The following is a 143,810-nucleotide window of genomic DNA, read 5'->3' as shown; positions in this document are numbered from 1 at the left end:
GCTTGGATTGCCGCCGTAAACTACACTCAAATGACGCCGGTTTTTCCTATATTTATCTCGTTTTGCAAAAACATAAAAATAGACATTTTTCTAGCGTTGTAACTTTGCCACGATTTCCAACTTGCAAGTTACAGGCACCCTGTTACTCCTGCTCAAAACTCAGCCAATCACTGCTCCGAAGGACAGGATACGGAGCTAAGAAATGTATTCTGCTGGATTGGACATCAGATAGCAATAGCTTTCATTATGAGATCCAACTTGGAAGGTCGAGAGGCGCTAAAGGTCTTTCCTTTTACAGGATGAATAGACCCATAATAGGAGAAAAAGAAAAAAAAGAACAGAAGAAAAATTATAAAACAAAAAAAAAAAAGATATGAATCGCAAACAATCACAAGAAAATACCTGGAATTCCCACTGCTCGCACATAGACAAAAACAACATCCCTCTTTCCTTTCAGGTCGTCTTCGATGTTCTGAAGCTCCAGCACGGACGTTACATATTTCACTTCATTATAAAGTAGAACACTGAAAGAAATAGGAATATTTTGCTTCAAAAGGTGTGTTTTAAAAAAAAACATGAAAAAAAAAAAATCAGTACTGCTCTTCCCCGCCCATATTTTGTTATTAGTACTGTTAAATATTATTTCAACCGTTAGTATTATTATTTATGTACTGTATTGTTGATGTAATTATGTTGGTTTTGTTGTCCCCCCCCCCCCCCCCTCTTCCACCGTATCCCTTTTTTTTGTTCTGTATCCAATAGAACTGAAAAACAAATCAAAATTGTTTGGGGGAAACAAAACAAAAAATAGCACTGCTCTTATCACCTTTATTTAATGTAACCAGGGAGTCAGCCGGAGCCAGTTGCACCCTAACCTGCAAGGCCGTTGCTAGAAGCCAGTGAACAATAACCGTAGCTCTACAGTATGTGGCACAATGCTCTTGGTACTGCTTGGCTGTGGCGTGGGTCGCACTAGGAACTGAGGAAGGTCGCCACAGAACAGACCACGTCCCTGAAGTCCGTTCCAGGGCTCATGCTCCAGAATAGGGCAAGGTGAAAATATATAGTCCTGTCTGTGCAAATTATCATCATGAAACACTATTTACGTTCAAAACTCCAGCCAGTAGTAAAAAAGTAGCAATTGCCTTGATGCGATTGTACGTTTTTATAGTAATTAAATATACTTGTCAGCTTTCAACATAATCAGTGTAAAACCAATGATCTGTGCATCATGTTTCAGCCCAGGCCAGTCCAGCAGTAAAAGCACGCGGCTCCGAATTTGTGTAAGAAATGGGTACGTTTATAAATCAAAAGCCCAGTGCAGTTGACCCTCTGGAAGAGGACGTTGAAAGAGCAAAGTTGTTGCTCCGTGGCCCAGGTTCAGCTCAAGGTTGCCGTTGCTGAAGCAGAACAGGAGGGACCTGCTAAGACGGTTTATTTGTTACTTGCGAGGTACCATTGCATCAGATAGAAGTAATCCTTTCAAAAGCCCTTTAAGTGTACAAACGCATCGGCATGGCCGTGACCCAGCAAATTTACACTGCCGACAGGTAGGATAGCAGAAATAACAAAAGCATGATAGAAATATGATATTTTGGGGGGCATGTGGCACCTGGCAGTATGGTTTGAGTTGCTGTTGTGTATTCCCTAAATGTAGTAATACACAATGGCAAACTCTCCTATTATTATTAATCAAGTAAAGGTGTTGTTTTATCTTTAACTAAGCAGCTGTAGTAGTCTACAGATAAATCTGCTTCTTGTTACAATAGTTAGCAGTCATAACTACTAATAACTAGAACATTAAGCAAGAACGATGGTACTACTGTTGTATTATTTCATTGAGTAACAGTAGTGAAAGTTCTGTTATGACAGGTATATTATTCCATTTCATTGCTTTAATCAGGAAATTAGATCACAATATGTGGTCAACTGGAAGATTTGATATACTTACAACAAAACATTTGCGACAATGGCATTTACATCAAACAGCGCATCTGTCGGGAACTCCCTTAATAATGTAATGCCCCTAGAGGAAAAGAAACGTCAAATAAACAATAACGTTATTTCATATAATAATAGCATGTTCTTGTATAGCGCTGCTAGTTTTACGTAGCGCTTTACAGAGACATTTTGCAAGCACATGTCCCTGCCCCGTGGAGCTTACAATCTATGTTTTGGTGCCTCAGGCACAGGGAGATAAAGTGACTTGCCCAAGGTCACAAGGAGCCAACACCGGGAATTGAACCAGGTTCCCCTGCTTCAAACAAAGTGCCAGAGTCAGTGTCTTTACTCACTGAGCCACTCCTTCGCTCATACTGTATAGCGCTTTTCTACCAATGGGAGACTCAAAGCACTTCCCAATTACAGAATAGTGCATTGTAAATTAGAATATTTACACATAGTCCCTGCCCAGATGAGCTTACAATCTGTGTTTGGTGGCTGAGGCACAGGGAGATAAAGTGACTTGCCCAAGGTCACAAGGAGCAGACACTGGGAATTGAACCAGGAATATCTATTTCTGCCCCCTCTGTTTACAACCCCCCCCCCCCCTTACTAGCTTATACAGCTATGCCTACTAGCTGTATTTGGATGTCCACTTTCCTTGCAGTTTCACTCCTAGTGCAGATGGAATGGATACATTATGTTACCTTTCTCCCTCCAGTCTGTCACACCCCTGGTTGCCCTGGCAACATCTTGAGTCCTCCTAGTTAATGGGCTTTACCATTCCCACCCTGTCCCTGCTGACAGTTAGTTTAGCCTGACCCTATTCCTGTGCTGCAAGCAGTACCCACTTCCTTTTACTTCCTGACTCTGGCTGAGTGAGTACTCCTGTTACCCCTCTTGGCAAGGCCATTTCCTTTTCACCTGCCCCTAATTATAAAGCTACACAACATACCATCAACAAGTGCCTGTATATGAATCATCCTTTTCCAATAAAGTGAAGAAAATATAGCAGGACTTTGTGTGCTTTGGAAAGGGGGCTGAGTTAAATCTATCTGGGTCTATTCATACCCTATACATGACCCTGGGTCCAGAATAACCAGGTTCCCCTGATTCAAACTCAGCATCATTGTTATTAGTCACTGAGCTGCTCCTTCAGCCCAGTCATTCAATACGGATTTGCTTTTAGAACCTTAATAAAAAAGGTAAATTATAGTTCAATTAAATCAAAAGCAACAAATATGTAATCATGAATTATAAATCAGAAGTGTTATAGTCACTCAATGCTATAACTCAAATTCCAAGGAAGTGCATAGTTTTTTCCTGCTCTAAAAATAATTGGCAGCAGCAAGATGCATCCACAGAACAAATACGTATGTATTTTTTTTCCCAGCATCTTTGACATAGAGTAATAATGATTTGTTATTTATTTATAAAATATGTTACCAGGAAGTAATACATTGAGAGTTACCTCTCGTTTTCAAGTATGTCCTGGGCATAGTTAATATGACAAATAATACATGGTTACAAATACATCGTTACATAAATGAACAGGGTATATATTATATACAAGACATTTCAGATTTGTACCTGAACAAGTATGCGTTTTCCTCTGCACAGTACTTTGGTACATCTTCTTTGATACAATTAACCTAACAAATGAAAGCAAAAACAGTTAATGGACTTCAATATTACTCAAAGCAGTAATACAGGTTTCTTTTGTTTTATTTTTTTACAGGATGGAAGCAGGGGGTCTCCGGAGCTGAACCCCATTCATTTCAACTCCAGTTACCCCCTGCTTTAAAGATACATTCAGGTAAAATGGTTATACAGCAGAGTAGGAGCGTGCTATTAATACAATATTAATTACCAACTGCCAAATAATATTTTGTACAGGGCTAAAGAAAAGTAAATACTGTATATGTATTTTATGCTGAATTTATGCAACAAATAAGACTTGCATGTGTTAATGGGAAAAAATGACATTACTGCCCCACACCTCTGGAATGCCCTTCCCCTCAATACCTGACTAGCACCCTCTCTATCCACCTTTAAGACCCACCTTACAACACACTTGCTTAAAGAAGCATATATGAGTAGCACTGTGGCTAATACTATACACGATACATAAACCTTGCCCCCTTGCACACGCACTTACCTGAATGCCCTCCTACTGTCTCTGTACGTTCTTCCTACTTACCAATTAAATTGTAAGCTCTTCAGAGCAGGGACTCCTCTTCCTAAAAGTTACTTTTATGACTGAAGCACTTATTCCCATGATCTGTTATTTGTATTATTTGTTATTTATATGATTGTCACGTGTATTACTACTGTGACGCGCTATGTACATTAATGTCACTATACTGTATAAATAAAGACATACATACATACTTTGGCCACACAAACGCCATAGTCCTGCAGAGGCTCAACAGACTTTTGAAGTTCCTCCAGAAAGGGGATAGAACTGAGAGAATCTGAAATTCAAGGTCATGAGTTCTATGTATTAAGGTTTCTATCAATAAAAAAAGGCTACAAGAAAATGAAATTAAAATTAGAATTCAAGACAGTTATGTGTAATTGTGTATAATTCAGTAGTCATGTATTCATCCTTTTAATTCCACAGAGTTCAGTAACACATTGCAGAACAATGCAAATCTAGTAGCAAAAAGGTTTAGATTTTTGTTCAGTGTAAAAAATTATTTCTGTCTTATACAAACACTTATTTAAAATAGGATTTTTCTGGAGACCTTGTTGCTTTGGGGCACAACTGGAAAAAATTCACAAATTATTTTTATGTGTTAAATATGCACTTGATGATTGAAATAGTCCTAAAGTTCATAAAACTCCCAGTAGAATCTAAATGATATTGTTTTGTTTCAGTTGTTCAGAAAAAGCTATTATTTACCTTCAATAGAGGCCCAGATTCAATAAAAGGTGCCATGATTTAGCATGCAAAAAATCCCGTTCATTTTAATGGGAGTTAAGGCATACTAAAGCTCAGAACCCTTTACTTGAATCTGGGCCAAAGTGCAATACGGAAATGATTTCAAGGTCACGTCTACACCGGTCAAGAACATTTGGTGCCAAATGACAACCAGCTTTTAGTCACCACTTCGCCGCCAAAGTCCCGAACCTTACCCCTTATCCTAAAACCTCCTAATCTTAACCCGCAATACGAACACTACCCGCTACCCTAAAGACCTTAACCCCCTACCCCAAAATATCCCCACCCTAACCGCTAAAACACAATCAATTAACTTACCTGACGCCAAAGCGGCCGGCGGCTGAGTGCGCAGCTTTGGAGCAGCAAAGGGTCCCTAGGCGGTCAAAAGCCAGAGATTTGGTGGCGGCGAGAAGGCCGTGACCACATTTTTGCTTCTACACAGGGTATTTTGCTTAATGACCGGTCCGAGATCACTTGTAGCATATGGACTGTTCCTATTCTTATGGACCATTCTGAGAAGAGGTCAGTTCTTTTCGGTTGTTTTGACACTACATAGACAAATGAAAGTTGCTCTTACCATCTTTACTGAAATAAAGTAATGACGTTTTCCCGGGCAGGAGCGTGCTGAAGTAGGTATCCGGGCTGAGTTCCTGTAGGGCATTCTGGGGTTTTGTCATGCAAATGCTAATCAAACCAACAAGTAAAGTGACTAAATCAATCATTCCATTCATCTTTGCTTTGAAGAATATAGTCGCAGTTACAGGATCTTCATCTGGAAATAAAAGAACCAAAACAGAAAAATAAAACTGCGTTGTTGACCCATGAATGATTTCTAAGTGAGGGGGGGCTTAATTATACACATTTCTCTGGCACAAATATTTAACCTTTTTGTTCCCGTCACTGAGGCATTGCTGGTCTAAAGAGGTTCCCATGCATACAACAAATGTAGAAAAGTAAACGCTTTTTGTTTTACAAAACTTTAATGCATTCACTGACTGGCCAGAACTTTCTTGCACTACAAAGTCACAGGAATTGGTTCTAAGAACTAAAAAGGGGTAATTGCTCCCTCATCACCATAGGAATGGACTTTTTTTTCCCCAGCTATACTTTCTTGCTTCCCATAATCTCTAAATCATGACTGCCCATTTATATGCTGCATGCTTTTTGTACAATACAAAAACGAGCTACTATGCCAAGTTACATTGGTACCAATTCCTACTGAAAAAAAGAATAAGCAGGGGCTCAATACAAAGACATGTACTGTATGTTCATCAAGGAGTTTCCTCATTACAATAGCTTACAATACCCGGAGGACATTTATAAACATTCGAAAGCAGGAGTGGGCAACTCCAGTCCACAAACAGGTCTTCAGGATATCCCTGCTTCAGCACAGGTGGCTCAGTCGAAGACTGAAGCCACTGTGATGAAGCACAGACATCCTAAACACCTGACCTGTTGGTGGCCCTGAGAACTGGAGTTGCCCGCCTATGTTCTAAAGAATGGCACCTATAAAGCTCTTCCTTCCTCTACCCGTAGCAGCCGGTGGGGTTTAAATTTGCCCCTACCAGCTGCATTGGCTCATCAGGACTCCCAGGGAATCCTTAGCAGCAATAATAATGGTGAGCACTAAAGGTGATAAGTAATAACAACAAAAACATCAGGATGCAATACCCCGAGATGGTGCTCTCAAATGAAGTAACTGTTACATCTCCTATTGCCTGCACATTTTCTCGTCAAACTAAGACCATTTCTGAATCCCCTGAAGTAGAATTGGTGGGAATGGAAGAACGTTTCCTGTGAGAAAGCCTTCTACCCTTCCCTGAGGGAAGGACAATATCTTCTTCTGCAGAGGAGGGGACGTCACAGAGAACAAACCTCCTCTTACTGGCCCTATGTATAGAGGGCTTTATTTGTGTGTATGAAGGAGGTGGGCATAGAGGAGCCCCGGGTAAGAACTCAAGGGAGTTTGTCACAGTGACAAAGTGCGGCCTTCATGTCACACGGCTAAAATAAAATCTCACCCTTATCGGGAGTGCGCGCCCGTCAATCACGCGTGCCTATAGCTATGCTACAGTGTGTGAATTTCAGAGCAGCAGCTCTCCAGGTCGTCTGCCTAGAGAACCAGTGACATGTCATTCCCCAGATTAAGTTGCTTTACTGTGGCACATTTTGCCTATTGCAAAATACATTAAGGCCCCGCTTCTCGGCGATCCGCGAATATGGCGGTACCGAAAAGGGAGCCGCCGTGCCTGCTCAGAACGGGACGGCCGAGGTCGCGCATGCGTGGAATGGGAGAGTGGCCAAGTGCACGCAGAAGGGGAGAGACTGCAAGTCTGCGCATATGCAGAAGGGGGGACTGCAAGTCTGCGCATGCGCAGAAGGGGGGACTGCAAGTCTGTGCTGCACAGATGGATGGAGACTGCAAGTCTGCGCATGCGCAGAAGCCGAAAATTGACGTTCCGCTTTTCGGAAGACGCTGTACGAGCAGAGCCCGTCTGTACTTTCTTTCCTATGTAGCACCAGCATCGGGAACAACCCAAACTGCTCCTGCTTGCGTCTATCTGCAGTTTGCCAACCCCCAGCTGCTGCCTCTCTCCTTCTCTATCCTGCCTGCAAACCTAAGGCTGTGGTCCCAGTCACTGCCACAGCGCACACCGTGCGTGTAAGCACCGCCCCTCAATGAGGCTGGGCCCAGTGGTCACCTTCATGCTGAAGGTGCAGCCGCGCCGTACTGCAAGGTTTATTACAACTCAATGAAATTGAGTTTAGACCTTGCGACGGAGGCGTGGCCACACCCCCACTGGCGGTTCACCCAATGAGAGCGAACCAGCCGTGTGACGTGATGGCCACACCCCTGCAAATCCCCGACCACGCCCCCTCCGGTCGCAAGCTCCCTCTCTCCTGGAGACCGCAGATCGCGGTTAGCGCAGTGCACCCCCCCCCCTCCCGCCACGCGTGTCAGAGTCATGACTGGGACCGCAGCCTAATGTGGCCTGATCCGCAGAGGGGGCCTGCTGGAAGTTGTCCGTGGAGGTGCCTGTCCAGGCAGCTTGCTGTAGACTGGTAGAAGGGAGGCTCCCCTGACAGGCACCTCCATGGCCACGTTTCAGCAGGCAGCTAGGCAGGCCCCCTCCCTAGGACTCTAACAGGACCCCCTCAATCCTCCAGAGCAGCCGGCACACTCAGATCCTCTCCTCCAATATCTCTGTCCTCTCTCACTCTGTACACACACACACACACACACACACTTTGTATTTTATTCTTGTGAGATGCATGTTATTCCCCCACATCTTTTGTCCTATGTTAATGCAGTATATACCTATTAGTGTGTGTACAGTATATGTGTGTCTGTGGGGGTGTAATATTCACGAATGTGTTGCGGCTCTCGGAATATTTTGGAGAATTTTTTTTTATAAAATGGCTCTATTTCCTTGAGAGGTTGCAGACCCCTGCACAAGACTGTAACCTTTCAGGACAGCGGCCCTTCTTTCCCCATTTAATCGCATGTCTGCTACTCAGTGTTGTACATGTAGATTTCAGTTTTAACCCTTTACAACCAGACGGGCCAGTAATGCTTTGCAATCTGTTACAAGCCCACCTACCAACAGATAGGGTTAACCCAGGGATTGACAACTCCAGTCCTCAAGAGCCACCAACAGATTGAGCCAACTGTGCTGAAGCAGGGATGTCCTTAAAACCTGATGGTTTCCCTAGAGAACTGCAGTTGGCCACCCCTGGGTTAACCTGTATGCATGATCCTACAGTAAAGCACTGGGACCACGCTGGCACAACGATATCAACTTAATGTCAAAATGAGCCCCAACAATAGCAGTATCTGTTGTATAGTTTATTACAGTTGCTGGTATGCTTGTGAGGCTAAGTGGGACTATTGTACAGTATAAACATTTAGACATTAACAGTCTATTTACCCGACAGACAGCTTATAACCTCCATCTCCCTTATTTAGCCAGCAATGATTTTCCAACAGATTATTAGGCATAAACTGTTTCGGGTTAGGGTTAGGCTGGCATATTAGGGCAAGGCAGGCATATTGGGGTCAGAGTTAAAATGGCATATATGGGTAAGGCGAACATATTAGGGTTACTTAAAATAACTTACTAGGGTAAGGCTGCCGTATTAGCGTAAAGTTTAATTAAGATGGCATATTTGGGTTAGGATGTCATTCACGATAGGGTAAGGGTTAGGCTGGCATATTAGGATTAAAATGACATATTAGGGTAAAGTTTAATTAAGGTGGCATATTAGGGTTAGGCTGGCATATTCAGGATAGGGTAAGGGTTAGGCTGGCATATTTAGAATAGGTTAAGGGTTAAGATGGCATATTAGGGTTAGGCTGGCATATTTAGAATAGGTTAAGGGTTAAGATGGCATATTAGGGATAGGGTAATGGTTAAGATGAGTGAAACAAAGATAAAGCACAACAAATATAGCGATAAAGGCAAGCTGCTGTCTGAACACCAGTGGTTTCCCCGAACCGCAACTATAACAGAACTCAACCAAAAAGTGCTCGTGGTGCAAAGTGACCGTAAATAAACAATAACATGTGCAAATAAACCCAGTGATTAATAAACACTGAAAACACATATACTGTTCTCCATATATAGATCCTCTGGTTCATAGGCGCCTTGATGACCTCATATGTAGAAAGAGACACAAATGCAGAGGGTATAGTGCATTAACTTTTACTGAAGGTGACAAACACAGAGGGGAAAGGAATAAATCTCACACTCTCCCCGCTGGTATAAATCGCAAGAAGTGACTTTGGGCGCACTTCAACCCTCCTCCCGAACTCGCTGCTCGGCGTGCACAAAACCACATGTGCCGGTCTCCTCCGTCAGCGTCTCTCACCCGCGACTGGTGCCTCCCGTCTGTTAGAAGCGCAACAGCCGCCTCAGCAATCTCAGCCAATCAGGATCTCACCGGGACTGATACAGGGTTGGTACGGTGGCCTCAAACAGTCACATAGGCCCAACGCATTTCATCATGTGACTTCGTCTGGGGTCTTGCATATTGCTCTCAATGGTACACCTTCAGGCTGTTCTATAGAGTGTGCGGCCGTGCGTGCACGTGCCGCACGCTTTTTGTGTGTATGCTGAGCTGTGAGAAGGTACTGTGTGTGTATGTATGTGTAATTTATTATTATTAAAAAACAAAAAACACTTTGGTAAAAATAAAATCTTTATTAACATTGTGCAGACACGTGCAGACACACATTTCAGCGCCAGTAGCGGCGCAAAACGATTTTCCCCGCTGTCGGCCGGATGCACGCTCACAGCCAATTTTAAGTGCCGCGCGGGCACGACGTAGCGCACGCGGCCACTATATAACAGCCCTTATATACTGAGCTGGCTATCATAAAAAAACAATTTGATTATTGGCAGTAGCATTGTGATTGGATTAGGTTGAATTGAATCAGCTATGTTGGTTTTTTATGATAGCCAGCTCAGTATATTAGGTGTACCATTGAGATCAATATGTATGACCCCAGACGAAGTCACATGACGAAACGCGTTGGGCCTTTGTGACTGTTTGAGGCCACCATACCAACCCTGTATCACTCCCGGTGAGACCCCGATTGGCTGAGACTGCTGAGGCGGTTGTTGCGCGTCTAACAGGAGGCTCCAGTCGCGGGTGAGAGACGCTGACGGAGGAGACCGGCACATGTGGTTTTGGGCACGCCGAGCAGCGAGTTCGGGAGGAGGGTTGAAGTGCGCCCAAAGTCACTTCTTGCAATTATACCAGCGGGGAGAGTGTGAGATTTATTCCTTTCCCCTCTGTGTTTGTCACCTTCAGTAAATGTTAATGCACTATACCCTCTGCATTTGTGTCTTTTTCTGCATATGAGATCACCAAGGAGCCTATGAACCAGAGGATCTACATATGGAGTAACAGTATACAGGCATACCCCGCATTAACATACGCAATGGGACCGGAGCATGTATGTAAAGCGAAAATGTACTTAAAGTGAAGCACTACCCTTTTTCCCACTTATCGATGCATGTAGTGTACTGCAATCTTCATATACGTGCAGAACTGATGTAAATAACGCATTTGTAACAGGCTCTATAGTCTCCCCGCTTGCGCACAGCTACGGTACAGGTAGGGAGCCGGTATTGCTGTTCAGGACGTGCTGACCGGCGCATGCGTGAGCTGCCGTTTGCCTATTGGGCGATATGTACTTACTCGTGAGTGTACTTAAAGTGAGTGTGTCCTTAAACCGGGGTATGCCTGTATGTGTTTTCAGTGTTTATTAATCACTGGGTTTATTTGCACATGTTATTGTTTATTTATGGTCACTTTGCACCACAAGCACTTTTTGGTTGAGAAAGGGTTAAGATGGCATATTAGGGATAGGGTTAAAATGGTATATTAGGGTTAGGCTAAACAAATCCCTTATTTATCCAGCTGTCGGCTAAATTAAAGTTGAACATTGGGCTCCTATACCTGGCTCGCCGGATACATCGCGTCTGTGTATATGAGATTATGTATACAACAAAAATGGCACAGATAAATTCGGCAATAATTAACCATTTCGCTGCCAGGGGAGAGGTTGGCAGGGGAGGGGGAGGTATGTGTGATGGTTACCACGTCACTGCCAGGGGATGGGGGGGGGGGGGGGGTATGTGTGCCGGTTACCATGTCTCTGACAGTGGAGGGGGGAGGGATGTGTGCCGGTTACCATGTCCCTGCCAGGGGAGGGGGGAGGGATGTGTGCCGGTTACCATGTCTCTGCCAGGGGAGGGATGTGTGCAGGTTACCATGTCCCTGCCAGGGGAGGGATGAGGTATGTGTGCCGGTTACCATGTCTCTGCCAGGGGAGGAGGGAGGGGTGTGTGCCGGTTACCATGTCCCTGCCAGGGGAGGGGGGAGGTATGTGTGCCGGTTACCATGTCTCTGCCAGGGGAGGGATGTGTGCCGGTTACCATGTCTCTGCCAGGGGAGGGATGTGTACTGGTTACCATGTCCCTGCCAGGGGAGGGGGGAGGGATGTGTGCCGGTTACCATGTCCCTGCCAGGGGAGGGGGGAGGGATGTGTGCCGGTTACCATGTCTCTGCCAGGGGAGGGGGGAGGGATGTGTGCCGGTTACCATGTCCCTGCCAGGGGAGGGGGGAGGGATGTGTGCCGGTTACCATGTCCCTGCCAGGGGAGGGGGGAGGGATGTGTGCCGGTTACCATGTCTCTGCCAGGGGAGGGGGGAGGGATGTGTGCCGGTTACCATGTCTCTGCCAGGGGAGGGGGGAGGGATGTGTGCCGGTTACCATGTCTCTGCCAGGGGAGGGGGGAGGGATGTGTGCCGGTTACCATGTCCCTGCCAGGGGAGGGGCGAGGGATGTGTGCCGGTTACCATGTCCCTGCCAGGGAAGGTGGGAGGGATGTGTGCCGGTTACCATGTCTCTGCCAGGGGAGGTGGGAGGGATGTGTGCCGGTTACCATGTCTCTGCCAGGGGAGGGGGGAGGGATGTGTGCCGGTTACCATGTCTCTGCCAGGGGAGGGGGGAGGGATGTGTGCCGGTTACCATGTCCCTGCCAGTGGAGGCTGGAGGGATGTGTGCCGGTTACCATGTCTCTGCCAGGGGAGGGGGGAGGGATGTGTGCCGGTTACCATGTCTCTGCCAGGGGAGGGGGGAGGGATGTGTGCCGGTTACCATGTCCCTGCCAGGGAAGGTGGGAGGGATGTGTGCCGGTTACCATGTCTCTGCCAGGGGAGGGGGGAGGGATGTGTGCCGGTTACCATGTCTCTGCCAGGGGAGGGGGGAGGGATGTGTGCCGGTTACCATGTCTCTGCCAGGGGAGGGGGGAGGGATGTGTGCCGGTTACCATGTCCCTGCCAGGGAAGGTGGGAGGGATGTGTGCCGGTTACCATGTCTCTGCCAGGGGAGGAGGGAGGGATGTGTGCCGGTTACCATGTCTCTGCCAGGGGAGGGGGAGGGATGTGTGCCTGTTACCATGTCTCTGCCAGGGGAGGGGGGAGGGATGTGTGCCGGTTACCATGTCCCTGCCAGGGGAGGGGGGAGGGATGTGTGCCGGTTACCATGTCTCTGCCAGGGGAGGGGGGAGGGATGTGTGCCGGTTACCATGTCTCTGCCAGGGAAGGTGGGAGGGATGTGTGCCGGTTACCATGTCTCTGCCAGGGGAGGGGGGAGGGATGTGTGCCGGTTACCATGTCTCTGCCAGGGGAGGGGGGAGGGATGTGTGCCGGTTACCATGTCCATGCCAGGGAGGGGGGAGGGATGTGTGCCGGTTACCATGTCTCTGCCAGGGAAGGTGGGAGGGATGCGTGCCGGTTACCATGTCTCTGCCAGGGGAGGGGGGAGGGATGTGTGCCGGTTACCATGTCTCTGCCAGGGGAGGGGGGAGGGATGTGTGCCGGTTACCATGTCCATGCCAGGGAGGGTGGGAGGGATGTGTGCCGGTTACCATGTCTCTGCCAGGGAAGGGATGTGTGCCGGTTACCATGTCTCTGCTATGGGAGGGGGGAGGTATGTGTGCCGGTCACTCACTGTGCCATCTTCCTTTGTATAGGCGGCATGTCTCCTGCATGCAGCCGGCACTGCTTGCAATACCCCCTTTCCTCCGACTACAATGCCGTGTCCCGTCTCGCCGCGGCCACAACGCCGCAAGTGGCGTGACAGCCGCACGCGCGCAGGCGGGGGGGTAACCCCCGCCCCCTTTCCTCGCTCATCTCCAACCTCGGTCCGCGTGCTCAACCGCAGCCAATCAGAGCACAGGGATGGACAGCAGGAGGCGGTCTCTTAGCCGAGACAAAGAAGTGACAGGCATCTGATCTCTCCAATGGGATCAACCCGTTGGCTGCCGGGGGGTTGAGCGTCCCTCTAAGCCAATCAATGGGCGGGAGGATCACGGATGTGAGGGACGGGAGGAGGGGGGAGGGGCGGTCTCTACAATTGACAGTAGCTGCGGCCTACGGGAGGGCGGGAACGCAGAGGGGGCGGGCTAAGCCGGGCCAATCAGCGGGCTCGGCGAGGAGTGGCGAGCGCCTCAAATGGTTTGGCTCAGCTGATCCCTCTTCCAGCGGAGTTGTTTTGAACAGATAGAACTGCAGGAGGAGAGAGGGAGAGGAGGGAGAGAGTGTGAGCAGGAGGAGAGAGGGAGAGGAGGGACAGAGTGTGAGCAGGAGGAGAGAGGGAGAGAGTGTGAGCAGGAGGCGAGAGGTAGAGAAGGGACAGAGCAGGAGAGAGTGTGAGAGGAGAAGGGACAGAGTGTGAGGGGGAGGAGAGGCGAGCTCCCCTTTGTTACTATCTGATGAGCAGCCGCCTCCGCAGCTTTTAAAGTGTCTTTTTCTTTCTTTGTAATTGCCCCAGGGGCAGGCCGCTCAGCATCACCCCCCCCCCCCCCCTTTCCAATGCTAATACCCATGCTGTTATTTACCTGAGGCATTTCCCCCCCCCCCCCCTATTTCTCTGCTCCCCCCCACATCTTATACCCCCAGTCCAGGGCAGATAATGCCACCTTGGTCAGTGGGGCTGGGACTCACGGTGGTGTACACGGTGCTGTACTCTTCCCTCTTCTTCCTCATCTACCTGCAGCTCTGGCTGCTTTTACATTACAAGCAGAAGCGGCTCAGCTACCAGAGTGTGTCCCTGTTTGCCTGCCTCCTCTGGGCCGGGCTCAGGACCGTCCTCTTCTCCTTCTATCTCACACACTGTGCCCAGGCCAGTGACCTCCTGCCCTTCCCCCACTGGGCCCTCTATTCCTCCCCCGTGTGTGTGCAGTTCTGCACTCTGTCTGTGCTTAACCTTTATTTTTCACAGGTAAGTTGTGGGGGGCGGGGTTCTCCTTTTTTCCTCCTTTTTGCAGCATGCAGCTCAGTGACATCAGTTTTAACCACTTGGGGTACCTACAATTTTCTCTTGCCTCAGCGTGAGGAGGCTTATTACTCATTATTACCCACAAACCTGGCTCAGAGGGTGATGTGTAACCACAATGCAGGGGGGCTCAACTCCAGTCCTCAAGAACCCCCACCCCCAGCAGGTCAGGTTTTGCGGCTATCCCAGCTGAAGACTGAGCCACCTGTGCTGAAGCTGGGATATCCTGAAAGCCTGCCCTGTTGGGGGGGGGGGGGGGGTTGTTTAGGACTGGGTTTGATCACCCCTGCTCTATAGCTGTTTGGGGCATCTCCATTGCCTAAGCGTGCCATGGGTATCCCAGATTGTCTTCATTATCTTATCATATGAGATTAGGGGATACAGGTTTGAGCATTTCATAGTTGGGGACAGGTTGGCGTGTTATTTTGTGTTGGGTTTGGGGACTCTGAAGGGGACAGAAGTAACGGAGCCAGTGTTGGCGCAGCTGGACGCGTGCCAGCCATGACATCACCAGCTGGCTCTGTTCTGTGGCTGCGTTTCAGCTCCAGTCTGCTTCCTCTTATTGTATCAGCCACCGCTCTGCAAGCTGCCCGGGTGCAGATCTGTCCAGGGATCATCCCCAAAATTATTATTCATTGAATACAGAGGCCACACGTCACTTCTTGTCCCTCTCAGCAGAAGCCTTTGACAAAGCCTTTATTTGCTGTTGAAAATGGGCCATTTCACAATTTAGGACCATGGTGTATAATTGAATAATTTATTTTGTTAATATGAGAGCCAAACATTGTAACATTCTTGGGGGTGCTAATGCATGACAAGTACCAAATCTAAATAGTGATCCATCTGCACCTTGTAGGGATAAGTCTATACCAGGGGTGGCCAACTCCAGTCCTCGATGGCCACCAACAGGTCAGGTGTTCAGGATATCCCTGCTTCAGCACAGGTGGCTCAAGGGCCCCCATCAGATCAGGTTATAAAGATATCACTGCTTCAGCACAGGGGGCTCAGTCTTTGAAAACTGCCTGAGCCATTGAGTGAGCCACCTGTGCTTAAGCAGGGATATCCTTAACCTGACCTGTTGGTGGCCCTTGAGGACTGGAGTTTGCCGCCCTTGGGCAACAGTCTGCACCCATACTTCTAAATCATTCCCCAATGTTGGGCACATTTTGCTAAATCTGTGTAAAAAATGACACCATACACTTGTATGAGGCTTTTGCCACCTTCATGTATATTTTTTATGGTTATAGTGGTAGCCATCCTGGTTATCTTTGCTTGCCTACAAATGGTTGCAGTGAACATTTAAATTAAAGGAGTATTGCATTAATTACCTGAACAAAATGGGGATGACCTGTTATGACACTCATGAGGTCTCCTGGGTTTTGTCTTGTCATTAAATTGTAGGAACACTCAAAGGTCCTTTTACATGATGGGACCAAAGTGTACTAATTGCAATAGCATGTCGAGCAGGCCAGTGGGGCCTGTAACACACGTCCTGTTCTCCAGAAATACCTAAACACATCTCTATTAGAAATCTACATGCATTGAGGGGTGGGGGGAAAAAATCCTCCTTTTTGGGTTAAGTAAGCACATTGCTTAAGCTACAGGCCAGTGTCTACAGCAAGCACGCACAACTCCATTCCTCGAGGGCTGCAAACAGGCCAGGTTTTCAGGATATCCCTACTTCAGCACAGGTGGCTCAGTCATTCTGAGCCACTAATTGAGCCAGCTGTGCTGAAGTAGAGATCCTGAAAACCTGGCTTGTTTGCGGCCCTCGAGGACTGGAGAAGTGCAGGCCTGGTCTACAGCAATAAGTATAAAGAAATGCTTTACAGCAACATGAGGCATATAGCCACCGGCTGTAAAAATAAATTTGTGTATTGAATGAAGGATGATGAGTAATATTAGAGATATAGATATCTATCTATCAATGACTGTAAAAAAAAAAAAAAAAGGTTTGCACTAAAGTAGTTTAATAAATGTAATAGGAAGTTTGCTTGGTATATATGAGCCAAGTTAAATAATTGACTGCACTTATTTATTTTTCCCTCAGGTTATTTTTAAAGCCAAGTGTTCCCCTGAATTCAACAAATACAAGTAAGTTCTTGAATACACCATCGGGTTAAGCAGGGTGCTGACTTTCTGCAGAACAGTTGAAGCTTGATGTGCAGTGCTGTGCAACCCTCGGGCCCACACCTGCAGAAGGGTGCTAAGCTTGGGAGTGAGGGTGTGCTGAAACTTTGCTCCCTTTTGTGTGTGTGTGTGTGTGTGTGGGTCTGCCTGTGCAAGGAGGGTTGGAATTGGTAAAAGTTGTTGACCTAGCATGATCGCTACACTTTCAAATCAGATATGTTTTGGTGTATTCAATTAAAATGTTAAAATGCAGGGGGTGACAATGGGGTCTGCAGCTCCTACTTTTGGTGGTGTTGTGCTTCTAGGAATGTGTGTTTTATATCGTCCTTCTAGAGGCAAGCTATTAACCACTTTGAGTACTGGGGAAAAGGCGATTTTAAATGCGCTCTTTTGACATTTCAAAATCTTACTTAATGAGTTTTATGTTTTCTTAACTCGGAACTATGATTAAATAGGTACTTAATGAGTTTTTCAATAGCGAGATCATATTCCAAGCCAGGAAGAGCATTGTGAGTTTTTGCCAAAAATGCATTTAATGAGTTTTGACTAACGATGATACTTCCTATAATTTATAGGTGCAATGCCACATAGTCAGGCAGTTGAATTTCTGAGGGGCTTCTGAATGTTTGTCAATTAAGTGGTTTCTTTCCCCTTATCCCACCCGGTCTGTATCAAGAGCCAATAAAGATAAGGCGAGGGGAAGCATGTCTGCATGAGCACTTGCTGAGCACAAGGGGACATCGCACCAAAATTAGCAGCTGCAGGATATCAAACCCCTCCCAAGATTAACTTTAAAAATAACAAAAATTAATGAATTAAAAATACTTATAGGATTTATTTCTGTTCATACAGAAATTGACTAATAAAGATCCATGGACTTTGTTACTGGGTATGCCTCCCTCAAGTTGAAATCCATATAAATCTGAAATATATATTGATTTAATGTCTTCACTGCTTCCCAGATGTAATGGCGAGATCAGTGCTTTTTCAACCAGGGTTCTTAGAAGCCCTTGTGTTCCCCCCACCCCCCCCCCCCCAGTCATCCTTAAAGGGTTCCCCACAATCTGAAAATTGTACCAAATACAGAAGAATTTACAATGCATCTGATCTCAGACGCGCTATTAGAGAGGCTTGGGGTTCCTTGCAATGCATCTGATCTCAGGCGCGCTATTAGAGAGGGTTGGGGTTCCTTACAATGCAACTGATCTCAGACGCGTTATTAGAGAGGGTTGGGGTTCCTTACAATGCATCTGATCTCAGACGCGTTATTAGAGAGGGTTGTGGTTCTGCAGAATGTCATAGTTTCTTAACCAAAAATAGTTGGATACCACTGAGCTAGTCATCTCTCCATTTAAAACGAAATCACCTTGTACCAGGAGGGAAGATGAGTCAGCGGGCACTACGGTGCAGGAATTACTCCAAGAGGCTGGACTGTACTGTCAAAAAATCCTTTATTCAAACATGGTTAAAAATTGAGAGGAGGGAAGAAGAGCCCCTGCACCTCTAACGCGTTTCACTCGTACTCGAGCTTTCTCAAAGAGAAAGCTCGAGTACGAGTGAAACGCGTTAGAGGTGCAGGGGCTTTTCTTCCCTCCTCTCAATTTTTAACCATGTTTGAATAAAGGATTTTTTGACAGTACAGTCCAGCCTCTTGGAGTAATTCCTGCACCGTAGTGCCCGCTGACTCATCTTCCCTCCTGGTACAAGGTGATTTCGTTCTACATATACCCAGCTGGAGCACACTTACCCGGTCACAAACAAAGACATACGTGAGTACAAAATGCTTTAAAGTGAGCTGCCCCAATACCATTGGTACATAGTGTTTTGGGTGCATCTTAGAGGTTTAGGAAGGGTCCAAGGACATCTCCCTAACAACTCTTTTTGCCCCTGCCAAACCATGGTTCACCTAGGGGTTAACGCCTAAGCTCCAAGCATGTACAATGGACATTATGTGTTCCGGTTTCAAGCAGTGAACTCAATAATATATTTCTTTTGAATTCAAAGGTATATGCTCTGTAGCACTGGTTACTCTTTGGGGTTCACCCCAATATTTTATCTCTCCATTTAAAGTGGTTTGAAGTCAAACTTCCTTTATGCAAATGGTAAAAATTAACAGGTTTCATGAACGACACATTGGTAGCTTCTTGGAACCTTTTTTATTGAAGCTTATAAAAAAAAATTTTTATTATTTTATTTTTTTTAATTATTATTATTAAACATCAAATGGCCATTTCTTATAATACGATGAATACAAAAGTTAATGTACAAACCTTCTCCTATATACTATAAAATGCAAAAACAAGCCCAAAGTAATCACAAAGGTGGATATAATATATGTGACAAGTGCTAATAATACCCAGTGTACATGGTATATTAAAACAAGTGATTATTGGCTGAAATAAAGTGGAAGGGGGGGGGGGGGGTGAGATACCACTTGGTATACAAACCACCTTGGAGAAGATGCAGCTTTTTCAAAGGACATTTCCCAACATTCACAATACAGAGCAGCAAAAATCCAAAGCGCATACCTGACTCCAGCCAGGAACATGTAAAAATAGACAATAGTACAGCACGGCTAAATCAAGATGTGAAATGATCCAACACAATATTTATTCCCCACTCACGTGATGAGAGAAATTGTGTCTTTCCCACAATTGTGAACTCCACAAGTTTGTGTTGTGCTCTCTGATAAATTGTGGGCTCAAGTAGTAGTATATAGATATACTGTATGGTGTGACGACCAGTCCTATAGTCCACCCCCTGCTTCCTCCCACTCTTCCCCTTGATGTTTTTAATTTATTTGTGTGTTCTGTATCTCTCCCTGATACTTATCCCATTTATTCCTGTTACCTTTTTGTTATTATGCTATAAGGAAAAATGGTAATTTTAAGAGTATACATAAATTGCTTTTTAGATTTGGGTAAACTGGGTATGAATTAAACCAGATGAGTCCCCTTAAAGCAGCAGAACGTGGGGAGGTTTGTTAGTTGGGAAGCAGGAGTCTCCGGGGTTGAACCCCATTAATTTCAGTTCTGGGGACCCTTTGCTCCGAGAGACCTCTGTAGCATCTCCGTAGGTTTAAAGCTCCCAGTCACACAGGTCAATAGGAAGATGCAAGGGATGACATCATGGCTTCTTAATGGCCTGCGTGACACAGGAGCTTTAAATCCGCCATTTCCATAACCCCGCCCAGCCAGAGCTGCTACCGGCACGCCCTATGGAGACAAGTATCTCAGGAAGCGGGGCTTCTCGGAGCTGAAATTAACGCAGTTCAGCTCTGGAGACCCCTTCAAACCTATAATGCTAAAAGCATGGGTGCTGCTTTAAACATGTTACTGATGTAATACAGAGGTGTCATTTGTCCATTTGCAACAACCCTAGACCACCAATAGCATTTTGTGGTTTTCTAATGTAACTTGACAGCAGCTGTTAATCCCTGGGAATGTGCATGTATTATATGGACAGTTTCTGCTACTTCCAGAAAAACTTATGCTCTTATTCCGTCTGGTCACAAGCTGTTGCTGTATGGATAACAATATCTTGTATTCATTTAAAAGATGTCTCAAACCATGCGTTGATGGCTTCTTCTTATATTGGGGGGGAGGGGAGCGGGGAATAGTTGCTGGTGTGTTCGAGCTAATATTGAGGCAAACATCTGTAATTATAGCAAATGCAAAATCTCTAGATGGTAAAAGAATTGGATCCTGCATATTAACATTTTATACATTGTGTTCTCTTGTATAGTGGCATATAATTTATAGAGCCGTCCTAATTATGAAACACTGTTTTAAATAAGTACAAGGTATATTATTGCTTGCCATTGTTACCAGGGGTACATACGCTACTTATCACTGCATATTTGTTTCCACCTAGGACTCCTTTGCACCTGGGATTCTTACTGGCGAGCCTTCTTTTTCTAGCAGTGAACTTGTCCTGTGTGGTGGTTGCTCATGGCGACGTGCCCGAAGATCATCTCCGATGGATCACAATGGCTAGAGTGCTGGTTAATGATGGCCTTTTTGTAGCTTGTTCCTTTTCACTGGCTGCTAGCATCTTCAAAATTGCAAAAATGTCCTCTGCGAATGTCTACCTAGAATCTAAGGTAAATGATATTCCCGTGGTGGTGCTCCGTACGTAGACGAGCTCATTACAGGTTAGGGTTTAGTTGAACTTCTTTTTGCCCTCAATAGAGTTTTCTACCATTTCTACCTTGACTGTTTCTCTAGGTCAGGGGGAGGCCAACTCCTGCCCTCAAAGGCCACCAACAGGTCAGGTTAAGGAAATCCCTGCTTCAGCACAGGTGGCACACATGCGTGAGCCACCTGTGCTTAATCGAGGCTTTCCCCAATACCTAGCCTGTTGGTGGCCCTTGAGGACTGGAGTTGGCCGCCCCTGCTCTGGGTTATATACCAAACCAGTTATTCTTTACCCAATAAACTAACTACCTTTTTGGTCTCACTATATGTTGGACCATACTGTAATCTGGACGTGTGACAAATGCTTCTGGTTTGAAATGTACTGCCCTGCAGTTATGGTCAACTTGGTTCGTCTAATATGGTAGCCAAGGTGACAATTTTAACACCATAGCTCCCTAAAGTTGTATATTTAGGGGGGGCAGGGGTTTAAGTGTTGGCATGTTGTATACATTGTGCTCAAGTGTGTTTGTTTTGGTTTAGGGCACATCTGGGCGCCAGGCAGTTGCAATTGGTTCAATAATCATCTTACTCTATACTTCGAGGGCTTGCTATGACCTGGTGTTAGTTGCTATATCACCAGAAAACAACCCAAGTCCATTTAACTATGGCTGGCATGATGTGCCTGACCGTGTAAGTACTAAAACGGTTGGTAAACTTGCCTCTGTATTTTACTGTAAGACTTTTGTATTGCCACTTTAAAGGTTTCTTCTCTTTCATAAGCCTATGCTAAAATAAGTGTCTTAATTCCTATCTTTCTAGTACAGTATGTGACTGTAGTATGGTCCATTCACTAGTCTAGATGTCTATATAATAACGTACAAACTCCCCTCATGCATTGTGCACATGAATAAATAATTCATGTGTTTATGATGTACTGACCATATAAAGTCAAACCCATTTTGAATGGGTTTAGTAGGTTGTGTGGGGTTTCTTCCCCCCCGCCCCACTTACAATGCATTTCTTGAGCCAAAATGTTTAGGTATCTGGGATATAGGTTATCGATCTGAAGGAGCAGCTCTGTGAGTAAAGGCTCAGTCTAAAAACATTGTAAATTGTGCCTTGGGCAAGTTACTTTGTCTCCCAGTGCCTCAGGCACCAACATCATACACTCTAAGTTTGACGGGGCAGAGACCTGTGCCTGCAAAAATGATGTGCTGTGTACATTGTCGGTGCTGTACAAGAGAGAAACCTATTATCTAGGTTGCTCCAAGCAAAGGGCATCGTTTAAACTCCTCACTAAGGTATGCCAGGTGCTCCATGACACGACCCCTTTACTTTGAAAGAAAATGTAAGTTCCACAGACCCACCTCAAATCTACAATCCCAAAACCTTCAACTTCTTAAAGAACCCCAGATTCAAATGCACTAGTCGAGCTGGTCATGCATAGGGACCCAGGGAATGGGATGCCCTCCCCATATCCATCAGAAACAGACAACCCCACTTTCCGGTAACTGCTCTAGACTTGGCTCTTGGAAATCGTCTTTCCGAACCCAGATTTGATTCTTTGCTCCACCTTTTTTGGTGTTTTTTTTAAAAGGCGCATAGTAGCAGGGTTTGCTCTGTCTACGCTATACAAGACACTGGGATTGTGGGAAGTGCAGACTGCATAAGCCTTTCCTCCTCTCAAACTGATAAGGGGAGACTCTCTCACAGCACTGTACTGTCCCAAAAGCATTGTAATAAGCAGCTCGTGGCTGGAAAAGACTAGAAGGAAGTGGTGGCATATGAGGGCACCTTTTTATTATTTACTGTATTTATAAACCAATTGCAGGTCTGGTACCTCATTTTATCATCACTAGAATTACTGCCATCACAAATTACGTATGTAACGTGCTTATTTACACTTGTATCTTCAGGATGTTATGAAGGAAATTAACAGTCAAGAGTACCTGCTGTTTGGAATTGTTCTACTATTCTGGGAGCTTTTGCCAACGTGCTTGGTAGTATTTTTTTTTCGTGCACAGAGGTTTAATCAGAATCTGGTGAGTTTGATTATTTTGTCATCTTTCATGGTTTTTGAAAGCTGTTGTGCTTCTTCTTTTTTTCCCTCTTGGAACCTTGACGCATATCCATGTGACTGGTTGTATACATTAGCTTTTACTGTGTATATATAGTAACTTTTTTTTTTTTCCTAATTTTGCTATAGGCTGCAGCTGGTATGGTTAACAGTCAAAGCTTTGGGTCAAGAGCATTCTTTTTTGACAATCCTAGAAGATATGACAGTGATGACGACTTAACAAGACTTGCTGGGCCAAGAGCAGAAGGAGGGAGGTAAGTCTTAGAAGGCCCTGCTATTTCTACCTATCAAGTGAATGCAAAATAGGAATCTTTAGCTATTAGAGCAGGGATGGCCAACTCCAGTCCTCAAGGGCCACCAACAGGTCAGATTTTAAGGATATCCCTACTTCCGCACAGGTGTCGTGGGCTTCAACTGAGCCACTAATTGAGCCACCAGTGCTGAAGCAGGGATATCCTGAAACTGACCTTTGCGGGGGAGTGAGTCTTAAGAACTAGAGTATAGTATCGCTCTCAGCGGTTGATAGTGGAAAAGTATAGTATGAAGGGGACTTATTAACTCCTAGCAAGAATCGCAACTTCTCAATTTTATTTAATGATTAAAACCAATCACATTACCGTAAGTTGCAATAACATTCATAGCTGATGTAAAATATTGCATCAACCTACTATACTTTTTTATTTATTTTTCCCCCATGTTGATGTTTTGTGTCTTTTTACAAAGGCTTGTGGGCTTATTGTATAATTAACAAGATATTCTACTTCACATAGAGTACGATGTGTAAAGGCTGCCTTTTTCTGTTTTCAAGTCTGTCATCCACCCCACAAGCCTCCGGATGGTATGGATCCCTTTGTCCGAGTAGCAGCCGCGCTATTTCCCCACCTCCACAGAATGCGCGTCCAACAGGCACCCCGCTACTCTTCACGTGTGGAAATCTGGGCGCACAAACATTGGCATGATTGTCGCAACTCGCAGGACGAAGGAACTCCCATCTTTTGCAGCTGTCCGTGTGAGACAGTGAGCAGTGTGCGTCAATTTGTTTTTTGTTTAAGTTCAAGCGATGCTGCATTTGCATATACATTCCATGTTTAAGGCAATTAAAATATAACCATGGATCCTGGCAACATCTATAAGATTTTACTAGGGTACGATTTAACTGGGTTTGTCTTAAGTCTAAAGGCAGGTGTTCACTCCTGGACTTCTTCTAAATGGAAGTAGCCCTGCATTTGTGTACCTCTAATGTACTCCGATTGAGAGACTTATGTCAAAAAACATTGGCAAGGACAAATACACGATAGTCACTTGGGCAGTGCAAGAACCTCAACTTCACTGTCTCTATCCCTAATTTGATTCTTAATTTGGGATCCTATTAAAGATCTAATCTTACAAGTGTTGACTGTTTCACGCAGTGAACCAAAACTTCAGTATTACAAAATGTGGCAGGACTAATAAATAAGCTCATGGAGCTGGGTTAGTAAAGCATATGGGTGGGGAAATGTATCTACTTCTGAGGATGGACATTTTGTTTCAATGATAACGGATCTTGTTTAGTCTGAGTCGAGGCGGGCTACAACCGATACAAAAAAATAATCATTAATACATTGATTTAAAAAAAAATAATAGTTTTGAGCAGTAGCAGCTACCTAACTGTTTCCTAAATACTAGTTTACAAGATGCATAAAACGTGTAATTGAGTTAAGGGGTGTTTTTTTTTTTTTTTTTTTTTTTAATGTCTCCGTACAAGCAAGAAAAATACACCACCTTGTAACTTCTGCTTGTTATCTGAAGTTGGTAATGCTCTTATGTATTGCTTCTCCTACTATTGCAATAACATGGATGTCCTTTCCGTGTCCTTTTTATCCCATCTCCCCCCCACCCCACTATATCATCATGTGAATGACACTGGAAACGAACATGTTAACTTTTCAGAAGTTGGAGAGTAAATTGCATAGAGAATTTGCCAGGTTAAATTGAACACAATCTGACAAGTGGTGGATATTTGAAAACAAATTAAAGTAGTTGGTAAATAAGGGTTTTTATTGTTAATACTGCGGCTTTTAAATAGAACAATAAAATTTACTATGAGCTAGCCTGAGTTTAACTTGCGTAAGGGTAATTATTGGGCACAACTGAAGTTATAAGACTAAGCAAACCCCTACAATTAAACATTTAGTTAGACTGTACTAAACAGACTGATCAAGCTTTATATTAACTGTTTACCGAAGGAATTGTACCTGTAAAAACATGTGAAGAGGGTGTGTGAGTGGGCAATGCATTGCAAAGCTAGCCTCTCCAGCATTAAATGTGTATGAGCCCTAAAACATGGCACAGAACAGCTGTTTCACACTTACAATGCAACACTAGGTGTGCATACACAGTAAGAGGGGTTATAGAAAACATGCAGATAGTACTATATTGTCCTTACTGAGTGCCAGGGCTAATGTTTTTGCTAACGACATTGTTTACAATATTTTATAACATTGCACTGAGTCTGTATCTAATGTTATTGGGTGTAGGTTGGGGGGGGGTTTGTATGGTTTTTATCACTCCCATCAAAAAGACCTTAGTCAATAACCGCCATTTGTATTCATTCCCTGTCATGCATTCATATTTAAATGTCATTTTGGCAAATGTAGAGTAACAATAGCTGAACAGAATAGAAATAATGTCCCTTAGATCTCATGCTACAGACTTTGAAAAGCACAATGTAGTTTATGATGCAAAAAAATACATATTCAGGGACAGAAAAAATAGAAACTAGTGCCAACAGTGTTCTTCAAATTGTATTTGGTTTTTGGTTAATGTTTGCACATTTGTGAAAATGGAAACTGTTTTACTTGGTGTTTCTAGTCATTTGTGTATATTGTAGAAAGAATGTGCTGCTTTTGGCTCTTGCCAATATTGCAATTACAATGTTAAGCAGTGAGTGGAGAAATGGAAAATGTGGGATTTGGTGCAAAGCTTAACTCTGTAAATAGTTCCTTAAGAACTACAGCTCACGATGGTGCGAGAGAACACACATGCTTGTCTGGTCGTTGAAGAATGTTTGTTTGAGGCATTAGATCCCCTTTGGGGGAACACCTGATACATTTCAAGATATCATTGCGGCATCTCTGCCTTCAGCAGGAAACACAGTATCATTTCTCATCTTGTTATAAGGTGTAGTCAGACTTTACTAGTAGTTATAAGGATGAATTACAAAGAGCAGGCTGAAATGGTAAACAATTGGAAGGCCTTGCTCAAACTAGAATTGCATGTTGAGCTTTGCCCCCCCCCCCCCCCCCCCCCCATTGTGTAACATGATCTAAAGTAGTTTGAGATGCATTTGTAAGTAGCAAATGAGTTATCATTGCACAACAATTCAATGATAAAGAGCTCTGTTGCAGCAAGAGCTTAAATAAAATGGATCCAGTGATATGTAATACGGTCTCTGTTGAATTGCAGCAGGACTGGTTTTCATCAAGGAGACCTATTTACAATTTCTACTATAAGCACATTATTTAACTGGAACAGGTGTGCACTTTTACACTGCTGCATTTTACCAACAATTTGTTCGTGTTACTCCAACCGCCTAAATGAAAACCTTTGTACAACTACAATTTAAACACGGCATAAGCTTGCACTAGAAAGACCTAGCAAATATGGTCCCAATGTTGCTGTATTGGTGACTTCTTGTTTGATCGTTCCTCTGTTTAGGGCTAGGTTTAGATGAGGGGTGCTCCACTTATTGAAGGGAGCACCGCTGGTTTAGACCATGCCTTAGATTGTTACACCAAGGTCTAGCAAATCTCCCTTCACCAAAGAGTAAAATATTGTAAGTGGTCAATTTTTACTTGTTTTGAAGCACTTTAAAGGTGTACAGAGGATGGGGGAGTTAATACTAAAAAAAAAAATAAGCTATGAGCTAATTTCCCTCTTGCACTGGAGCACTTAATTTCATAGTTCTTCCTTCATACAATTACTAGACTAAGGCAGCGAGTTGTTAATTGATGTATACTGCCAAGGCTAGGATGTACTTTTTTTTAATACCAATGTGGTAGGGAATTTGTTTTAACTGAAAGATAAGCCTAAGGAATAGATTTGTATTGCTGTCAATGTAACAGGTACTTAATGTGTAGAATTGCCTTTCATACTTTGTTTGCATAGTTTAACCAGTGTTTCCTGAGCTACTGTGTAACCAGCTATTCACTGGGTTGAAAATTGTAAAGTGGCAAATGAATGTACCAATATTGTTCACTAAACTGTAAGCACTACCATGTTGAAATAAAGTTATCTGCACTTAAGTGACGTCTGTTCTAATTTCAGCATACACCCAGGGGTTTCTGGACTGAAAGCTTAAGCTTTCTTATTTTCAAATATAAAACAGTGCAAAATCTGATCAACATTCTGGTTATTGATTGGATGGTGTAAGGCAGACAGGCAGAGATATACAAAGAAGAATACATATTAAAACAAACAGCTGTTCCAGTAGGGGTGACTGATTTAGCATAAAAAGAAAACCAATCCTTCCCTGGTCATTTTAAGTGTGATCCAGGATACTAAACAGAACAATTGCATGTTAAGTGTGCTAGTTGTGAATCCATGTTTGTTAATGGGGTTGGCTAATAAAAGAATCCTGAGAGGTCTTACAAGTAATGGATAGATATCAGTAAACAGACTTCTGGTTGATTTTTATTTGGGCAACTTATCCAAGTAACCAAAGCTTAAGCTGGACTGCAGTGTTAGCCGTACTTGTTCAACATGCATTTTGTAATGATGGGTGTTTTGTTACAGAACAAATCAATTAGTGTTGGGTGATGGTTCTTCTATAAACTGCAACTGCACCATTGCATAAATATCACTATTGACATCAATAGGGGTTTCCATAGGATTGCATCGTATGAAGGCCAAAGTATAAGGTTGTCTAAGTTGCCTTTTGGCCAAATCATGAGTCTATTGCTATAGACCAGGGGAGCTCAACTCCCTCCACACCCCTCTCCCCAAAAAATAGGTTTTCCCAGCTTCAGCACAGGTGGCTGTTTGAAGGCTGTGATTCATTTTGAAATCTCTTTACACATGTACAGGTTACCTATTCTAAAGCAAAATCAGTGAGTTTTAAATTGATGCAAAAGTTTTGTGCAACATTAGAATGTTTTTTTATTATACAATATACACAGCAGGTTTGTTAAAGAACGTGGCACATTCACAAGTTTGTTTAAACAAATGATAGGTCCATTTCACAAAATCAATGTGCAAAGTCTCAGTACCGCAAATTAACATTCCACACAGGGCAGAGTGATATTTTGTCAATGTAAGGTCGTGATAAACCTTCAAACATCCTTTAGTAGCTTCCTGAAGTTCTCCAATTCTTTAACACTTGTTGAAATCCTGCGAACAGAGTAGATCAAAAAATGGTTTAAGCACAGAACTAGGTTGGTTTATAGGTTTCTTCAAAAAAAAAACATGGAAGGAAATGAGCCCATATGATTGCATAGAATGTTTAAATACAAGGTGAACTTACAGATCCCAGGATAAAAGCAGGGCATCTCTGGAGCTGAACCCCATTTACCGCTGTTGGGGGGGCCCCCCTGCTTCCAGAGATTCCCCAGTTGGGGGTGCTAGTAGCCACTCCAGCTGATCTTTAAAGTGCCAACATCACATGGGCCAATAGGAAGTGGAACCTAATGACGTCACAGCTTCCGATTGGCCCGCAGGGCACAGGAGCTTTGAAAAAAAAAAAATGGCCATGTGATCCCTGCTAGCCAAGCGGAGCAGCCACCGGCACCCAGTTTAGCAGTATCTGCAGAAGCAGGGGGTCCCCGGAGCTGAAATGAATGTGGAAGTTTGTATTGTTTGCATCGGAGCAAGCATTTCTGCCATTGTGTCAGCATTTTAGGACTGATTTTTTTTTTTTTTAAGGGTGTACAGGAAACTGCAGCTTTTCAAGAGCGGCACAATCGTCAGTGCAAGAAAAAGTTTCAGGTAGGCAACTCTAGCCCAGGGGTCTCGAAACCTGTCAAGAGCCGCACACAGGCCAGCTTTTATGGATATCCCTGTTTCAGCACAGCTGGCTCAATCAGGGGCCCAGTTGAGCACTGAGGCACTGATTGAGCCACCTGTGCTGAAACGGGGATATCCATAAAACCTGGCCTGTGTGCGGCTTTTGAGGACAGGTTTCGAGACCCCTGCTCTAGCCCAACCAGCGGAATACCCTAAGCCAGGGGTGTTCAACACCAATCCTCAAGCCTCCCCACCTCCAACAGGTCAGGTTCTCAGGATATCCCTGCTTCAGAACAGGTGGCTCAGAGGCTCAGTATTGGACTGAGCCGCCTGTGCTGAAGCAATATCCTGAAAACGACCTGTTGGGGGACACTGGAGCCGAGCCCCCCCCTGGGTTATGCATATGGAACAGAAATGGGATAGCTGAAGAATAGAGGAGCTTTGTTCTAAGAATATTGAGAAACTAAGGCCATAGAGAGGGATGGGAAAAGGGCTATAAAAATAGTGTGGACTGCCATATTTGAGCTACAAAATACATTTTGGCATGCCATTCTCTCCATAAAAGTTGTATAAGTTATAACCCTACAAAATAACCATTTGTATAAAATACTTTCACCCAAAAACATGTAGTGTTTTTTGGAATTACTAAAAAAAACAAAAAGGGTTAGAACTTCACAAATGTAATTAGTTAGATTCATAAACCCAGAGGGACTTGCAATACATCGCAATGGTGTTAAAGTTGTGCTTCAGTGAGTACTGGAGTATTAGGTGATATCTATTGTTAGCCCAAATTAAAAAAAAAAGGTATAAGAGAAGCTTTCGAGAGTTCTCCTCTCTTGCTCAGGGCATTGATACCGAGTCACAATCTTGCCATGAGCTGAACACAGCAAAGATCTGGAATGGAATTAATTTTAACCGTCTGATGAACACCAACCATCCAAAAGCGTTCAACAAAGCCACAATTTCTTGCCGCGTAAGCTGGAATCCGTAGGGCAGGCCGCGTTCTGGGAGGTTCGCAATTTGTGTCTCAGAGAATAGGATTTTTAGAGCTGTGCCGAGGCCTTGAGTCTGTAACATTAAAAAGGAACGTCAATTTCCAAAACTAAAAATAAAATATGGTTCATCTGCCAAATGGAAAAAAAAATGCTGGGTTTCCTAAACTACTCCTGCCCTAATTTCCAAAAGATCTGGCAGCCATGGATCCTACACAAGTATCCCCGGTCTGCAATCCCACTGTATTATGCTTTAAATGCCCCATGTGAGACCTCCTAAGGCCAAGGGGATGAGGCGTCTTCCCCCTCAGCCAGGGAACCACTATGTAACAAAAAAGAAACTTGGGTTGTAGAGGTTCTGTTTAATATTGTCATGCACTCCACGATTTCTGTATAAATGTACAACTCTTTCAATTTATTGACTGATGGTTTGTATGTATGTCTTTATTTATACAGCACCATCAATACATAGCGTTTCACAGCAGCAATACACGTGACAATCATATAAATTACAAATAACATCATGAGAATAAGTGCTTCAGACATAAAAGTAACATTTAGGAAAAGGAGTCCCTGCTCCGAAGAACTTACAATTTAATTGGTTGGAGGAACAGATACAGTAGGAGTGGGTTCTGGTACGTGTGTCTGCAGGGGGCAGAGCTTTATGTATCAGGTGTATAATGTTAGCCACGGAGCTACTCATATGCTTCGTTAAGCAGGTGTGTTTTAAAGGTGGGTCTTAAAGGTGGATAGAGAGGGTGCTAGTCGGATATTGAGGGGAAGGGCATTCCAGAGGTGTGGGGCATTGAGTGAGAAAGGTTTAAGGCGGGAGAGAGCTTTAGATACAAAGGGGGTAGAGAGAAGACATCCTTGAGCAGAACGCAAGAGTGAGGATGGTGCATAACGAGAAATTAGGGCTGAGATGTAAGGAGGGGCAGAAGAGTGTAAAGCTTTAAAAGTGAGGAGGAGAATTGAGTGTGAGATGCAGGATTTGACAGGAAGCCAGGAGAGGGATTTCAGCAGGGGAGATACTGAGACAGATTTAGGAAAGAGTAGAGTGATTCTGGCAGCAGCGTTTAGGATAGATTGTAGGGGAGACAGGTGAGAGGCAGGAAGGCCGGACAGCAGGAGGTTACAGTAATCAAGGCGGGAGAGAATGAGGGACTGTGACAGTTTTAGCAGTCGAGCAACAGAGGAACGGGTGTATCTTTGTTATATTGCGGAGGAAAAAGCAACAGGTTTTAGATATGTTTTGAATGTGAGAGGAATCGAGTGTGACCCCTAGGCAGCGTGCTTGGACTACTGGGTGAATGATCGTAGTTCCAACAGTAATGTGGAAGGAGGTAGTAGGGCCAGGTTTGGGAGGAAGTGTAAGGAGCTCTGTTTTTGCCATGTTAAATTTAAGTCGGCAGAGGGCCATCCAGGATGATATCGCAGAGAGACATTCAGAAACATTGGTCCGCACAGCAGGTGTAAGGTCGAGTGTTGAAAAGCAAATTTGTGTCATCAGCATTGTATCTCCCGGACTGCATCCCTACCCCCTCCTAAATTTCTTAATTGTACCTTCCCCAACCGCTTATTTTCCCCCTATGGAAAATTTCAATAAAGGTTGTTAAAAAAAAAAACAAATGTAAAAAAGGAATTACAAACATGTATTTGTGATATCGAGCAGCCCACAAGCCTACGTCAGATTAACTCACCTGAAGCTTTCCCCACAAGCCTACGTCAGATTAACTCACCTGAAGCTTTCCCCACAAGCCTACGTCAGATTAACTCACCTGAAGCTTTCCCCACAAGCCTACGTCAGATTAACTCACCTGAAGCTTTCCCCACAAGCCTACATCAGATTAACTCACCTGAAGCTTTCCCCACAAGCCTACGTCAGATTAACTCACCTGAAGCTTTCCCCACAAGCCTACGTCAGATTAACTCACCTGAAGCTTTCCCCACAAGCCTACGTCAGATTAACTCACCTGAAGCTTTCCCCACAAGCCTACGTCAGATTAACTCACCTGAAGCTTTCCCCACAAGCCTACGTCAGATTAACTCACCTGAAGCTTTCCCCACAAGCGGCATTTAAAGCATCCAACGCATTCCATTATTCTTGAAATGTTTCTAAAACGTTGTCTAAAATCCTCCTTGGGAATAGAAAAAAAAGCTGTGTGTGCTGTGCACGCGCATAGTAAGTGAAACTTCTTTGACTTTTGTCACAGAAATTGTGTTTGTAAGATGTTTTAATTAAAAATCAAAATACAATTTCATTGACAAAATGCAAATACATTTTGACTTTGAAGGTGCATGCTCGGCACACATCCCCTGTATTAGCTATTTGCACTAGGTGTGAATTCCTCGTGCGTGTGACTGTGTGCGTGTGACTGTGTGTGTGTGTGACTGTGTGTGCGTGTGACTGTGTGTGTGTGCGTGTGACTCTGTGTGTGTGCATGTGTGACTCTGTGTGTGTGCATGTGTGACTCTGTGTGTGTGCATGTGTGACTCTGTGTGCGTGCATGTGTGATGTATGCGCACCTCACGTCACCCCCCTGCACCTCAGGTCACCCCCTGCACCTCAGGTCACCCCCCTGCACCTCAGGTCACCCCCCTGCACCTCAGGTCACCCCCTGCACCTCAGGTCACCCCCCTGCACCTCACGTCACCCCCCTGCACCTCAGGTCACCCCCCTGCACCTCAGGTCACCCCCCTGCACCTCACGTCACCCCCCTGCAGCTCACATCACCCACCCCCCTGCACCTCACATCACCCCCCGGCACCTCACATTAACCCCCTACACCTCCTCACCTCACATCACCCCCCGGCACCTCACATCACCCCCCTTCACCCCCTCACCTTCTCACCTCCCCTCACCCCCTACAACTCCCCTCACCCCCTGCACCTCCGATCACCCCCCTTCACATCACCCCCCTTCACCCCCTCACATCACCCCCCTTCACCCCCTCACATCACCCCCCTTCACCCCCTCACATCACCCCCCCACATCACCCCCCCCATCACCCCCCCCATCACCCCCCCCATCACCCCCCCACATCACCCCCCCACATCACCCCCCCACATCACCCCCCCACATCACCCCCCCACATCACCCCCCCACATCACCCCCCCCTTACCTCCCCCTCACCCGTAGCTGTTTTTCCAAACTTTAAAGGGGCATTCCAAGCAATATTAGAGCAATAATAGTATTAGAGAATCCTTTATTTTTTTATTTTAAATTCCACTTGTAATGCCATTTTTGCAACACTTTCCTGTTTCTGATCATTTGTTGCCAATGTTCCCAGCAGTCTGAGCTGCAAGCTGTAACAATAGATAATGTTACCTTAGGCTGAGGTCCCGTTGCACGCGTCCGCACGGCTGGCTTGCTTGCCGGCGGCGCGTGCAACTCGCTGTACCGCGATCTGCGGTCTACAGGCTGCTTTTCTTGGAGCGGGGGGGGGCGTGGCCAAACGGGTCGGGGGGGGCGCGGCCATGACGGGAGGGGGCGCGGCCATGACGGAGGGGGGCGGGGTCCAAAACAAAGCAGGGCTCACAGCACTGCAGCAGCTCCACACACTAGCTGGCTTGCCATTCGTTGAAGGGAGCCAGTCTATGATTGGCCCCTTCGCGTACCATGTGACGCGTTGCAGCAAGAGAACACCATTCTCTCGTGTCTCCTGCTGGCTACCGCGTCACAGCATGTAGCAAGTTAGAAGTGAGGAGGGACTGGGACCCGATCGTGAGTTCAAACAGGAATGGTAAGTTGAGCTCACGTCGCCGCCCGCGCACACGGGCGCAGCGGGTCCCAGCCCTTAGTAATATCAGGATACATTGTAGCTGCTGAGTTACACCGACTGAAGGATTGATTGAAACTGAAAGGCGGCCATTTAGTGAACTCTAGGAAGCAGGATCTTTGCTGATCAATCACGGGAGAATTAAAATCAATCGGCAGCTTAGGTAATACAGTTTCAATAAAAGGCTGCAATTATTAAATTAAAATATTTAAGTGCTGCTTGGATTGCCTCTTTAAAAAGGAATGCACACGCCTCCCCCACAAAAAGTATTTTTTTTAATACATGGTTAAAACATGCACCACTTTTTTTGCAAAAAAAATTAGTTGGAAAATACAAAAAAAAAAAGTTAGTTTTTAATATTTTATAAAAATCCAAAACAAACACCGAGTTTTGGCAAAACAAACATTTCAGTAGAAAAATACACCAGCGGAAAAAGCCCACAATTACTACAGAATGGAACGAGACCACCCAAATATTAACATTTTTTCAGGTGAGGGCAATTGAAGGTGACCCGGTTTAGCAAAACATGTGAGAATGTCTTTAGTGTGGGAAAAAAACATAAACCCCTCAAAAAACACACCCCCAGATTTAAAATCTTGTTCACGTGCTGCACATGTGTAGTACCCGTTCCGACCTGGTATTACTATATGCACTTAAACAATATTTTGAACTAAAATAACATTACTTGGCATCACGCTGGAGCTCTAGGAGGCGCGCGTTTGTTTCCCTGTCTTTGGTGTTGTTTCCTGTATACAGCAGGAAACCCGGACAGTCGCACAATGGCAGAACTTTGGAAAGGGCCCGCAGTTCTATCAGATAAATAAAATACAGGTTCTGCAGCCTCCTCGGGCCTTCGTTCTGTGTAAGGGCCGCATCAAACCGCTTCTGAAACTCGGTCACGTTGGGGCCCCAGGTCTTCTCAAGCCAAGTGTCTAAAATAAAATTGCGAAAATAAAGAAATTAGAATGAACTAGACTAGTAACAAAGGGCTGAAGGATTGGCTCAGCGAACCTGGTTCAGTTCCCGCTGTCAGCTCCTCGTGACCTTGGGCAAGTCGCTACCTCCCTCAGGCAGCGCAAACAGATTGTAAGCTCACCTGGGCAGGGACTGTAACATTCCTATGTGCTGCTCACATTCGCATTGGGTGAAAAGCTCTATATGAAATAAAGTTATTATTAACAGAAAGCCCCGCTGATCCTGCAACTGTGAATGGATGTAACCCTTGGCTACAAAGTCATCAAATGCAAAGCCAATCAATCACGTTTCTTCAGCAATCCCACATAGGTGTATATAACCAGTCTGACCAGAATACAAGTTTATGGAATGGCTGCCGAGCATTGTTGCTTTGTTGCCCAAATACATGACAGCAAATTCTGTGATTATTTGGCATAATAGCCACGTAGATATTCTATGCTGCATACGGGGTTTATTACATTGACATTACATGTCATTTTCTGAACACATTAGGGAATTTACATTATCATTGCATTTATTTTTCTATAGTAATCCTTGAAACAATTCTGCTAATAATTGTGCTTACCCTGCAACAAATATTGTGCACTCAGATGAATATTAATGCTTGCGTGTAATCCAGAAATAAGTCTGTAGAAGGCTCTTTTATCTACACAAAGTCCTAAAAGAAAAGAATAAATAGTGATTGAAATACCTAAAGTGTAACGAGCCTTATTTTTTAAAAAGGCAATCCAAGCGGCACTTAAAACATATATACATACAGCCTTTGATTACCTTTATTGAAAACTAATTACCTAAAATGCCGATCTATTAGTTCTCCCGTGATCGATGGGTGCACTAAATTGCTGCCTTTCAGTTTCTATCAATCCTTCGGTCAGTAACTCAGCAGCTACAATGTATCCTGATATTACTAAGGTAAAGTTATCTATTGTTACAGTTGCAGCTCAAACTGCTGGGAATATTGGCAACAAATTATCACAAAAACTGAAAAGTGTTGCAAAGATCTTTCACTTCGGAGGAAGTTTGATAAAAAACCTGCTATAAAAATCAAAGGATGCTCATTATATCCAAACTCATGAATAATGGCATTAAGAGTTGAATAAAAATAAATAAAAAATAAATGTATTAAGTATTAGCCAATACTATAGAACCAATTTATAAAAAAAAAAAAAATATTTATTTTTTCAAAACACACAACATGTAGGATATTGCATGGACTGCTCCTTTAATATCAAGCCTATAAACAATGCAATATTTGAGTGATTTAATAACCTTCAGCAGCAAAAAGTCATTTAAGATACATACCAAACTTCCTCTATTTCAATATTTTGAAGGAAAACATCAATACATTTCATGCAATTTCCTACATTTTAAAGTGGCAGTGAGCATAAGACTAATTACCTCTAGCACAGGAGGGGGAGGGGACCTAAACTCCAGTCCTCAAGCCCCCCCAACAGGTCAGGTTTTCAGGATATCCCAGCTGCAGCACAGGTGGATCAATCAGAGGCTAAGTCAAAGATTGAGCCACCTGTGCTGAGGCAGGGATATCCTGAAAACCTGTCCTGTTTGGGGGGGGGGTCATTGAGGACTGGAGTTGTACACCCGTGCGCTAGACTGTAAGCTCCCCCAAGCAGGGACCCTCATTACCTCTCTGTATCCGTGTGTGCGTGTTTGTCCGCGCCTGTATGTAACGGTTTATGTTTTGGTAATATGCATAACGCTGCACCCATTGTACCACGCCGCGGGATATGAATATGTATAATTATACTAATGGCAACCAATACCTCGCCTGAAAAACCAAAAAGAAATCATTTGATTACTGCCGTGTATCCGACAGTGATGCTTACCTTCAAGCCAGCTAAAAAACATCTTTCCTGCAGATAGAGTAAAAATGTGTGAGTTATGTTCTGTACAACATGGAAACATTTAAATAGAGATTTTTTTTATTTATTTTTTTAAGGTGTAATTAAGTGGTTTTAGCATTTAAAACCATGTTTGTGTATTTTTGTATGTCTTATTATTCAAGTATATTAGTGTTATGCTAATATGATTTTCCCCTGTCACTCTTTTTTCTGTAACCCAAATTTCAAAAGTTCAATTAAAAAAATTGGAAATAAAAGCATGTTCTGTTTGCCGGCCGCATACACAGGGAATGCATCGGATGTGCTGGATTTCCAACCCTTATTGCATGGTCAGATTAGTGTTAAAACTGAACAAAAAGCTGGTTTGAAGGTGTAAAGCCCCCTCCCAAAACCACAGCAACAACTGACGTCTTGCATGTGATCTTATTTTTACAATCATTCTGTAAATATAACCGATATCACAGATTCCACAAGTTCAGGACATTATAAATAAAGTTCCTTGTTAAAATGATACTTTACAGCTCCTAACGTTTTATGTCCGAAGCGCTTATTCAGTGTGCTCTAATATTGTCACGTGTATTGCAACATGCCATATATCTGGATAGCGCCATACAGTATAAAGATATACACCCCAATATTTTTTTTAAACAGCTTAAAATACGTATTTCTTCGTATATACTCACCTGTTCAATATAAAAACAATTGTACAGTGAAACAGTCATACAGAAAGAATATGGTGGTAACAATAATTTGTGTTGCATTGCAGCGGTGCTTAGCACCAGTCCTCAAGCCCCCTGCACCCCCGCCAAAAAAAGGCCAGGTTTTCAGGATATCACAGCTTCAGCACAGGTGGCTCAATCAGACCCTGCTTCAGCACGGGTGGCTCAGTCTTCAACTGAGCCACCTGTGCTGAAGCAGGGATATCCTGAAAACCTGACCTGTTGGGGGGCTTGAGGACTGACGTTGAGAAACACTGTTCTAGTATTGTCACCATGACTGCCAACACCGTGAGGGTCATTTAATAAGCCCACCCAACTGAACTGTGGCCTACCCAGAGAGACCACCAGATTTAGCAGAGGAAGTCGTTGCTTTCAATGGGACTCCTTTACTGTGATAAACATGGGGCTGATATTTGAGCAGATTCTCCCGGCTGTAAAAACGGAACCCTCTGCCAAAACAGATAGGGGACGCCAGCGGTGAATAGGCGGAGAAATTGCCTGTCATAGATCCATTTCCCTTACATACCTTCACTTTCCCCTAAAAAAAATCAAAAATGAAAAATAAAGTATGAGAATACACGAGTGACAGATTTAATTATCTGCAATAAAAGCCGTTCTCTTGTAATTCTGGATTTAGGTGGATTAGGCAAAACGAGAGGTTGAGCCTCTTTAAGAAGTGAAGTGGATAATTAATAACTGATCTAGAGCAGGGGGGCTCAACTCCAGTCCTCAAGACCCCCCCAACAAGTCAGATTTTCAGGATATCCCAGCTTCAGCACAGGTGGCTCAATCCGTCTCTGCTTCAGCACAGGTGGCTCAGTCTAAGACTGAGCCACCTGTGCTAAAGCAGGGACGGAGTGAGACACCTGTGCTAAAGCTGGAATATCATTAAAACCGGACCTGTTGGGGGGTTTCAGATATACTCTGAAATGTGCAAGCAGCAAGTTAATATGTGCATTAATACAAATACATAATGTATACTAGTACAAAATGATGTTCCATCTGCATATGCAACAATAATCAAGTAACAATAGAATGCTTTTAAAGCAACAGTGCTTATTTGTGATCCGATGTAGAGAGCCTGATGTCAGAAAGCCAGATAAAGTATGATTAAACTTTTGCAACAGTCTTTAAACAGGATCTCTGTAGAGAACAGGGACCCAATATTTACTTCCGGCTGTTCCTAAACACCTTGAATGCCGGACCCTCAGATCAAACCCCTATAGGTCTTTACCTGCTTTGTGCTGCGAGGGAGGGGGAAGCAGAGGCAGACAACATACAGTACCAATTATCAGACTAAATTTAACATGTCTTCAACCTCGCCTACTAGGTAAGAAATTCAACATTGTGGGCAAATGCCTTGTAGGGTTTGGGCTACCTTAATGCCTCAGGTGTCTGAAACCAATTGGAGGCTACGAGTGTGTAGAGATGCTTTGAATCATACAAGGGTATTCACTTTCTTTTATCTTTTTGCGTAAGACTATTTACCTCGACCAGACGCCAGTGGATTTAAAGGCTTTTTAATTGCTCGTGGCCTACAAGAAATGAAGATAAAAGCTCAGTGAATAATCAGCACAACACTATAAATTACAGTGTGGGATTCATCACCCACCGAGACTGTGATGGCAGATACAATAGATAGTTGGACATCTTTTTAGATACATGGGAAGGATGTAGATCCAGGGAGTAATGTGATTGCCGTTATTTGGAGTTAGGAAGGAGTTTATTTTTCCCCTTATGGAGATATCATTGGATAATGTGTCACTGGGGTTTGTGTTTGCCTTCCTCTGGATCAGTAAATACAAATATAGGATAAAGTATCTGTCGTCTACATTTAGCATGGGTTAAACTTGATGGACGTACGTCTTTTAACAACCTCATCTACTATGTAACTATGTAACTATGTAACTATGTAACACATAACAGTGTTTGCGCTTTCAGACGGTTTCCCCAGAAGACACAGACACGTTGCAGATCAACACTAACACAGTAATGGGGGGAGGAACATGTTGTATAATGATTTTATATCTGCTATTATGAAATTAACTTCATTTTTTAAATTGGAGTACTAATTACTCAGGTCAGTGTGGTCAGTATGGTACAAAGTATGCCTATTTTTTTAGTGCATTGAAACACGCCCTCTTACTGACGTACTTGAAACAGTTTTCCTCATATATGCTATTCCAGACCTTCCAGGCACCAGATCCTTTGTAACCCGTGTACCGTTCGGGATTAAGCAGCAAGTCGACGTATTCTGCGTCGGGGGACTCTTCATCTGTGAAGATAGAAATATATGCAGCCATAAGCAGCTTCAGTTACACGGGGAATACTTCTGATACTCCTACAAGAGAATGTGTCATTTTAAGTGTTATAGTACTTTATCTATATATAGTCGTTACTCAATAGCAGGCAATTAGTGAGCATCAATTGGAGCCGTGTTTCTCAACCAGGGTGCTAAGTAACCCAGGGGTGCCTCAGACTAGCCCTAAGGGTGCTCGGCAGAAAGGAAGTGCTTTTACAGCATGAACCCAAATGCTGTCATCGTTTATGAATGTATTACATTTAAAATAAACTGAATTTTAGAATTATATTTGCAGTCAATGATGAAACACGAATTGGAAGTGTAAACTTAGGTTGTAATCAGATACTTTTGTTTTTAGTTTCTATCCAGTATACAGTAATTGGAGCTGGAAAATGAGAGCATTGGTCAATGATGGGGTGACCCCAGCAACTAGTGCATCTCAATAGTGGTGCCATGTGGGGGGGGGGGTACAAAACACCAAATTAAGCAAAGAAAACGAAAGAATCCAATTGATGGATATGGAGCCGATTAGTACCACTTTGGTCTGTTTGGCAGCTGAGATTGAGAAATAATCCCCCATTGTGTCAATCTGATACAGATCACAGGATGGTTGTTGAATCTAAGATATCTATGGTTCCAAGTCTCTCCCAGAGGCAAAACACACACACACACACACACACACACACCATATTCTATGGGGTCCCTGAAGGCCAAAAACACTGCCCAAGATGGATCAAAGAAAACAACCCTATGGATGTCAACTGAACCTTTTATTTGATGCATACGGTGCAGTTCTTTCCCCCAGAATGGCTCCACTTTGGCCTTGATACATATGCCCAGGACTCGACAAATGCACTTGCTCACAGCGAGGGCATTTTTCCCGCTGTCAAGTGTCACCTGTGGCGTCTCCCGCCATTCTCCTGCTACTTGCGATTGTCTCCCCTGCAGCTCCTGTGAAAATGGCTGCGAGGCGTCAAATGATGCTGCGCTGCCATGACAACGGGATGCTACGTGACGTTGCCATGACAACTTCCCACCACGTGACGTCTTAACGTCGCGTAGCGTCCCATTGTCATGGCAAGTCCCATTGTCATGGCAACGCAGCATCTTTTGACGCCACGCAGCCATTTTCACAGGAGCTGCAGGGGAGAATTGCAAGTTGCAGGGGAGAAGCATGAAAATGGTGGGAGATGCCGCATCCCACCGCAGGTAAGATTCATGAGGCGGGTGAGGTTTTTGGGGGGGTTGACTGTTTTGGGCGAGTGCTTTTTGGTTTTAGAATTTGTCGTGCCCTGTATATGCCCCTATAGTTTCAGAGCTTTACAATATGGATCTAAAGCAGAGAAACAGAAATACCATCAGCTTCACAAAAGTTGGTTGAAGAATCGTCATGTTTGGCCCACTGCATTACAGCTTCCTGCGCTTCTTCACTAGGAGCGGGAACAAATTACACACGTCAGCTACTGCTTCAAAAAGTGCCGCCATGGTTAGCAAGAACAAACCAAAGGCGGCAGCGGCAGCGGCAGCGGCAGCGGCAGCGGCAGCGGCAGCGGCAGCGGCAGCAGCACACAGCTAGGAAGTGTACAGCTTACTCTGTAACTGTTGTAGCATCACAGCAGGTACATCCAGGTAACATTTCAGAGCACTATGCTCTTCAGATCTATGTACAGAAGGGCTCGGTACCCCGAAATGCCTGGATGCTACAATAGATACACAGCAAGTGGTTGTACTGCACTTGCTGCCTCCTTTGGTTTCTTCGTACATAGACAGGATTTCGCTTTGGGATGCCAGGATCCATGAGGATGGAGCAACAGGACGGCTTAGGCCCGGGCCATGGTGCCGTCGCCCGTGCGGAGGCTGTCCATGGTGGACGGGCCGTGGGGGGCGTTCATAGGGGCGTCGGCGAACTGCTCACATGACCTGCGTGTCGCTCCAAGAAATCAGTTTCAACTGACTTCTTGCTCAACGCGAGCCCCCTTCTGCCTCCACGTTCTATGGGCGCGATCGATGCCTTAAGGCAGCGGTGTGCAAACTGGGGGGCGCGGGGTTTTACAGAGGCCCCGCGCGCTTCCCGAAGGCACTTAAATTAAGTGCCGGGGGGAGCTGCAGGGCCTCTGTAACCCTTTACTTACCTAGGCTCCGGCGGCTTCCTTCCTGCGTCGCCATGGCAATGCGGCATCAAAATAACGCCGCGAGGTCATGTGACGTCACGTTGCTATGGCGTCATGACGCCAGAGCGCAGGTAAGTGGGGCTTAGGGGGGGGCGCGGGAGTGAGGGGACCGCCGGCAGGGGGGCGCAGGGAAAAAAGTTTGCGCCCCCCTGCCTTAAGGCAATCTGATTGCGCCCGTGCGGACGCCTCCGCGCGGTCTCCCACCCCACGGACTCAGCCCTACCCTTCAGTGGACCAGTGATTACTGGAGCACCACGTGTAGGATTTACAAGTGAGACGTCATATAGAAACAAACCTCAGTGATGCATCGACGGCTCCAAGTCGCTTTGCCTTTTCACATTCATCGTCTGCGCCACTCCCATGACTTGCCTTTTCGGTGCACTGACGTAGAGATAAAGGCTTTAAATCAACGCCCGTAACCAAACTTTAAGAGATCCTACTGGCAGCAGCACACTTCTCTTCCCCATCGCATGCAGGGACAACAAGATGACTACACATTGCATAGCGCAGGGGCGGCCAACTCCAGTCCTCGAGGGTCACCAACAGGCTAGGGTTTATGGATATCCCTGCTTCAGCACAGGTGGCTCAATGAGTGGCTCAGTCAACGGCATACATTTTCATGGTATGTATGTGTTTATTTACATAGCGCCATCCATGTACATGGCACTTCACAACAGTTATACGCGCAACATAACGTAACAATGGAAACACGCGCTTTAGACATAAGAGTAACAATAGGAAAAGTTGGTCCTGTCCCGGAGAGCTTACAATCTAAGTGCACCCTTTCCTTGCATGTGGGAAGAACCTTCTCTATACTGTCTGCAATGAACTGTTCCACGAGTTACTTACAAATAAGGATAGTTAGGAATTTCGATTGTAACCAATATTATACAAATTGTGCAATGAGCTGGAGTTTCAGAGCTCTGTCCTCCATAATTCAGTCCGTTTAACACTATATATTAACCCTTACACTGAAATAAAGTGAGAGAAGAGCGAGATTCCTTATTGATCCATAAGAAGGCTTCTGGATAAGTGCTGTGTACAGTAGGAGTGAGAAGCTTGCTCAGGCAATTGGGTAACTGGTGCAGAAAGTATTAGAACTGATGGGTATTGAAGTTACATGAGACAAAGCTGCATATTGAGTTGCACAGAATAAGGTTTGCAGAGATTTTAATCATTCTTATAGTACCCTCACCTTATAGACTGAAGACACAAGGCCAAAGGGAACTTCATTCTTAAAAACAAATTAAAAGCACCTTCATTTACAATTTATTAAATACAACCACAGCCGTTACTCTGAAATCAGGGGGGGGGGCAACAGGTCAGGTTTTCAGGATATCCCTGTTTCAGCACAGGTAGCTTAGTCGATGGAGCCACCTGTGCTGAAGCAGGGATATCCTTAACATCCACTCCTGCACTAAAATGAACAATTCCAAAACACTGGTGAGCTCCTGCCCCTGGAAACGTTCTGCCCCTGGAATAATGCAGACATCAATATCCGTACTTGGCAGCTCGTGACGTTGGATGTATTCTTTTAATGTTTGCATAATAGAAATTAAAATTACAGCTGATACAGAACCCAATCTATACTGTACGATAATACACGCAGGGTGATGGCGGTCTTCAGTGGGCATGGAGAACCACATTTATACAATCAAGGTATACACGTGTTATCGAGAGTTCAAACACTGCGGTCTCCCTGCGCTAGTTCTTGGGAATACAGAGGTTCCTGCTGCTCATTTAGGAAAAGCCCGATGGCCGCTGTGAAAGACTCCGATTTACTAATAAGAATAAACTTATTCAAACAGTTCCATAGAGTTAGATGAAAATCCTTTGGGGATAATGTATTTTTTGCAGGTAGTGACCGGCGTTAGAACACAAGATGTACACATGAATGTTCGGTCCTGTAAGTATATGTACATCCATACTTTTCTTGTTTAAAGATTACAATGTCGTTTTCGTCTATATTGTAATATATTTTATACTGTGCTTATTTCACAAAGTTTGTTCCTTATACTAAAGCCGGGGGGAGGGGGTGTAGGGCGGGGGGAGAGGAATAAAGTGTTGTTCTTACGGCTGGACACGGTCTCACGGCACAGTCACTTATTCCACAGTGGCTATTTTCAGTCCAAAATGGGCAAGGTTTCTGCAAGTTTACCTATAAAAATATAGAATCATGTCAGAGACGTCGAGATGTTTAGAACTCGGCCTGCACCATAAAGAGCAATAACCGCCGGCACACAAAGCCACGTGCTAGATCACCAAGACATTCACAGACAGCACCAAGAGAACAAAGTACAATGTAAACCTAAAAAACGGATTTCCTGACTGTGTACAATTGGATTTTTTTTTGGTAACAACTGCAGAATTGCTCCATACAACCCAAAAGCATCTCAAGGGTTAATTTAACCGTCAGGGTCCGCTCAGAAAGCACATAGCTCTGCAGTGTATTGCAGGCCTTCCCGTGCTGAAGGGGTTAACTTCAGGTACGCCTATAGAGCAGGAGTGGTCAACTGCAGTCCTCAGGGGCCACCAACAGGTCAGGTTTTAAGGATATCCCTGCTTCAGCACAGGTGGTTCATAACCTGACCTGTTGGTGGCCCTTGAGGACATGAGGTGGCCAGCCCTGCTGTAGAAGGTGCAGAACTCCCATGTTTGGCATTTTTAGGCTAATCTACCTGTAGGAAAGGAAAATATATGCCCCAAATTGAATTATGTCTGGGATATCATCCAGTGGTTTAAAACAAAGACTTCCCAGCACCCAAGATGTTTATATTAGGTGATAGAGGCGGATGGGATTAGCACAGTTTTACGGCCTATTACTATACCCAAATCTATACCCAAATCCTTCATTGTACTGGAAAGCCAATTTAAATAGAACTCAGAGAAAATAAATGTGCTATAAATCACTTTACATGTTTTAAAGTTCTCATTTCCCGAGGGAACCCAAGTTTATTAAGAAGTCTAACTAGCGAGATTGGGGTGTTCCCAATACACTGTTACATTTATTGATTACCTTGTAGTAGCGAAAGTAGTCACTTCTCAGCAGTTTTTGTAATTTAGGGAACAGGTTGTAATTGCTAAAATGGTCAATAGTTCCCACATCACAGGTGCAATCATCGATGTAACCAGTGACCTGCAGGACCAGAATAAAAATACTTTAAAAGCAGCAATAATTATTGGTCACCATTTGGTTGCACTGCGTTATAATGTCATGGGCTCATGACATTACTGTATGTATACCTGTATGTGAACTTTACCAATAAAAAGATTGATACACAAAAAAAAAAGCAGCAATAATTAACATTATCCAAGCAAGATAAATATAAACAGATCATCGGCATGCAGGAAAATACAGAATGTGGACCTCAATTACAAGAACACTCATATAATAAACAGCATATTCCAGAGTAACAATCTGGAGTATCATTTTACCTTCAGTACTGGATGTGTAACCATACAAGGAGGTACAGAGTAGCTGTACTTTAATACTTTTTTTGTTACCCACAACTTTAATCCTGCACTAAAATAAATCGGAGTTAAAATTTAAATTCTGTATTTATAGCACAAAAAAAAGTAACCCTTTAAAACCAGAAATGAATGGTTTGAAATGGTTACTTTTATTTTGGTGTGATGCTGTGGCGGTGCAGGTTCATTCTCTTGTTTAGCCCCTGCACTGCCACAGCATCACACGCGGAACAAGAGACAGTCCTCTTGGCGAACATTTCTCTGACTCTGGCCATAAGATGAACGATTTGAGGGTTGCCATACTCAAAGGTAATCTTAAAACACCGAAAGAGAGACGGTTGCATGAATACAAATTTATGCAACTGTTCGGGACACTTAGCAGTGGCCTAAACAGAGATCGAAATTTTATGAGTCATTACTGACACAAGTGAACTCTCTTCCCATGAGCGCTATAGGCCATGTCTGTACATACTGTGCTATATGTATGCACACACAGCTGTCTCTCACACATACTTATACTCCTTGTTTTTCCATCCCTATACACCAATAGGGACCACATAGTATCCACACACACTTTTAGTTATGCTACTAACTCTCACATTTCCACACCCACCCACACCATTTATATCCGCTCCCACTCTACACACACCTTTTGTAAAGCACTGTATATACTGTGGGCTCTCCATTCATGTTAATTCACACTGATACACATACACACTCTTTCATCACTTGCTTTCAGGAACCTTTTGACACCTCCAGCCATAAAACACATCCACACCGGGGGAAGGACCAGCACAGATAACATTCCAATAGACACTGTTTATAGTATAGCTTTTGCTTGCTTCATTCATTGTAACATCGCCGGAAGAAGAGATCAGTGTATCTCGAAAGCTCGCACAAATAAAAGCATTTCGTTAGCCACAGAACGGTATCATCTATTTATTTTTTGATTATTGAAGCTCGGCTAACACGGTACTGATACCTCTACATATATATATATACATATATACACCTTTTAAGTTATGGTGGGTGAAAAAGGCAACAAAAAACTCCACCGTTAGCATATAGCCAATAAAGAATATCACTTGTGAGCACATTCAAGTGAATGTGCTCACAAGTGATATTCTTTATTGGCTATATGCTAACGGTGGATGTTTTTTGTTGCCTTTTTCACCCACCATAACTTAAAAAGTATATGGTAAACCTACTCAGCCTAGAAATATTGCAAAGCAAGTATAAACCAACCTCACACTGATGATACCCATCAAGGTTGAAACATGTCTGTGAGTGGTTTGACTTGCTTTGCACCTAATCCCATGCTGTGCTTAAAAGCTGTGTGAACAGCATTGCATTAGCTTGTATGTGTTCCATGTGAATGGATATTCCAGGCAAAAGGTGACACATTGTGTGCTCATTTGCATGTCATTTCCCAGAATCCCTTGCTGCAGTGGAAGCACTGTATGCCGGGTGATAATGGTGAAAGGCAGGGTTGCAGGTGTGTGTGTGTGTGCGTGCGTGTGCGCGCGCGCGTGCGTGTGTGCGTGTGTGTGTGTCTGATGTGTAAAGATTACATGCCCACTTTAACTATTGACAATCTTGGGACTCCTTTTTCTATTTCAATTTATAGTGCTTATACTATTTCTCTCCAGCCTGCACTATTTTGTGCTGGTACACTGCTAGTATTACTGTATTTAGCATTATATGGACATTACATGTTCTCCTTGCCTTTGGGATTTGGATCCCCTACAGTGGATCATTGACCCTCTAAGTGTACTAATTAGTTCACTATTGACAATTCTGAGACCTTTCTTGTATCCAGCCTGCACTATTGTGCTGATACCCTGCTATTATTATCTAGCACTACATAGACTTTATATGCTCTCTCTATTTCTGGGACTTGGATTCCTTACAGTGGACATTTGACCTTCTGAGTGTACTAAAGCCTGGTCTCTTTCCCATACAGTTTAGCTTAGTTCTGTTCCATCTAGTATATCACTTTCTCCAGCTGCATATGTGTGTTTTGTGGCTGGTCATTACTCTGTGGGAACTGCTGAGAGCCCACTATCTGTATAGGGAATATCCCTCTCTTTTGCTGTTGTTATGATATTAGCACTTTATTAGAATTTGTTTTTTGTTCCTTGTGTCTTTTTATTTTAGTGTCAGTGGGCTTTTTGTTGTTACTTTGCTATGCTTTCTGTAGGTCCCTGCTTGGTCTTAATCTGTTTTTTTTATTAATTTCTCTGTTTAATTGGTTCAATACATTTTTGTACTTTCTTGATTTATCAGCGTGCTTGATGTGGGTTTTCTTTCTTCCTGTGTTCTTATATATTTTCCCCATAACACCGCCACTTGCACTCTACTTTGTGATAATTTTTTATTTTTTTCTCTCTCTCGCTCTGAGAGAGTTATGCCAGCAGTTATGCCAGCTCTCCAGCGGACACGGAACCCCTGATCGCGGCGGCTATTTATTTTATTTTTTTCGCGATCCCCGTTATAACGCGTTTGCATTATGTGGACCCAAAGCACCGCGTTAGAACGGGGTTCAGTTGTATATATATAATAGTGAATAAGACTTGGAAAAGTGCCAAGTATATACAGTGAAAAAGATAGTAAGTGACTGAATGGTGTTTAAAGTGTAAGGATAATAACAAATATTGTATTGCTGATAGATGGGGATACTTGTATACCAATAGGTAAGAAGCACAAGGTCCCGGCAGCTCTCAAATTGGACAACCAATCCAGAAAGGGACATACACATAGGGAAAAAGAGAGTGCACACTAAAGCAAGGGACAGGTAAACAACTTAATACTGTACAGTGAATATATCTGGACTTTTTATCCCTCTGCTATCCCTTGTCCCCTCCCCCTTCCCCTATATGTATTTTAATATTTGAGTGTTTTGCTAGCTTATAATAGTGTGATTACATTGTTTATTTGTCCTTTGCGTTAGTGTGTTCTCTCTCTCTCTCTCTCTCTTTATATATATATACATATATATATATATATAATTGTTTTTTTTTTACAAATATATGTATGTATTTATTATTATTTTTTTATTTTTAGATATCACAGCGGCTGATCCGCCGTGGCGAGTTATCCTAGACCGCTATGTCAAGCTCCGTGTGCGCTGCGGATTTCTCCTGCTGCGTATATAAAAAATAGTAATACGGCAAATCACACAAAGCACTAGAACCAATTTTAAAAATGATGAAGAAACAGCGCCTCCAGCTGGGCGGTGGAGGATCCGTCATGTGACTTCCGGAACGCCAGCTCCTGTTCTCAGAGGTGAGGGTATAAATTGGGAATAAGTGATTACCTGCTTGTGCCGGGATGAAAGTCCACGCGGGGCCGAAACGGTAGTATTTTTTATATATAACTTCATATTTTTTATATTTGTATCCATGGGCCCACCTGCCACCAATTATAAACCCCCCCCCACCCCCCCTTTTTTTTTTAATGATGCCTTTATCAGGTAAGCATCACATTTAGTGGTGTCGGGTTCAAGCATTAGGAGGTGGGTCTGTTTCAAATGATCCTAATTAGTTTGCCCCAAAATCTGCCCCTCTCCCACATCGATGTATTGTGTCCTTCCATAAGCAGAACCCCCGGCCATAATGCGTGTCGTTCTGCCTCAGGAACAGGAGGGGGGGCCCCCAGAGAGGGCCGCAGTTCAGATTAGCGTGACCCACTTGTTCAAGCAGCATTAAAAAATCCCCCCCATCACAGTACCTGCCCACTGCGCTCTAGGGCGTTTGGCCGAAGCCATTTGCCTGCGACCAACTCGCCACTGGCGCTACGCCACCTTCCGCCATCTTTAAATGTCCTGTGATCTCCCCGGCCACAGGCCATCTCGCGTGGCCGCTACACCGACTGCATTTGTGTGTGCGACACCAGGACACTTTTTTCTATGTGTATATATACATATTTTCCGAGGGCTCCAGCGTCCCGGTCAGACGTGCTCACAAATGCAGAGGCGGTGGCCGCGAGTGGTGCCCTGCGGCTGGGGAGATCCGAGGACATTTAAAGATGGCAGAAGGTGGCGAGGTGACCCGTGGCGGGTAGTGGAGCGCTGGTGGCGATTTTGGTTTACGGCAAAAAATCCCATTCCGTGCCCTCTTACCCAGTTTGATAGCATATGTTGCTTTTATAGGAGATGTTCCTTTACAATCTAATGAGCAGACTCCAGGCCTGAACTGACCCACCGGGTATTAGGATGAATCACCGATTGCTCTTGCATCAAATGGGCCTTTAGGGCGTAGAAAGGTCAGGGTTCCCGGAATGACCTCCGTGATACTTGGTAGAGTCAGTTTGCTCTGTGTGTATCTGTGTCTGTGCATTTGAATCAGTTTGCTAAGCGTTTCTCCCTATATGTATGCATAGGAGCATGCCTCTCTGAATGTTTATATCTGGGAGTGTGGAGACGTAGGGGGGTTACCCTTTAAACTGCAATAGTACCGGATCAGGGCACTGCCGCACAGAAACTCCCATTGAAGTCAATGCCAGTTTCTGTGCAATAGGACACAACTGGCACTATCGCAGTTTAATAAATAATCTGCATATGATGCCTTAGTAAAAAAAAATTAAAAAAAATTGTGATGTGCTATATAACCACGGATCGTGGCGCTATATAACCACGGATTGTGGCTTTTTATAAGTGTAGGCTCCAAGCCAGAAAGGTCTTGCACCGATTTAAAATGCAGTTGCTCACACCAGCATGAACCAAACAATACGGAGCATCTGCATCTCTCAGCAGTTCCCTGTATACAGTGCAGAACTCAGAAAGCTGCAGTCCTCTGACATCATTAGTGTTTCCTGTATACTAGACAGGGGAGATCATCTATCCCATGGGTGGCCAACTCCCGTCCTCAAGGGCCACCAACAGGTCATTGATGATTGACCCATCTGTGCTGAAGCAGGGAGATGCTTAAAAACTCACCTGTTGGTGGCCCTTGAGGACTGCAGGTTGCCACCCCTGTTCTACCCTAAAAGGGGCATATTCACTGAAGAGCGATCAGCCATTATCCCCCATTCTAGTGAATTCCCGATAACGAGCTGTGATGATCCTCACTTTAATGAAGATACCCTTTAACTCATTAAACACTGCCATTAACTTGTGGCAACGCAGTATTTCAGACACAGGGAACACTTCCCACCCCATAAATGTTCTTATAAAGCTGCCGTCCACGCTGTTCTCCATTTACTTATTGATATTTAATTGGGATATCTTTTCTAGTCCTTTCCGACACGGACTTTTTTTATTTTTTTAAATCTGATGTCAAATTCAGGCGATATCAAGCGTTTGGAATTTTACGTTAAAACGGCGCTCTCCCACCAACTCAGCGAAAAGGTTACCATGGTTACCACAGAAGCTAGACGAAGAAAATCATTCTTTTTTTAAAACACAACAATAACGTTAAAAACATCAAATAAAAAAAAACGAACCTGCTCAGGGGGCAAGATAAAAACATTCCCGCCTTTATACTCTGACAGGCTTCTGAGGGGGCTCCTTTTTTTTAAACACTGCTGTCTTTATAGGAGATGAGCTGCTTATTCTGAAGGGGATCAGCGGAACTTCATTTTTCATGTTCACTTCGATCAGGGGTCTCCAAACTACGGCCCGGGGGCCACATCAGGCCCCCCACAAGATTTTATCCGACCCGCAGTAACTTTGAAATATATATATTTTTGCTCATTATATATAATTTCCCAGTGTACGCACGGCATCCTTTCTTTGTAATGGTCACATTTCTCTCTTGTTCTGAATCATATCATGCAGATAACCCCAAAAAGATCCAAATAAAACTTATTAATTCATTTATAACATATATAAAAAATGCTAAAAAGATTTTTCTTTGGGCTGCGAAAATGTGTAGCATATACGATGTGTCCCCCGTACTGAGAAGTTTGGAGACGACTAACTTAGATTGTAAGCTCACCGGGGCAGAGTTTCTTTTGTATGTTGTATTTATTCCCAGTGTTTGTAATGTATTGACCTTCTATTGTAATGTACAGTGCTGCGTATATTTCGGCGCTATATAATTATACATACATGTTGATATCAACAAAATCAGTGCACATTGCGTTTACATTATTAAAACACGCCACCGCCACGGGTCTTTTCAATGTCCTTGTTTAATGGATAACTACAAAACGGATTACAGAAAATAAAACCCATGCATAATACACATTAGTTTTTTTTTTTTTTTAAAGAATGCCTTTAAGGTTATACAAAAAGATAAAAATCACTCATTTCTCAAAAATATATATGTCTGAAATTCATCGGTTTCCACCATTTAAATAATGACTACTTCTACTGAAACACAGCAATAATCAGGTCTTTCGTTTAAATAAAAGTTCTTTAGCACGTGAATACGAATTATTTGTATAATCTATGAACTAAAAGTCGGAATCGCTGCGGGCGAGTTAAAACACTTTGGCGGACGAGTAGAACCAAATGGGACCATTGTACTAAAAGGGCACACGGTCCTTAAATAATATCTAAAGGGGCTGCCCCACGGAGCAATGTAGATAGGGGCTGTGATAAAAAGCACTCAACCAAGAAACCGCTTCTTTACCCATTTAATGGTTATTATTATCTGAAAAGCCCAATTGCAAAAAGTACTCTGATAAATATCATGGGACATACACAGAGATGGAGGACGGACACTTGGAGAGGCTAATAGACTCATTGGGAAAATGTATCATTGTATCACACCATCCTGCCCCTCAAGTCTTCTTGTCATTGCTTGTGACTTGGGTCCGTACGCAGTATGCCGTGACGCCATCTTCCAGGTGCTGGAGGTTTCCGTCCCATTGATCTAAGTGGAGCTAAACTCTTCTCCTGCAATGGGAAGCGGCTTCACGGCACATTAACTAGGAGCCTTAGAGAGAGCAGCAGTTCGTTCTGGAGGAGTTATAGGATATACACAGAATAATGGGATGTATCAACACGCTCCGTTGAGTCTCCTCCAAGTCTAAGGCCGCGATTACAGTGCCCGAGTGTGGGAGGTGACAGGGAGGCGTGGCCACCACGTGGCAAAGTTTGTCTGGCCGAGAGAATCGTGCGCTCTATGGCGTGCCTCAGACGTACGGACTTTTGTTGACGCACGTGCAATGTCGCACGGGCACTATAATCGCGGCCTACAGTTGCATGAAGAGCTCTTAAACCAGGGGTGGCCAACTCTAGTCCTCAAGGGCCACCAACAGGTCAGGTTTTCAGGATATCGCTGCTTCAGCACCGGTGGCTCAATCAGTGGCTCAGTCTTTGTCTGAGCCACTGATTGAGCCACCTGTGCTGAAGCAGGGATATCCTGAAAACCTGACCTGTTGGTAGCCCCTGGACTGAAGTTGGCAACCCCTGTCTTAAACAGATCTACACAGAACAGGAGACCTGATGAACAAGTTTCCCACATCCGACAGCCGAAAGGACCGGACAAAAAACACGTTGCTGGCCTACCGAAGGTGCACTTTGCAGGCGTTGGATATCCACCGCCAGAGCCAACATGTACTGATGGCAGTGGTGTGCTTAATAGGTTAAATATGGGCGATTACCACAACGTCTAAAGAAACCAGAAAAGCACAAATAGTATTAAATATATATATATTATTATTTTATAACATGAGGTCTCAACTGTAACCAATGCTTTGTTTTTTTACAAGTTTGACGAGATCTCTTGCGAGAGGGCGGCTTGCAAACTCCTGGATATGCAGGGAAATTGGTGTTGTAATCTTTCTTTGCTTTTGCCGTTGTGTTAAAAATACTGCTGCTATCACAAGCCAAATATATAAAGGGGAGGCACATCGTTGCCAAAGAAGATTAGCATTACGGATGACCCAAATGGAAATGGAAACAAGCTCTTATACACAGAAAGCAAATAAGTAATCATTTTAAGAGCCATTTTTTTTTCTCCAAAGGAAAGAAATGTTTTTTTAAATACATGCCGATATGGAAAGGCCTCATCAATCTTCTTAGCGCCAACCTTTTAATCACCTTTCTTTTTAATGCTAGGAATAGAACAAGATCAAGTTCTTTGGACGTCTCCAAAGAAGGGGGAACCACGAGGGAACCCACACTACCATCAATGCTCCCTAAAAATGTTCAGAGGTGGCACACAACAAGCTCTTGTTAATCTTGTAGGATAGAGATCCGAGGACCTGAAAAGTCCGCATTGCAATATCCAAAATATATGTGATCTACTCTACTTCCGGGATTCGCTAATACACCCCAATCCGGCGTGAACTGCTACTGAGCCTTATCCTATAAAGTGCAATAGTGCCGATCTGGCAGTACCGCACAGAAAACCCTACTGCTCTAAAACTATTTGGGAACGCTTCTATTTAGAAGCAAATGGTTAATTCTCACAATCTAATCTGTTTAGATTTTCCTTTACATAGTAGATGACAAAAGACAGAATACATTTGGCCGCGCTCAGTAGCACTACTTTTGACACACACACACACACACACACACACACACACACACACACACACACACACACACACACACACACACACACACACACACATATATGTATGTATGAAGTGGGGGGGTTTGTGGTTAGAGCTTGTTGGGGTTGTGCTTTTGTTAATTACATAGTAGAGGAAGTTGAAAAAATTAAATAAAAAACACGGCCCCCGAGTTGAACCTGTGTTAAGGTTAGACAACAGATACTTTATCCTAGATTCGTATTTACAGTATATTGATCTAGTTCTAGAGGAAGGGAAACTAAAAACCCCAGTGACCAGTGTCAGATTTCCCAGTAGTGCCTAGGGGCGGCGGATTTAGAACTCTGACGCTGCCAGTGACACATTGTCCAATGATGTCTGAAAGGGAAAAAATTAATTCCCTCCTGACTCTAGTAACGGCAATCAGATTACTCCCCGGATCAACATCCTTCCCATGGTTACTTATTTCATATATCCCTGTAAACCTTTCTTTTCCAAAAAAGACGTCCAATTTCTTTTTAAGCTATCTATTGTATCTGCCATCACAGTCTCCACGGGTAATGAATCTCACATTGTAACTGCCCTTACTGTAAAGAACCCTTTCCTTTGTTGCTGGTGAAATCTCCTTTCCTCCAACCTTAAGGGATGACACAGAGTCCTTTGTACTGCCCTTGGGATGAATAGTTCTTTTGAAAGCGCCCTGTATTGACCTTTAACTGATGTCAGGCCACTATTAGCCAAGCACATTTAGAGACACTCCTGCACTTTATATAATGGACTTCAGCGGCAGTAAACACTTGATCGGGGTGCGATACCTTGCATGGACACTTATTAAATCTTCCCTTAGTGAAAGAATCTTTAGCTCAGCAGGACAACTGCAGAGACGTGCAAAACATGTATTACTTTAACTCCTGTAGAACAGCATGGCATTCGGTATAAATGTACCAGTGTATAACTGAGCCCTGGGCATTTAAATGATACACTGAATGTACAGTGAATAAATATACCCCATGTGATGCATGTGCATGTCTCGGACAGGTCTGCAACCCTGCCTTTCCCCATTATCTCGTAGAATATAAAGCTTCCACTGCAGCCAGGGATTCTGGGTAATGACATGCAAATGAGCACAGTGTCACCTTTTGCTTCTAATCCATTTTAACATGGAGCCCTATAAGCTTCTGCCTGCTGCAGTACATAGCTGTCCAGCCTGGGTTAAAGAAGTGCAAAGCCAGTAACCTACTCACAAAGTCTTTGGATAATTAATTCTTCTTTCGATTTAAAAACATTTTTTCTCTATAAAAACCACGAGCATTTCCCGGTATTCACTGACATACATGGATCATTTTATAGTCGGTTTATTGTTTAATTATATTGGACTAGTTTGTTTCACATCATTGAGAACACAAATGCATAGCACACCTCAAAAAAAGGTCACACACATCTAGTGAAGCCTCACACTCGCCAGTGATGGGGACAAGCGGATCCTTTTATTTCTAGCAGGTTATTATCCGTAGACAGGCACATCCACGTCCCAGCGTCTCTTGATTAAACAAAGAGGGTCTGAAAAGGGGGGGAAAAAAAGGGAGTGCGTCACAAACGGAGAAATGCACAACGTATTTTCCAGCCAAATGGATTAAGTAACTGATGGTGGAAACCCCTGGCAGGTCCTGTCCCTCCCTCCCTCCCTCGTTCTCCGGCTAGCCGGCCCCCCAGAGGACTTGGTTTTGGGATTTATTGTGGGATCAACGTTTTGGTTTGGACCGGTGTCAAGACAAAGGTCTAAACGGGCGACTGAAACGTTGATCCGGCAATAAATCGCTTACGTTTATACCAAGTCCTCTGGAGGGCCAGAAGGTACCTTTTTTTCCCCGCTATTTGTGGCGGTCTGAGCACCTGTGGCAGTTTAGAACTGGATTCACGCGAGTTCTCCTTTGAATTCACCGTCACCCTACCCTTGTTCTCGTCATTAATAAAATGGGTTTAAAAAAAAAAAAACAGTGTGAACAATGTTTATGCTAAAAATGTCACAGAGGCTGCAACAATATCTCAGGACAAACTGATTTTTCAGATCATCAAAGCCATATTTTCAACTCAACACTAACGTGAAAATGTAAAGCCCGATTTCCAGATTAGAACCTGAAAGTAATACTGCAATAAGGCCCGGCTGGTATCACTTAACAGTGGGAAGATTCCAAGCCACAAATATCTCCCAGAATCCCTTGCTGCAGTGGAAGCACACTATGCTGAGATAATGGTGAAAAGCAGCGTTGCAGACCTATCTGAGACGTGTGAATGTGCTCACAAAGTGATCATTTCATTTGCAATCCACAAATAAAAACAAAAATAAAATAAATAAATAAACACAGGGAAATCGGTGTTTGCGACCCTAATCCTTGCGCCCTTGTTCTACAGAACTTCCAAACGCCAATAGAGAAACCCTTAAACAAGATGGACTCTTGCTGGTCAATTACTGTTGGTTAAAAGGATGGAAAGGGGAAATGAATGAGATTTGCCTGCAGACAGTGCTGCGGTTACTCATATATTTAAAAATAAATGTAAGTGAAAATGGCAAAATCAGGCAAGTATTTTTAAATAATTTTTTTTAAACGTTAAAGATTCCCAGGGGAACCAAAAGCTTGTGAGGGTTGGTACAATTTTCCCCTAATCCGTTTGGGATAAACCGATTTGTGAAGATTTGTACCTAGAAGGAAATTAGTAAAATCGACACCATCTACTCGTGTAGATTTTCTTTCCAAGTCAGAGGGGCTACTCCAGTCCTCAAGGGCCACCAACATGTTTTCAGGATATCCCTGCTTCAGCACAGGTGGCTCAATCAGTCCCTGCTTCAGCACAGGTGGCTCAGAGGCTCAGAGTCAAAGACTGAGCCTCTCTGATTGAGCCACCTGTGCTGAAGCAGAGACTGATTGAGCCACCTGTGCAGAAGCAGGGATATCCTGAAAACCTGACCTGTTGAGGGGGCTTGAGGACTGGTGTTAAGCAATGTAAAATGTGATCAGACTTCGTAACTTCCATTACCACTCCAAACATATAATGCAGAAGGCTTTTTCCATGAGATACGAAGCTGTACAAAGCATCAGCATGTGTCAATATTGTAAGATTTTTGTATCGTCATCTTGGGCTGTGTTTACAGTACTGGCGACTGCGACGTTGCGCAGCCCTGTAGCAAGTTCATGCAGTCCGTCGCGGGTGCCCATAGTGGGGGCGACGGCTGACGTCATGCGGTCGCTGGAAGTCAAAGGATTTTGACACCTTCAGCGATCGGAGTGTGACGTCACCGGTTCTGCCAATGAGGGCGAACAGCACACGGCCACGCTTCCGCCACGCCCCATGTCCAGAGCCCTGCACTATAATCAGGCATCGCTATTACAACGGCGACGGATGACATCACACGGCCGTAACTATAAACGCAGCCTTACCCACTGCACTATATTGTTATATCTCAGCAATAAATGTTAACTATTCATATCGCCAAATACATTTACATAGTACACTTACCATTTCAAGCTTTTCCATCTAGGTTTATCCAAAATGGAGATTGGCGGCTTGTAGACCCAAAAAATGTGTGGCTATGGTATTTAGAGGTTTTGTTCTCTCGGCAAACAGAGGATTATAGGAGAAGATTGCACTGGGGTGTGTCTGTAATTCAACGATGGAGCTAAAAATTTAAAATAAAACAAAATCTGTGAACTACATATAACACTGGATATGCCGTGCAAGCAACTTTCTTTGGCATGTAGTTGTGTTACTAGGATTTGTAGGATGCTAGGAGAACAGAAATTACCCATGGACAATGTTAGGCAGCTGTGCGGTGCGAGACAAAGCTGAGGAAGTAGTGAGTACCGTCACTTTGTCGTGTCCTTTCTCAACATTGTGTAATGTAAACATAAAAACAAAAACGACCGATTGCTCAGGAAACAAGTTGTACTCACTGGACAGCGTCCTGGCACGGGTCATCCAACGGAAGGCATGGGACATGGACGGCTTCAGGGATACGATCTTGGACTTGGGTATGATCCTGGGGCTCCTGAAAATGGTACAGATGGGGCAGGTCCCCAGGCGCCTGGGGGCACAGCTCCCCATAGCCCTGCTGGTGCACCGCCGGGTGCTTGGGGAGGGTGCGAGTATGGCCCTGTGGCTGGATATGGCAAGTTTGGAGGTGAGGGGTACTGCCCACCCTGGGATTCCCATGATCCAGACCCCCAAGGCGCCATTGGTGAGGGAGCTGCAGGTCCTGATTGACCATACGGTGCTGAAGGTGATGGATAGGGCCCACTGGGCATAGGGTAAGGCCCACCAGGGGAAGGAGCTGGCCCAGAAGGATTTGGATAAGATGGGCCAGAAGGACCAGTGGGGTTAGGATATGGTGCTGGCATTCCACCGGGCCCTGAATTATAGGGTGCTGAAGGATACTGCCCAGAGGGGGCTGATGGATATGGCCCAGTTGGACCTGCTGGATATGGCCCAGTAGGTGCTCCTGGGTGCTGCCCAGCAGGCGCTGCTGGATAGGGCCCGGTTGGTCCCGAAGGATATGGGGCATTTGGTGCTGCTGGATGGGGCCCGGTGGGTCCTGCAGAATATGGGGCATTTGGTGCTGCTGGATAGGGCCCGGTGGGTCCTGAAGGATATGGGGCATTGGGTGCTGCTGGATGGGGCCCAGTGGGTACTGAAGGATATGGCTGGTTTGGGCCAGTTGGATTTGGGCCAGTTGGCGCTGAAGGATATGGCTGGTTTGGGCCAGTTGGAGCTGAAGGAAATGGCTGGGTTGGGCCAGTTGGATTTGGGCCTGATGGTGCTGAAGGAAATGGCTGGTTTGGGCCAGTTGGATTTGGCCCAGCTGGTGCTGAAGGAAATGGCTGAGTTGGATGTGGTCCAGCTGGTAATCCTGGATACAGTCCTGCTGGACCTGGTCCATAAGGTGCATTGGAAGCTGCTGCGCCTGGGGCAGCTGGTGCTGGTCCAGTAGGAGCGCTTGGGTTGGCGTTCCAAGGGTTAGACCCTGGCCAACCTCCTTGTTGCGGTTGATCTGGTCTTGGGTTGTTTATTTTCTGTGTCCTAGCCGGTGTCGAGTCTGGTAAAGCATCTGCCAGCTTAAAAAGCAAACGCAACACGTTAACAAGTTTGCATATTTTGTTAACGGTACCTTCCCCCCCCCCCAGTGACAGAGGGGGGTGCAGTGCGTTGCATCTCACCCACCACAGTGTACATCTGCGTTGCCCCAAAGGCGCACAGCCTTTGGGGCAGCCAAAGGGTGTGAGCCGTTTGTTGATGTTAAAGTGATGTTAAAGCTGCTCTATTTCTATCTGAAACTAACAAGCCCTTTATCTCCTGAACCCAATTTTACAGCTCTATCTGTCCATGAAATGTCTGCGAATGACTGTATAACCTCTGTTCTTTTAATGTAACCATGTATTGTTTTATAACTCTGTGCCCAGGACATACTTGAAAACGAGAGGTAACTCTCAATGTATTACTTCCTGGTAACACACTTTTTATAAATAAAAAGAAATAAATTGCAGGCATGAGGTGGACATTTTAGAGCGATTCTGGATTGGAACCCCTAATGGTAAATCTAGATTCATTCCAAAGACATGTACCCAATAAATATTACTGTCCCAAATATTATTTAACTCAAAAAGAAAAAAAAAGTGTAGCCCTGAAGATTGTTTTCAAACATTTCTCTCACTTTTACCAAAATATTCTGTTTTCTAAATCCTGCCGATTACTTAGAGATTTCAAATGAATCGCAAATAGTTTATGTCTTGCTTATTAAAAGTAGTGCAGTACTAAGACTGGGGGTTCTTTATCGTTTGAAGGCAAAAAAGAAGAAAGAAAAAACACAATACAGAGTTCTGTTTATCCCAGGGGTGAGCAACTCCAGTCTGCAAGAGTTACCAACAGGTCAGGTTTTCAGAATATCCATGCTTCAGCACTGATTGAGCCACCTGTGCTGAAGCAGGGATATCCTGAAAATCTGGACTCTGCCTGTAATGCGTTGCACAGGAGAAAGGCGCAGTAGATACACTGCAGATTATTAGTTTGACTTTTACCATTCAAACATTTTTTTTCTGGAAAAAAACTCTTCCACGTGAGTCAAGTGACCTAATCACGACATTTGACATTGTATCCTATTGCCCCAACATTATTGCAGCATTGGTGAGGTACATCTGTCCAACTAAAAAAGATTTCTTGGTGGAACTTACCGAGAATTCATCTGCGCCAGACATTGTGCTGAAAGTCAAGAAGAAAAAAGAAGTTTAACTCACAATAAAAAAAAAAAAAACATCTTTCGAATTAGGCAACATAGTCATGGTATTGTAGCGCTTATTACAAGTTGCAACCTTAGTTAAGGCCCACCAGCAATGAAGACCTTAAATCCTCGCTGACTTTCATGGCATATGTGTTGTTGACTGTGCTGAAACAGGGGTATTCTTAAAACCTTGGATGTTGGTGGCCCTTGAGGCGTGTAGTTGGCCACTCCTGGTTTAAAGTCTCATTTTCTCTTTACATGACATTTTTCTGTCTCCCTATCGCTTGGCAATCTTAGTAATAACTTTAATCCCTGGTGTAGCATGTTTGGTAACTTACTATACACAGAGGACAGTGAGGATTCCAGTGAAATGTGAAACATGCAACTTGTGTAACACTCGCTTATTGAGTTTGTTTGACTATCTGTAATACGCAAGTCACGCATTGTTGACATATTTGCGGTTATCTGGTTGGTATGGAAGGGGAGAGCCCTTGATACTCATGTCAGAGTTATGTCACGATCAATGGACAGAAGCAGAAAATGCATTGAGAAATCCACCAACAATCCCCCTCCCCCTTGTCACATAAAAATGGATCTTAACCAACACCTCCCATATCTTTTGCCTTTTATCTCACCCAATTATTTTAGCTATTGTTGCACAACGTCGACATTTGTGATGTCTTCAAAGCAGTGTCACATTTGAATGTAGTCTGCAACGGTTACATACGCCTATAACATTTTATCTTTAACTGTTCATGCAATGAATATATATATATATATATATAAATATGAGAGAGAGACAGAGACATATAACAATGTTCACTTATTGTGACAATGTATTTGCAACAATGTATTATTTGTCATCATAACTCTGTGCCCAGGACATACCTGAAAACGAGAGGTAACTCTCAATGTATTACTTCCTGGTAACACATTTTATAAATAAATAAATGTTTGATCAGTAAATGTATTCTTCCAAATAGGTCAAACAAAAAATTCCAATTGATAAGTCTACAGAAATAACTACCAGACCCCCCTCTGGGTCCAAAGCCAGACCAAGTTTTTTAAGCAACCGTATATTTGACACGTGTGCCTTTTAGGTTATTGGCCTATGTTTGCTAATTCCTAAAACATGCGAGAGCCACAGGTCCTGGCGACTAGATACAGGGAAGACATTTGGAGATGTCATTTTTAATGCACCCACACAGTAGAAATAGGTTTGACTTTTGAGAGCTGCTGACCTGTAAGGGCTGTTGTATAGAGGGCGCGTGCGGCAGTTTTAGTTGGCTGAGGTTAGTCAGCCTTGCTATAATGGTGCCGCGCGCGCACGGCAGGGAGCGTGGAACCGGCCGACCGGGGGAAGATGAGGAAAAGAAAAATTTTGCACTGCTACCGCCGCTGAAATGTATGTATGTGTATATATATGTATGTATGTATGTGTGTGTGTGTGTGTATATGTATGTATGTGTGTGTCTGTGTGTGTGCGCACAATGTTAATAAATATTTTATTCTTACCAACATGTCTTTTTTAAATCATAATAAATAATAAATTATACATACACACACACACACACACTCCTGGCAGCACAGACCACCATACACACAAAAAGTGTGCGTCACGTGCATGCGTGTTCACACAGGCGCGCGCACGGCTGCACACGGTATATTACGGGCCTTCCAGCAATGACTACATTAGACATGAGACAAGTTTTCCCCAGTATTCATGTACTAGGATTTGCAGTTCATATCAGATGATATCTTGTATTGGCACCTATGTAGGGGGGTGGACTTTTACAAATTACACCTGTAATTAGCAATTAAAAAGTGATCATTTCCTAACTTTATCCCTCTCAGGATGGAACAGTACATAATTGTTATACAACAACTCAGAAATACCCTTATACACACCCTATTATAATATATGTAAATGTATGTAATAGGAGTAGTGTTGAAATACATTTGGTGTGTATACTTGTACTTTATAAATGACTCATTTTCTATTTATGTTTAACGTTACACAGTGGTCAAAGAATCATGTAGGACTTGGGTGGCCAACTCCAGTCCCCTAGGGCCACCAACAGGTCAGGTTTTCAGGATATCCATGTGGCTGAATCACCTGTGCTGAAGCAGGGATATCCTGAAAACCTGACCTGTTGGTAGCCCTGGAGGACTGGATTTGGCCACCCCTGCAGCAGGAAAAAAACACTACTTATATGTACTTATAGTATTTTAAGATTAAACTACATTTTTTATTTATATATATATATATATATATATATATATAGGATTTTAAAAGCATTTCCCCTGTAATACATAAGAATATCGCCCACATGTTTCTCAAATATACAGGTCAAAGATATTCGCCCCAATGTAATGTAGAACTTAATTAAGGCACTTGGGCCTCTGTTACTGTATGCATATAGCGCAGACAGTATGCATACAGCGCAGACAGTATGCATACAGCGCAGACAGTATGCAGGCCATGACTCATAACATACATGACCTTTACAGGACTTGCTACACTTTAAAAAAAATAAGTTATTCCAAGTCTGTCCATCAACATGGAACTATTTAAACTGGGGTGGTAAAGATAATATACTGTAGTTGGCTTCCAAGACCGGAGGGAAACTGGATAGTAATGAAGTTCTGATAACGCTCTCCCTTCTCTCCCTAACCGGGAATGGCACCCGGGACCAGGGGCTGCGCCAGGAAGGGCTGCTACAATGTATCCCCAGCTCCCGCTAGCAGCGGAGGGGCCGCGCAGAGGGGGGTTACCTTGTGCCTCCGGAGAGGGAAGCCTGTCTCCTGGGGCTCGGGACGCAGCGGGAAAGCAGCAACGACAGACGTGAGAGAGCAGCTGGAAGGAACAGGAAGCACGCACGCCCTGGCAGGGTGCAAAGCCTGATCCTTCCCGGGCAGACACCCCCCTGCTGGATCTCTATGTGCTTAGCATGTCATGCACTTCTCATTAGCCCACAGGGTTACAGTGTCAGTGAGTGTTACAGTATCAGTGCAATGTTACAGTGTCAGTGAGTGTGACAGTGTCAGTGCAATGTTACAGTGTCAGTGAGTGTGACAGTGTCAGTGCAATGTTACAGTGTCAGTGAGGGTTACAGTATCAGTGAGGGTTACAGTATCAGTGAGGGTTACAGTATCAGTGAGGGTTACAGTATCAGTGAGGGTTACAGTATCAGTGAGGGTTACAGTATCAGTGAGTGTGACAGTGTCAGTGAGGGTTACAGTATCAGTGAGGGTTGCAGTGTCAGTGAGGGTTACAGTGTCAGTGAGTGTGACAGTGTCAGTGAGGGTTACAGTATCAGTGAGGGTTACAGTGTCAGTGAGTGTTACAGTGTCAGTGAGTGTGACAGTGTCAGTGAGGGTTACAGCATTAGTGAGTGTTACAGCATCAGTGAGTGTGACAGTATCAGTGCAATGTTACAGTGTCAGTGAGTGTGACAGTATCAGTGAGTGTGACAGTATCAGTGCAATGTTACAGTGTCAGTAAGTGTGACAGTGTCAGTGAGTGTGACAGTATCAGTGAGTGTGACAGTATCAGTGCAATGTTACAGTGTCAGTGAGTGTGACAGTGTCAGTAAGTGTGACAGTGTCAGTAAGTGTGACAGTATCAGTGAGTGTTACAGTATCAGTGAGTGTTACAGTATCAGTGAGTGTGACAGTATCAGTGCAATGTTACAGTGTCAGTAAGTGTGACAGTTATCAGTGCAGGGCTGATGGACTGGGCCCCTTTAGCAATACATGGCTATCTGGCACATACAGATGGATACATTTTATTTGCTGTGGCAATATGATAGTGGAGCTTGCAGGCAATTTACTATATACAATCTTATTAATAAAGTGTCTGTATTTCTGCATCTACTTGTATATACACATGCAATAGAATAGTTATTACATATCCCCCCACCCCCTAATCAGCTGATCACTGGCAGATCAGTCTCCTTTAATTAGCTGAAGGTTCCGAGCTTCAACCACTGGTAGAAATAAATGCATTGGGTAAAGGCTGACAGCAGCAATACTGCACCCCCCTCTTTTCTTCTTAATGTTATATGTAAAGCATGTGACTGTGTAATTCTACACTCTTACCTAAGCTGCAATCGTTTGGTGCGCCTGCTCCAAATCTGTTAAAATCCTGATTGTGTGCCTAATGAAATGGCTGCCTTGTAACTTTGTGCTGCTGTCTGTGAAATGCTGCAGCTGATATCTAACATTATATTAAGTGTAACCTATTATTGTTACAGCTTTCAGCGTAATAGACAGACTGCTGTTTGGAACGCAGCACCAGATCTGTTTGTGATACTTTGTTGCCAAAGGACAGAGCTCAACAAGGGGTTTGTGAGAACCTGTTTCAAAAGATTAAGTGGATATAACTTTCTAAATGGTTTTCTGTAATGTGATGTAATGATCAGTACGTTAAAAATGGCATTAGGAATTTAAAAAAAATGCAGACTGATCTAATACTACAGAACTGATTTATTTAAAAAAAAATATATAGGATTTTTCACGTTTTGATGCATGAATTGAATAGTTACAGGACAGGGAAAAAAACGGTGCAGTACCTGCTAAGTAGGTACAGCTGGTCTCATTTGGAGGGTTATGCATCAAAGATTCCTGGCTGCAAAACTGGAGCAAATCATTCCTGCTGCATCTTATGGGAATGTTTATTTGGTAAATCTTGGTCAGTAAGCCTGTTACAGGTTTTTCCCAAGCTATGCGTGGGAGGGGGAGGGGGAGGGGGACTTTCATACCTACTGTAGCCCTCTTTGGGGCTACCCTGAATGGAAGAGGTACCCTCCTGCCCCCAATCAGTGCTTCTCAATATAGGGGGGATCGGAGTCAGTAGCAGTACAGGTGACACCAGGGCGAGTTTTGGATTGGCAGAAGGGTAACCTTCAGATCCTTTGCATATATAGCCTCTTTACGCTCAGCTTTTGCCTCCCTGGCCCCCTTTGCTGCTAGAGAGGTAACAAGAAAAACTCTTTTTGTTGGTGCTTTTAACAATCAGTTTATGCTGTGTATTATCCCTGGCCTTTTTGTACTTTTCTATGGTACAAACCACGACTGCCCCAGTTATCTATGTAAAAGCAGTCACATAATAATGCTAAACTGAACCAATGTGTCATTTGGCATGTATTTATAGGGCTTCTTCACAGAGCCACGGCACCTGTATCCCATAAGTAAGCCCATTGAAGTGAAATGGCTTATCCCAGGGGTGCACAACTACTCATGCCTCCCCAAACAGGACAGGTTTTTAGGACAGCCAAGTTACAGCACAGGTCGCTCAGTCGAAGACTGAGCCTCTGATTGAGCCACCTGTGCTGACTCGGGGTCTGATTGAGCCGTCTGTGCTGACGCTGGGATATCCTGAAAACCTGACCTGTTAGAAGGGGGACTGGAGTTCAGCAGCCCTGGCTTATTCTGTAAAACTGGCAGTTTAAAAAAAAAAAAAAAGGCCTCAACGTGTCAAACACATTTCACATTACAGTCACAGTAGCCGTCTTCCCCCCTCTCCCAAACACCTATTTATTTCGGCTTAACTGAGCCGGATTCTGCCGGGATTCTACTAGATGTCGATCTGCAGGACAAGCTTATCCCGTATTACTTGTTTTAGTGCATTTTTTTTTTCAAATCGTTAAAAAATAAATAAAGAATCCATAATGTATGTTGGCAAATAAGGGATACAGGTCTGGATCATTATGCAATGTGTTGTTTGATACAAATTATCTATATAAGGCCGGGGTGGCCAACTCCCTGCCCGCAAGGGCCTCCAACAGGTCAGGTTTTCAGGATATCATTGCTTCTGCACAGGTGGCTCAATCTGTCTGACTGAGCCACCTGTGCTGAAGCAGTGCTATCCCTGACCTGTTGGTGGCCCTTGAGGACTGCAGTTGGTCACCCCTGATATAAGGCCTTTCATTTCTCCCACAAGCAGTATATGAGAGTGGGATATAACAGCACGTTGGTGGGGGTGTTATTTATATGCAGGCTGACTAGCTGAATCGGACCCTGGTAACTGCAATGCTGGCCCTCTCTTTCCAGCACTGTCATGGTTCATTGCCAGGGACAGGTTTAACTAGACCTATATTTAAATTGTACTTTCCTAAGGAACTCATTAAACGCTCACAAAAGTGAAGCAATTTTTGCCTGGAAGATGTGAAAGCAGAACTGGCTGTGCCTGTTAGAACCAGACATAGGGTTGTGGGATTCTTGTCACAACAATGTGTGTTATTTATAGACATTCTGGATGTGAGGACACTGTGTCCCTCCCCTAACACTGCATTGGTACTCAGATACGTGGAATGTATTATGTCAGGGGTTCTCAACTCCAGCCCTCAGGATCTCCCAACAGGTCAGGTTTTCAGGCTATCTCTGCTTCAGCATGGGTGGTTCAGTCTTCGACTGAGCCACTGATTGAGCCACCTGTGCTGAAGCAGGCTCTTCGACTCAGCCACTGATTGAGTCACCTGTGCTGAAGCTGCGCTATCCTCAAAACCTGACCTGTTGGGGGCGTGGCCAGGACTCTAAGCTGCTTTAGATTTTGTTTCTTTAGAAACCTGGGCTGGACAGAACCGCAACAGGGGGAGTTGGAAGCGGCCCCCTCTGTGAACCCCCAGACCCTGGAGCCATCTTGGTCCACGATTCCTGCGAGAAGATCCCCTCACCCGAGCTCTCCGACGAAACAGCTACCCGAAGCTGGGTCCAAACCCTAAACTGAGCTGCAAGATCCCGCTCCAGAACGGAGTAAATATTGTTTAATGTTTTCAGGTTCAAATTACCATCAGATTACTACGGTCCACTGGTGTGGTCTGTGTTCTTGGTTGGAGTTTTGGTTAGGCTTATCTATGCAATAGGCCCAAAGCCTGGAGAAGCTCCGAGGAGGGAGCTAGGACAGTTGGACTGTCTGAGTCCGGGCCACTACCCCCAAAATTTTCTGTGTCAAAGTAGACACAGTTGCCCTTATTTTTCTCTGTTTCTCCACTACCCCAGATTTTATTCCCAAGGGCAGGTGAGCGTTAGGACGGTCGCACAAGAGACGCGTCCATGCGCACTTTTTTTCCTCTCGATTTCTTCTCTAAAATGGTTTAGTTCTGTATATCTCTCTGCAAGAATTGTTGAATTATTATTGTGCTGCTCCCCTCCCCCTTTTTTTTCTTTTTTTTTTGTACCCCTCCCCTGCCCCCAACACCCCTCTCTGATGTTTTATTTCTGTATATCTCTGCTTGAAAAAATAATAAAAATTTTAAGTATAAAACCCCCCCCCAAAAAAAACCTGGCCTGTTGGAGGGTTCTTCAGAACCCTTGTATTATGAGCAGTCTGATTCCTTCTGTCTTTCTGCTCCTTTTTTGTGCAGCAGGGGGGTTGCATGTTTAGGGCACTGGAACATTTAAAAAAAAATTAAATAAAGTTGGTGTTTACAGAAGCCTGGGAGTGAAAATACACTGCAGTTTATACAACTGGGAGGGGTGGTGCCCGTCCAGGCACATAAACCCCATCCTGTTCCTTTTCCTGCAGTCTCCAGCCTTTGTATAATAGGGTTGTTTCATCCTATTACATGAAGCACATTACAAAGGCGCCCTGCTCTATAAGCCTGCCCTGACGTGCCGTACGGCTTCAGGTGTCCATTCTGTGACATACCAAAGGGTTAACCCCGTTCCATCCTGAAGTGGACTACATCAAATTGCAAAGCACTGCAAATAAAAATACAACCTGTGCGCACATTCAAGCAGCCAAACGTGAAACATCCTATATGGTATTCTTTTAAATAAATCAGTTTAAATGTAGTATTAGATAACTGTCTGCATTTTTTTTTTAATTAACTACTAAAGACATTTTTAATTATTTTTGTTAATGTACTGATCGTCCTTTGGCTGATACACCAACCATTTAGAAAATCGTATCCACTTCCTCTTTGGAACAGACTCTGACACGCCCCTTGTTGAGCTCTGCCCTTTGGCAGCAAAGTATCACAAACTGTTGCTGTGCGCCAAACAACAGACTGTCTATTACTCTGAAAGCTGTAACAATAATGTGTTACACTTAGTAATGTAATGTTACATATCAGCTGCAGCATTTCACAGACTGCAGCACAAAGTCAGCCATTATGTTAGGCACACAATTGGGATTTTGACAAGATTTATAACAGGAGCACCAAATGATTGCCAGTTTAGGTAAGAATGTAGAATTATACGTTGTCACGCGCTTTACATATTAAAATAAGAAAAGGGGAGAAAAAGTGGGAGGGGGTGTAGTATTGCTGCTTTCACATGTCTCAGACAGGTCTGCAGCCAGGGATTCTGGGTAATGACATGCAAATGAGCACACAGTGTCACCGTTTGCATCTAATCCATTTTAACATGATCCCCTATACACTTATGTAAAGCACTGCAGATCCCTTCAGAGATGAAGTAGATAATGGGGTAGTTCTCCCGAAACATTATCACTGCTTCAGCACAGGTGGCTCAATCAGTGGGTCAGCCATTCTGACTGAGCCACCTGTGCTGAAGCAGTGATATCCTTAATACCTGGCCTGTTGGTGGCCCTTGGGGACTGGAGTTGGCTGCCCCTGATGTAGAGACACTATGTCACGTGGTCTGGCACTTCAGGGGGCTGACATCTTGAACTTTTTATGAGCTTGTTTTCTAGGGGGAGATAAGAGCAGAACACCATGTGGCTCGCAGCGAAATGGAAGAGGACTTCGCTCTTTCCGTGAAGGCTCTGGGGGTTAAAGCAGCAGTCCCCGCTGATCACCATTTTATTTTTAACTTACGCTCTTCATGCCCTTTCCAACGCCGTTTTAATTTTTTTTATCTGATGCTTTGTTCAGCAGATGTAATTGTTCGGGAGGTTAAAATGGAGCTCTCTCCCAGAGCCCAGTGCAGTCTAACGATTACCTTGGTAACTTCAGATTCAGAAAATTCTTATTTTTAAAAATAATTCAAGAGCAGGACATTCACAGGGGGAAATATACAATTTAACTACAGTATATGATTTGTCAGTTTGGGGTTCTCTGACTTTTAGAAATATAGAAACATAATGTGAGTTAAACTCATAGAGGCTTCTGGGGGGATTTCTTCTTTAAAGTGTCTATTGGTCCATTCAGTTAATTGCGTCACAAGGCTTAACACTTCTTCGTAAACCTGCCACTAATTAAACACTTTCATAAGAGTGAATAGTAGCCGTTAATTAAGCAATCAAGTTTACAAATGACGCGTTGGTATCTGCAGAGATTGATTGCTCAACAATGACAAAATAATAGTTACTGTTGAAACCATGGAAATTTTGCTGAAGCAGCAAAACATGTAGCACTGCGCAATTTTTTTTCCATTTTTTTTTTTTTAAATCACAGGATTGAACCCCGTTAATTTCAGCTCTGGGCACCCACTGCCTCCAGAGACACCCCCGTAGCGAGCGCCGGTATCTATGCGGAGTTTAAATGTCCAGGTCACGTGGGCCAATAGCAAGCCGCAAGGGATGATCTCACAGCTTCCTATTGGCCCACTGGACACGAGACATTTAAGCCGCCATTTCCTTAGGCACACAAGTTCCCTCCCTTCAGAGATACCGGCGCCCCCTATGGAGGTAAGTAGCTCAGGAAGCAGGGGGTCCCCGGAACTGATATTAAGGGGGTACAGCTCCGGGGACCCCCTGCTTCAATCCCCTAATTAAACAAAATGTAAATAAAATTGTGCAGTGCTACAAATTCTGCTTTTTAAACTGCTACTTTATTTAGGAGCATCGCTATATAAATACAATGGTTTCCACCAGCAGCACAATTCCTTTTTATAAAAGTAACTACGAAAACAAATGTAAAATGACTTAATTCCCTTACAATTAATGAATAGTATATCTTCCTTTACATCATCATATTAGATGTTTTTCCGGGTCTGATGCTAAATTGAAGCATGTTCTAGTTTTTTTGTTTTTTTGTTTATTTCAGCTAAAATTGACAGAAATATCAATCCCCGGTACTTAGGGGAAAGGAAATATTGTTACATTTACAATAAATAAGTCTCTAAAGGTCGCAGCTTTGCAGGAAGGGAGTTGTCATTGCATTACCTGATCCATACAAATGGCTGGAACTCTAGCAAAGCAGGAAGCAGATAAATCATATTATCATCTTAATGGCAGTGATTCATGAATAAATAATATCAGAGGTTATTTATCTTTCCTGTAAAACAATTGAATGAGAGAGGGGGGAAAAAAAATCCATAAGTGTCTACACCAGGAGTAGCCAACTCCAGTCCTCGAGAGCTACCAACAGGTCAGGTTTTCAGGATATCCCTGCTTCAGCACAGGTGGCTCAATCAGTGGCTGTCATTGAATTTGTGGAATGGGCAACTCCAGCCCTCAGAGGTCACCAACAGGTCAGGTTTTAAGGATATCCTTGCTGCAGCACAGGTGGCTCAGTCAAAGACTGAGCCTCTGATTGAGCCAACTGTGCTGAAGCAGGGATATGCTGAAAACCTGACCCATTAGTAGCTCTCGAGGACTGGAGTTGGCTACCCCCGCTATACAAAATATTCTCCATTTTATCCATATTCATTTAAAATAGGCAGTGGGACCACCTGATATCAGATTCTCTCGCTGATGGACATTTGACTGTGTTACTGCTATTCAAAATCGTTAACAAAAGCCACTTCCTTAAAAGCCACAATTGGGTATTAGGTTTAAATTCAGGAAATAATGCTGAATAGTTCACACGATCAATAAACCTATTCTCCCAGGGCACCTAAAAGCTTCCTCTCCTCTCGCCCTATAGAATCATTTCATTTATGGAAGGCCTAATTATTTGAGTGCATTGCAGGGTTGCGGTATATGAGCATTCAATGGAGGAAACCATGGCTTGGGAAGCTGCCGGCTTCCGGAATAACTTATTCTGCCGTCCGCCTCAGTGTTCTTTTGTGTGATAACGCGTGTAGTAAATGCAGTGCCTATTTCATTAAAGCAGCAGAACGGGGTTTGTTTGTTTTTTTTCAACTTATATTTTTTATTTTTCAGAACATAGTAACATAAAGGGGACAAAGAAAAGGGAAGGGTAATGGGTACAGAAAATAAAAGGGTTTAAGTGGGAGGGGGTAGTAGGGTAACACCCATTATGGTCTCCACGCAGGGAGCGTACAATCAAATATACTCATTGATACACCCTTAGTCATAGCGAAATCTACTTAACAGTTAGTAATCTCTACTAGGCTTATTTCGTCATTCAGATTGGGTTCTTCCAAATGTATGTCTCCAAGGGATCCCAGGTTGTCAAAAAATTGTTGTACCTGTCGGGGATTAGACTTGTGAGTCTCTCCATTGACATTATAACATGTATCTTGTGCATTACCGCGGTAAAAGGAGGGGAGTCGTTCTGCTTCCAGTTTTTTGCAATTAATGCTTTAGCTGCTGATAGGATCTGTGTTATTCAATAGTCTCATTTCCTCTCCAACCCCTCGGTAGGTTTTAGTAAGAGCACGGCTTCCATATTCCAAGATAAATCCAAACAGAACGTGTTTTTTTTTTTAATTTTTATTTATAGGGTTGCAGAAAGGGGTCTACTGAGCTGAACCCCATTAATATCAGCTCCGGGTCCCCCGACATTCTTACTTGCATAGGGGGGGCTGGTAGCATCTCCGCAGGTTTAAAGCTCCCGGTCACGTGGGTTAAAAGGAAGCCGCAAGGGATGACGTTCCAGCTCCCTATTGGCACGCCATTTCGATAGCCCCAAACAAACTAGCTGGAGCTGCTACCGGCACCCCCTCTGGAGGTAAGTATCTCTGGAAGCAGGGGGTCCCCAGTACTGAAATGAACACAGTTCAGCTCCGGAGACCCCCTGCTTCAAACCTATAACTATATAAATAAATAATAAAAAAATTAAAGCAGGGTTGCTTTTTTAAGTAGTGTATATTTCATATATTTTCATATTCAGGACTGAAAGCCGAACTTAACACAATATAAGACATTCATCCTACTTTATGGTGCAGGCTAGTTAGCAGCTAGTTAGCAGCTAGTTAGCAGCTCATGCATACAAAGACTCATTCTGTAGACATTACACTGTGATATTGCACTGGGTGCTCATTTGCATGTCTTTACCCAGAATCCCTGGCTGCAGTTGAAACATTGTACTCCAAGAGATAATGGGGATAAGCTGGGTTCAAGACCTGAATGCGCTCACAAGTGGTATTTCTATTTGCAGATATTACAAAATTCATAGGGAAATCATTACTAGGTTATGGGGAGAAACAGAAAATTGAAATGCTTTCATTTTTTTTAAAATGTGTTCCTCCTTAACACGTGTTACACATTCTAATATTGTTGCCTTGTCTAAAAATATATGTTTAAGCCATAGTCAACACTTATTTTTGTTGTTATTTTTTTTCCTCCATCTTGTTATATTTTTAAAAGTTCCAATGCATAAACTATCAATACAGTTCAACCCCGCTATAGTGCGATCCGTTACAACGCAAATCCGTTTATAACGCGATGCAAGCATGGCTCCCAATTTTCATATTTATGAATACTTTACAACACGATTATTGGTATCATAAATACTTTATTGTACAATACATACAATTGTACATTATTTCTAACGCGATCTGCTTATAGCACAATGTGATTCTTTGGACCCAAGCACAGCGTTATAAGGGGGTTGAGCTGTATAAATATTGTGTATAATAATTGTGGCTATAAGTCTTGTGCTCATCAGTATTTTAATTTAACCCATTCAGGCATTGCCCTCACATCTGTGTTAGTAATGTTTTTATGATGTAATTATTATAATAATTCATCTGATTGATTTTTTCCAAACATTCAGTCGTCACCAGCACAACTGTGGGCGTCTGCCTAGTTCCACTCAACAGATATGTGCTGGCACTTTTTGGCTGTAAAGTGAACTAAACTGGAAATACGATGTCTGAAGGAGGGAAAAATTGTGAACGCAGTAAGTACTGAAAAATCAACCATCTTGTGCATATTAAAGCTGCAGTTCAAGCTGCCATTTTTTTTTTATTTAATTTTTTTTTCATTTTAATATGTGCATCAATACAATCCACCCAATGATTAGTAATTAACTAAGTTGCCGATCAAGCCGTTCTCCTGTGATCGATCAGCGAAGATTCGGCTTGGGGGTTCACTAAATGGCTGTCAGTGCAGCAGAAGAGAACAAAAGATGCAAAGTTCTGTGGGGAAGATCATGTGACCAGGCAGTATGGGGAAGATCATGTGACCAGGCAGTATGGGGAAGATCATGTGACCAGGCTGTCACTAGATACAATTGGTGCACTGCTAGAGAGAGGGCAGGGCTCAAAAGGGGTGTGCCAGAGCCTGTTTCAGAAGAGGAAGGGGGTGTGACTTTGTAAATGGTTGCTATAGAAACCAAAAAAATCGTTGTTACATTATAATGCATTAAAATGTAATTCAAAGTTGTTTTTAAAAAATGCTACAAGTATTTTCTCGACAGAACTGATTTATAAAAAAAAAACATGTAGGATATTGCTTGGTCTGAAGCTTTATGAGTCATAATTTTAATGAATAAAATAATAATAATTTTGGATGCCTCTAGAATATATTAAATATGAAAACGTTATTTTTAAATAATCTCAGTGCAAACAAGCTTGGTACACCCGACCAATTGTGTTAGCTGTGATTCAATGTCTGCAAAGTGTAATTGTAAAACTCATATTTGTATACAAGTGTTAGTAAAGATAGTATAAATGTTTTTATGTGTGTGTATATATATATAGCAAATAAAAAGATCACTTGTAAGCAAGCACATTCACGTCTTAGGCTGGGGCCATAGAGGGGTGAGGAGTTCGGAGCCGCACTGACGCTGAGGCTCGCCTGCTGAAATCTGCGCGATTTCATGCCCATGCAGGCGAGCCAGTGGGCGCAATCGGAGGCGTGGGGAGACTGAGTGAGGCGGGGCAGTGACGTCGCTGGGCCAATCGCCCGCAACGCACCGACGTCAACGTCACGGCGCCGACGTCACGGTGCCGTGACGTTGATGCTGCTCCGCGCTGATTGGATGTTTTCAGCCGACAGCGCGCTGAAAAACAGCTTGGCTGTCGGCTGAAAAATCCAGCGCCTCCGCACGCCTGCGGTCGCTCGCATGAGCCCCCTCTCAAGGCATCCTCATTGAGAATGCAGGGGCTCAGCGAGGAGCGTCCGCACGGCTCAGCGCGGCCTGTCCTTCTATGGACTCGGCCTTAGGCCTCGGCCAAGCTTCCCGCTGGCGTGCTGAGGCTCAGGGAAAGCGGGTGCTTTCCCTGGCCTTGCGGGTACTTTCCCTGCGCACCGTCAGGGGGCGGGCCGGGGGCGGACCAGTGACGTCACGGAGCTGGTTCACCCTCATTGGGCGAACCGCTCACATGACCGGCCCTGCGCTCCGGCAAGTGGGGAAATGTTTCATTTCCCTAAGACCTACGCTTCCGCGCGCTTGCGGAAGCGTAGACGAGCCCCTACTAAAGCCGATCTAATTGCGGCTGTAGGGGCTCAGTGCTGAGCGGAAGCGCGCCTCCGCCAGCAAGCAACAACCATGGACAAGGCCTTAGGCAATGTGAATGTGCTGACAAGTGATCTTTTTATTTGCTATATGCAATACGGTGGAGGTTTCTTGTCGCCTTTTTCACCCACCATAACTTAAAACGTGTATGTATATATATATATATATTATATATATATATATATATATATATATATATATATATATATATATATATATATATATTTATTTATATATATTTATTCTTCTTTAACCTTATTTCAGATCCCAAACATGGTTTATCATACAGAAATAGAACAATTGCTTCTTGTAATCCCTGCACCAAAACAGAGAAGAGATCCCAGATCAGAAGTCCAACAGGGGGCATCACAAAGAGTTCTTCCAAATAATACCATATGTTATGGTGAAATCAGCCACTTTCCAGAACACTTAGACCAGGGGTATGCGTGAAATGTTCTAAGGGCGCGAAACCGATCCGCGCGCTCTTCCCCACAAGTTGTTTGCCGGAGTGAGAGTGTGGGGCCTTTGTGCGTGACTTAAAGTTTGCACACGCCTGCCTTAGCTGCAGTGTTTCTGAACGCACTGGGCGGCTGTGTACAGTACCGTTTTTGAAAAGTGCCCCAAAATTCTCAGCGTGGTTTTTCTAAAGACAGAAGTGATTTCATTTGAAGGAATGGACATGTCGTGTAATAAAGCCGTTTGAAAGTGAGTTTTTGCCCGTTGAGTCACAACTAACACAATTGTGGGTGTAATATTTTCTATAATTATTTAAAAACTCAAGCTTCTTTAGCTGCCCACTGATCTAAAATAACCCCAAATGTAATATTTTTTTTTAGCATAAAAAATAAATAAAAATCATGGCTGAATGTGTTAAAACGCATAAGTTGCCAGGTAGCGCAGCAATTTATGAATAGGATAGCTTTGGATTGATTGTTCTAGGCATTATGCTAACAATTAGTATTCTTGCTAATTGCATGCAGTTTAGTTTAAAAAGGGGCAAAACCCAATCTGTTTGGAGAGGGGCCTTATTACCCACGGTGCCTTATTACCCACGGTGCCGTGTCTCAACCCTTTCGAAGGTGAATAATGTTTCAAGATGCGATTCCAAGTGGCGTTTTTTTTTTTGCTGTCGAAACTTTCCCAAACTCTGCAATCATCGTACACGCCTCAGCAAATCCGACACACTCATTTTTTTTTTTTTTTTTTTTTTTTTCTCCCCTTCAATTTGTTTTAATTTCCAAGGCGGGACTTTCCACATGGTATATGGCAGCATTTGTACAAGTCAGCAAGGATGACTCAGACACGAAAGGATGTGACCTTTCCTTTCACAATCACCCCCTGCTGAAGGTTATTTCCTCCCAGTGAGGTCATAAAGTCTGGGTGAAATATGTGGGCCATATGTATGAATGTATAGTCCCATTTTATTGTGTGTTAGGCTACAGTAGGCGTGGCCAACTCCCGTCCTCAATAGCCACCAACAGGTCAGGTTTTCAGGATATCCCTGCTGCAGCACGGGTGGCTCAATCATTATGATTGAGACAACTGTGCTGAAGTAGGGATTTACTGAAAACCTGACCTGTGTGGTGGCCACCCCAGTTACAGCGCAATGCCACTTGTGACATCCTTTTTGAGTGATAGTGGGTATATTATATTGGGATATAATAGTAGCAGACATACCACTCTTATTTCAGTTTTGCTGGTCACTTGTGAGGCTTATTGAGCATTCACTGCATCTGTATCTTGCACCTTTAAAGTATATTGCACTATTTGTACCTTATTTCTTCCTTTTGCGCTCCCCAAGTTTCCTGGAGATTTCTACACATGAATAAACTGAACTTGATACATCTCATAGGTCACATCGGAGTGACTGATACCTTTCACATTATAGACAATTCATTCTGAAAGTTGCTTTCTTGGAACCGTTTGTTAGCATTGTGTCTTGAAAAAGTCCCCACATGAGGTTTCCAAGTTGTAAAGGAAACCGATTAAAAATCTTCTTTTGAAGATGACCTTCAGCTCATTGATGTTTCAGTCAATTCACTTGAACCAATGAAGATATATAAATTAGTCACTGTCATTCGGTTTAATAATTTGTGAAATTGCATTGTTTATTGCTGCTGTCTGAGACCAAACATCCTTAAAAGTAGCCAAATGTGAAAAACCGTTTTTTTTTTGTTTTTTTTTTAAATAAAATCAGTCCTGTAGTATTACATGAATACCGTTTTTTTTTTTTTTTTAATTCCTAAAGCTATTTTTTTTTTTTGTAATGTACTGATCATCCTTTGACTGCTTAGCAACCATTTAGAACAGTGTTTTTCATCCAGTGATCCTAGGAACCCTTGGGTTCCCCGGGCATCCCTAAAGGGTTCCCTGTCATTTTCTGGTAATGTGAAAATTGTATCAATTACAGAAGAATTTACAATGTACCTGATCTCAGACGCGCTATTAGAGAGAGTTGGGGATCCTTACAATGCATCTGAACTCAGACGCGCTATTAAAGAGGGTTGGGGTTCTTCTGAATTTAACTTAGGGCTCCTTAAACAAAAAAAAAAAAAAGTTGGAAACCAATGAGAAAGTCACACTCACTTCCTCTTTAGAAACAGGCCCTGACACACACTTTTCAGAGCTCTGCACTTTGTCAGCAAAGTATCACAAACTGTTGCTGTGATCCAAACAGCAGTGTCTATTACTCTGAAAGCTGTAACAATAATGTGTTACACTTACTAATATAATGTTACATTGCGGCTGTAGCATTTCACAGACTGCAGCACAGAGTCAGAAGGTGGCCATTCAGTTAGGCACACAATCAGGATTTCTGCAGATTTATAACAGGAGCACAAAACGATTCCCAGCTTAGGTAAGAAGTTAGAATTGCACATTGTCTTATTTCTATATGTAAAGCACGTGGCAAAGAAAACAAATAAAAGGGGGGCTAGGGGGGAATATAATATTGTTGCGTTAAAGCAGAAAACCTGGCTGCTCGTTCCGAGATTCTTACTGCTGGAGGTACTGGCCTTTCATTCCCCTCCAGGGGAAAGAAAATGGCAGCTTAGATTTCCAGCATCCTGTGGGCCAATAGGAAGCTGCAATGTCACCCAGTGCGGCTTCAGATTGGATGGCTACTTAAAATCCAGACCAAAACCAAAAATAACGCCAGTACAATTACCGGGAAATATCTGGGGAACCAGGGTGGTCCCCGGAGCGGAAAACAACACTCTCCAGCTCCTAGGATACACCCTGCACAAAAAAGGGTGTGTGGGGGGGAGGGGTGTATGTAAGGAGAGTTGCTGCTATAAGTTACCATTAAGTGATTATGACATTGCAAGTTAGTGGTATTCTAACACTCAATATAAATATTAGTGTCACTTTATGGTTTATAAGTCACGTGTGTGACAAAGGAGACTGTTCAACACAAAGCTCCGAAGTCATTAAAGACAGACGGCATTAGGGATCATTTATTTTGTTCTGTTTTGGAAAAGTATATATCATACAATGTTACCATTACATCTTAGTTAGTGAGGCTAGAATGAAGGAGACCAGTAAGCAGTTTCCACATTTAATAGAACCGTGCCTCACAAAAGAAAACTCAGTATAAAATGGAATATAACGGTGTAAAACAGCTTCAAACGCGCCACTGACTCGTGTACAGTTTGCAATTATAAATGCAAAATTCAGTAACGGACAGCAGGCAATCTCTCATAGCGGGTATACTACGCTCCTTCTGCAAAATGTAACGCTACGTTCTCCTTTAATCTACCAGTAACAACCACCTATATTTTGCTAGTATCTAGGCCGTTAAGGAAATAAGGTAGTGTTTATACCAGAGGTGGGCAACTCCAGTCCTTCTGTGACACCAGCAGGTCAGCTTCTAAGGATATCCCAGCTTCAGCGCAGGTGGCTCAGTCACAGACTGAGCCACTGATTGAGCCACCTGCACTGAAGCTTTGATATCCTGAACACCTGACCTGTTGGGGGGCTTGAGGACTGGAGTTGCCCACCTCTGGTTTAATTACAAAAGGAACATAGGAAGACTGCTGTTAAGCAGAGCTCAGTTTGAACTGCAGAACATTAGGTACAAAATAATGCATTGCACAGCCAGCAATAATATTAATAATAATGACATTATTAACCCCTGTGCTGCCACAGGACAGAAAATATTCAGACACATGTCCATTTAAAAAAAAATTATCCCATCACTTCTGATTTCGTTGTTCTGGTCCATCAACCCTGCGCACCCGAACTTTGGATTTATAGTGATATTCCTTCAAATATAGTTTCATGGAAGAAGGGACGGGGACGCCATCAATGCCATCGTAAGTCGTCGAGTTGCAAATAACTGTTCTGCATAAATGCTGCAGCGAGAAGGGGGAAGTTCTGTGCAGCGGGCTGGACAGCAGTGGCTCGAAGAACATACAAGAGCTTGGATCTTTGTAATGCTCCAACAGGCCGGTGACGTTGGGCGCATGGAACACGCACGGGTCATGAGCGTCGAAACTAAAGTTATGGTTCCACTGCTCAATCCGGGCGTGAAGGGAGCGGCTGTAACGTCTGAAACTAACAGAAAACAAGTAGTCCTCTTGGGCCGAGTCCCGTAGCAAGAAGGTGCCTTCGGGCTTCCCTTCCAAGAGGGCCTCCGCTGCATATCTATCCATTACTCCCCAGTAACATGGGTTGTTATTGATCTGAAAGAGGTCTGGGACAAGGCAATGGACATAGTCAATTTGAGTATGATATTTAGGAGGGGTTTCTGCCTGAAAGGTCTCATCGTCCGTCTCCCATTTCGGCTTGTTCCTTTTCCGAGAGCTAGTGCACAGTGTCACCACCTCATCGTCGGAGTCGTTATCACTTTCTTCCTTGCTGCTTCTTAACGCTTTGGTCGTGACCGACTCCACGGTCCCCATGTTTACTTCACATGCCGCGACATGTCCACCCGACATTGTGTCCTCTCCTCCACCACCGTTCTTCTCCCTCAGCGGTCTCTCCTTGCCATCTACTGGAGGCCCGTCCTTGAGGACCCAGTCCTCCTGTGTCGGGGTCACCGGAGCAGTATGCCTTTTGATTAAATGCCACCTGTAAGCCAGATCCGACTTGGGAGGGAAGGGGCATTTGTCCAGCATGAGTTCACTGATGTGAATTTTCCTTTTGGACGAGAGCGCAGATGAGTGACGGCTGCTACAAGTCTTTATGGGAAAACACTGCCCCACCGCATCTTGCAACTTCTGCTTCAAAGACCGACCTAAAAACTTATGGCTACATGAGCGATCCAAATCCAACTCGATAGATGAGCAACTGTGTTTTCTCTCTTGGTTTCTTGTGGGACCAGCTGGCTTATCCGCTAAATTCGCTGCATCGCCATCAGACGAATGCCCACTCTTATTTGACCAAGAGAGTTTCTTTCCACTCCATACGTAGCCATCTTTTCTGTCGGCGCTTCGACTGCGACTGCTCTTGGGCCGGACATCGAGCTCATGGAGTTTATTCTCCATATTTTTAGCCATGTTCCTCCAAAAAACGTTTTCTCACTGGGAGTGCGGCTTAGTATCTCCACGTGTTTCAGTTGTGTATCGGGAAGGATCTGCATGTTAAAATAGAAAATAAGAGTTATAAGGTGGATTTACATGAGCAAAAAATACATATATAACATTGCCAATAGGAGCACATCCGTGTAGATACTATATATTTATATTTCACGAGGAATACCAAATACATTTATAGTATGGTTTTAATGTAATGGCAATACTAAGAAAAACAGGTAGTAATGCACATAGCTACAGTGAGATATATCGACAAATCACCAAAAAATCTACTCGCCAAACAAAAATCTCTACTCGCCACCTAGTACCACACGTGGGCTGCTTGGGCCAATAGGAGCTCGCCACAATGTTAAATCCACTCGCCCGGGGCGAGCAAATGTATAGGTTTGTCGAACACTGGATTGATTGATAGATAGATATATATATATATATATATATATATATCTAACACACACACACACACACACTATATGGGAGTGTTCCACTGGTCTGTTTGCATTTAAGCATGCATATCTTTATTTGTATAGCACCCACAGTGCACTCATCGCTTTACAGAGAGGCAATACAGTACAGGGATTTATAGAACAATAAAATCGCAACAAAGTCAGACAATAGGAAAGCAAATCCCTCCCCCTGAGAGCTTACAATCTAAGGCCTCGTCCAGGGTTACTGCTTGCTGGCGGAGGCGCGCTTCCGCTCGGCACTGAGCCTCTACAGCCGCAATGAGAGCGGCTTTAGTAGGGGCTCGCCTACGCAAGCGCGCGGAAGCGTAGGTCTTAGGAAAATTTTCACATTTTCCCGCTTGCGCAGGGCCGGTCACGTGAGCGGTTCGCCCAATGAGGGCGAACCAGCTCCGTGACGTCACTGGCCCGCCCCCGACACACCCCCGGACGGCGCGCTGTCTAAGGCCAGGGAAAGCACCCGCTTTCCCTGAGCCTCAGCGCGCCTCCGCACGCCAGCAAGAAGCTTGGCCGAGGCCTAAGTGACATGTTGGGAGATTTGCAGAGACAGCAGGTGAGGGAATAAGTGCAGTTGATAGTAGGAGTGACTTTGGGTGTATGACAGTAGCCATGAGTCCAGGTTTTGGGGATGCTTCATGTACAAGATGAGTTTTAAGGTTTGCCTTAAAATTGGGGAAGAGAAGGTGCTTGGTATTTACTGAGTGTGAAGGAGTTCCACAGGTAAGGTGCAGCGAGGGAAAAGGTATTTGCTACATACCATAAGTATCTTTATTTGGGTCAACTTGCAAGAATAAAGTGCTGTCGTGTAAATGCAAACCACCACTCACAGGTTGGGGGGGGGGGGGGAGGAAGGCAAGTGCTGTAAATAATGTCTTAGTGTACACGTTCAGTTCACAATCCCATTCTGATTGTTTGATACCGTCCCACACCATTTTATAGCCCATGGTAATGAACAGCAGAGTCTTTCCCTCCACTAGCGCTACAGATGCAGCGGCCATTATTCGAAAACTTCACGCGGTGTATACCTCGGAATACCCATGTCATGGCGCGTGATTTATTCCAACCGTACCGCCTTACGACACGAGTGCAGGCGAGTGCAGAAAATGGCATTTTAGTGTTGTGGTTTTAAAACACCCGAAATTAACACAGTAGCACAGAACTATACACATTACAATTCATACATTTCATTACATAAAATTGCACACAATCCATGAAATACAAACAAAGCAACCACGACAAGCGCGGGTGCCTGTGGTGATTGGCCGCATTACTGCCGCGTGGAGTACAGCAGCGCACACAAAAACGGAGCCGTGATTTGTTCGAATAACGGCCGCTGCATCTGTAGGTCCCCAGTACATGCTGCCGCGTGCACTATGGTGTGCGCTGCAGGAACAAGAACCGCCACTCAATGAGGCCGGGCCCACTAGCTGCCTTGGCGCGCAATTTGCAGCCACGTTGCACGACTAGGTTTTCCAAAAGACAAGAGAAGTGACAACCAATCATAGGGCAGAGTTCCCAAGTCAATCATAGCGAAGGAAATAGCAGCCAATCAGAGAGCAGAAGAGGATGTTACGTCATGGTTACACGTGCACGCGTCGCCACCCCGTCAGGCGCGCGTGCAACAGTGAGTACTGGTGCCGTAGCCGTAAGGAGATCTGTATTGCTGGTTGAAGTAATGGTTTGGGGTCCATACAAAAAAAAAAAGAGCTTTGGTGGATTAGAAGTGAGAGGACCATTTTAGCATGTTCAAATCCCAGAAGTTACAAGCAACCCTCTAACTGCCAGAGAAGCCTGTTATCCATGTGGATCAACTCCCCCTATTTACTCTATGTGGCGATCAGAGAAACACCCTGGTGCTGAGCTGCATAATGTTTGGATTATTCTGGATTCCATGTTCCCTTCCCGAATTAGGAGCTCCCTACTTCTAACTGATTCTACAGACAAAATGGGAAATAGATGACAGTGATGGTGGAAATAACTGGTCGTTACAGTAGCAGTGCGAGCAAGACGCGATTCCATGAAACACAGTGTACAGAAGATCACATTTCAACGCCCAAGCTGCAGTGTGGTAAAGTGGGGTTTTTTTCTGAATGGAAAGGCAGCTTATGAATTATTACTGAGACCTTGGCTCATTCATAAAAGTGGCTTTCTAAACAAATATCCATTATCTACGTTTCAATAACCTGCTCTGTATTTTCACTGTACCATTATTTAAGATTAACTATCATTTTTTTTTTTTTTAAATGAAAAATGCCCAGCATTTCTACTGCTGCCCAAATTAGGTCAATGAGACCGTGTTAAAAACTGTGATATTTAAAGGTTCACAAAAGAATGAAGTACAGTGGAAAATGTCACACACACACACACACACACACACACACAGATCAGGTGTGGCTAACGCCAGTCCTCAACAGGTCATCTCTGCTTCAGCACAGGTGGTGCAGTCTTTGACTGAGCCACCTGTGCTGAAGCAGGGATACCCTGAAAACCTAACCTGTTGGTAGCTCTTGAGGACTGAAGTTGGCCAACCCTGGTATAGATTTCAATATTTTGAACAGCGGAAACAAATGGTTCACTTCAGAAATACAAAAATAAGGAAAGTGAAATAACACAGCTTGAGACAATATACAAGCACGCGTGGATCATACCAGAATTCGGCAATAATTACAGGCATGTTCTAATTCAACATATCTCCACATAGTAGAAACAATGCAAGTATAAAAACGACATCCTGAAACAATACACAATGGCATCTTACATACAGAGAATGTGTTAAAAAGTTTAGAATACTTACAGATTCCCGATGTGTATCGGAAGTGAAAGATTAGTCGAAAACCTGTGTATGCTAATGTGAATATCCTATTTATAAAGCGTCTTCGCTGACATCATTCAGTACACACCTACTGTGTGCCGTCACTCGCTGGTAGAATTAGTTCAATGCACTTAATTGTTATATATTCATAACACGCAGGCTTTATACATCTTGTAAAAGTTACAAAGTATTATTACTACTAAATTCAGGCTAGTACTAATATTGTCTATCACAGAATGAGCTACTCTTGCTGGGTACATACCACTATGGCAGATATAAGGCTGATGCCACAGATACTAACCTGTGTCATTGGTGGTACCTGAGGTCCTACCAAGTGTACTAAATACTCGTGTGGCTTGTAAACCCCAGACAGCTGTGGGTGGAGAAGTACAGAAGCAAAGAGGAAACAAGCACAGTGCTCACACTATAGCTATTTATGGACTTTAACGGCGAGAGTTAGCTAGAAATAAGGGGGGACAAGCGGATGTGGTTGAAAGAGCAAGAGCTGCAGCTTTGCCGCTAGTAGATAGTGATATGGAAAATTAATTTACCCAAGATGCTGGTACAGAAGAAAATTAGGTTGGTAACTTTTATCAGGGGTGCTCAACTCAAGACCCCCCAACAGGTCAGGTTTTCCGGATATCCCTGGGGGGGACCACCTCACTTGGCTAACGAAACAATATCTTTGACATGAACTTTTATAGATATAGTTAACAAAAAAAATGATTGCAGTATATATATATATATATATATATATATATATACTGCAATCTATGGAATTATTTCTATAACACGGAATAATATGGAACATGTTGTATGTTATAAAAACATGCAAGAAAAAGACTTTTGGGAACATTAGAACAGTGAAAGTAAGGAGGATTTGCATGCCCCTAGACCTGTTTCAGTGCCAGAGGGACCAGCAGGTATAGTATAAATATTATGGTATTATCTATCATCACATGTAAGGTCATTCGGATATTATACTGTATATTAGAATGAATAGTAATGTTATCAAATAAAAAAAATAGTATTATTAAATCACATACGCATACAGGGAACGGCATCTTCACTTACAGTAAATTATATAATCAGCATGATCACATAACATCAATAGCACTATTACTACATGAGATGTATTACTCATACACTTTACATGCTCTGGAGATAGATATATATACACACACACACACACACACACACACACACACACACACACACACACATATATAATTTTATTATTATATTGGTGGTAAAACAAAGACAAAAACCAATGGCTAGTAACCTAAATAGTGTAATATCACATACAATTATAGCACTATTGTTTAAACATCTCCAAGATGTTCTAGTTGTACAAATATCTGGAAGAAAATCTACCTTTTACATGTACTGATCGCCCATTTCCTGGGTTGGATTAAATTGGAGATGCACAGATCAGTTTCTACGTTTCAAAACCATCCAACCCCCCCAAAAACCCCAACAATAAATGTGCAGTACAATGGGTTTGATACAATAATGCAAATTGCAGCACAAGGATCTGATGATCCAAGGGAGGAAATCCCCCCAGCAAGTCAAAGCTCAAACCCCATCACCCCGAGCCATTCACATGCAGGAGACCCGGCTACTTCTCACCTTGGTCGGCATCCAATGACCCCAAACTGCTTCTATGTAGCCAAAGCCACAAGTACAGGGCTTATTTTGTAACCAGAAAGGGAGCAGCAGCTGCAGAGCTCAGCCCAGGCAGCCATTCCCTGTGCACACAACTACATTACCCAGAGTCATGCAGCAGCGGCAGCCTGCCGCTCCCAGCATGCACCAGGAGTCTTCTTATTAACCCTTTAGTCACTCACCAGTCAGGAGGTGCTGATGGCTTCTTCAATGGAGCATCAGACTTCCTGGTGTCATGCTGGGTGCACACATTGCACGAGAGGCATTAAAAATTGTCTACATTTAGCATAGGTTGACACTTGATGGACGTATGTCTTTTTTCTTCTTCTATGTAACGAAGTTAATCCAAATCTTGTGGAAGGCGAATACATTTCATACAATTGTCATGTTGTGTTTGTCTCATGTAGCGCGGACGGTGCACACAGAGGTGAATTCTGCCGTCTTGTACCACAGCGGTGCGCAAACTGGGGGGCGCAAGACTGACTGCGGGGGGCGCGGGGTTTACAGAGGCCCCGCGTGCTTCCCGAAGGCACTTAAATTAAGTGCCAGGGGAGTGGCGGAGGCCTCTCTAATTCGGACTTGCCTTGGCTCCGGCGGCTTCTTAGACACGTCGCCATGGCAATGCGGCGTCAAATTACGCCGCGAGCTCATGTGACGTCGCCGGAGCCGAGGTAAGCGGGGGTGGGGGGGGTGAGAGGGGGGCACAGAGAGAGGGGAACCGCAGGCAGGGGGGCGCAGGGAAAAAAGTTTGCGCCCCCCTGTTGTACCTTATAACGGGTAGGCAACTCCAGTCCTTGTGGGTCACCAACAGGTCAGGTTTTAAGGATATTCCTGTGGCTCACACGAAGACTGATTGAGCCTCCTGTGCTGAAGCACAGATATCTTGAAATCCTGACCTGTTGGTGGTAGGGTTTCCAGTTGTTCCTTATTGAACCGGACTGTCCTGTATTTGGACACTCTGTCCAGTAAAACATTAGAGATAATACTGTATCTGTTCGGTATTAACTCTCTAGACATGTGTATCCGGTATTAATTCTCTGGACATAGTGACCTGACCGGCTCGGGGGGGCCGAGAGATTTCGACCAGTAGGGAGAGAGCAGGGCTGCTGCTAGGGGGCTGGGCAGCTTCCACCATCCTGATTGGCTGCATTACCCTGCAGCAACCAATCAGGAGGAGGTGTCAGGAGCCTGTGGGTGGGGCCAAGGAGAGGAAAAAACAGCATGGAGTGGAGAGAGATGTGTCTCGTGCGTGTGTGTCTCGTGCGTGTGTCGCGCTCGTCGCACCTTTCACCACTGTGTCCAGTATTTTTGGGGAACCACCTGGCAACCCTAATCACCAACAGGTCAGGTTTTAAGGATATCCCTGCTTCAGCACAGGTGTCTCAATCAGTGGCTCAGTCAAAGACTGAGCCCACTGATTGTGGGTTGAAATACAACCCACAACTTTGTACTTGTATATTGGACACAGACACTCTAACCACTACACCAAGCCTTCTTCATGAAAGAATAAGGTCATAATGATGAGATATAACAAAAGTAAATTATGTATGTATGTCTTTATGTATATAGCGCCATTAGTGTACACAGCGCTTCACAGCAGTAATACATGTGACAATCATATAAATAACAAATAATACAAATAACAGGTCATGAGAATAAGTGCTTCAGACATAAAAGTACATTTTCGGAAGAGGAGTCCCTGCACCTTTCCTGAAGTTGCCCCTGTGGCAAAATCCAAAAGTGATCTTAATCTGGAATAATCAGACTCCATAGAAATCTGTGAGACCGGTTTCAAAAAAAGAAGCCTTTCCTGTCCTTACTTGTACATATTTTTTTTACTTGCAGGAAGAAATTTGAAGAATGGAGTACAGTAAATAAAAATACCACATGTGGTTCATTTGCACGTCTCAGACAGGTCTGCAACCCCATTATCGCTTCGCAAACAGCGCTTCCACTGCAGCCAGGGATTCTGGGTAATGACATGAGCACAGTGTGTTAGGCTGCGTTTATAGTAGGAGCGCATGGCGTCGTGTGCGCCTGTCGCTCGAGCGATCCCTGCACTCACGTGACGCGGCCATCACGCGAAAATACTAAATTATTTGTCTTTTCAAAAATCTGCCGCGCGGTCGCTCTTCATTGCTCGTGCGTTGCGCGCACTATGGGCGGCCTCATAGCGGCATTTTGTTTGCAATGCGGACGCCGTCGCACGCCCCATCGCGTAATCGCGGCCTTACTGTGCAGCCAGCAGCAGCGGCGACAACTTATGTTGCAGCCAGCAGCTGAGAGCTCGCGCTCAGCACGATCAAACACATTGTGACAATGTGTTTGACCAGCGTGCACGTGCCCGTGAGCGCACGGCGCTCAGCTATTTGCTCGCTGGCGAGTCATGTGAGCGGTTCGCCCAATGACGGCAAACCAGCTCCATGACGTCATAGCCACGCCCGCAACTAGTTGGCCAGGAACCACGCCCCGGGAACCTGGTCGCCCTACATCACTGCGCTCGTGCGCCAGCGCGCTCAGTTGAACCCTGGCCGCGGCCTTACCGTGCAGCCAGCAGCAGCGACTTACTGTGCAGTAATCTTCAAATAAACCCCTTTATGCAATCACTGTCACAAAGTTGCACCACTTACATGGTCTTTCACCGAATATTACACCATCGCACCGCAGCCTCAGGTTCAAATGCTGATACTTATCTTCATTTCCGATGGATTATACCAGGAGGTGCTCAACTCCAGTCCTCAAGCTCCCCCAACAGGTCAGGTTTTCAGGATGTCCCGGCTTCAGCACAGGTGGCTCAATTAGAAGACAGCCTCTGATTGAAGCAGGGGTATCCTGAAAACCTGACCTGTTGAGGGGAGGGGTGGGCTTGAGGGTGGCAGTTGAGCACCCCTGGATTATATTACAAAGCAGCAGTGCCGCTTCGCAGTGTACTCCTAAAAGTACTACATATTGCCATGTAAATGGCATAAATTGCAATAAACTGCACATTTTATTCTACAGAACAACTGTATCTCATCTAACCTTCAGCTCAGCAGCTCATAGGAACTTTGTTAGGACAAACAGGACATCTGCAGTCTACCATTTTTTGGACAGCAGCTTTGGAGGCTTTATCTCCGGGTCCTGGTCAATATATGGGCTCAGAGTATAGCAGTGTATAGGGGAAAATTGAATCTTAGGTCTCGCTCAGACAGGCTGCTACGGCTGCTTGCTAGCGTTCACGCCCCCCGCCGCGTGCTCCTGCAGCACAGCGATCTGTGCTCAAACAGCAGGAGGCAGATCGCGGCGTTTGGGGGGGTGGCGGGGGCATGTAACGACCGTGTCACGAAGCTGGTTCGCCTCTATTGGCTGAACCAGCTCGCGTCACGCAACTGTAGCCCCAAATCACAATTGCCGCCGGTGGAGTTTTCAGGTTGAAAACTCCCACTGCACAACCCAAATTTGCGACGGACGTGCGCGCTTATGTCGCATCGCCTGCTGTCTGAGCTCAACCTTACGTGGCTAATGATGTGGTTGTGCTGCATTGACGGTACAGCTCGTCTTAGCAACGTAAACTTTAATTAACAGCAGTTTACATTGAGGCCTGGAAGTCTGCCAAACAGCAAATACCATGAAATGTCTGATGCATACTGCTTGTTTAGGATTTTAGCCCTTATGCAATATGCCATGCTGGAGAAGACTTCAGCCTCATGCATTTCACTGGAGCAGATTTCTTCTCTAGCATAGAAAAATGTATCCAAAGCCTATTAAAGCAGCAGTTCAAGCTGCCGTTTAAAGAAAAAAAATTAATTAATTAATTTGTGCATCAATACAATCCACACAATGATAAGTAATTAGCTAAGTTGCCGATCGATCGGCGAAGATTCGGCTCAGGGGTTCACTAAATGGCTGTCAGTGCAGCAGAAGAGGACCAAAGATGTAAAGTTCTGTGCGGAAGATCATAGGCCAGGCAGTCACTAGATACAATTGGTGCACTGCTAGAGAGAGGGCAGGGCTCAAAAAGAGGTGTGCCAGAGCCTGTTTCTGAAGAGGAAGGGGATGTGACTTTGTAAATGGTTGCTATAGAAACAAAAAATGCTTGTTACATTATAATAAATAAAAAACTTAATTAAGAGTTGTTTAAAAAAAATGCTACAAGTATTTTCTCATAGTACAGCACTGATTTATTTAAAAAAACATGTAGGATATTGTTTGGTCTGCAGCTTTAAATAGAGTGCCACAAATTTTGGTGGTTAAGCATGCCCAATTGATAAAGCCATCAGAAGTGACCACGTTTGAGTTTTAAATTCTTATTTAAAAGCAATATTGACAATACTTTCTATCAGAATTTGACCGAATGATTTCACACCACAAAAAAATGTCACTTTCAAGTATGGAATTAGAGCAGGGATGTCACACTCAATGTATGTAGTAAGGAGAAAAGGTAAGGGAATTTAGTTTTAAAAAAATGGTGTTGTCTGAGAAATTAGCATTACAATCGCCAGTGATGAAAACTCATAGCCAGCTCACCCCGAAAAAATCCCCAACTGGAACTGACCTCCCCAACTCCAAGCTGCCTCCCACTGTGAACTTGACTAAGGTTGGCAGGAATGCTTTGTGTTTCCCCTCCTACACACATCCTCTCGTCAGCCCTGAACTTTATTGTAGCACTAGCTCATTATTTTGAAGAAGAAAAAAAAAATGAATAATTTGTTTTCTTGGCAGGGCCGGCGCAAGGGTTACATGCGCCCTAGGCGAAACTTAAAATGTGCACCCCGGTTGTATAAAACATAATAAGATAAATAAAATAATAAAATAAACAGTGGCGCTGCTATCGAGGCTGCGACCGCACCCCAGCGCGATGCAAAATTACAAATAATAGGGCGCCAAAATACCGGACCAAAAAAAGGAAAAATAATCAAAAAAAGATAAATAAATAACAAATAGTAAGAGGAAAAAATTATTATTATTATTAATGCGCCCCTAGGACCTTTGCTCCCTAGGCGACTGCCTAGGTTCACCTAATGGACGGGCAGGCCCTGCGTTCTTGTGCTGGAAGGTACCTTATGGCAGAAGATGACTTGGTAAATATGGCTGTGTCTTGGCAACAGGTTAAAGCAGCACCGGCCCACACCGATCGTCCGATAGGGTAATCCACCCCTGATTGCAATAACCTCTAATAGGAGGAGCTCCGGGAGGAAGGCGGACCTTTGTCTTTTCAAAGGTTCAGGAAAAATATTTTGCTACAAATTCGGGTGGCGGGATCTCCTGGACAAGAGGCCCAGAGGTCAGGGCGTGGTCAACTGCAGTCCTCAAGGGCCACCAACAGGCTAGGTATTACGGATATTCCTGCTTCAGCACAGGTGGCTCAATTCTAACCGAGTCACCTGTGCTGATGCAGGGATATCCTGAAAAACTGACCAGTTGGTGGCGCTTGAGACCTGGAGTTGGCCGCCCCTGCTCTAAGTTCTACAACCGGGTCAGTTCTTTCAGAACCCCGCTGGGCACAGGAATGGGGAAACATTCAGGTTAGGAAAGTAATCGTACACAGTAGTATATAAAACAATGGAGCAGACAGCAGTACACTAGTACATAGCTTCAAAGAAACTGTAAAAGGTTCAGGTGCCCGGGAATAGTGTCCTGTCCCTACCAGTCGCAATATAATGATGAAAAGAATGGCTTCCCGGCACTCTCAACTAATGAAGGGAAAAGTCCATTATGGTTAAAAAAAAAAAATGACGTTTATTAAAAAAAAAAAAAAAAGACGAAGAATTACAAAACATACTTATAATAATCAGAAATATATAATACATATGGAGAATTCTCATCAGCCAATTGAAAAATGCAATGTCCATGAAAGATAGAGAATAAACAGCTCATGAGTCCAAAGTACTGAGTACGAAAGAAAGGGCCCTAATGTCAAAGTACAGCCAGCAACCTATATTACATAAAGTGTGAGCTCTACAGCAAGGGGGCTCAACTTCAGTCCTAAGCTTTCTCCCCCCCCCCCCCCAACAGGTCAGGTTTTTAGGATATCCCAGCTTCAGCACAGGTGGTTCAATCACAGCTTCTGATTGAGCCACTTGTGCTGAGCAAGGGATGGATTGAGCCACCTGTGCTGAAGCAGGGGACTGGAGTTTAGCACCCCTGGTCTAATCTAAGGTACAAAATGATAGTTACAGACAGAGGCACAGGAGGTCATACGTAAGTGAAATACTTATCATAAACTCAACACCCCCAAAAACTAGAGAGGGGGCAAAGAACTAAAGGGGAAAAATACATAAAAAGGTGGAATAAGTGCTTTAAGGCCACTAAAAGACCAATCAACAACCCATTGCACAATCCAAATATTCACCATCTTTTGCGTCTGGCAGATAAATCAAAATTTGTTTTCAACACCATCACACCAGCTGGTATTTTTGTCTTTTGTTGATGTAAAAACTAGTATAACAATAATTCCCTACAATGTGACATTTTTTTTCAAAGCAAATGCAGCCACGCTGAACTAATGATGTCTCTTTATTGAATACATTTCTATTAGGTGGCTTAGTATGCCCAGGGGCGTGTATGCAATGCGGTGAGGCTCAAGGTGGCAAAATATTTATCCAGATACACATAATAGACGCAATTACATCATTTCGCTGTGTGGATACAAAACAAAAGAGAGATGATCTCCAAGCCATTCTAGAACTGTCTGGTTAGGAGAGTTTACAATCTGATTGAGTGTGAGTGTGCCATACCTGCCCACTAACTCCTGGTCAACAGAGTGATGATGATTCAATCCTGGTTTTAAATTCCCATGTGTTGATCTGTTTGCAACGATGGTATAATGGTGCAAGATCTGAAGGTCGGCCTGGATCACTGTGTTGACCTGGAGTTAGCTGGCTGTTGTGGTGTAGATGTAGTGGGGAATTGTTAATGTAGTGTTGCAAGATGCCTATGGAACAAGGTTTTCCAACCTGTGATACAAGAACAGGAGTGACCATCTCCAGTCCGCAAGAGCCACCCAACGGTCAGGTTTTTAAGGATATCCCTGCTTCCGCACAGGTGGCTCAGTCAATGACTGGGCCACTGGTTGGGCCACCTGTGCTGAAGCAGGGATATCCTTAAAACCTTACCAGTTGGTGGCCCTTGAGGACTGGAGTTGGCCGCTCCTGTTCTAGATGAAGCCTTGAAAAGCCATATCTTAACTGCTTCATTGCCATAGAGGCCTGCAAGTCATTGTGATATAGTTTTGATTGCAAGCTCCTGGGCAGCGAACGGGTGATGTGCTTTGTATTTTTGTCATACAGAACATCCATCAGATTCTGAATACGTTCTAAAATAAACTGTAAAGATGTACCTAAGATAAGGTACAGAAAGATCCCTGATGGTGTCGCACTGCGGACCTTTGTATTATAATACGGTCAGAGGTAGAAATGAATTACTGTGGATAAAATCAATTTTATTAATATAGTAGGTGTAGTTAAAAGTGACATATAACCGGGTCAGGGTATATATCTGAATATTGAAGTGCCTCAGTTTAACTGGTCAGACAGTAACGAGGACGTGTGATCGGAGCAAACTCTCCTGTGAATTACCAGTGTGGAGAGTGGCGGGGTACTCATACAGTAAGCTGCATATCTCTCATAGGAGTACGCAGGTACTGACGTTGAAGTTAATTTCTTATGTTTGACGGCGCGCGCGTCACAATAATTCCCAAGTACACTTCTTTTGGCTGTCTAGTGAAGGAGATAACGGTAAATCGCTGGGGTTAATCTTAACCCTTGGTGTGTTGGGCTGATAGTGCCTCTCTGTGTCTCCGTAGCAGTGTACAGTGATAAGTATTCAGTCGTATAAACACTGTGGTGTGTCTATAGAGGTATACTAATCTGTCTTAGAGGAGACAAGGGTAAAAGGGTAAGGATTGGTTGACATTTAGTGAATGATCCCCCAAATGTCTCTGTTTCTTCTAGAATTGTACCAGAGTGCTGTGGCTTAGGTTTTTAGATCCCCCTGAATGTATGCTCCGTTAGGTCTGTCTGACTGCTCATGTTCCGCAGTTTGTAAGCAAATGTCCTGTTTACTCTTGCCAGAAAACGGGGGTAGGCTGGAGTCGGGGTGAGTATACTTATTCCAGTAAGTGGATATTGTATACAATGTTATAGGGCTATGAGCCAGGTGATTATTTAACTTGTCTCCTAAATCTAGCGTGTCGGGCTGAGCATGTGTGACACTGGTTAAGCAAAAATTGTGTTTTTCTTCTCTCAGGGAGAGAGGTAGACGTGAAGCAGGGTGAGTATATAAGGATAGAATAATTCTTTAGGGGTGTGGTTCTCTATAAATTCACCAAATATACGTGCCTCTAAACACTGTGTTGTCAGTATTTCTGCTAGTATATATCTTTCTGTACCCTATCTTAGGTACATCTTTAGGCTGCATCCATAGATGGACCAGCCGTGCTGAGGCGTGCGGACGCTCCGCGCTGAGCCCCTGCATCCTCAATGAGGATGCCTTGAGAGGGGGCTCACGCGAGCGTCCGCAGGCGTGCGGAGGCTTTGGAGTTTTCAGCCGAGCGCCAAGCTGTTTTTCAGCGCGCTGTCGGCTGAAAACCTCCAATCAGCCTGAAGCAGCGTGAACGTCACGGCGCCGTGACATTGACGTCAGTGCGTCGCGGGCGATTGGCCCAGCGACGTCACTGCCCCGCCTCCAACCACCTCCCCCCGGCTCCCTTCGCGCACGCTGGCTCAGCGTTAGCGCGCCTCCGCTCTCCCCACACCTCTATGGCCCGGGCCTTACAGTTTATACCGCTACTCTCCCAGGCAGCACGCATATACCACCAAGGGGTTCTGAGCAAGGTCTCTCTGTACGTTCTAAAATATATAGAGTTGGCCACTCCGGTACTTGGACCACGGCCTGTGATACAATATACAGTCCTTTTACGTTTTGCCGCATCAATGACCCTTATTCGACATGCTATGAAAGCCGTCTTCCCCTTGTTAAGGAAGTTTTAAGCTCCGTTGGATAGAGGCAACACAAGGAAGCATAACATTTAAACTAAATAGAATTAACGAAAACAAATGGAATACAAGAGCATCTAGACATGATATAGGTATGGACGAAAAAGGACAGATTATAGAGGCCATACTTATTTTTAATGTTTCATTTTTATTTGACTACGTTTTCAGACATTTACTGTAGAATAAAAAATAATCAGAATTTGTTTCATGAGTTCCCAGGACTCAGTCATTTCAGCAAACTTCAGGGGCGATGACGTCTGTTTTAGCAGATTCCTTAGTTTGAAAGACACGGTGTCGGCTCACGGACTTGTAGCTCAAGTTGCCTCATATACTTCAATGGAGTTGCAGTGACAATAATCTTTTTATTTATTTTTCCATTAAAATACAATTTTCTCTGAACCCTTAAATCTCACATCTTTAGCCGGTTCCTTGGCGGGTGACATCATGCACATATTTGCAGAATATTAGTGGTATTTCCTCACACACTATTAACAAGCGCCGCTGCTGCTGCTGCTCCCCCCCCAAAAAATGTTTTTAATACAAGGCACTGCTGAGGTGACCATGGGAGAATTTATTAGAAGCGGAATGGTTCTTTGACGGTTTAATGGTTAGGCAGGTGGAGACCTTCTGACAGCTGAGCCACTCCCCTCACATTATCAAAACCATCATTGTGGCTCCCCAACAGGTCAGGTTTTCAGAATATCCCAGCTTCCGCACAGGTGACTCAATCAGTCCCTGCTTCAGACTGAGCCACCTGTGCTGAAGCAGGGACTGACTGAGCCACCTGTGCTGAAGCTGGAATATACTGAAAACCTGACCTGTTGGAGGGCTTGAGGACTGGAGTTGTAACACCCATGAAATACAGCATATGCAGAAGGCGGGGTTCCACACCAGACCGAGGCGTGACACGCGTGACCCAGTTCCTGCTTCCGACTCCCTTTGCTCTGTGCAGGTCGCTGTGCTGGGGGATCCACTGCCCCCTGGTTACTAGTCTTATCTTTTACACAGTCCGATTGTTACAGGCCGCTGCCCTGCCCTGCCCGTGCCGCAGTATTTTATTCCGTGTTTATCTCTGGAGTAGTTCCCCAGCCTGCAGCTGCCGCCTGCTCATTTTCCCGCCAAGCGCTGCAACTTTTACCCGCGAAAATTTAAAGCGCGCGGCGTCTCCCCGAGCTGAGACCGCGACCGCGCTTCCAGCCACTCACTCTGTCTCGCCAGGACTCCCGGCAGTCTCCCCCAGGACTGCCTCCTCCAGGTATGCATAGAGGATGTGAGTAGGGGGCCATTCACCGTTACACTAGGCATTGCCTTGCACCAAGCACAAGTACAAATATACTTTACATTAGAGCACTGCAGGCATTGATCCCTTTTGCACAACGTGAGATGGTTTATATCTGGGAGTAATTACTTTTGATGCCCTCTGACAGCGGTTTCCAACCTTTTTTGGTTAAGGAACCATAAGTGAAATTCTGTGGAACCCCCAACCCTCTCTAAGGCCGAGTCCATAGAAGGACAGGCCGCGCTGAGCTGTGCGGACGCTCCGCGCTGGGCCCCTGCATCCTCAATGAGGATGCCTTGAGAGGGGGCTCACGCGAGCGTCCACAGGCGTGCTGAGGAGTTGGATTTTTCAGCCGGCAGCCAAGCTGTTTTTCAGCGCGCTGTCGGCTGAAAACATCCAATCAGCGCGGATCAGCGTCAACGTCACGGCGCCGTGACGTTGACGTTGGTGCGTCGCGAGCGATTGGCCCAGCGACGTCACTGCCCCGCCTCCCTCAGTCTCCCCCCGCCTCCGATCGCGCCCGCTTGCTCGCCTGCATGGGCATGAAACCGCGCAGATTTCAGCAGGCGAGCGTCAGCGCGGCTCCGAACGCCTCACCCCTCTATGGCCCCAGCCTAAGGCCAAGTCCCGGCTAGCGCTGAGCGGGCGGCGCTTGTGGAGGAGACTTGCATATATAGATATATGCAAGTCCCCGCTCACCTCGGTGCGCGCGGCACTCGTGTGCACACGCTCAGTCGCGATTGGTGCTTACATAAACAAAAAATCTATACTTACCGCGCGCTCAGCTGGCCCGCAATGCCCCCCTCCCCCGCGTACAATGGGACACCCTGCGCTCATGCTCGGAGCGCTCCAACAAGCATGAGCACACTCAGCGCCAGCGGGGACTTGGCCTAATAGTGTGTCTGATACCAGATCCATTGTAAGGAACCCCAACCCTCTAATAGCGCGTCTGAGATCAGATGCATTGTAAGGAACCCCAACCCTCTCTAATAGCGTGTCTGAGATCAGATGCATTGTAAATTCTTCTGTTTGACAAATGACCAGACAACTGCAGGGAACCATTTAGGGATGCCTGGGGAACCCTGGTTGAAAAACACTGGTCTATGACTTGCTATGCAGGATAGAGTAATTCTGTGCTAGCCTAACCTTTTTTTGATACTACTTTTCATGTTTGTTGATTATTGGTTTAGATTAAAATGTTCTTTTTTTTTTTTTGCATAAATGTAACAGTTGATTCATTTTTGTGTGCCACTATTATACGTCTTTATAGATCCGGGGGCTCGTCAAACGTATTTAAAAAAAAAAAAGACTGGGATCTGCACCTCCCTAATCGGGTGTTTTACTAGTAACGTAACATGCACAGAGCGCGGAGTGAATGGAACTGTGACATTAAATCGAAGTAGATATTTGATGTATATTTTTATGTAGCCCCCACAGTGTACTCTGCGATTTACAGATACAGTCCAGGGAATTATAACACAATAAGTGCAACAAAGTCTGACCATGGAAAAGGAAATCCCTGCCCTGGAGAGCTTACAATCTAAGTTTTACTTGGATGCATGCAGATAGAACGTGTCTTACGACAGGCGGGCGCAAACTTAAGTGGCCCCCCCCCCCTCTTACCTTCTCTCCGGCATCTCCTCATCTCGGCGGTGTCTCGTTGTCATGGTAACACGTCACTATTTGTCATTATGAGGAGAAGCCGGAGAGAGGGTAAGACGCGATCAATTTAAATGTGGGGTACAGTGCGGGGCTCGATTTGGTGCCCCCTCCCACGCGCCAGTTCACGCTCCCCTCTTCTGGATCTCAGTTTGCCTCCCCAGTTATGTTATTGTCGCCAGATCTGCAGCGGTGCTTTAATGGTGTCTTTTATTTGATGTTTAAGGTTGACATATATGGTGTGTTGGTGCCTGACCTCTCCTCCAGGTGCTCGCCTGCTTGTTGCTGCGGTGTAGGAGATGCCGGCTATTAGAAAGCCCATGCGATATGGGCACCCGGAGGGTCATACAGATGTCTGTTTTGATGATAATGGAAGGTGAGTTATTCTTTGCGAGGAGACTTGCATATACATACACACACACACACACACCACACCCCCCCCCCCACCCCGCATTAACGTACGCAATGGGACCGGAGCATGTATGTAAAGCGAAAATGCACTTAAAGTGAAGCACTACCTTTTTCCCACTTATCGATGCATGTACTGTACGGCAATCGTCATATACAGTACGTGCGTAACTGATGTAAATAACGCATGTGTAGCAGGCTCTATAGTCTCCCCGCTTGCGCACAGCTTCGGTACAGGTAGGGAGCCGGTATTGCTGTTCAGAATGTGCTGATAGGCGCATGCGCGAGCTGCCATTTGCCTATTGGGTGATATGTCCTTACTCGCAAGTGTACTTAAAGCGGGGTATGCCTGTGTATATATGTGTCTGTGTCTGTGTGTATATATGTGTGTATGTGTGTCCACGCTCACGCTCTGCGCGGGCACACACTCACAGGCGCTCTGCGCTTACATAAACAAAATTTTCATACTTACTAGCACGCTCAACTTCTCTTGAATTGTCTCCCCCCCACCCCCCCGCGAGCGCTTGCGAAAATTTAAAGGACACCCGGCGCTCAGCGCCAGCGGGGACAAAGCCTTAGATGTCACATTTATTTCCAGGTGGGCTAGTTCTCACATTCAAAGCACCAGGGTCCTTAATGAACCACAACCTGTCCGGCATTTAACAGCTACAGTACCATCCTGTATTGTATCTTTCCTTGTGTTTTGGACTCCTTTATAATCTTAAATGTTCGTTTGTTTTGTTTTATTTTTGTAACTGACGCGCCTTCAGCCCCATTGGGAGAAAAGCGCTGTATAAATACAATTGTTTATTAATAGTTAAACGTCTTTTTTAACGTAGATTTCTGCACAGTTTCTCATGCAAACTTACATCAAGAGCGGTTCTACCCTCAGGGAGAGGGCGCCCTAGCCTGACACTAGCACCATTGCCTCTTAAAAGATTCCATGCATGACATATGGCAGCGGTGCGCACATTTTTTTCGTCTGCTCCCCTTCTCCCTGTCCCTCCCCCCCGCTCACACCCCGCATACCTTTTCTCCACCGGTTTCCGAGGTCATGACGCAACGTCATGTCACGATGCTTCGCCAGAAGCCGCCCGAGACAATGTAAAGTAGTTGGCGGTCTCATTCGCTCCCCTTACATTTAATTTAATTGTTTGTGGGGAAGAGCGCAGGGCGTCTGTAAGTGCCGTTCGCGCCCCCCCCCTCCCCCAGAAAATGTTGCACACCCCACGTATATGGTATAATAATAGTGTGACACCAAGTACGACCAGCCTCTAAACTACATTGTGCCCTTTTTATTGGAAGCAGAAGGTCAGTAGCTTTAATCCCATGTATTTTTCAGCTGCCTGGTGACCTGTGGCAGTGACGGAGACGTACGGATATGGGAAAGTTTAGATGATGATGATCCCAAATCGATTAATGTTGGAGAAAAAGCTTATTCTTTTGCCTTAAAGGTAAACAATTGTTTTCTGTTGTCGGCTCACTAGACCTGCCCTCCAATCAATGTTTTATTTCCATATCTCGTTTAGATTTCACTAAATTAAATGATGATTTAAGCTGATTGTCTGAAGCCGGCCCATCGGGGGGAACAGGAATCCCTTTGGTCTCTTTAGGGACTGAATGGGAAAAGGATAAACCAGATAAACAAAATAATAAAGAGGACCTGTTATTTGGTGCAGTGTAAAATAAACATGCACTAAATAAGGAGGGTGATAGTAAAATAATCTTAATGGGGGGATACCGAGCAGATGTCTAGGTGTAGTACAACTTTTCCTGGATTATATCATCGTTCTCCTAGTTGTCGAATCAAGTTCTCACATCTCATATTCGTACCTTAATCAGGAGCCCGGTAAAGGTTAGCCAGGTGACCTGATATTCCTAGTTACATATCCTTTTTGTGTACCAGTTCCAGACTGCAAGTGCTTGGTCTGATGTCTTAATGCTGGTTTCATCCAGATGTGTCTCTGCTTCCCAAATAGTGCCCATCGCTTTTTGTTTAAGGGGCTATCGGATGAAACGTCCCGTAACCAGTAAAACTTGCAACACTTCGGAGTATATTCCTCACACTGCTTGCCGTATACTCCTTCCCACCAGTTGTTCTCCTTTGCATCTCTTGCGTATCCTTTTAAAGCGCTGCGTGTTTTATTGGCGCCATAAAAATAAGATAATCGGAGTTCCAGGTCTCGTGCGCTCCCCCGACATATAATTTAAATGTTTGTGGGGAAGAGCGCAGGGCGTCTGTAAGTGACAGTCCCCCCCCCCCCGCCCCCAGAAATGTTGCGCACCCCACGTATATGGTATAATATTCAGAATCTCAGTAGCGGTGCTGGTGAAAGGGTGGACCCGGCGCTAGAATGTTTTTGGGGGTCCCCTCCCCACTTACCCACCTCCCCTCTTGTCTAGATGAGCAGCGCGCGTTTTTAGTGCTCAGCTGTGATTAACTATCTGCCGGGCCCTGAAAAATGTCGCCCCGGCACTCTTAGCTCGAGCATCGAGTGGACTGCCAGAGTCCGTTAAGGTCGTGACCCTGCGCCTGCTGCACAAATGTGTGATTGCAGGGGCGGAATGGCTCTTGTTTTATGTATTTTTTTATTTTTTAAGTAAGTGTGTTTGCAAATTAAGGCCACCACCCTTTGTGTTATAAAGTATTTTCTGATTTGTCTTCCAACCATTTAAAGAGGCAATCCAAGCGGGCGATTGTTTTTATTTATTGCAAATTATTTTTAATAACAGGATTGGGGGGGGGGCTTTGGAGCTGAATCTCATTAATTTTGGCTCCGGGGACCCCCTACTTCCTGAGATTACTGACCTTCGTGCCAGTAGCTGCTCTGCCCGGGCTGCAGGGTTGATGAAATGGAGTTGTAAAGCTCCCGCGCCATGTGGGCCAATCGGAAGCTGTGACATCCGGTGCGGCTTCCTATTGGCCCGTGTGAAGTGGGGGCTTTAAACTTGGCAGAGAACTGGCACCCCCTTACGGAGGAGGTAAGTATCTCGGGAAGCAGGGGGCCCTCAGAGCTGAAATTAATGGGGTTCAGCTCCGGAGACCCCCTGCTTCAATCCTATGTTAAAAAATAAATAAAAGCATGAATTGCTCCTTTTTTTAAATCTTCTAACGGAAACTGCGAGTTGCTATTCCCATAATGGTAGAACTAGTGGTGTTTTTCTAAAAGGAGCTTTCGGTATCTAAAGTGAGTGGGGACTCTCCACATTCACGCACTGTGTTCCCTGCTCATCTCCACGTTCGCGCACTGTTCCCTGCTCATCTCCACGTTCACGCACTGTGTTCCCTGCTCATCTCCACATTCACGCACTGTGTTCCCTGCTCATCTCCACATTCACGCACTGTGTTCCCTGCTCATCTCCACGTTCACGCACTGTGTTCCCAGCTCATCTCCACGTTCGCGCACTGTTCCCTGCTCATCTCCACGTTCGCGCACTGTTCCCTGCTCATCTCCACGTTCGCGCTCTGTTCCCTGCTCATCTCCACGTTCGCGCACTGTTCCCTGCTCATCTCCACGTTCACGCACTGTGTTCCCTGCTCATCTCCACGTTCACGCACTGTGTTCCCTGCTCATCTCCACAATCCTGCTATTTTTGTTTAGCTGGGAGACGCGTGGAAGCATTGTGAACAAATACATTGCATTGGTAATTTACTGAAGGTGTCCTTGTGTTTTCATGCCTGTTGTAGAATGGGAAACTGGTTACAGCCCCGTCTAACAACACGATCCAGATGCATACATTTCCCGATGGAGCCCCGGACGGAATCCTGACCCGGTTCACCACCAGCGCTAATCACGTTGTCTTCAACACCGATGGCACCAAAATAGCTGCAGGTTCAGGGTAAGTATTACTTCCTGGTATAACATTATATAAATGTAACCCTCCTGTCCTAGCTCTAAAGGAGTTTACTTTGAGTTGGGAAAAAAATAAATATATTTTATTTGCAGCTGAGGAGCTGCATATGCTTAGTCTCTCTAGCCATAGACTGACTGCATCCTGGCTAAATGTGCGCAACTGCTGTCTAGACAGTAATGCCGTGTCTCACACTGGTTCTGACAGCATTTGGGTCTACTGTTCTGCTTGTTGGTTTAGTTTGGGTTACCATACCCTTAGCCATCCATGCTAACGTGCTAGCCATCCAGGCTTTTTTTTTTTTAGACATTCTACTTGTTCTCATTGTCTGGTCCTCATATTTTTTTTTTTTTTTAAATGCATATCCATTAAATCTGATTTTGAACAACATCATATCAACGCCAATATCTGGACCTCCGTTCCGATTACCACATCTTCTCATTTGTGACAGTTATATACATAGTAATTGTTTTCCCCTCACAATCACTGAGTGCGTGCTATAGGGACCTTGTCCGCTCGGAGTGTCTCCTCCGCCCGGGTGTTTCTGTTTTTTGGTGTTCAGTTTAGTTTCCCTAGTGCACCTGCTTGTTGTTTGACCTTCGGTCATTATAGGTAGAGTGGGTATCTTCTTGTGAGATCCCTATAACATTGCGTTACCATATATCGGGGTTTTGTCCCAGAGCGATCACTAGCGCAGGAAGATGAGAAATCACGTGTTTGGTCCAAAACACACCTCTGTTGAAATCTGATTTTCATTAACTGTGCTCAGACTTGTATCCTATTTCCCCCCCCTTGAAACAACATAAGCCCACCCCTGTCGTAAATCAGCTGCGAGATCGACCGTTTTATGAAAGAGTAAAAAACTAAATTCTTCCCAGGGACGTTTTGAGTTTTGCCTCAGTATATAAACGCACTCATAACTTCCCTTTTCTAATACTGGGACACATGCGCTACATCAGTAGATTGAGGCGGTTACGACTGACTCAACGAGACTAAGTAGGACCGCCTTCATCCTAAATTTGAGGGACACTTGGATATCTGTCCTTGGCACCTCTTACCCCATGCAGTGTGTGGTCTCGTTGCATGCCACTCAGTGCTACGAACACGTAACTCTTAGTATGTACAGTAGATGACAGCACATGATTATTCTCATTTGTAATAAAGCCCTCCAACAAAAGCATATCCTGTGTGTCACCTCTCTGGAACGCGCCAACAATTATTCGCAAACGTTTGGATTTCTTTGAGGCTGACGGCGTCATCTCTGGTTAGCGTTTATGACCTTCTACGCAACATATGTCAGCTTGAGTGGACTTTCAGTTACAGCCCCCCCCCCTGCAATGAATTACTCTTTGAAGACCAGCAGACCCAGGAAATGTCTTGACCTGTAATAATAAACCCGATACATTGTATTTTTTAAACTGCAACTGTTTGCACCATTAACCCCTGAAGCACGAGATCGATTAAAATACATATCATGATCTTATCATGCCTCCCTTCTATCTCCCTATAGTGACGTCACAAGACATACAAAGGAGAGGTTTCCCTTTCTGCATGGTCACCCCACACAGTTAACCCATTAATTTAGGTAGCCCCTTCTTTTGGGGACTAATAAAATAAGTAAAAGAAGCCCTGTGAGATAAATCATTGAATTCCTAAGATCATGAAAACATTTATGAAATGGGAATACCAAAAGGCCATCTTTACAGCAGCTGGCCACTGCCACAAGCCATTCTTTAAAGGTCTGCGCCCCACCCAAAAAGAAGAAAATAAATGACCTATCTGGAAAGTGAGCAGATTACAACTCTTATTTAAATTATTTGACATTTTCTTTAGGCTGCAAGTCTGCAGTATTATTTACATTACACCCTCTGCTGCGTGTTCTCCCCGGCAGCACCCAGGCAGCGAGCCCTGAGCGGCTTTCCATGGAGCTCTGGATAAGGGAGCTTCTCCGATGAGGCCGTTTAAAAAGTCAAATGACGTCCCAAAGTGGGAGGGAAGTATACGTGTTCTGGGCTTGCATTTCAGAAATAATATACACCATTTAAAAACCAGCGAGCAGGGGAAAGGCTGACCCCTTGTCATACAGTATGGAGAATGAATCATTTAACAACAAACATGAGCAGGTGGAACGGCACCAATTAAAATAATTAATATAAGAGCTGTAATAAGGGTTCAAAGAGAGGTTGTAAAATGCTATTGGGACAATTTAGACCTGTAATACACAGCTGTAACCTCATTTTGTTGTTTATTCTCATAGCCGCCTCTGTAAAGGTTTAGAATAAAAACTAAATGAACTTTCCTCTAAATTGGAAGCTCTGGGTTCTTGATGCGGGTTCCTTGTTATAATCTCAGCACACTATCATTAAATGGCATTTTAGGTTATTAATCTTCTTTCTTTTATAGGGATTTCTTGGTGAAAGTTGTGCAGGTGGATGATAGCAGTCAGCAGAAAACCATGCGAGGACACGATGCCCCCGTGTTAAGCGTTTCATTTGACCCCAAAGATGTCTATCTGGTACTAATTATTAATATAATTCATTTTTTTTCTATATTTAACAATAAGTGTCTAATAGCACCACTTGAGCAGGTTTTGTTAATCTGAAACCAGTGTCGATGCATTTTTCTCTGTATAGTGCCGAGGTGCTTTAAAAAAAAAAAAAAACAAACATTTTTTTTTTTTATCATATTACAAATAATAATACTGTTAATCAAGAAAGTAATAGCAGTAGTAAGCAACAATACAAGGGTATACAGAAGAGCTTAGATCCCCAAATTCTTATTAAAAATTAAATAAGGAATACTTTGACTAATATTGGAGATACATTGCATTGTATTTCAACTGATTGTGGATATAGAAGAAAATAAAAATAAGAGAAGGGGGGGGGTTATTTGCCACTACTTCCACCAGTCCCCTGAGCCCTTTATAATCGCACCATTGCAACCTTTCTAGCCGCCAGTCTAGCAGGAGGGTCTTCCTGGTGTGCGAAGGGGTTTTAACACAATGAGGCCTGTGTACTACGCTTCACAATTGGAAACTTTGCAGTTACAATAACTTGCACGAACAATTCTGTTCCGCATTATTTCGCCTGTGTACTAACCTTTTATTGCTTTCGCAATTTAAGTGTCAAAAATCGTTTTTTTTTCCCCCGGCAAAACAAATGGGACGCACAGATGTGAACAGTAATGTACTTTAAAAAGATAAATGTCATTGTAAATAGTTGAACCTGCGTCAAAATAATCGAATGTGAACACGGCGTAAATTCCAAGTCGTCTGTTTATGTTGGCGCAGAATTTGAAGTGCTTCAGTTATGTATCGGATTACTTTTTTTTTGACGCAACATTTTGTTAATGTATATCTTTTTACAGTATGGCTTTTATAAAATATGGGAAACTAGTAACTGATATTCACAAATTAAAAATAAATAAATAAAAATACCCAATTCTGATATTTTAAATTGTATGCGATGCAATAAGTCATCAGACCGTGAACTATGCATCGTGGGTAAGAAGTGACACAACGGCTTTGATAGCACAACCCTTGAGGGCTGGAGTTGGCCACTCCTGGGTTACCCAAATGAAGGTTTATGCCGAGATAGATTTGCTCTATGGGATGCAAGTTGTTGACCCAGAACTGAGAACACTGATTGGATGCATTGCAGGTTGAATGGGGGTAAATATCTATATATCTCGAACATGGTCGGCAAAGTTCAGGCATAAAGTTTAAGGACACTCACTTTAAGTACACTCGCGAGTAAGTACATATCGCCCAATAGGCAAACAGCAGCTTACGCATGCGCCTGTCAGCACGTCCTGAACAGCAATACCGGCTCCCTACCTGTACCGAAGCTGTGCGCAAGCGGGGAGACTATAGAGCCTGTTACACATGCGTTATTTACATCAGTTATGCACGTATATAACGATTGCAGTACAGTACAGTACATGCATCGATAAGTGGGGGAAAAGGTAGTGCTTCACTTTAAGTACATTTTCGCTTTACATTCATGCCCCGGTCCCATTGCGTACGTTAATGCGGGGTATGCCTGTATTTAACTTCCAAAGTTTTTAAAACGATGACAAACAATGCAGTGGTGGGTGCCTCATTAGGACAGAAGGATTTCAAATAAAATCCTTATTTTTTTTTTCTTTCCCCCCCCCTCCCCCCCCCCCCGAAGGCTTCGGCAAGTTGTGATGGATCAGTGAGAATTTGGAAAATCGCAGATCAGGTAAGGACCGTGAACGCTCGGAGAGGCCATGGAGCACGATGGTGGTCTGAAAAGCAGAATATATTTGCAGCTTGTACAAAATGAAGACACCACATTGATCAGGGATTATTGATGCCAATGTCTGTTGTTTTCCTGCATTCTAGCTGTTTGTTTAAGTTGATTGTTATTACTACAGCGTACAAATAAAGCAGACATTTTAGTTAAAGCTGTGGTTCTACTTACCCATATTTTTTATTTTTAAGATTGGGTATAAAGCCGGGGATGTGTCTGGAGCCAACTGCATACATTTCTGTTCCCTTGACCCACTGGTTCCTGAAATGCATACCTCTGTAGGTGCCCCCAGTACCACTCCATGCCGGGGAAACAAAATGGAGTTGTAAAACTTTTGCGGCATGCGGGCCAATAGGAACATGCAACGTCATCCGCGGCAGCTTCCTATTTGCCGTGGGAGATTCAAGAACCAGGCAGCTCTTACGGAGGCATGTATATTGAGAAGCAGGGGGTCCCAGAGCTGACATTTTTGTTACGTTGTATACGGTGTGACAATATATCAATTACGGTTATAGACCAACAAATTACTATTTCACACTTAGAAATGAGGGAGAGGTTTTAGAAATAAAGGAGGGAGGGAGGAGGGGGTATGGTACCTTATATCGAACCTACAAGTAGTTGATTTGTTACACGCTTTCCAACCCCTCTGGGGCAGGGTTACCTGAGGAAGGACCCTGAGGTGCTAAAGCGTGTAACACATCAACAACTTGTATGTTCAATAAACTGTTTCATACCCCCTCCTCCCTCTCCCTCCGTTGTTACTACGTGGAAGAAAGGAACACGGCCCACCACATGCAGTTTTCTTTCCTAAACAAAGACCGTCATTAAGTGAAACGTTTTTGTAGAAACTCCAAAAGTTTGAATCCTTTTTTTTGTGAAAGCCGAGTTGTTCTCAGAAATAAGTGGGGAGAGGAGTAACCTTGTTCTCTGCTTGTGTTAGACTTGTGAAGCGAACTTGCCCCTGCTACAGAAATGCAATGATGTGATCAGCGCCAAGTCCATTTGTAGGCTGAACTGGCAACCGCCAGGTGGAAAGGTGAGATGCCAATTCTTGTGTAACCGCACTGGCCCCCTCCACCCTGTGTTACCATAGGGATTTCTGATGTCCTGGGAGAGTATTTAGGTTAGGTTCCTGGAGGATACGTGGGGAAGAGCTTCGGGGAGAGATGGGGATAGACCCATAAAGTAGTAGAACAGAACAGACCCTCCTTTTTATTATGTTGTATAGAGGGCCAGTGCCTTTGTAAGTTGGGATCCCAGAAGAAGGCTAATGGAATCCAGCAGGTCTCAAAGACCGGAAAGAGGGCTGTCGGCGGATCGGCTCTAACTGCGGATCCACATTAATATTCCTCAGCAGTCTGTATGGAAGTGGCAGTTACCAAACAGACCAAAGGCATTGGGTCATTGAAGAAGGACCCGCCAGGATCTACGTAATGGGCCTGGTGTAACCGGGGTTATACCGATTTTTATTCTGAAGCAACAAAGGGGGGGCCGGGTCCCACACCAGTAGAGCAACTAAGTCAGCGCGCCTCCATTTGAGTGTTAAGAGTGGGCACTTGGGGAAGTGCCGTATATTTGTGTAGAACTACTAGAAACCCGGTACAAAGTTGTTGCACGTGTGGAATATCCCTGTGCCTGGGGACATGAGTAAAGAACTGTACTATAAAAGTTCCCGGCGAACATTATTTCTATCCTTGCTACATCATCGTCCAGCCGTCTGAATCCAGCACCCCGAGTCACGGTAACCCACGCCGCCTAGCCAGCACTGTGCAACCATGTCATTTCCCTATATAATTTCGGCTATTCTGTGGCAAGAAAAGCTGGGTTTTAAAATGAACTGACACGCACTGTGTCTCTGGGCACAGGGATCGCGTGCGGGGTGTTCATTGCACCCAGTCAGGCGCCAACTCTAATTGAAGCCAATAGGAGTTGACGCTGGAACGGATGCGTTAACATGTACTGGCACTTGATGCCTTTCTCATCACTTTGCCCCCCCCCACCCCCCTGCCCTTTCTCTTATCCCCTTTCCTCCCCCGGCCCTTTCTCTTTCCTCCCCCCCTTCCCTAAATTGTATAATTTATAAATTATTTTATATAATAATTTATAAATTATAAAATAGTTTATAACTTTTATACCACATCATACAAGAATCAAACCCAAGACCTTTCGTATGCTAGTACCAATTCTCTACCTGCAAGCCACAGGGTTTGTGTGAGGTCACAGACTCTAAAAACAAACTTAGCATATAGTACCACTGTGCTGTCGATGTTAAGTATATTTACAGAGTCTGCTTCATCACACCAATCCTTTGGCGTAGCAGGTAGGGAATTGCTACTTGTATATGAAAGGTCCTGCATGTGTATTATATCAAATGTATTCCCACATGGTGTAGGGGTGTGTGTGTCTGTTGGCAATAAAGCATTGCATATATAAAAAAAAAAAAAAAAAAAAATATATCCCGTGTGTTGTGACCCTCATCTGCACTCGAAAGTCTACGTAAGTGGCGCGCACATGGACGAATCCTGAATCAGGGAGAGCTGCAGAGAGATGTAGATGCTGGTAAGTCCTAACGCGGCAAAATGTTATAATGCGGTCTCCTTCTGTGGACCCCCAGGACCGCGTTATAACAGGGTTCAGCTGTACTTTGAAATGCCTATTTTACTTACCCGATTCCAAACAATGGTTTCAGATATGTTCATTTTAATTCATCTAATAAATGTATTTATTGTACACCTTTTCCCCTCCTAATCAATTCCCTTTCTTCAATGTAACAGTTACTGGCAGTCCCAGTAGAGAAAACTGTCCATGTTTATGAGAGAGACACTTGGCGGAAAAGTTTTACCCTCGCGAACGATTTCATAAGCCAGGTAAAGACCACAGAACGGTTCTAATTCATGTGTAACTGGGATTCCGTCAGTTTCCAGTTTACACCTCGCCCGGCTTTCTCCCGATATGTCACCCGCATTTCCTTCAGGTCTCCGAACCAGAAGAGGCAGGTCATTCTCATTCTCATCACACGGCAAGCATGTAGTCAAATTAAGTGACATCCCTCCGCAGGGTCCACACGCCGTGCTCCCAAACTGCAACGGGAAACGTATGGGACATTAATTCCAGGTGCCTGGTTTAAAAATGAAGTGCAGATTAATCACTGGGACACGCTGCTACCTTTTTTAGTTCATTTGCGTCCTGTACGATTAAAGATCATTGTACACTCGCAATACATGCAGTTTCAGGCTTTATAATGAGCGTTTTAAAGCGGGTGTTTTTTTTAAATGTTTTAGTTTTTTATTTTATTTATTTTACCCAAATCTTACATCTATAATGTATTTTTAAAGTTAGTTTTGTGGACTTGGTGAGCAGAGACTTGGAAGAGCGTTGATTTTACTCTGGCTGCTCCCTTTTGTGTGATGTCACTGTGTGTTCAGCAACTGCTCGTACAGTTGGAGTTCCCTCCCCCACACCACCATCTTCCCGTGACTTTAATGGTTATCTAACAATCACCGGCTGGGATTGGGATAAAGGAATGATTTCCCCATACAGAGGCACCGAAGGAATTCAGTTCCAATTTCTATTAAACAAACAAATGAGATCAAACCAACTTTTTCTATTAGAATTGTTATTCATTTTACTTGGACATTTAGTGTTTACAAAAGGTTCTTTTTTTCCCCTCTGGAAATGTGATAGTGTGTGATAGAGTGTGTGTGTGTGTGTGTGTGTGTGTGTGTGTACTGATGTCTCCTGTTGGATCCATCATGTCGTCAAGAATATAATGTCAGTGGTTTGTTTGAAGTCTGGTTTTGCGCTGTCATGAGTCAAGTGGTAATTATTATATTGTGACCTCTATAATTTTACACCTCGCTAAACTAAAACAATGCAGTTGGAGCTTTTGGCTAAATATGCATGTAACTTAATTGCTGCTAAAAGGTCTTGTGAATTATGGCCATAAACTAGGACTTGAGACATCTGTGCAAAATATGGGTAATTCACTTAATAGGGCTGTAAAAAAACCCAAAGAACTGTTTTACATCATTGCAGTGTAGCGATAAAGTGATATTGTGTGTCCTTGCCTAATCATTTTGATGATCCTCAGCCCCTGAATGTTGTGACGTGGTCTCCCTGTGGACAGTACCTAGTAGCTGGGAGTGTGGATGGCTGTATCGTGGTCTGGAACGTGGTAACCAAGGCTTGCGTGGAAAGGTAACTAAATCCGGTGTCGGGCAACTTTGGGCTGAAATTCCCCATTGGAACCACTTTGGCCGATTTTTATAAAATAAGCCAGTTGGATGCAAATGTTAAGTTCAGAAATGTTCTGCAGGGTTTAAAGGAGCAATTTCCCGTGATAGACCACCAAAGGGGTGCCGGTATCTCGGCAATGTTTAAAGGTCACGCAGGCCATTAGCTGTACCAGATGACGTTGCGGCTTCTTATTGGCCAGGAGGGCGCGGGCGCTTTGAAACCCCGCCATTACGTGAACCCTGCTAGCCGAGCACCTACCGGAACCCCCTACATGTCCGATCCAACCACTACAACTCACCGCCAGGGAGGTCGCCGGAGTAAAATTCGCTGCACCGCTCCTAGTCCCGTGGCCTCTGCTCCAACGGCGCGCGCACTGTCGGACCTGCGTCCACAGTACTAGGAGCTCAGACGTGCGGAGAGTTGTGGCGGCCGACTGCCGTCGGCACTTTAGTCACGGCCAATCGGCCGCTGCCACAGCTCCTAGACGGCATAGATAGCCCTTTGTCTGTGAAATCGGTATCGCAGAAAACGTTCAAGGACATTTGGCCGTGACCGTTTTGCCGCAACCGAATATCCGCCGGCATTTAGCCACCGCTTGCTGCCGGTGACCTCTCCACCGGTTGCTTTGCCGCCAATGGGGGCAATGTGAGGTTATCACCACCCGCCGCTTCTTCACATCATGATTGCAAGTAGAAATTTCTTGCACTGTGTTGTTTTTCACTCTTCTTTTGCTGCGGCAAAATCTGCGTTCCCCGACCTCCGAATATTCCTACTGACACGTGGCAGATTTTAAGCGCTTTCTAACAACCTTTTCGCCCCGAAAATTAAAATGAGAAGGATCGACACAAGCAAATTCTTGTAGTTCGATCTGCATTTGAGCCCGTAATCTTCACGCTTTTTATATCGCTTGTAACAATTCGACATGTTCATCTTTATAAAACGCTACAGACACGTCAACGTTGGCGATGGTTCGATTTGATTATTATTTTCCCCATAGGATCAAGCATGAGAAGAGCTACACAATCTGTGCCCTCTCCTGGCATCCGAGGATGGCTCAAGTTGCCTACACAGACAATGAGGGCAACCTGGGGCTGCTGGAAAATGTCTGCCATGGAGATGGGAAGCCAGCGGGTGGCAAGGTGAGCCCCGAATTGTACAGGGACAGGGTTAGGGTTGCTACATGGAGTTTAATTTCGGGACAGACAATGTGGTCCAGAAATCGGCACATTACTAAGCCCTTGGTTTCCAACCCTTCTCTCTCCTTTTTTTTTTTTTTTTTTTTTTGGGGGGGGGGTTAAGGAACCCTATGTGACATTCGGATGAACCCCCAACCCTCTCTAATAGCGCATCTGAGATCAGATGCATTGTAAGGAACCCCAACCCTCTCTAATAGCACGTCTGAGATCAGATGCATTGTAAGGAACCCCAACCCTCTCTAATAGCGCATCTGAGATCAGATGCATTGTAAGGAACCCCAACCCTCTCTAATAGCACGTCTGAGATCAGATGCATTGTAAGGAACCCCAACCCTCTCTAATAGCGCGTCTGAGATCAGATGCATTATAAGGAACCCCAACCCTCTCTAATAGCGCGTCTGAGATCAGATGCATTGTAAATTCTTCTGTATTTGGTAGAATTTTCAAATTACCTGAACATTGCAGGGAATTATTTAGGGAGGCCCGGGGAACCCTGGTTTAAAACCACTGTACTAAGCTTTGAAAATGATCGCTCATTCACACTCCATTTCGGGTGACCCTATAAAATGCTTTCTAGAGAATACGTGTTCGGAGTGAGGGAGTTTTAGTGCACCCCACATTAATGTTATGGGAACGTTATCCCACCCAGATTATATGCTGAATTGTATGTAAGGGAACGTTTGGAGACTAGTGCGTGTAAGTTGTCATTTCTAGCACTTGGCCTGCAGGGGGAGTAAGTTCACGTGGAGCGCATTGTGGAGTCTTGATTACAAGCTATTGAAATGCATCAATAACACGTGGGATTTCGGATGGCACATGGCGGTTGGAAAGGAAGATGCTGTACATATATGGACTCCTACGGATAGGCATGGGGCAGTAGTAACTCCATTTGTGTTATGGAGCTCAAAGGTGTGGTTCCGCCTAGGGGGGTGTTTTGTTTTTCCTCTGGGAAGCAGGGCATCTCCAGGGCTGAACCGCATTCATTTTAGTTCCAGCGACCCCCTGCTTCCCGAGATACGCCCGATGTTGCGCGCCCCCCCCCCCCCCGTTGGCATTCCCGGCTGGGTAAACAATATGGAGTTTTAAATCTCATTCAGGCACGATAGCCAATGGGAAGCCGCAACATCATCCAGCGCGGCTCCCTATTGGCTCACGTGCCACAGGAGATTTAAGAATCGTGGATTACCGGCAGCACCTATGGTGGCCAGGGGGGTAATTAAACCCATATGGGGTACTCTGCCTGCATCATATTAGATTCTTTACATTCCTCTCCTTAATGTCTGCTCCATGTCTCTAGGTCCCAAGTGCCACAACCAAGAATTACGATGAGCTGTTTGATGGGGACGATGATGAAGATTTTCTGAACGGAGACATGATTGATCACCAGGGGCTTGGTGCCAACGATGAAGATGCCGTGCAGGTGTCTGGACGCGCGAGGCACAGAGTGGCCATATTAGATGACGATAATACACTAGGTACAAAAACGTTGGTTCTGTCCTTAAGCTGTATATATTTGGGGTGATGCAGCTTTCTAGTGGCAGCCATTTTGTTTCCCCTGAGGGAGATATAAACCTGGTAACATCACCGGTACGTATCTCGGGAACCAGTTTGGTTCTTTCCATCCGGTAAAAATGAGTGGGTGGGCAATTACTTCATTTAAATAGAACAAGGTAACTAATTTCTTGGTCTACGTTTCATTAAGGAGCGTTTGGGGTTTCTCAGCAGGTGGAAAAGGACTGACGGGGGGGGGGATGCCATCCTTTTCTGCAGATACCTGTTTCTGCGTACACGTCGATTATTGTGCATTGGAAAATTCACCGACTCTGTCTGCGTGTGTGGCCACGTATAATTTAAGATGAAACCGAGAATACGTGGCACACCAAACACTAGAATAAAACAGCTGAGATACTTCTACCAACGCCAGGGAACCCGCAGATTTAAAAAAAAAAAAAAGAATTTAAGGGTTTGAGAGGTGTTGGGTTTCCAAAAACAAAATGTATTGAAGCCAAAAAGGGGACTCAATGTCTTGGACGTCCGTTGTGGCATAATGCCATTTCCTTAAATGCTGTACAGACGGGAGGAAACGTCGAGTCACCTTTTTGGCTTCAATACATTTTTGTTTTCCGCACGTATAACTTTAAACCAGCTGCCTTGTTCACCACCTGACCAGCCTGAAAGAGGCCCTTGAAGAACTCTTGCCATTGTCTTCCGGGGGTTCTTTTTTGAAATCAAAAATCTAATTCCCAGCCATTTTCACCCCTGTTCTATTCCAGTTTTCTTATCTGTGTTCCCCATACAAAAGGCGGGATGTTTCAGGTGTTCTCCTCCAGCATTACTCCTTTGTTTTTGTGCCAGACGTGCCATCCTTGAGGCCCAGCGGTAGTGAGAAGCCTGACAGGGGGGACGACGACAACGACGATGATGATCAGACTAGCGGCGTTCAGACATTTCCAGCTATTGCTTCTATGAAGCCTTCCTATAGCGGTCCCGTGCCAACCCCACGACAAAGACCGTTCCAGTCTGGGTCCACCCCATCTCACCTCATGCACCGTTTCATGGTAAATACGGCATCTTTACGGTGGTGTTCTCTTTTGAAGTTATGTTCCCTTTCAGACAAATATTGAATAAGTTGTCACTGAACGCATGTTCAAACAGAGGTTACATTAAATGAAGCTGCTGGCATGATGTTTTCACCTGTGCCATAATAACCTGCATTTTAACATCATGAGTCCATTTGTTGCACATTTATGCAAATGACGATCACAGAGCATATGTAGCAACCGATATTGGAGGCAAAAGTAAGAACATAGAGGTGCATCTTTTATATTTTACAATATAGGATCAGTGGTTTCCAACATTTTTTAGGTTAAGGAACACTTATTATATTGTGACATCCTGGGGAACCCCAACCCTCTCTAATAGTGCGTCTGAGATCCGATGCATTGTAAGGATCCCCAACCCTCTCTAATAGCGCGTCTGAGATCCGATGCATTGTAAGGATCCCCAACCCTCTCTAATAGCGCGTCTGAGATCCGATGCATTGTAAGGATCCCCAACCCTCTCTAATAGCGCGTCTGAGATCAGATGCATTGTAAGGAACCCCAACCCCCTCTAATAGCGCGTCTGAGATCAGATGCATTGTAAATTCTTCTGTATTTGGTACTGTTTTGAAATGACCTGAAAATAGCAGGGAACCTTTCAGGGATGCCCGGGGAACCCAAGGGCTCCTAGGAACCCCAGTTATAAAACACTGATCTAGATACTTGAGTGTGAAGAAGTTTTAATAAGGAGCAAAGAACAAGCCAGACCTTTTTTAGCATGGGTTTGTAAGAGTGCACGTTTCAATGAAGTCCCTGCAGAAATCATTATTTTAGCACAGCTACTACTTCCCAAAGGCTTTAACACGTGATCGGAATTTCCTGTTGATGACTTAATTAATAAGGCGTTAATATGGACTCCCTTCCAATGCTAAAGGTTCTGTTCTCTTCAGGTGTGGAACTCGATTGGAGTGATGCGTTGTTACAATGACGAACAAGACAATGCTATTGATGTGGAGTTTCACGATACTTCCATACACCACACCATGCACCTGACAAACACTTTGAATCATACTATAGCAGATATGTCCCAGGAAGCTGTACTTTTGGCGTGTGACAGCACAGATGAATTAGCCAGGTAAATGTTGATGATTTGCTTACTGCTGATGTACTGAACTCTTCATGTTTCTTAAAGCGATTGTTGATCTCTCGACTCCCTTTTCTGTGTGATCTCATTGCTGCAGGATGTTAGCTTGTATAGGGAGAGGACTAAGCGGGTGGTCATGCTACTTGTTGGGTCATTGGTGGGACCTCGCGTAGAGTAATGTGTTCAGTGTTTGAGACTTGTCTCCGGTAGGATGTAAATAAATGAGATTATCCAGGAAAGGGCTGCGAAGATGATGCCTAATCTACAGCATATAAGACTTTAGGACCCTAAAGCAGCAGGCCGAGCTGCTGTTTTTTAATTCCAACCCTCCCCCCCCCTTCCCCCCCCACCTTTAATATATACATCAATACAATCCACACAAAGCGAATTACTTATCAAAGTTGCCAATCGATCGGCGAAGATGTGGCTTGGGGGTTCACTAAATGGCTCAGTGCAGCAGAAGAGGACCACAGATGCAAAGTTCTGTAGGGAAGATCATGTGACCAGGCAGTCACTAGATACAATTAGTGCACTGCTAGAGAGAGTGCAGGGCTCAAAAAGGGGCGTGCCAGAGCCTGTTTCAGAATAGGATGTGGATGTGACTTTGTAAATGGTTACTATAGAAACAGCAAATGCTTGTTACATTAGAATACATTAAAATGTCATTCAGAGATTTAAAAAAAAAAAGCTAAATATTTTCTACTAGTACAGAACTGATTTATTAAAAAAAAACACGTAGATATTGCTTGGTCTGCAGCTTTAACATGTGCCCTTGGAGGATAGAAGGGAGAGGAGCGACATTATCAAGGGGTTCTACAAATTAGAGGAGGGAAGCATATTCAAAGAAAGAGCAGTGCTTGAACAAGAGCTCATTCTCTGAAGCTGGGACGGTGGCCGGCTACGGGGAGATGTGAGGAAGTCACCACGGAAAGAGTAGTAAATTCGTGGAATGGCCTCCCAGCAGATGTGGTAGGGGCTTATACATTAAGTGGATTCAAACATGCTTGGGGTAGACCCAAGGCTGAATCCTAGGTACGAAAGAGAGCCAGGGATCAAATCGGGCCTGAGGTTTACCAGCGCGTGGGAATATGGGCAGACACGGTGGGCCAAGCTGTTCTTTGCTGTCAAATTCTGTTGTGTATTGGGCAGCCAAAGTGCCCGGCCCTCCTCCGTTAGCCCTATGACCGGGATGGGCTATGCCCAGTGTAGGTGGAACACTGACTTGTAACCCCCTTCTAACAATCCCTGCTCCAAAGGCACTCGGTATTACTACACAAGAAGCAGACGACCAAGCACATTGCCACGTTCTAAACAAAATGTTGGGAACCCCTTCAATGTCACTGCATGCAGTGAATGTTTAGGCCGCGATTTATAGTGCGCGCGCGTGCCGCGCACAAAATGCCGGACCGCTATGAGGTCGCTCATAGAGCACGCAACCGCGCGGCAGATGTATTCATTTTTTTTAAAATTTTTTTTATTTATTTACATGTTAGGTATTTTTTTGAGCAGGTTGCGTTTTTTCGGTGCACTGTAGACGTTGATCTTCGTGTGATTATTGTGGTTCGGTTCGGATGGTTAAAATAAAAAAGTACTGAGTTGAGGCTGATGACTGCCGCAGTCTCCTACTGGAAACCGATTAAAATAACTCGATACCCACACAATATGTAACATGACATCGCGTTCCTCTCCTGCAGCAAACTTCAGTGTCTGCACTTCAGCTCCTGGGACAACAGCAAAGAATGGATGGCGGACATGCCCAAGGGGGAAGACGTCCAAGCGGTCTGTCTAGGTCAGGGCTGGGTAGCATGTGCCACGAGTGCCATGTTACTCCGTCTGTTCTCCGTGGGTGGCGTTCAGAAGGAGATGGTCAGTCTCCCTGGTCCCGTGGTGACCATGGCCGGGCATGGCGAGCAGCTGATGGTGGTGTATCACAGAGGTCGGTTTGTTTCACGGGTCCAACTTGTTGCATGATATATTGTATCCGCATGGTGCATCTTCTAACCCCTTTTATTGGGGATGCTTTTCTTGGACTGAGGCAGTGTAGGGGCTGGTTAATATTAGGGTTACCCGCCCCCCCCCCCCCTTCAGCACAGTGTAAATCCGTAGGTATATTAAATCCCAATGTCTTACTGACTTTTATAAATAATATAATGATAAAAGATCAGAGAGAATGGTGCACTAGGATTAAAGGAGGATCCGGCCGCCCTAAAGAGGCCACGTACAAATCTTGTTTCGTTTGGCGTGAAATTGAGTTAAAAAGAAACGAGCGCGAGGTTCTCAATCATCTACTAAAACACAATACGTAAGCGGAGGGGAACATGCAGTTTTGGAGGTTACATTGCTGCTATTGATTTGACTGGTGGTTCTTGCTAAATATATTGAGTCTGGGTAATTTAGCCTTCTCGCTGCCTAAGGCCATGTCCAGGGTGAATCTGAGCGCGCTTGCGCGCTCATGCGACATGCGATCAAACTCATGATCGCAATGAGTCTGTCCAGCATGGACACGTGCCCGAGAGCACACGGCGCTCAGCTGCTTGCAGAGGCAAATTTTATGCTGGCGCATCACGTGAGCAGTTCGCCCAATGAGGGTGAACCAGCTCTGTGACGTCATGGCCACACACCCCATGCATGCAACTAGTTGGGCAGGAATCGCCCGGGCAAGCTGAGCGCCTGCGCGCTCATTTGCACCCTGACCGCGGCCTTGCTTTTCAAAGCATTCTGAAGCACGCTACAATGTGTTTAAGCTCTGCATGTTTAGATAGGATTATATGGATAATCCCCTTTCATAATATACAACAGGCGTGGGCTTTGATGGAGATCAGTGCCTTGGGATACAGCTTCTGGAGCTGGGGAAGCGAAGGAGACAGGTTTTGCATGGCGACCCTCTTCCCCTCTCACGGAAAAGTCACCTCTCCTGGCTTGGATTCACAGCGGAAGGTAAGATTTCATTCTCTCGCCCTCTTCGGCTTTTGTCATCAAAGCTTTTTCTATCCAAGTTGTGGCTCTTCCGCTGGTTGCCAGAAGCGGGCTCTGTCTCGGTGTGATTTCCTGCGTGCCACGTCCCTCGCACGGGGGCGGTGTGACTTCCTGCGTGCCACGTCCCTCGCACGGGGGCGGTGTGACTTCCTGGGTGCCACGTCCCTCGCACGGGGGCGGTGTGACTTCCTGGGTGCCACGTCCCTCGCACGGGGGCGGTGTGACTTCCTGCGTGCCACGTCCCTCGCACGGGGGCGGCGTGACTTCCTGCGTGCCACGTCCCTCGCACGGGGGCGGCGTGACTTCCTGCGTGCCACGTCCCTCGCACGGGGGCGGCGTGACTTCCTGCGTGCCACGTCCCTCGCAGGGGGCGGCGTGACTTCCTGGGTGCCACGTCCCTCGCACGGGGGCGGCGTGACTTCCTGCGTGCCACGTCCCTCGCACGGGGGCGGTGTGACTTCCTGCGTGCCACGTCCCTCGCACGGGGGCGGTGTGACTTCCTGCGTGCCACGTCCCTCGCACGGGGGCGGCGTGACTTCCTGCGTGCCACGTCCATCGCACGGGGGCGGCGTGACTTCCTGCGTGCCACGTCCATCGCACGGGGGCGGTGTGACTTCCTGGCTGCCACGTCCCTCGCACGGGGGCGGCGTGACTTCCTGGGTGCCACGTCCCTCGCACGGGTGTTGCCTCATTCAGAGAGCAGTGTTGGTTCTTTGGGGACTAGGTAAAGCAAGTTCCTCATCGGAAACATGGCCCATAATCGGTTCACCGGTTCCCTAAGTGGAGCTAAGATATGAGGCACCACGCAGCCATTTACTTGATCTGGCCACCTGGGGCATTACGGCCGGCACCACTTTTTTGTTTTTAATCTTGAATTTGGGGATGTGCAAGAAACCGTTTGTCTGTTGCGCGTGCGACTGTCCTAGATCCGCTATCATGTAGGAACGTGTCCCTAGTCTGGACACAGCTGCTGTTTGCTTTTCTCCTTTCCCAGTCTGTTCCCAACCTCTGTATTTCCACTATACACCAGAGTAAGAAGAACAAGGCGATGGAGGCAGGAAGTTGGCAGGGAGGCGGGAAGTTGGCAGGGAGGCGGGAAGTTGGCAGGGAGGCAGGAAGTTGGCAGGAAGTTGGCAGGGAGGCGGGAAGTTGGCAGGAAGTTGGCAGGGAGGCAGGAAGTTGGCAGGGAGGCAGGAAGTTGGCAGGAAGTTGGCAGGGAGGCAGGAAGTTGGCAGGAAGTTGGCAGGGAGGCGGGAAGTTGGCAGGAAGTTGGCAGGGAGGCGGGAAGTTGGCAGGGAGGCGGGAAGTTGGCAGGGAGGCGGGAAGTTGGCAGGGAGGCGGGAAGTTGGCAGGGAGGCGGGAAGTTGGCAGGGAGGCGGGAAGTTGGCAGGGAGGCGGGAAGTTGGCAGCTGGCTAGCTTTTAGAGGGCCTGATCTTAGAATTCAGACACAGAAGATAAATGCATTCTAGTAACTGTGCCGCTTACCTTGTGTATCTGTTTATTTTCTCGCCGGTCACCAGCAGGGGGTGTGTCTTTCCAAACTCCAAAACAGCCTTTCATGCTTTGGCTCGTGGGTATGTTTTCAATAATTAGATCATGCGTAATTCATTAACAGCTTGCAATAAATTGGAGATGGTGATCTATTTTTCCTTGATGACAGAACCCGGGGAATTGTGCAATAGCAGCAACAAAAGCCAAGGCAGAGACGTCAGTTTTCTAAAACACTTGCAAGTCATTTCTTTGCCATGGGAATATAGAGACCTTTAAAAAAATAAATACATTAAAAAAGTATATATAAAAGAGGTTTTTTTGCTCACATTTCTCATTAACCTGCTCCCTGCTGGAGAGGCCCAGCGACGCCGTACAAACAATAGACCGTCCCTGCCATTTTCTAACCTATATAAGTATTTGGAAACTGCGGTGGGTGAGCCAGGTCCCCCTTGCCTCTGCCCCCCCCTAACCCCCTGGAGTGAAGGTGGTAAACTTCAGTTAATGTGAATTCATCCTTCAGCAAGGGGCGGCCCCATATTCACACTGGTGTAAGAATACAAGAAGGTACTTCTGCCCCGCTGCAGACTAATAATGGGTGTTACACGCGGTTTGTTAAAAGGCCACGTCCGTTCAATACTCTGGACACCAGTGTTAATATTGCCGTCTACGGGGTTTTTGTGATCAGGTAGCCCATGTTACGTGGACTCGGAGGGCGCCGTGCGGCTGCTGAACCGTGGTCTTGGAGACACGTGGGTTCCTGTGTGTGACCTGAGAGAGCACTGCAAGGGAAAGTCCGATCACTATTGGGTGGTTGGCGTCCACGAGAATCCACAGCAGCTGAGGTCAGTAACCGCTGTATCGTTTCATGTGTTGCCGTAGGTTTCTCCCACACAGAAGGCTCATGTTGTGTATACGGATGTTTTGCTTTGTCGTTGCGTTTTCCTTCTGCATCACATATATAGGGGCTTATTCTATACCCTCCGAGGCAGCCGATTGAGCCTTCTTCGGCAGAAATTTCCCATTGATAGGAAATTGCAGCCGGAAGCATGCCGATTTGGCCACTTTGGATACAGAATAAACCCCCATAGTCCTTTATTTGGAAGCGTACTCCTGTTTTACCCATATTTGCCATAACCAATCTCCGGTGCTCCCAGGATTATATACTGCAGTATGTATGTTTGTAATCGTTATCATGGACAGTTAAAATATATTTGCAGCTTGCGTTGCACCTTTTTGGTTCTGCACGTCCATTTGCACTGCCGAGAAAGGCTCCAGCCATCACTATGAGTGTATGGCAGAGGTCTCCGTCTCTCCCTTTGTAACGTGTGTGTGTGTGTGTGTGTGTGTGTGTTCATTACTGCAGACATGTGCTTAAAGAATTGTCCTGGAAATATGGGGCAATTTGTGTTTAACATAATCCGAATGATGAGACACTGGCCCTCTTTACCGTTTGCACCAACGTGTGGCAACTTATCTTAGTTTTATGTATCCTTTTATTTTGTCATTGTTCCATCCTTTAATTTTCCACATTTCCGCCGCGCAGAATAAGAATCTGAGCAGACGTGCGTTTCACGGGCATAACACACACTTCCATTACCGAAGCTGATCTGAATCAAAGGGAATAGTGGAATAACTCCAATTGCAAGCATCTGGAACGTAGATTCTAAATCTCTGATGGTTTTTCTTGCGTTTGAAGGTGCATCCCCTGTAAAGGGGCGAGATTTCCCCCAACGCTTCCTCGCCCTGCGGTGGCCATCCTGCCCTTCAAGCTTCCTTACTGTCAGATCACAACGGAGAAGGGACAAATGGAGGTAAGGTGCCTCTATTCTAGTACGCCGCGGGGGTTTAAATCCTTTCCTCAACCCCCCCCCCCCCCAACTGGTCAGGTTTTCAGGATATCCCTGCTTCAGCACAGGTGGCTCAGTTAGTAGCTCAGTCAAAGACTGAGCCACCTGTGCTGAAGCAGGGACTGATTGAGCCACCGGTGCTGATGCAGGGATATCCTGAAAACTTGAACTGTTGGGGGAGGGGGTCTTGAGGACGGTCGTTGAGCACCTCCTTTTTCAGTACAGTAACCGTCCATTCTGCGCTGTTTGCGCACATTTACTGGTTGTGATGCTTTTATTTAGACTGACTTGAGAATCATTCAAACCCTTAAGACCAACCGTGAGTGTTCTTCACTGAAGCTCGTACAGTACTGTTGGAGAGACGACCTGATACAAATTCACTGTGTTTTACACTCTCTACTGCTGTACAGGCAGTCCTCGTTTTACAACGCTTCGCTTTACAACGAATCGCTTATCCAACGCTATGCAATGCATACCTATATTCCTTTTTACAACGCCAAAATGGCTTATCCAACGCTCTTACGATGCTATGCAACGTTGTGTGTGTGTATATATATATATATTCACATTCACATAAACAACGTTGCAAAGCAACGTAAGAGCGTATATATAAGATTATATTATACTATATAATATTATATTATACTATACAATATAATATTATACTATACTATATTATATTATACTATATAATATTATATTATATTATACTATATAATATTATATTATATTATACTATATAATATTATATTATACTATATAATATTATATTATACTATATAATATTATATTATATTATACTATATAATATTATATTATATTATACTATATAATATTATACTATATAATATTATATTATTATATAATATTATATAGTATAATATAATATTATATATTATATTATATTATATTATACTATATAATATTATATTATACTATATTATATTATACTATATCTTATACTATATTAGTGAAAGCACTGTATGTTTGCCTGCCTGCCTGGATGTCCGGTGTCCCTAGGGGAAATCTCATTGGTCCCTTGGCCCGCCCGCCCCCGCACACCTCTCATTGGCCTGAGGCGGAGTGACGGGCCAAAGGACACACAGGGACACACACACACACACACACGGACACACACACACGGACACACACACACGGACACACACACACGGACACACACACACACACGGACACACACACACACACGGACACACGGACACACGGACACACACACAGTGACAGACACACACACAGTGACAGACACACACACAGTGACAGACACACACACAGTGACAGACACACACACAGTGACAGACACACACACAGTGACAGACACACACACAGTGACAGACACACACACAGTGACAGACACACACACAGTGACACACACACACACACACACTGTTACATACATTAGCGGGGCTCACAGTGTTAGCAGCACCCGCGCGCACCTCCTCCTCTCCCCGTGTCTCCCGCGCTTTCACCCCGACCCCCCCTCCCCCAGCGGTACACACACACTATTATTACCCCTTCAGCGCCCCCCCTCCCACCCAGTGTCAGCGGCCGTGCGAGACCCCCCCTCTATATCTCCAACCTCTCCCCCCCCCACACATATACATGCCCCCCCCTCCCCGGCGCTACAACTCACCCCTCCCCGGCGGGGGAACAGCCAGTGGAAAGGCAGGCTGCCTCGCGGCGCCGAGTGCCCAAGATGGCGGCGCCCGGGACACAGCGGGGGAGCGGCCACAACACGCTGCCTCGCGGCACCGAGTGCCCAAGATGGCGGCGCCCGGGACACAGCGGGGGAGCGGCCACAACACGCTGCCTCCCGCCTCAGATCCACGTGGGACCTGCCGGATGGGTGAGTGAGCGGCCTTCACCTCCCCTCCACCCGCCCTCCCCTCCAGTGTCAGTGTCTCCCCGATAGCCCCCCCCCCCCCCGGCGCCGCTACAGTCAGCGGGGGAGCGAGCGAGCGCCCGGGACACAGCGGGAGAGCGGCCACAACACGCTGCCTCCCGCCTCAGATCCACGTGGGACCTGCCGGACGGGTGAGTGAGTGGCCTTCACCTCCCCTCACCCCCCATCACCTCCCCTCACCGCCTTTCACCTCCCCTCACTCCACTTCTCCCTTTCACCTCCCCATTTACCTCCCCCCCCTCCACCCCCCCTTCACCTCCCCTCCACCCCCCCTTCACCTCCCCTCCACCCCCCCCCCCCCTTCACCTCCCCTCCACCCCCCCCCCCCCCTTCACCTCCCCTCCACCCCCCCCCCTTCACCTCCCTTCCACCCCCCCTTCACCTCCCTTCCACCCCCCCCTTCACCTCCCTTCCACTCCCCCCCTTCACCTCCCCTCCACCCCCCCTTCACCTCCCCTCCACCCACCCCTCCACCCCCCCCCCTTCACCTCCCTTCCACCCCCCCCTTCACCTCCCTTCCACCCCCCCCTTCACCTCCCTTCCACTCCCCCCCTTCACCTCCCCTCCACCCCCCCTTCACCTCCCCTCCACCCACCCCTCCACCCCCCCACCTTCACCTCCCCTCCACCCCCCCTTCCCACCGCCTCCCTCCCCTTCCCACCGCCTCCCTCCCCTTCCCACCGCCTCCCCCCCCCCATCCCACCGCCTAAACCCCCTTACCACCGCCTCCCCCCCTTCCCACCGCCTCCCCCCCCCCTTCCCACCGCCTCCCCCCCCTTCCCACCGCCTCCCCCCCCCCCTCACCCCCCCTTACCACCGCCTCCCTCCCCCTTCCCACCGCCTCCCTCCCCCCTTCCCACCGCCTCCCCCCCCCTTCCCACCGCCTCCCCCCCCCCTTCCCACCGCCTCCCACCCCCCGCCATCCCACCGCCTCCCACCCCCCCGCCTTCCCACCTCCTCCCACCCCCCGCCTTCCCACCTCCTCCCACCCCCCGCCTTCCCACCGCCTCCCACCCCCCGCCTTCCCACCGCCTCCCACCCCCCGCCTTCCCTCCGCCTCCCCCTGCCTTCCCTCCGCCTCCCCCTTCCCACCTCCTCCCCCTTCCCACCACCTCACCCCTCCCCCCCCTTGCAGTTGTGTCCTAGTTTGCAGTAGTTTATACCACAACTTAAATAAGTTGGGGTAGGTCAAAAAGTGACAAAACCCCTCCACGGTATAGCATACAGCAAATGAAAATATTACTTGTGAGCACATTCACATGTATCAGACAGGTCTGCAACCCTGCATTTCACCATCTCCAACAGTGCTTCCACTGCAGCAAGGGATTCTGGGAAATGACACGCAAATTAGCAGTGTCGCCTTTTGATTCAAATCCATTTTTACCCCTATAAGTTTATCCCTGTCGCATTACACAGCTTTTCAGCACAGCCTGGGTTAAGATGCATAGCCAGTAACCCTACACGCAGACAGCTGTTTTGACCTTTTAGGTCTCACCAGTGCAAGGCGGGTATACAGGAGTTTGTTGTAACATTTGCTGTTTCTTCTCTCTCCCCAGGAGCAATACTGGCGCTCAATCGTTTTCCACAATCACTTTGACTATTTGACCAGGAACGGTACGAGTGCGATGAGAACGCAAAGGCTGAAGCGCAGAAAGAGCAGCAGGAGCTGCTAATGAAAATGTTTGCAGTGAGTGGGGTTTCATGCTTGTGTGTAAAATTCTCTATATTTGAAGTAGATTTAGTCCGTTGTTGCCTTGGTAATACAGAACTAGGATTATAAACAAAACTTCTTCGTGCAGTGGTTCTCAACTGCTTTCGTCAAGACCCCCCCCCCCCATCCACCGGTCAGGTTTTCAGGATATCCCTGCTTCAGCACAGGTGGCTCGATCAGTCGAAGACTGAGCCACCTGTGCTGAAGCAGGGATATCCTGAACCTGACCTGTGGGGGTCTTGACTGGAGTTGCCCACCCCTGATGTTTACTGCAGAGGTTTCATGTTGTAGCGCTTGCGGTGTATCTCTTGCCGGCTCCGGCACTAAGCGTGTTGTTGCATCCGGGCTCTCTTCACTTGCAGTTGTCTTGCAAACTGGAGCGTGAATTTCGGGGCATGGAGCTGGCCGAGTACATGGCCCAAACGTGGTGAACCTGGCCATCAAGTACGCCTCGCGCTCCAGGAGGCTAATTCTGGCCCAGCGGCTCAGCGAGATGGCTCTGGAGAAGGCGGCAGAGCTGGCGTCGGCTCAGCAGCAGGAAACCTACGAGGAGGAGGATGAGGAGCAGCAGGGGATTTCCGAAGCCGACTGAGTGCTGGGTAATTAAATAACCGTATCAATGTGACGCAGAAGAGCAGCAACTGTGGCCTGTGAAGCCACGGAACATAACCCTTTTGCTGCCAGATGGGCATTCAACACATGGCAGGCTTCCCCTGGCAGCAAAAGCGCTGACAGTCCGTGTACATTGTGAAGCAAAGATAAGGAGTCGGTCTGAACAATGATTGTTTCATCTTCAGTTGCTCCAGATTAAGGCCTCGTCGCCACTGCTCGTGGCTGCGTGCGCGGCGCGAGCAAAATACGGCTCAAGAATTTTTTACGTTTGGCGCGATTGTCATGTCAGCGGTTCAGCCAATGAGGGCGAACCAGCCGTGTGATGTCATGGCTGTGCCCCCGCCACGCCTCCCTGTTGCGAGTGATCTGAAGTCTTCAGATCACCAGGCGTTCCGTTGCCCGCGAGCGCGTTCACACTTGGGCCGTTGCCATACGCGGCGACATTGTTTCTCTCTCTTTTTTTTTTTTAATTACAGGTTTTAACCGTGGAGGTCTCCGAAGCTGTACTGTTAATTTCAACTCCGGGGACCCTCTGCCTCCAGAGATACTTACCTCTGAGCGGTGCCGGTAGGGAACTGTGTGCCTAACATAATGGCGGCTTTATATGACCCGCGGACAAATAGGAAGCCGTTTCGACTTCCTATTGGACAGCATGATCGTGACCTTTAAACCCCCGGGATACCAGCACCCCCTATGGCGGAAAGTATCTCTGGAAGCAGGGGTTCCCCGGAGCTGAAATTAACGGGGTTCAGCTTTCTAAGACCACCTGCTTCAGTCCTGTAATAATAACAGTAAACGCAATGCAGCACGTTCTGCTGCTTTAAAGGAACTATTTTTTCTTTTTTTATCCTGTGCTAGTTTTGATATATTAATGGGGACGCCTCCGGTAATTCATGTTTTAAATCTCGAATCCCAATGTACAAATAGTCTCTAGCTGCAGATGCGTTTTAACCTTTATCCTGGGTAGATACTTATGTGAATTCCTGCAGGACAGCCTCCTCCCCCGGGTCTGTGCCCCGGTTCTGGTTGGTACCGTTGCTTCATGCTCTCCTGTATTGATGCCGTCTCACTCCCTCATTGCGTACATTTGTATTGGATTTTCTTCAGTGGTGCTCAACTCCAGGCGTCAAGCCTCCCTCAACAGGTCAGGTTTTCAGGATATCCCAGCTTCAGCACAGGTGGCTGAATCAGAGGCTCAGTCGAAGCCTGACTGAGCCACCTGTGCAGAGCAGGGACTGATTGAGCCACTTGTGCTGAAGCAGGGACTGATTGAGCCACCTGTGCAGAAGCAGGGACTGATTGAGCCACTTGTGCTGATTCTGGGATATCCTGAAGACCTGACCTGTTTGGGGGTGGGGGGGCTTAGAACAAGTGCGCACGTGTGAGATTTAGCATCTGAAGATCTTGCTTTCAAAAGATTGGGGATTATGGGTAATCTGTACTGGCGGCAGCAAAACTGGCTCGTGCTGCGATTTTACTAATCAAAGCAATACCCGCAGCTGTACAAGGAAAGCGTAGCAAAGCGAGTGCCTGTGACGTGTTTATACAGGGGCGCTCGACTCCAGTGCTCAAGGGCCCCCCAAAACAGGTCATTATTTCAGGTTATCTGCTTCAGCACAGGTGGCTGTCTATGACCGAGCCACTGATAAGTCACCTGCGCTGAACTGGGATCTCCTGGAAACCTGACCCGGTGGGGTTTCTTGTAGGCTGGAGTTGAGCGCCCCTGATCTATATCATGCGCGGGGTGTGGCCACTGGGATACCGGTACTGGAGCGGCCCATAAGGCGCTCTGGTGTGCAGCCACAGACAGGCTGCCAGTACTTCAGAGTGTGGTGGGTAGGCTGGTACCAGGAAAGTGCATAAACCCCAAATGATATAAAAAGGGGTTTATTGCACAAAGTCCGAACCGTTACAAACCCCTCCTGCCAAGTCCAGTCCCAGGTCTGGGAAACCAGGGGCACCGTCAATCAGGGTGTTAGGGGAGCTCCAACTTGCACGTGATGCTGAATCAGGGCAGCCCCTTCCTATCACGACGAAGCAGAGGCCTGCCTTCCTCACGCCCCTTCTACTCGCCGACTCCCCGCTGGTCCCGACCTCCAGGGGCCTAATGACCCGACGGTCCGACCTCTAGTCGCTCCTGCTCTTTGCTCTCCTTTGTTCCCGAGTTCGTGTGATGCGGGGGGGGGGGGGGTCGGGGGTCACTACTATAACCCCAGTGTTGATGGCTCCCCTTCCTGCCTTCTTGTTTGGCAGTGAGGCCCTAGGCTACGTATGCATTCACTCCCCCGCGGTGAGAAACGGCAGGCCGTTCTGTAACGCCTATTATACACCATGTCCAGGAAGCCTGACCAGGCTACATATGGACTGTCCTTTTTATTTTTTTATTTTTTTCCCAATAAATATTTTACTGGCATTTCTTTGATAAATGCAAAATCTTATAGCTCTCGATAAAACAAGTGTTTTTTTTTTGTTTTTTTCCCCAAAAGATTAATTGTGCACTTTCCGCTTATACTTCATTTGCACTTAATTACAATACAGTAAAAATACAGTTAAGTAAAGGATTCTCTCATATCAGCATATAGTTTGTACTTGGAAAATGTTGGGTAAAGATTTATTTTTTTTAAACCTTTTTTTATGGCATTTAGAAGAGCGAAGCTGGCATTCCCGACCACACAATTCTCTTTCAGGCCAGTGCTTCCCCCCTGTATGCAGAAGGGACTTTAGGGATCGTCAAAGATTAATTCTCTTGTGTTTCCGAAGTCTATTACAAGCCATTTTTTGCACACTTTTTTTTTTTTTTTTTTTAATAGCTTTCTTGTACCGCGACACATTTCCTATCCAGAAACAAATAAAGTGAAAATGAAAGAAACCACTTTAGTTTCAGTGTTGCCACATTGAGGCATTGTCCGGAAACCACCGGACCTCGTTGTGCAAATGGGGAATATTTAGAGTCTCGGTTTGTCTTTTTTTAAATTTATTTAAAGGTACAGTAGGACAAGCACAGAGTGGAGTGAGCCGCGCGTCAAGTCGGTGAGACGCGATCAGGACGTAGAAGTGGACGATGACCATGGCAAGACAGAAGGAGATACTGAACTGGAGGAAACGCCGGAAATTCACAAACCTAGTAAGCCTGCCAGCAGATGGCTCGCGCAGAAGGGGGCCTTGCCTTCTAGCGCACACCGCCACCTGCAATCATGCTTCCATATTTTGAAATATCCTTTAATAGATAGTTTGGAACCTTTTTGAATACCTGTCACAAATGTGTTTTATTTTTTTTTATTATTATTATTTGTAATTCAAATCTAAGGCAAATATTTTTTTTTTTTTTTACAAATTCTAATTAGGGAGGAGGGTGATGGGGTACAAAAAAATAAAGGCTGGGGAAGGGGTGGAGGGGTGCCTTTCCAAACTTTCCAAACGTTCTTCATACAATGTAGAAACAGTAATTATCATAGATACCTTGACATCTTAATTCTATACTCGCTACATCCACTCAGTGCTCCCTTTAGTAATCAATGCTCATTAAAGATTATTTTGAAAGTACTTTTCCAATCCTCGGCAGAAAGGTTCTGTAATGATCAGCATAATTATATATAATGGGGCGCAGACCTTAGAGGTGGGATTTTAAGAATCAATTGCTTTGCACTTCCAGTAACTGGGCTTTTGCTGCATGTTCTATCAAATTCAAGCCTGCCGATAACATTCACAGTGTGACTTCATTAGAAACGCATTCATGGGGATATATAGCGTTGCTCTTTTCAACATGAAAACATTGTTCAATCCTTTTCCACTCGGCAAGCTGTCTGAGTAGGTTTACTGGCCAGGCGATACTCTAACCCAGGCTTTGTGTAATGCGGCAGGCCTAAGCTCAGGGATCCATGTTAAAGGGGATAACAAGCTAAAAGTGATGCACTCCGTGTTCGTTTGCATGTCATTACCCAGAACCCTTTGCTGCGGTGGAAGTCCTGTGATTGTGATGAGGGGGGGGGGGGAGTGGGTCTGAGACACGGATTTGCTAAAGTCTTCTTTGTCATTGCAAATCCTTCTGTAAGTTGAACCACATTTGTTTTTCCGTGGAGAATATGTAACAAATGTATATTATATATTTTTATGCAAATAAAGTCATTATGCAGATGTTGCAGAAAAGGGGGCTTTTTATAAAGTGAGTGTCTTTCCCACAGGGATTACTCCTTTCCACAAAAGTGCAAATTCCCCTGAAAATTCGACACCAAAGTCGGGTAAATATTGGGTGTTTTCTTTCTTCTGTTTTATGGTTCTCTCGCCCGCCGTCACTATTTCATTTACCTTTTCCTTTCACTTTCTCAAGGTGCCGTTGTGCCCAGTAACCAAGGCAGAATTAACCCTTTCAAGGTAAAAAAATAAATAAAAATTTGTCACATTTCCTTTTTACTTTCGATTTGGCAGGGAGGTGTTGCGTGCTTTCAAATATGATATGTTAGAGAACATAAAAAGTGTGTCTGTGTCTGTGTCTGTCTCTGTCTCTGTCTCTCTGTCTCTGTCTCTCTGTGTGTGTCTGTGTCTGTCTCTCTGTGTGTGTCTGTGTCTGTCTCTCTGTGTGTGTCTGTGTCTGTCTCTCTGTGTGTGTCTGTGTCTGTCTCTCTGTGTGTGTCTGTGTCTGTCTCTCTGTGTGTGTCTGTGTCTGTCTCTCTGTGTGTGTCTGTGTCTGTCTCTCTGTGTGTGTCTGTGTCTGTCTCTCTGTGTGTGTCTGTGTCTGTCTCTCTGTGTGTGTCTGTGTCTGTCTCTCTGTGTGTGTCTGTGTCTGTCTCTCTGTGTGTGTCTGTGTCTGTCTGTCTGTGTGTCTGTTTTCATATTAAATCTAACAAAGGGAAGGGACGGGCGTGACTGTCGTGGGAAGGTCTACTGATAAATGACCACGTATACTCACTATTTCAGCATGGGTATCTATTCACTTTAGTGCAATATCTATTATCAATCATCAAATGGCGATTTTCATGATGATGATTATCACACTTTAGTGAACAGGTGAGTTGGGAATTGTTGAGGCCTCAGTTAAAGATGACAGCACACGGCTGCTATGTGTTTCACACTAAGTAATGGGTGTGTAGTGTGGCCATGGTAACCGCTCTTTGCTGTTACCGTGTAGCAGCGCTTCCCAACCTGCTTTTGTTACGTTGTGCGCCCCCTGCTGGAACACACTTTCCGCGAATGAATGTTGTTGCCGACTCGTCAGAATATCGCTAACAAAACTGTGACACTGATCCGCGGCAGTGCAGTGTCCTGAGCTCGTGGGGGGGGGCACGCTTAAGGCCCCAAACTGCCCCTCAGTGTGTGCAGGTAGCATGGGGGGTATAGCTGTCGCTCACGGTGGGAGCCTCCAAAGTCACGTCCCACAATGCCTTGCAGCTGTGGGTGCTAAGCATTGTGGGGAGTGACTTGGGAAGCTCCTGTTGTAATTAACGGCTCTTCCACCCACGCTACGGTGCAGTTCCCACACAGGAGATCCCTCCTGAATCCCTAGGGGTTCCCGGCTCCCCCCCTGATTTGGGAATCGCTGCCGTATAGTAATCCTTTTCTTTACCCTCCTTGTCAAACTCTTCACTCTGGTTTTTGTTTTTTGTTTTGCGTTTTCAAGGTCTCGGGCAGCCAGAAAAGTCCAGCGTTTGCCGGCAGTTCGAATCGCTCGGCGAACATCTTGGACAACATGAGCAAGTTTTCTAGAAAACAGCCTGCTTCTGGCAATCCGACCGCCAGCAAGTCCAATTCTGTTATCAAGCCACTGGCGCCTAAAGCCAAATCCAAGCAGGTAACTTCAATCGTCTCTGCTGCCTTTCAGATAGATTTTAATTGACGTTCTTATCTCTCTGCACCAAGTCCTGGAAATGGTGTGCATGGGCTTCTGGGTTTAGTGTTTCATATTTCATTTAGTGAAACCCCTCCCATCCTGCTAGAACAGGGGCGGCCAACTCCAGTCCCCCAAGGGCCACCAACAGGTCAGGTTTTACGGACATTCCTGCTTCAGCACAGGTGGCTCAGTCGAAGACCGCTACTGACTGAGCCACCTGTGTTGAAGAAGGGACTGATGGAGCACCGTCGCTGAAGCAGGGTTATCCTTAAAACCTGTCCTGTTGGTGGCCCTTGAGGACTGGCAGGCCGCTTTTGCTCTAGATGAAGCCTTGAAAAGCCAGATCTTAACCTCTTCATTGCCAGAGACGCCTGCACGGTGGTTTGTAGTTTTTGATACAATCTCTTCGGCAGCGAACAGGTGATGTAGTTTGTACTTTGTATTTTTGCCATTCAGAGCATTCAGCAGTTTTTTAATACCTTCTAAAATATATAGAAATACCATTGCTTGGTCAAGATCGCGTCTTGCTAACTGAACTCCATAACACTCTCCGCCTAGCAAGAGCGCACACACAGAACCACTTATTTATTTGGCAATAATGTCGTGTTAAATACCTAATAATAATTAAACATTCAGCACATCATTAAAGCATTTGATGAAGAGGACTGTCTGAAATATTGATCCTGGCGGGAATTAAATCTGTTTTTGATTCATTTTTCTAATGTGGGAAGTATTTCATGATTCATTTCCAATTAAAATGTTCCATTTTGTGCTGAATGAAATGCCAGCCTGGCTGCAGGATTTTGCAGAAGTTTTCTTTCTTGTCCAAGACTCCCATATGATGTAATCCTCCTTAGATGTGGCTGTGCGATGTATCTCTGTCTACAGACAATGTTCCACAGATCCAAGTCATTATCCCGTGCAGGCGAATCGCTTCTGCTGTATTTCTTCCGGCATCTGTAACTTGTCAGAGAAAGTTACTTCAGTGACATCCCACGTGTGTGCGAGCCGCGCTGGCGATAATCTTGAAACGTATTTATTGTATTTTCCCTTAGGGGCAAGCTACGTTATTTCAAACTGCTCGTACCAAACCTGCTGTCAAAAAACCGGAAGATAAAGAAAGAGACGTACAATCGTCTCCCAGCGCGGCGCCGGCAAACACCGAAAACAGAAAGTAAGTGGGAAGTAGAAATAAAATAAAAAAATGTTATTTTTAACCCAAAAATAGTTATGCTCAGCTGAACCCCCAGAGCTAATCCATTTATCTCCCCCACACCCCCCCTGGTTTTCTGTAATAAAATAATATTTTTGTTAAAAGAAACGAGAAACCTGGCAACTGGGGTCACCTGGAACGAGCGCTGACCCTGCGGCCATTTTGTGTCCGGCGTGCAAATATTTTTGCCCGGGGCCAACACCATGGGACCCCGACACCCTGGTGGGCGATGCAACAGCTCTGGAAGATCCCCCAGTTAGGATAAGAATATATATCTATACACGGTGTACAAGGGAAAGGGGACCCTTTTAGTATCATCGTCTCTTATATATTTCTTGCTCAATCCCTTTGAAAATGTGCACAATTGTAGGTCTCTTCTGTAGATTGACACTATATAGAAAGTTCAATGGTGGTAGGGAGGTACGTGCTCATTAAACGAGAAATGCAGCTCAACCCCCTTATAACGCTGTGCTTGGGGTCCAAAGAATCACATCGCGCTATAACCGGATGGCGTTAGAAATAATGTACAATTGTATGCATTGTACAATAAAGTATTTAAGATACCAATAATCGTGTTGTAAAGTATTCATAAATATGAAAATTGGGAGCCACGCTTGCATCGCGTTGTAAGAGGATTCGCATTGTAAGCGGATTCGCGTTGGAACGGATCGCGCTATAGCGGGGTTGAGCTGTAGGAGTTTTCCGTTCGTAGCTCGTAAATGTGTTAAACTGTAATCTAATCTGAAATACAAAAAGGATTATAAATGGCACACCACTGTTTAAAGAAATGTAACAAGGTGTTTGCTTTTGGTGCTCACCTTCCGTTGATCCTGGCGTCCCAAAGCTGGATCCTAAATACTGGCAAGGTAGGAGAAAAAAGGAGCACACAAAATATAGTGGTATCAAAAGATTACCAAATGTATTAATGCATCAGAGCGTTATGTAGTAACGTTTCAGGACGCAAAGTCCCTTCCTCAGACCAAACACCTCAAAAGTGACAAACAGTAGAACATCAATATATACCCCCAAAGGTCAAAATAATTACCTTCCCCTGGCAACACCTAAAGTGCAGGGCTGCAGCCAATCTACAACCTGATTGTGCACGCCCCCGACGTCTGACGTCACCGCGCGGTGCCGCGTCATGACGGACGTGACGTCACAACGCTATGACGTCAATCGGCCCAGCGACGGCCCACAGGAGGAATGAAAAAAAAGCTGTGTCCTGTAAACAGTCAAAAGATGTCTGCCCACAATGACGGGTGGCGGGACGTCACGGCGTAAATGCGCAATGACGTCTGGTTGCTAGGGCAACAGACTACAAAAGACAGAAAATACATAAAAACACATAAACAGAGTAATTTTCTTAATGATAACATGGCAGGACTATCCTTGGAGCATGGAGAGGAGCAAATAGTGGTGCCATGATGCACCACTGTTGCATTCTAATGTTGTGTCCACTTTAAAAAGTTGGTGACAGTCCTTTTTGAAAAGAAGTCCATATGTATGAGAAAAAAGCTGGAAATAAAATGAAACTTTGTTAGAGCATTCTGCCAATGTTTGTAAGTTTACTGCATGTATTCTTAAGACATTCTTTGTGACAAGATAGACAGCCCACAAGGGATGGATATCCATTTCTATACACATATACATAGGAACACATTTGTTAGAGTAGCCTTGGAATATTATTTTGTAGGTATTAGTATAGGGCAGTGGTAGATTAGTTGAAAGACCCTTAGCAGTCCTGGACATATTGGGGATCACAACCATAGCCCCGTATTGGCCATCCGCAAAGAGTTGGGTCTACTTAGGAGGCTGACCCGTTATTATAGGAACCAGTGAAGCTCCAATCTTTCATTCATACCCCTAGGGGCAACCGTATCCAGTGTATGGGTCCACTTTGCCTCTTTCTGTAAAATAATTCTCTCTCTATCCCCTCCTCTGCAGAGGGGTTTCACATGGTCAATCACTTGATACCTAAGCTGCGAGATGTTATGTCCTTTTTCTCGAAATTGTCTTGCCACTGATGTGTCTGATAATGGGTTTCTGATGTTACTCTTATGTTGTGTTATACGTTCCTTAAGTGAATTAATAGTTTTCCCTACATATAACATCCCACAGGGGCATTTTAGTAGATATACGATGTAAGAACTTAGGCATGTGTAAAAACAATTGGTTTTAAATTGTCTCCCCGTATGTGGGTGACAGAAGTGCTCCCCCCTTATTATTCCATTGCAATGGATACAGCTTCTGCAAGGGAAGGTGCCGAATTGGGGTTTTGTCAAGAAGGTTTGATGTGCGGTTTTCAATTAATCGTCTTTGACCACTCTATCCTTGATGTTACGTGGCCTTTTAGAGGCAAAAATTGGTGGGTCTTTAAACAGATGGCAGATGGTGGGGTCACCTTGCAAGAGGTGCCAATGTTTTGATACTGCTCTCTTAATTTGCTTTGAACTATACTATATGTAGTCATAAATGTCACACCTTCCCTTCTGGGCTTAGGGTTCTGTTTCAGTAATTCCCCTCTTGTGAGATGGTCTACCTTAGTCACTGCTTCCTTAATAGTTTTACTACTATAACCTTTGTTTAGAAATGTCTTCCCCATTGTTTCTAACCGCATGGGTAACTTGGTGGTGTCTTTTACAATTCGTTTGACATGAACAAGTTGGCTATAGGGTAAGCCTTTCTTTAGACCATGTGGATGGAAGCTGTCTGCTAGAAGCAGACTATTACTGTCAGTGGCTTTCACATATAAATCAGTTGTAAGTACATGTTCATTAAGGGATACCGTGACATCCAGGAAGTTAACCTCTGATCTGCTGTGACACATGGTAAACTGAATGGTACTATGGCATTGGTTAATGTATGCAACAAATTGCAGCAACCTGTCCACATCACCTACCCACACCATAAACACATCATCGATGTATCTCTTCCAAATATATATGTTTCCATAGGTGGGGGCCATGTTCGCCCCATCGCAGTGCCCTGGACTTGTTCATAATAGATATGATTATATCTGAAGTAGTTCTCGGTGAGAATTAATTTAAGAAGTGTGAGTGTAAGGTCAGTGAGTGGTTTTGGGAGGATGCTAGGCTGTAATGCCTTCATTGTGGCTTGTAAGCCATCCTTATGGGGAATTGCCGTGTAGAGACTCTGTACATCTAGGGTACAGAGCCACACCTCCGTCTCTGGGAGTGTGATTTGGTCAGCAATCTGTAGGAATTCAGTTGTATCTTTAATAATAAGTAATCTAATCTGAAACACGAAGATTACTGTAAAGTGTGTTCACATTGTGTTCAAAATGTCCTCTTGCTGGAACGCACACACGAAGACGAGAACGCCGCGGTCTGATTGCGTCATTGATTTAATGCGTTAGTCCCACTGCTCCTGAACGACACAAATTGTTTTTTCAGTCCTCATAGCGACCGCAATTTATCAGGACACATTTTATGACCGCGTTTTGGACCATAATTCTTGTGCTGCCTCGATCACTTGATAATGCGCTTATCATCTGCGCTTAAACACTATTTTGTAACTATTCGCTTGATGAGGTCATTGCGCCGTCACCAATTACAAAGCATACAGTAGTTCAAATTGAGTGATCTGCAAAATATGACAAAAGGGGTTCCTGCACACACACACACACACACCTTGATATCAAGCAGCAGCAGTTTTGTCGCTGTTTCCATATCCTTTACATCAGGGGATCGCAATCTTTTTTCTCCTGCGCCCCCCTGCCGGCTGTCCCCCTCTCCGTTTGCGCGCCCCCCCCCCCTGCTTGGTTCTGGGCGTCATGACACCACGTTGCCATAGCAACGCAACATCACATGACAACACAGCGTCATTTGATGCCGCGTCTCCAGAAGCCGCCTGAACCAAGGTAAGTGCAGTTGAGAGGCCTTCACCGCTTCCCCGGCATTTAATTTAAGTGCCTTCGGGAAGCGAGGTGCCTCTATAAACCCCGCGCCCCCCAGTTTGCGCACCCCCCAGTTTGCGCACCCCTGCTTTACATAATGAGAATCCGTCTATAATTCTGAATGTGTACATGTAAAAAAAAAGTGTATATAATCAATAGAGAATCGGCGCAGTTGCGGTTAATCCTTGAATCCCCGCAACAGTTGCTCAATCATCAAAACAAGTACGGATCATACTGAATACAAAAATAGATTGGCGCTCCACTGGACTTCTGCAAAAAAAAATATATAATAATAATAATGGTTAACGTTTAATGAGATCGATGTTTCGGACCGTTATCAAGATACTTTAGACCTTTATCTAGCTGAAGGTCCGAAACGTCGATCTCCTTAAACTTGAATCACTTTGTGTATGTATATGCATTTAAATGAATTGAAACACATTGGTGTGCATTTGTTGCCTTCATCCTGTGGAAGTTGACACACGCGGGGACACTTTCACATCCTTAAATGTTCCTCTTGCACAGTTGGTAAAAAGAATCAAATGGGAACCGGCTGCTTTTTGGTCGGAGACATCAAAGCATGACCTCCCATTGGTTGGACAACTCCGCCCCAAAGGGACCCTCCTGTTCTGACCTTTAATCTTTCTGATAACCGTTCAGCAGGGGTAAACCGGAAAGGTTTGCGGTCCAGCTTTTGTTTTTGACGTGTGACCTGTAGCATTGACCTTTTTCAAACGATGCCTAGTTAAAGACGATAACGTAACCATATCGCTGCTGTGCGTATTTTAAAGGGATGGACTTCGAAGACACAATCTTTGTGTTTAGGGCTCAGAGGTACAGTATCACACGTGTAATTCCAATCAAGTGAAAGCCCTCAGCCTTGTAACGCCATCACCATTTTGAGGTTTCTCGGGGGGTCTGTAATCCTCTTGGATATTGGTCCATATGTTCCAGAAGACCTCGTCCGTTGCCAGAAGCCCCCCGTAAAACCTCTTTATGAATAATACTGCAAACCTCTCGGTCCTGACTGGGTTACTTAACCCTTCCACCTCCTTAGAAAGGAATAAATAAAAAGCTGGGGTTTTTTTGAAGCCATAACAAACCTACATCAGAACCAGATTTCTGCTTCTGTTGGTAAACGTGTTTGTACGTTCTATAATGAGACCCAGCTTTTCTCTGGGTGGTAGGCGTGCAGGGAACCGGCGTATCCGAGTAATATGAACAGTCTGGAGCAGAGAGAAAATATTCAACACTAAATAATTAAAACCCGCAATTATGCGACGCGGAGGGATGTTTCCTTAACCAATTTGGTGACGGGCCGACCAATAATACATTGCAAAAGAGTTCTAACAGCAGTCATTATTCCTGTTGGACAGGCATTTCTTTTTTTGCTGATCTTTATAACATAATTAACTTATCTTTCAAAATCAAAGTATATTTAGAATTAAAAAATATATATATACACACACACACACACACTCACCCTCACCAAAAAATCTACTCGCCACACAAAAAAATCTACTCGCCACCTAGTACCAAACGTGTGCTGCTTGGGCCAATATTTACTCGCCCTCTGGAGCTGAACTGTTAATTTCAGTTTCCAGAGATACTTACCTCCTGCAGTGGTGTCGGTATCCCTGTGAAGTTTAAATGTCCCGGTGACGCTGGCCAATAGGAAGCTGCAACGGATGATGTCACCGCTTCCTATTGGCCAGCGGGACATTTAAGCTGCCATTGTTGGGCACACTAGTTCCCTACCTGCATAGATACCTATGGAGATAAGGATCTCTGTTACTTTTTAGCTCTGAAGACACTTTGCTTCAAACCGGTAATAATAATAAAAAAAAATAAGTCTGAATATTTTAGGTAACGGTAACACCGCCTGTTTTTAGAAGCCTCTTGACCCTGCCTGCTGTATCGTTCGTTCCTTGCTACAATGTGCCCTGCCGTGCTGCGAGTTGACATTGGATAAGTTAACGCACTAAAGACAGACGTGGGAAGAAAATGAGCAAATATCCGTCTTTCGCGGATCAGATCAAACCAAAGGCGTTTGTCAGACTTGTGTTTCTGTGCTCAGGGTGGGACCGCGATATGCAGATATTTAGTAAATATGGATCCGTGTGGTTTGTTTATTTGCTGTACGGTGAAGAGTTTTTGTCACTTTTACCCACCATAACTTATTTGATGTGGGGTTGAAACCTATCCCAGCTTGGTATTGCAGCGCCAGTATAACTAGCCTCACACTGAGGCCCACAAGGTTGACAAAGCTGTCTGTGTGTAGGTTTACGGGCTCTGCACTTCTGTAACCTGCAGTGAAAAACAAGAAAGATGCGCCCAGATGTAAAGTACAAAGATTTAACTGAAAATGTATGTTATAAATGAATTGGAAGTAGGTGCACACTCCATGCCACAGATGTGGAACCCACAGGTTAAAGTACAAGATAAACGGGGGGGGGAGGTATAGAGACCTCAAACGTCCGTATTTTCCACTAGTTGGTGGATGGTGATAAATCTTTATATGTGCTACATGCACTTAAAGTTCAAAGGCATGGAGGAGAGTTTGCCAGGAACATGGCGTTGGCTGGACGGAGATGTGTCCTGTGCCAGAAGATTAAAATAGAACTGATATCTCCAGATCCTCCAAGGTCCTGGGCGTAGTAATGAACCTGTGGCTTGTAAGCAGCGAGACCGCCTTCTGTGCGCCCGTGTATGCAATCGCTGCTACAGACAGGACGGTTTTTTTTTCCCCCGTCTTGAAGTTTTCGCAGTCCTGGATCTAGTATGCAGATTTAGCCTTGTGTATTAGCTAAGATCACGCAGGTCGCCAGCGGTATAATCCGCGTGTGTAGCTCACCTGGCGCTTTTATTTTCAGCAAAATCTTTGTACGTTACATTTGACTTTTTTCTTGTTTTTCACGGAAGGTTTTTCGCTTAGACCGGTCTCTGTTTTAAAGAGCTGCATGTGCAGCCAGGAGATCATTTAGGACTCTGTATTTGCGTTACTAGTCCTTTCACGTGGACTAGACTCACTATTATAACACCGTATTATCTGATTAAAAAATATATATATATTGTATTCTGCACTGTTAACCTTGGCCTGTATGTTTTCCCAATTAATCACTGAACACATCTATAGAATAGTTACTTTATAATCATATCTATACACAGTGTTCGACAAATCCATTAAAATACAGGCCCGTGGCGACTGGATTTGACCCCGTGGCGACCTCGTCATGGCCGACACCAAGCAGGACGGGATTGGGGGCGGGACTAGGTGGCGAGTAGATTTTTTGGTTCGGCGAGTAGATTTTTGGGTGATTTGTCAACCACTGTCTATACACTATATGCAAATAAATATACCACATGTTTTTTACTGTCACTATTGTATTCTTTAAACTGATTTATCAATATAAAATTGTTAATTCACTTATTTGTTCACCTGTATATAACTTCTGTAGCCCAGGCTGTGCAGAAAAGCTGTGTAATTTAGCAGGCATACGCTTATAGGGGGGTCCATGTTAAAATGGATAAGCGGCAAAAGGTGACTGTCATTTCCCAGAATCCCTTGCTGCAGTGAAAGCACAGTATGCTAAGATATATTGGGGACAGGCAGGGTTGCAGACCTGCCTGAGACGTGTGACTGCTCACACACAGTAGTTGCCGTCTTGCCTCTGGGACTAGTTGATTGCTTCAGGTTTTATGCAAATTCCTAAACTTCCACTATGACACGGTTTTGGGATGGAAATTAAGTTTTATTATACCTTTTAACTGCATCGGTGTAAAACAACTAACAATGTGGTTAATGAAGTTTCAAGACCTGCGTCCGTCTAAAGGCCTTTGGTATTTTTCACTGCATTGATGTAGTAAATGGTATGTTAATTTTAGTTTTGTTTCTTGCAGGCCCAAAACTGGCTTTCAGCTGTGGCTGGATGAGACCAGACAAAATATTTTGTCTGACAATCCCGAACTTGACGAGTCTGAAATAATAAAAGAGGGTATGGGCCGGTTCCGTACCCTTACACCTGAGGAAAGAATGGTGAGCACAGACTTAATTCCGACTGTAACATGCCAAATGCACGAGCCTTGTATTCCTATAGGTGGGGTGCTGTTTGTGTAGTGTACACAAGAATAACATACAGTACTGTGCATTGTACACACAATACATAGCTGGTATGATGAAACCTGCCAGGTCCGAATAGAAATTAGTGAAGGAAGGCAGCACACACGCTATACTTCTGTGCTCCATCACACATTGTAACATGAACCCTCCGTGCTGTGCTCAATACTTCTAACATCCTTGTGCAAAACCAGACGAGCCATTATTTACTTTCTGCAAGAGATCATTGCACAACTGTTCTTTGATTTTTAACCGCTTAGAAAGCACCTAGTCCTACTCATTTTATGTACAGAAAGCGTCTATTTGTGCTCTTCTATAGCACCTTTCATCAATGTACTGGACTGCTATTTTGCCCGGTGCATGTCACACGGCTGAAGCACATGTTTGCAGAAAGTTTGTGCAGTTGCAGCAGCCGTGTTGAGTTTGAAGATTTAAAGAACCCAGGAACGCGCAGTAACTTCCAAAGTCGCTGACCCACACTGCTTTGCATCCACAGCTGCGGGGTATTGTGGGGTGTGACTGGTATAAGCCCCCCTAACCCTAACAGCCCCTCCCCCCCCCCAATGCTGCCTGCACACACTGAGGGCCTTTGGGGCCTTGCTAAGCGTGTTGACCCCAAGAGCTCAGGACACTATACTGCCTGGGATAGTCACACAGGTTTGTTAGCGATTAGTCTGATAAGTCGGTAATAAAATGTTGTAATTATGGGTTCGCAGTACAATTCTTTTCTAGCGGGGAGCGTACAATGTAAACCAGGTTTTGAACCACTGTTAGACAGAATATTAAGCATGTAATGCTCTACCGTGAGGCATCACAATAAGACAGTTGTTTAGACACGATGATTCATGTGAACGATTAATCTTTATCTTCCCACACCCCCACCCCCAAAAACAAACCACTTTTTTTTTTCTTCGTGTGTGTGTGTAAGCTGTGGACAGAAAAGGCCAAAGGAGACTCGTCTTGTAGTGACGCTGCGGACGTAAAGAAGCGAAAACGCCCCGAGCAGGAAAACGGAGACGCCAAGGAAAGCCCGGCGGAAACCACCGACGGCAGCTCTGCTGCATCAAAAAAGCGTAAGCCTTTGGACCTGTCGGCAAATACCAAGCTGTCTGCGTTTGCTTTCAAGAAAGATTGAGAAAATGTTCGCCCGGTGGGCGAGGCGTCTAGACCCGTCTTCTGCAGAGAGCCATTTTTACTAAGCAGTGCGAGTCCCTTACACCCCTTCAGGCACCGGGAGACGCTTGTTGGCCTGTTGACGTCAACGGCCTGTAAGGGTCTTCCAGCGCTGGAAGGGGGTCTTATGGAATAACGCCACTTAGAAAATGTGTCCAATTGTGTGTTACCTGGAGCAAAAAATAACAACTTTGAAGTTTTGAAACGGATATTATCCCCGCTGACCCCACATTGGGTCCCCGTCCACTTCTTGGCACAAGACTTAAATTGATATACATATTTTTTTTATTTTTTATTTGAGCCCCAAAATGTTGCTCTAAATATTCTAATAACCATCTTGATGTGGCGGACCTCCAGCGCTGCAAACGAGGAAGCCACCACTGCCGAATCTTCTCCGTGTATATTACAAGATCCGTTTACTGGCTGAACCTATTGGCAAATCCACATGGTTGAAGCGCGCACACAAAATCGCCAAATCCAAGTTGCAGACACGTCTCCGAGTTATCCTGGTTACCGCCTTTCTGGCACCAAAAATGTAATATTGTATGTTTTTTTAAATTCCCACAATGTCTTCGATTGAGCCACCCTCGCTGAAGCGGGGATATCGGGAAAACCTGACCTGTTGGGGGTTGTTTGGAGGATTGCAGTTGTGCGCCGTGACTTAATACATTTACGGAAGTCACGTTCCCTTGCGCAATTACATCCCGTTTTTCAGTCGGAAAGATAACTTGACTCCTGTTCCGGTGAATGTCGTTTTTATGTATTTATGTAGATATTTGTGTTTTTTGTGCGTGTTTTTATTTTTCGCCTATTTGACATGCTTGATGGTGTTCTGGGATGTATCTACAGATAAGGGTAAATGATTAATGTATTATAAATAAAGTTAATGTTTATCCAAATCGTGAGTGGTGTCTTTTCCTGGCTCTTTTTAACTACTAGATGTAATAACATTTGTGGACTAAATGTTGTTGAGCAAGAAACCATAATACTAACTACACTGGAGGGAAAAAAAGTTTACTATTCAATCAGCTGGTTGTAAATCTAAAAATATGTATGGGTTTTCTTTGCAAGTATGACACGAGAGCGAGTAATCCATGTGAAATAAGATGCTAAAACAAACCCTGAAGTCTCAACCAATTGTAAGGCAACTTTTAAAAATTAGGTTATGCCTGCCATAAAAATAAAATGTATATGTCACTTGCCATTATATAACCCAGTGTAAACTGACCCATGGGCTTTAAGGGATGCTCCAGCAGGCCTACACCAAGAGATGCCCACTTGGGCCCAAACCTTGGTTGAATGGTGGTGCTTCCAAAGCGAAAACCACTGGTTTTGCCCATAAGCATCTCACCAGCAGACCCAGCTAGGGCTGCGCTGAACCATAAGCATCTAGCCACCAGAACAGTCTCATGCTTGTGGTTCAGCACGGCCCTACATGAGCCTGCGTATGAATATTTAGCTCAGTAGATGGGTACAAATCAATGTCCCACCTTTCAGTGATGTATCAAATAGTCTACGGTCTGGTTCTTTTCTCAATTTATTCAGAGGCCAGTAGAACACATCTTTTTAAAGCATAATTTCAGTCAATTTCATCAGGTTTTCATGCATATAGAATTTAGAGTGGAGAATCCTTAGCTTGGCGGTTGTTACAACAAAAGACACGGGTGCCCAATGCTAAAGAACCAAGAAAATATTATTATTGACGTATTTAAATGTTATACTTATTACCATATATGTTTTGTCAATTGGATGTAGCATTGGTCAGCCCTGTTTTTTTGTTGTATACATTTGCTACGCTCAGTAGCACTCCTCTTGATATATAATATATGTTGTGTTGGAGTTTGAGCTTACTGGGAATATGTGTGTGCTTGGTGGTTGTTAACTTGGTGGTGTGAAATGATTCTGAATTCTATAAATGCAAATACAATCTTTATACATATGTACATGTACAACCAGTCTTAACATAGCAATCACCTTGTGACAGTCACTGTCCTTATGGACTAGAGAGCTAGCGGAGTGGATAGGTTCCAGTGTACAGAAAGTTAAATTCCTCTATGGTAGCTTGCTGCACCTGATACCAATTAAGACAGTACTACTAAGTGAAGGTTTAAAAAGGCACGAAGTACCCTGCACAAGAGACTGCTTTTCCCCAGCAAGGGGAGAGATTGATTTTCTCCAAGCCAGGAAGGACCCTGGCTGTTCTGGATCCCAGCCCTGAAAGAACCATGGGGCTGCTGGGACCCCCACCCAGGATAAAGATTTCCACGGGCTGGACACAGCCTGCTCCCCGGAACCGGCGTTCCTGTTTGCTTTTGGAGCTACACAAGAGACCCTGGGATAGGAATCCCCTACAAAACAGATAAGCAATCCATAAGACTCTGCAATGTTAAACTGGTTGCATAGGATAGTATATGTTTGGGGCTGGGAACCAGTTTAGCTGGCCA

General features: G+C 44.9%; 6 protein-coding genes across 8 annotated transcripts in view; 2 read left to right on the top strand and 4 right to left on the bottom strand.

The window, feature by feature from the left end:
• Positions 1-13,590, bottom strand: part of TXNDC16 (thioredoxin domain containing 16) — a 43,109-nt gene extending 29,519 nt beyond the window's left edge. Inside the window, exons 1-6 of the mRNA XM_075613784.1 lie at positions 13,409-13,590; positions 5,463-5,657; positions 4,333-4,415; positions 3,532-3,593; positions 1,952-2,026; positions 403-524 (exon numbers count right to left, since the gene is read on the bottom strand). Coding sequence (XP_075469899.1) covers positions 403-524; positions 1,952-2,026; positions 3,532-3,593; positions 4,333-4,415; positions 5,463-5,657; positions 13,409-13,448 — 577 coding nt within the window. The 5' untranslated portion in view covers positions 13,449-13,590. The remainder of the gene's footprint in view (positions 1-402; positions 525-1,951; positions 2,027-3,531; positions 3,594-4,332; positions 4,416-5,462; positions 5,658-13,408) is intronic.
• A 297-nt stretch (positions 13,591-13,887) lies between these two features.
• Positions 13,888-27,360, top strand: GPR137C (G protein-coupled receptor 137C). Its single transcript, XM_075613785.1, has 7 exons — positions 13,888-14,680; positions 16,785-16,828; positions 20,738-20,966; positions 21,541-21,690; positions 22,917-23,042; positions 23,207-23,331; positions 23,886-27,360. The coding sequence occupies exons 1-7, from the start codon at positions 14,372-14,374 to the stop codon at positions 24,034-24,036; spliced, it is 1,134 nt and encodes a 377-aa protein (XP_075469900.1). The 5' UTR covers positions 13,888-14,371; the 3' UTR covers positions 24,037-27,360.
• An 873-nt stretch (positions 27,361-28,233) lies between these two features.
• ERO1A (endoplasmic reticulum oxidoreductase 1 alpha) lies at positions 28,234-49,170 on the bottom strand. Its single transcript, XM_075615382.1, has 15 exons — positions 49,051-49,170; positions 44,870-44,989; positions 43,928-44,011; positions 43,049-43,087; positions 42,149-42,234; positions 41,039-41,112; positions 39,535-39,655; positions 38,869-38,915; positions 36,647-36,673; positions 35,368-35,460; positions 34,512-34,759; positions 33,377-33,562; positions 32,100-32,186; positions 29,991-30,124; positions 28,234-28,444 (listed from the first exon to the last, which is right to left on the bottom strand). The coding sequence occupies exons 1-15, from the start codon at positions 49,168-49,170 to the stop codon at positions 28,387-28,389; spliced, it is 1,524 nt and encodes a 507-aa protein (XP_075471497.1). The 3' UTR covers positions 28,234-28,386.
• An 8,130-nt stretch (positions 49,171-57,300) lies between these two features.
• Positions 57,301-62,955, bottom strand: MAPK1IP1L (mitogen-activated protein kinase 1 interacting protein 1 like). The gene is made up of 4 exons (XM_075613783.1): positions 62,810-62,955; positions 59,988-60,015; positions 57,717-58,874; positions 57,301-57,442 (listed from the first exon to the last, which is right to left on the bottom strand). The coding sequence occupies exons 2-3, from the start codon at positions 60,009-60,011 to the stop codon at positions 57,771-57,773; spliced, it is 1,128 nt and encodes a 375-aa protein (XP_075469898.1). The 5' UTR covers positions 60,012-60,015; positions 62,810-62,955; the 3' UTR covers positions 57,301-57,442; positions 57,717-57,770.
• Positions 62,956-78,074: 15,119 nt separating this feature from the next.
• Positions 78,075-85,126, bottom strand: SOCS4 (suppressor of cytokine signaling 4). 3 transcript variants are annotated; one of them, XM_075613780.1, is made up of 2 exons: positions 84,969-85,126; positions 78,075-80,107 (listed from the first exon to the last, which is right to left on the bottom strand). In XM_075613780.1, exon 2 carries the CDS (start codon positions 80,028-80,030, stop codon positions 78,726-78,728), a length of 1,305 nt encoding a protein of 434 aa, XP_075469895.1. In that variant the 5' UTR covers positions 80,031-80,107; positions 84,969-85,126; the 3' UTR covers positions 78,075-78,725. The 3 variants fall into 3 exon arrangements, with proteins under 3 accessions (XP_075469895.1, XP_075469897.1, XP_075469896.1); XM_075613782.1 differs by lacking the exon at positions 84,969-85,126 and adding an exon at positions 83,641-83,709; XM_075613781.1 differs by lacking the exon at positions 84,969-85,126 and adding an exon at positions 83,322-83,499.
• A 9,791-nt stretch (positions 85,127-94,917) lies between these two features.
• Positions 94,918-142,220, top strand: WDHD1 (WD repeat and HMG-box DNA binding protein 1). Its single transcript, XM_075613778.1, is given in 29 exon segments — positions 94,918-95,234; positions 97,144-97,293; positions 98,668-98,779; positions 101,014-101,165; positions 103,581-103,692; positions 105,350-105,400; positions 106,392-106,487; positions 108,226-108,318; positions 109,542-109,648; positions 110,685-110,826; positions 112,181-112,358; positions 113,239-113,441; positions 114,374-114,558; positions 116,262-116,503; positions 117,367-117,504; positions 119,721-119,877; positions 120,732-120,846; positions 124,357-124,411; positions 124,414-124,487; positions 124,874-124,928; positions 124,931-125,082; positions 125,085-125,110; positions 128,108-128,247; positions 129,305-129,361; positions 129,451-129,494; positions 130,738-130,908; positions 132,003-132,121; positions 139,977-140,112; positions 141,122-142,220. Coding segments are annotated over 28 exon segments (3,396 nt in total). The 5' UTR covers positions 94,918-95,234; positions 97,144-97,216; the 3' UTR covers positions 141,329-142,220.
• The last annotated feature ends 1,590 nt before the right edge of the window (positions 142,221-143,810 follow it).

The sequence above is a fragment of the Ascaphus truei genome, chromosome 9 (assembly GCF_040206685.1).
Source record: "Ascaphus truei isolate aAscTru1 chromosome 9, aAscTru1.hap1, whole genome shotgun sequence".
NCBI lineage: Eukaryota > Metazoa > Chordata > Amphibia > Anura > Ascaphidae > Ascaphus > Ascaphus truei.
This window is presented reverse-complemented; position numbering and strand designations above follow the sequence as displayed.

What these genes read in the sequence shown, in the direction of transcription:
- GPR137C (XM_075613785.1), top strand. Translation starts at nt 14,372, where the DNA reads ATGCCACCTTGGTCAGTGGGGCTGGGACTCACGGTGGTGTACACGGTG. An exon ending in AGAGGTTTAATCAGAATCTG is followed by an intron (nt 23,043 to 23,206) that starts GTGAGTTTGATT and finishes ATTTTGCTATAG; the next exon opens with GCTGCAGCTGGTATGGTTAA. An exon ending in CCAAGAGCAGAAGGAGGGAG is followed by an intron (nt 23,332 to 23,885) that starts GTAAGTCTTAGA and finishes TCTGTTTTCAAG; the next exon opens with TCTGTCATCCACCCCACAAG.
- ERO1A (XM_075615382.1), bottom strand. Translation starts at nt 49,170, where the DNA reads ATGGCCTGTGGCCGGGGAGATCACAGGACATTTAAAGATGGCGGAAGG. An exon ending in TCCACTGGCGTCTGGTCGAG is followed by an intron (nt 36,674 to 38,868) that starts GTAAATAGTCTT and finishes CTCTATCTGCAG; the next exon opens with GAAAGATGTTTTTTAGCTGG. An exon ending in CAACGGGACCTCAGCCTAAG is followed by an intron (nt 32,187 to 33,376) that starts GTAACATTATCT and finishes TCTATTCCCAAG; the next exon opens with GAGGATTTTAGACAACGTTT.
- MAPK1IP1L (XM_075613783.1), bottom strand. Translation starts at nt 60,011, where the DNA reads ATGTCTGGCGCAGATGAATTCTCG. An exon ending in CTGGCGCAGATGAATTCTCG is followed by an intron (nt 58,875 to 59,987) that starts GTAAGTTCCACC and finishes TTGCTTTTTAAG; the next exon opens with CTGGCAGATGCTTTACCAGA.
- SOCS4 (XM_075613780.1), bottom strand. Translation starts at nt 80,030, where the DNA reads ATGGCTAAAAATATGGAGAATAAACTCCATGAGCTCGATGTCCGGCCC.